The sequence below is a fragment of the Salvelinus namaycush genome, unplaced genomic scaffold, assembly GCF_016432855.1.
Source record: "Salvelinus namaycush isolate Seneca unplaced genomic scaffold, SaNama_1.0 Scaffold34, whole genome shotgun sequence".
Taxonomy (NCBI): domain Eukaryota; kingdom Metazoa; phylum Chordata; class Actinopteri; order Salmoniformes; family Salmonidae; genus Salvelinus; species Salvelinus namaycush.
Genome location: NW_024060341.1, coordinates 466,832 through 611,010, shown reverse-complemented (window position 1 = coordinate 611,010; position 144,179 = coordinate 466,832). Strand labels below are relative to the sequence as shown.

Here is a 144,179-nt window from a genome sequence, read left to right as displayed (position 1 = left end):
ATACACCTTTGAAGAGGTATATGTCTGAGACAGGCGGAAGTAACCGGGAACAGGCACGGTGCTGTTTGTAACCGGGCATGATCCCGGTGTTAACCGGGAATAGGAAATGTCTTCCGGAGTTGTTGACCCTTTAAGACACTTCTCTGATTCATACAGGCAATACGCATTCTCCTCTTTGATGCTCGGAGAGAATGAACAATGAGCAATTTGCTGCTGGTTGTTCGGCTGATCTACTCGACAAGATCTCGAAGTCTCTAGCCATGTTTCCATCCCTTGAATATGTGAATATGGGCCAGATGAGGGTACCATAGTTTGAGAATTGCTCTCGTTGCGTTTACTGAGCCCCGAGAAAAAAGCGCGGTTGGGTAGTCCATAAGAGTACTCGGAGCCTGGTGACAAATACACGCCGTTACTTTGGTAGTATGAGGCACCGCTCTCGGTTCGTCCGTGGATTAAGGAGTCCACTAAAAACGAGTTTCCACTTTGGTTGTCAGAGCATGACATCGTTGGCGTATAATTTGACGGAGGATGAGGATAGCCCTTTCTGGCTGACATTTCTTGTGCAAAACATGCTGAATATAATTACAGATACTCACACTTCTCTGCGCTTTAGCTGACAGCCAATTAAAACACAAGAAGAGAGACTCCTCCCATTGAAAGCACGTAATGCCATATTCATTTTGTTTAAAGATTTAATATAATACATGAAAAAGTAAAGGTAAGTGGTGTATTAAAAGCTATCAGTTCAACCTAAAATGGTGGATAGATAGTATAGGTGACATGACATGGGCTGCATTACCTTTTACGATAATCTGTGTTGTAAACATTGACCTCATGCACCCTCTCACAAACAGACACACACACACACACACACACACACACACACACACACACACACACACACACACACACACACACACACACACACACACACACACACACACACACACACACACACACACACACACACACACACACACACACACACGAGAGAGGGGAAGATACAATCATACACAAAGAACTATTTACATGTGAAGGGACAGTGCAAATAACTGCAGATGTCTTCAGACCTTGAAAACAGTTTAGTGGAAAGCTCGTTACACTTTCCTCTCCAGGAAGCGTCAAAACATTGCTCTATTCAAATTCACAGAACATTGTGACAAAATATCTATTTGACTATTAGTTAATGTCCCTTAGTTACAAGCGTGAATGTGAGCTATTTAGCTACCAATTACAGATCATTTTACATGCGTAAACAATAATCAACTTGACAATATAAAGGCTAATAGGCCTACATGAAGCCAGACTATAGTATTAGAACAAAACTAGTTTTCTACTTTGCTGCTGGTTAAGTCAGAAACAAAATAGGCTGTGGCAAAGATTGTTTACCTATCTTGTTAACATAATGGGAAATATAATCTAAAACAAACACGTTACAAACACGTTATTTATCAAAGACATGTGCATTTGTTATGAAAAACCTTGTGCGTAATTGGTGCGTAATGCATTTTACAAGTGTACAACTCGGCACGTTTAGATGATTTTATACACCGGCAGAACCAATTTCTGTGGGATCCCATTTATTTCCTTAAGAATCCAATTGAAAACAATATCCTCAGACTCATATCCCCAAATTGAATAGAAATAGATTAGGCCTATGTAAATCATAGCAATAGGCCTAGCTGTGTTATGTGGTTCTAACCACAGCCTTTATAAATACCACTGCCTTTAGTATTCACCCATGCAGTTAGGAAAAATATCATCCTTGCTATGTTTGTTACTATAATTACCACGGTTATATTACGTTATTGTTCTGACACCAAAAACATTATATGGTGCGACTTATTTGGGATTTTATCCGATTTAGAAATTAATTTAAAAAAAGGAATAGCCTAAGGCAATGATTTGAGTGGGTACTAGTCTCATGACGTGTGTAGAATAATTTCAACAGCCTGTTTATTTACCTCTAGCCAGTGGTACTTAAAGTTATTATTAAGTTATTATCATACTTAAAATCATTTAATGCATGTCTCCTTATAGCGGCTAATAAAATAATGTTAACAATACTTCCTCTGTTCCAAGTTATTCTTGCAACGGGACAAAAAAATATGCCTGCGCCCCTCGTGCGTAATGTGGCACTTTACTACATCCGCTAACAGCTATTTTATTTTTCACTGGAGACTAAAAAGCCCTCCGGTAGGCTATGGGATACTCAGCTACAATGTTCCCCTTCCCAACACACACACAAACCAAACACATGTTATAATCTAACGTTTCGTATTTGGTAAACTATGGTAATAATGACTCAAATAAGAACCATTCGAATAGTTCGTGTTATTTTTCCAGAAAAACGTCATAGACATCTCTAGACAGCATACGGCCTATGTTTAAAGTTATTTTCCGTTTAGCATATTGGTTATATTGAGATGTATATTGTATAAAATAACCACAAGCTATTCTGTGCTGTGAAACGGTAGGTAGGCCTATTCAGTCATCCTCTCCCATATGGAATACATTTGTTCTAATACATTGTGTCATCTAATATTATATTTCCAATAATGTGTATTTCAGCTATAAACCAGCTTTATATATAATTTTCTAGCCGAATGGAAAGGCTCCTTACAAAAACGCCTCACTTTATCCCATTTTACCAAGAAAAAATGGACCACACACGTATTTGTTTTCCCATTTCGAGCATTTTGAAATATATTTCGATAAAAATAAGAGAATATGTCACAATTATACACACATAGGGATAATTACCTGAACAATGAAACCCTGTAATGGAATGAGTCTGTGAATCTTTGGATGTTTGATGCATGGGAAGTAGTCTCGGCCAGAGTTCCGTTCACATCACGGCATTGATCCATGACATTGATCCGAGCAGCGCCTCCCAGTGGAACAAACAAACAACCACGTTCGAACTGCAGATTCCATCCTGAATATATTCCTGCCCGTGCACGCTGAGCTGCTGAGACAAATGAAGAAGGAAAAGTCCGCGAACACAAGCTTTCAATGCTCCCAGGCAGGCAGCCGTTGTTTTTAAAGCCCTTAGTCACAGTTAATAACCTTGGTCTCAGACGGTTTATTGCACTACACTCCAATTGTACAAATGCTCCAGACGAAGACGCGTTTTATGGCCAAGTTGCTGCAGCAACAGGGAGGATGTGTCCGTAAAGGCGGCATTCCGGCTGGCCTCACGGGACAGGATGCACGGCCCAACACCATCACCCGGACTGGCTGCAGTCGGCCATCTACACTAGCTTAATGCTGCTATCCCTCTTAATTGGTGTTTTCACTAGCCCACTATTCATGAACGCCCATAGGCTTTGAACTATAAGACATTAACCGAAATATTGACTAACATTAGCCAGTTTTACACATAGGCCTAATACACAATCAGTAGGTCTAATATCAACATTTGGCAATATAATAAAACAACAACTGATCAAGTTTATTTTAAATGTAGGCCTACCTTAAGTATTTTGCTTTATTTATTTAAAGTAGGCTATACATTCTCTTTTATAGGCCTAGTATTATTTTTGAAACAATAAACTTAAACGCGGGACATTTAAACTCCAGACGTTGATTGTATATAAAAGTCGTCCGGTGATAGATGGTTTAGCATGGTACATAAAGTTGAATAAAATAACGTGCTAGACAACCTTTTGGGTGGAACTTCCGTAATGGATATTTAACATTAATGGCAGAGGATCCCATTTCGGCCCATGGGGGCAATGTAAAGTCAAATACATCATACATCTGATATGACCCACGCAGCCAGGTTTTATGTCGAGAATCATACAAGGAGATCTTTTCTCGAGACATATAGACCCATTCATCCAATTTAGAAAATAAACTAAGAAAACAAAGGGAAAGGTCTCGACCTGTGACTCGTATGTCTCCAATAGGGTGTGTGAAATAGGCTAAGCCTATATAGGGCCTAATCATTCCAAAAAACATCGTAGGCTATTTACACCGAGGAACATTTGAATTGGCTCAAAAATGAAGACAAAGAACTAAAATGTCCCACAATTAGGCAATTTCGGCTCAATGTATTGGAGCAGCTTTTCTCTTGCCAAAAACGCAGGAAAATAGCTGATATGTTCCGACATTGAGAACTTAAACAAAACGAACACTTTCAAGTATCAGGGTTGATTGAACAATTTTACAATATAACCTTTGTATGTCGAATATTTCACGAGAACAACAACAATGACAATCAATGCATAAATAACAGGCCTATGTTAAACTATAGCCTAGTCCTTCTGTGCGTGTGTAATGGCGACAACAAACAACCAACAAAGTTTGGGATAAATCATGCCTTCTCGTCATGGAAAAGGTATGTCCCCTTTGTAGGTGTATATATAATAAATGTAAAGATACAGGTTGTTAAATATGGTACATAGTTAAATGTCGAATTTGACATGAAATGGGCGCGCGTAAATCAAACTTTCGTGTAATTCATGCATTATGCATTGATGCCAATTAAATAATTTGCTCGAAAATGTGACTTTTACGCAAGTTAGGATTCGACCAAATATATGTTCTGTTTTGGTGGCACCACACTTTCGTAACAACAAATAGAAAGATCAAAAGATCAACAAGAAAATCACCTAAAATGAAAATAGGCCAATACTAATAATAATAATAATAATAATATACTAGATATTACTCTCAACAAAATAAGTATGGTGGACAAATACATCTACAAATGTCCGTTCATCACGGGAGAGGTGTAATCAGGAATTTGCAGACCAACGAACTTGAAATTAGCGATTGAGCTTCATGCATGCCTTGTCTGAGGGGAGATGACATCCATCAGCCAGTGTTACAACATAGGGTTCGTGGTATAATACTGAAAACGGTCTCTGTTCAGTTTCTTCTCTTTCATCCTCCTGTTTTGAAACCAGATTTTAACTTGGCGGTCGGTGAGATTGAGCATCCTCGAAAGTTGAAGACGTTTCTCCTTGTTGATGTAAACACTGAAAAAGAACTCCCTCTCCAATTCTCTGATTTGGTATTTGGTGTATGGACATCTCTTCTTACGGGTTCTCTGTCCACCTGAAAGGAAGAGTTGCAATTCAGATAGAAAGATCAAACAGGGAGCTGCTTTCGTTCTGGGAAAAATACATAAATGGTGTCAAAGGGGTTATAAACAAGGGTCTAAATAGACTGACAACAAGTTGAGGCTTTTGTAAAAAAAAAAAATCATAAAAACTAAAACTGAAAGCCTTGAATTAAGGTTGAAACTGGATAAATGTTTTTGGCCATGTTTTGCTTTTAATAAGCATGAAATCCCAACATTTCTATGCATATTTAGGGTACATTATGCAACATAATCATGACATTTCTTGGAGTTCAGTATATGGAAATGACGGGTGGGTGGTAAAAAGCAATAGCCCTAATAATAACACCTCTGGACAACATCAAACACCTCACAAAAGGAACATCATTACAAAAACGCAGTGGTTAACGCTTTCTAGTGCTGTGTATACTAGCCTAATGTATTCTACGGTGTATGCTGTGCTTTCTACACATTTTCTATGTAATGTGTATGTTTTTATAGATTTTATGGATCCCAGGACTCTCTGGAAAACAGTGCCCACTGTGCAAAAACTGGTTGAATCAACGTTGTTTCCACGTCATTTCAACAACAAAAAAATCTATATGATGACGTTGAATCAACGTGGAAAAACTGATTGGATTTGCAAAAAGTCATCACCGTAAGGGAATTCTTTTTCACCCAACTTCTAACCCAAATCCAATGACATGGTGAATTGTTTTGTTGCTTTCATGTTGAATTCACGTTAGTTGACAACTCAACCAAATGTAAATCAAAACTAGACGTTGAACTGACGTCTGTGCACAGTGGGTGGCAATTGTTACTGAGTGGACCATCCTCCTGGCTAAAAATATTAAAGAATCAATTAAATCAATTACATTTTTTAAATTATTTACTTTATCACCTTATACTATATCACTAAGATTATATTAATATAATAACAATATACCATTCAGGTTATAGGGGGAACCATCCAGCACATATTCAATACGTCCCTGGGTTATAATGTATAAAAATATAATTTTGCAATAAATCTATCAATTCATTAAGTTCTCGTTGCAGTCGTTTGATACGTTATGAAAAGTAAGCCAAGCTATGCGTCTATAAACTAGAACAACTAATAGGCCTACAAAGAATGCTCGAATATTTTAGAATGGGAAATTCTCTGTCTTTCACGGCCAATTTCAGTTCCAAGCACGTGATCTTGTCGTTTATAACAAAGTTTTTGTTGGGGTAGATCTACAGCCCCACAATAAACCTTATGCGCTTATAAAACAGCATATAAACGCCTTAACAGCAGCGCGTTAGATTGCAAACTTTCTCACAGAACTGGTGCACGTCGTCTTTATACTCACGGCTGGCGCTATATTTCTCCTCATTGTTGCCGGAAGAAGATACGGGGCTGCAGCTCACCTCGCCCGGCGGTCCCTCCTCTGTATCCCGGCACTTGTCGGAACCGGTCACCGGAACTGTAGGTTGTTTGGTGACAGTTCTGTCCACGGAGTGTTCGCTTGTTGGTGTGGTGTCTGCGCTCCCTTGAGCAGTATCGAAAAACTGATCAAATGCTTGCGGTAACACTCCATTCCTACTCACACTGCCCTGGAGACTTGATGTAGGATTGGAGCTGCTGGAGTGATAGACATCACTGGAGTTATTTCTCGTGAATATTTCCCCCAAGGTGGTCGAGCTTGATAGACAGTCCCTATGCACCGTGTCCTCAGTGGGGTAGCAGTGTGACATACCGCCCCTATGGTGGTGCCATTTACTGGAGCTACCAATGCCATGATAGTCCCTGAAAGCTACCTCTCTGACAGACGGAAGCTGTGGCAGAGTTGAGGATGGGTAGGAATATGTCAAGGGACAAGAAGACTGACTATGGTGGGACAAAAAAGGAGGGAGGCTTGAGAAGTCTGTTCCCGAGACGTAATAGGTGCAGCTGCCGGGCAAATACATATTAGACCCAACTGGGACCCGCTCATCAAAATCCATAATGATTCGATCTTGCGTAGCCTGTAGCCTACTCTAATAGTCTACCAACCCTCCCTTCGCATCGTTCCTATGTGCTGCTAGGCTCCAGTCACTTTGAAGCAGATCCGTTGAGCAACAAATTGTAAGACGTGAAGCTGACGTGCAGTTTGTTCTCCATCCATTCCTCAGAGCGCCAGTCATGTGACCAGGGGCAGAACTGGACAGAGACGTTAGTTCAACTGATGCGTTGCAATGAGTGAATGCGTTTCTTAATTAAAGTGTGTCATATGAAATAATTTTCCAAATGTATAAGTAACCATACCAAATAATGTATTGGTATGGTTTGAAACACCTTTGAGGTCACGGTAAATCAAGGCCTTGTTGCAGCATGTGCGAATAACCTTTGTTATTAACGACAATCCTGGGGTTAATACTTTTGAATATGATTTTCATGTGTTATATTCTCTTTATCTCTGGAACATACCTTGGTCAATATGGCGCATATGCTGTTGTATGGACGCATAAAGGCATTGTAAAGTGTATGGGTAAAATACAATTTGTATGAAATATAATTATACCAGAACAACCTATTTTATGGCAAATAGAAGGCTCTGGATCAATCTATTTCCACAACCACTATGCCTTTTCCACTAATGTATTACGCTAGTAGTAATATTAGCCTATAGCATGTGGGCTAAGGCTGCAAGAAGAATACATTTGTATTATACAGAAACCCATCTCAATCTAGCGCTATATCAATATATTTGTACGAATTTCCATTTCTATATATCAATATATTTGTACGAATTTCCATTTCTATATATCAATATATTTGTACGAATTTCCATTTCTATATATCAATATATTTGTACGAATTTCCATTTCTATATATCAATATATTTGTACGAATTTCCATTTCTATATATCAATATATTTGTACGAATTTCCATTTCTATATATCAATATATTTGTACGCATTTCCATTTCTATCAGTATATAAATGGATAGGCTTCAGAATCCAGAATCCGTTTCCGTTTATATTTCCTATAAGACGTACCCGAAGTTAGAATTGTCACTTGTTGACCAAAACAATCTCTCGTGTCTCAATCTCAATCTCTTATGGCTAAATAATTTGGTGCAGGGCCGTAGCATAGCAAGACTAGCGTCAGATTGTAATACTATTGTGGGGCACTCTAAAAATGAATATTGCGTTCAACATTACAGGAAATGGGACATCTATTGGATATTCTAATACACATATTGCCTAAAGTAAAATATGGTTCATAATAAACGAAACTATTGCACCTAGTGAGAGTACGATACCTGAATGGAATGGCAGCATACGCGCGTAATGCATTCTCTTTCCTATCATCTGCATCAGTGGACACGTTTTGCGCTGACATAAGTGTTCTAAAATGCAACAATAGAGTTCAGGGTATATAGCACCAACCAACAAAATCAGCTCGAGTCAGACATGTTTTATTGCACTTTGCAGTTGGCTGTGTAGTTGCCATTGTCAGAACAGACATGTGGGGACTGCTGCGGCCGGCGTGCTCACCAGACGACTAGATGGCATTCATGAAGTTCAATGAAACGAGACTCAAAACAAGGCTCCAGGTGAGTACTTAGGCCTGTGCGTAAAATGGAGACTGTAATGTCTTGGAATTGTTGGAATGCATGTAATTTGTAGGCTACAAAATATTGAATGATCAAATGGTTCGTTAAATAATACAACTTTATGGCAAAAGCCTAATGGTTCTATTCTCTGTGAGCATGACATGAGTCCCTTAGGCTAACTATATATAGGTTAAAAAGCATTTTAAACCATGCTAAAGTATGTCGTTTGTTGTATCCCATTCTTCAGATTGCACAGTCAGTCTCGTTTTGCGTGCTGCAGAACTCAAGTTCGGGGGAGGAAAAGGGTCACCATTTGTGAGAAAGGGGCCACAAACACCCCTGCCCTGTGCCCCGGATGAAGTTCATTCGTTTATTACCGTGACAAATGTCTCAATGGTTAATTCGCGTTAACTGTTTGATAGGCCTATTGCAGGTTTCCCCAAACTCGGTATGAAACGCCTATAAATTCGAATTAAAAGTTGTCAACAAATAAAATAGGATGCTAATCTTTACTTTTGAAAAATAAATGACATGAAAAATATAGCTATTTGATACGAGTTGTTTGTTTTACCTTTTTTGTTCAGCTGTAACATGGCTGATCAACAAATGGGTGGTCACTTTCAAGATGAACACATATACTCCACCAAGCTCATCAACAAGGCTATATGCCAAAGATATTGGTGAATTTCTCAAATGTTGCAGTGATTTGACATGTTTAGCTAAATGATGGTGTTTTGGATGACTTTTCCAATCTAGCCGAATGAAATGAGCCTATACCCATAGCCACGAAGGCTGTTTTTCAAATGGAATGGTCTCGTTAAGAACTCGTCAACATGTGAGAGGCAGGTGTTATAGAACAAGTGTTATGTATCTTACACGCTCCATTGCCATTGACTTTAAATAGAAAACATTTGTACTTTACCACTACTTGGGTGTGAGCCATTTTTCCACTGGCGCGCCCTCATATTTATGCCATTTAGATGTTGTTTTTCTGTATAGGCGCTATAGGCTTTACTGCCTTTAACGAGCATTTCTTCAGGCTGGGGTGAGGGGAGTTTCGCCTACATCTCTACGACACAAGTGCCTTGCACTTGGAAATGTGGAACCTCACAGCTTTATGTCTCTCTATACTGCCTCTTTACAGTAGATGAGATGGGTGGGGGGAACATTACAGCTTTATGTCTGTCTATACTGCCTCTTTACAGTAGATGAGATGGGTGGCGGGAACATTACAACTTTATGTCTCTCTATCCTGCCTCTTTACAGTAGATGAGATGGGTGGGAGGAACATTACAGCTTAATGTCTCTCTATCCTGCCTCTTTACAGTAGATGAGATGGGTGGGAGGAACATTACAACTTTATGTCTCTCTATCCTGCCTCTTTACAGTAGATGAGATGGGTGGGAGGAACATTACAGCTTAATGTCTGTCTATACTGCCTCTTTACAGTAGATGAGATGGGTGGGGGGAACATTACAGCTTAATGTCTCTCTATCCTGCCTCTTTAGAAGAGACGGCTGACAGCAGGAGAAGCATAGCACAGAGGAGGAGAAAATAAACATGATAGACCTAATCTCATAACTAAAGACATCATGATAAAAGAAGACGTACGCCAAGAGATGCTTATATGGAAGCTGTACGGCAAGAGCTGCTTATGGAAACGAAAAGGGAGTAACCGAGTATGCTTTAGTTGGCAGTGCCATAAGAACCCTGGACGCATTGGCTATGTTGTTGCAACAAGCGGAACTCCCATCACCATCCTCCTAAAAGTCTCGGATAGTTTAAGGACATACTTGCAGTCAAGAGTCCTGGAAGCAGGATTTTAAAAGACAGCTTTGTGTGGGACGAACCATTCAACATGTGAACCCCTTAGATATTGTTTACTTGAGTTATAAGGTTATAATCGTCGTAATAATAACGTCATATTTGTAATCACACCATTAACTACCATTCTTTCTTATTATAGACTATCATTATTATTATTACTACAGTTACTATTAGTAAATAGCAGTATAGTTATAGCAGGCATACTTGTTATTTATTACCATAACTAATTATAATGATAATGACTATACACTCTTAGAAAAAAAGGCGGATTCTAGAACTTAAGGGTTCTTCGGCTGTCCCCATAGGAGAACCCTTTAAATAGAACCCGTTTTGGTTCCAGGTAGAACCCCTTTGGGTTCCATGTAGAGTTCTTTCTATAGATGGTTCTTACCTGGAACCAAAAAGGGTTCTCCTATGGGGACAGCCGAAGAACCCTTTTCGAACCCTTTTTTTCTAAGAGAGTATTGTGTAGCATTGCATTTGATCATTTGATCGACTGGGGCCTACTTTGTGTAAAACGTCACATTTTAAAAACGGAAATGTGTCTGGACCCCCGAGCCATTTAATTGCATGGTAAAGCACCGTTAACAGTCATTACAATGCTTATGTTTTGGGGTTGGTGTTGGAAATTGGACAATAACTAATGTGCTGAATATTCTAATTCAATCCATTGAAAGTCCAGACTGTAAAGCAACATGTACTGTACATGTCCAAGACAAGCGTACAGAAGTTTACAACAGTTATTTAAATGAGTATGTATATTTGATTCAATTAAATTGATGTGTACGGACTTGCTCACTTGAATATCAAACTTCAATTGCATGATTTAGAAAAAGATGAATATGAATAGAACAAGAGTATAGCAGGGATGACTTGGAATTCCCATTGCCCCTTTTATTTAAATGATCTTTCTGGTTTTAGAAGATATCTGATGTATTCCATTGACTGTTATATGTATCTCATGCAGGGAATTGAACAGTTCTCTGCTGGTCTACTATAGACCACACCCAAGTGTACACCGGACTGGAATCACTTGAAGTGTTGCAGTCAAATTAGCCTTTGGGTGGCAGCAAAAACAGTACAATCATGAATTGTATCCATTAGTGCACACCGTAGCAAAACGTTTTGCAATTGAAAACCTTTCGCAATGAAAACGGATGTTTTTTATTGGACAAGTTCAGGTTAGCCTCTCCCTTTTCCCAGTTTGTTTTCTTCTCTTTGGTTACCAGTGATAGGACCCAGGATATATATGTAAGACGCTCCAGTCCAGACTTGCACAAATTCCAGCGCCATAATTTCCCTCGACCCCGCACCTATAGTGGGACCTCTCCTTGGTGGGACATACTGAGTAATGTGGGTGTAGCATAAAGGCACAGTTCAGTGATTTTACATATTTACACATTTGTTTCCTTACCTTGAAAGCAGTCTATGTACAAGTGACTGCAATCCACACAACAACAAAAAAACAGTGTGTAGTTGCGTGCGTGATGCGTGCTTAAAAGTCAACATTCAGAAGACCCCCATGATGTAGAATACAAGGACTAATCACGTGGATGTCAACTATATATTACAAAAATGACATGGGATAGGTATAGTAGTTCCAGGAAACAGGTTAAACCGTTAGGAACAACTGTGTCCAGGAGGTGGATCCACTTCTCGTTTAAAAGGGCATGCCCAAATCCTCTCTTAAATGGATTGTTACTCAATGAGTTGGTTTTAATTTATAACATTGAGTTGATTTTTAGGCATTACATTTAAAGCATGCTAAAATGAGTTGGTTTTAATTTATAACATTGAGTTGATTTTTAGGCATTACATTTAAAGCATGCTAAAATGAGTTGGTTTTAATTTATAACATTGAGTTGATTTTTAGGCATTACATTTAAAGCATGCTAAAATGAGTTGGTTTTAATTTATAACATTGAGTTGATTTTTAGGCATTACATTTAAAGCATGCTAAAATGAGTTGGTTTTAATTTATAACATTGAGTTGATTTTTAGGCATTACATTTAAAGCATGCTAAAATGCTTTAAATGTAATGCCTAAAAATTAACTCAATGTTATAAATTAAAACCAACTCATTGAGTAACAATCCATTTAAGAGAGGATTTGGGCATGCCCTTTTAAACGAGAAGTGGATCCACCTCCTGGACACAGTTGTTCCTAACGGTTTAACCTGTTTCCTGGAACTACTATACCTATCCCATGTCATTTTTTTAATATATAGTTGACATCCACGTGATTAGTCCTTGTATTCTACATCATGGGGGTCTTCTGAATGTTGACTTTTAAGCACGCATCACGCACGCAACTACACACTGTTTTTTTTATTTTGCACACACATTTTGATATGTATGTATTACCATAGAGTTGTCTTTGCATTATGACTGTTTATACCATGGCATTGTTGAATACTCCTTTCTGATTGGCTTGAAGGGCATTCTAGAGTGTGCATTATTTCCCTATAATGCACGGTATATTTACACGGTAGAACTGAATGACTATATTTGTACATGTTTTGTTTGAGCTGCTTTTGAAAGCAAAAGTCGAATTGAAAACAATATTGTTGAATTCTATTTTCATAATAGCACACTAGGACTGATTGTTTGGTTAGCTAAACTAGGAAGTCTGTTTGTTTGGTTACCACTGCAACTAACGTTACTGTAGCTATCTAGTTAGCTACATCAGTGGATGTTGAACACATTTATAGCGGCAAACTAACTAATTTCTAGTGGCAAATGTGTTAAATTATAGCCATGGTATAAAAGGGATAATCAACTCGGTGCTCTGTGTTCTCTGGAAAATACTCGCCAGCACGTCGTGTAACACACTTTCCACGTCGTTCATTATTTCCATAGAAGCATAGCCCCTCGTTGATTATCCCTTATATAATGTATAGTTTGTATTTAGTTATTGTGATGTTGTCATGTGATGTTTTGCCTGATGAAGACCCTGTTCTGTGGAGACGCGTCCTCCTGTAGCCTGTCGATCTGCTCCTACCATACAGTATAAGGTATGTTTGTAAATAGTTCACAAAAGTGTTAATTGCACGATACAGGCCTGCTTGTCATTTTATGAGTATAATTTCACGCCAGTCGGTATAGCTTAAGTTGGAACGTTTGATTTGACCTTCTTCGTTTCAGTCATAGTTAGTATATATAATAACTGTAAAAAAATATATTTATATTGCCCATGTTTTGATTTTAGGTATAGTCTATTGATTAAAGATATAATCTCTCATATTTAACTATTTATTTACTTATATATTTGTTTTTCTGGTCATTTTATCCATAGAACAGCTATACCCTTTTTCTGCTGAATTGATATGAAGTTTTATATAGTCTATCCACACTAATTCCCTTCGCATTTCCGAGAATGTCCAGTTTTCATAGCATTACATTGAAAGTTGTTATAGGCTGAACGGAGATAGGACATATTGAGTAGAATTTTAACGATTGAGCATTTGATCATATATCCACAATAGTGTCTGCCTTCCTTTATTAAAAGTGATTCAAAAAACAACGGGCGCATCTAAAAACCGTACATTTCTATATAGACCCAGGTTGGAGATTCATTAACGAGTCTGTAACAAAACGTAATCAGATTACTAAATATCATGCACGCATTATTGACACATTTAAATCAGTGCATTAGTTCCTATTTGGAGAAAAAAAATACCCACAAGGCAATAGTACCTATAGGTTTCCACGACTGCAGTACATATTTAAAGTTCTCAATTGAGAAGACAAAAAAAAGTGGATTTCCCTTTGGAATGTGTTTCACTCTGTTTTCTAACACATAAATTGACAATTTCGCTATTATTGCCATATTAAGGAAAAACATATACATATTACGTACATCAAGGTAAGCCTTTACATTTCCTATAGTACTCAATATTAAATCGTTTCCATTCGGCAACATTTCTCACATGAAGAAATCTTGGATAAGGTATCAATCCATGTTTTTCACCTGCATGAGTTAGGCAATGGTCGGAGCCATATATCAATATATACTGAACAAAAATAGAAACACAACATGCAATCATTTTAACGATTTTACTGAATTACAGTTACAGTTACAGTCTAAGGCACTGCATCTCAGTACTAGAGGCGTCACCTGGTTCGAATCCAGGCTGTATCACAACCGGCCGTTATTGGGAGTCCCATAGGGCAGCGCACAATTGGCCCAGCGTCGTCCGGGTTTGGCCGGTGTAGGCCGTCATTGTAAATAAGAATTTGTTCTTATTAACTGACCTGCCTAGTTAAATAAAACATAAATAATAATAAGGAAATCAGTCAACTGAAATACATTCATTAGGCCCCAATCTATGGATTTCACATGACCGCCATGGGTGGGCCTGGGAGGGCATAGGCCTACACACTGGGAAGCCAGGCCCAGCCAATCAGAATGAGTTTTTCCCCACAAAGGGGAATTATTACAGACACAAAAACTCCCCAGTTTCATCAGATGTTCGGGTGGCTGGTCTAAGACGATGAAAACGCCTCGTGTGGAGGTCTGCAGTGACACATGGTCTGCAGTCGTGAGACCAGTTGGACATACTGCCAAATTCTCTAAAATGATGGAGGTGATTTATGGTAGAGAAATTAACATTCAATTCTCTGTCAAGAGTTCTGGTGGACATTCCTGCAGTAAGCATGTCAATTGCAAGCTCTGTCAAAACTTGAGACATCTGTGGCATTGTGTTGTGTGACAAAACTGCATATTTTAGAGTGGCCTTTTATTGTCCCCAGCACAAGTTGCACCTGTGTAATGAGCATGCTGTAAAATCAGCGTCTTGATATGCCACACCTGTCAGGATGCATAATCTTGGCAAAGGAGAAATGCTCACTAACAGGGATGTAAACAAATTGGTGAAAAACATTTGAGAGATATAAGCTTTTTGTGTGTATGGAACATTTCTGAGATATTTTATTTCAGCTCATGAAACATGGGACCAACACTACATGTTGCGTTTACATTTTCGTTCAGTTTGACCATGGTTAGGCCTACACCTGAACTCATCAAATGCAATGACGCAGATCCGGCAGCAGATGGCAACATTGTCATCTCATCATTATCAGTAAGGCATTTCTCATACAATAGCCTAATGGTATTATAAGGGCTCAATGTTGCAAGCCTCTACAACATTAAAATTACAAAATGGAAAGCTGTTTGACTCGTTTTATCAACGCTAATCATAGGTCTAATCGGCTTGTAGCCTACCGAAATTCAAGAAATTAAATAAAAAAGTTAATAAAATGTCTCCGACAAACATTATTGCAAAATAAATGCTCATTACTAGTCTGAATTTTAATTTGTCTGAGAAAAAATATGAACAACGTAGTAATGGGGTTTCCCCAACTTTTATTGGGAAGAGCTTATTGGCTATATGTTTGCAGTCAAAAACAGAGGAAACTTTAATGCAACTGTTCATTAATTGCAATCAGATGTATTTACATTTGTTATGATAGAAAACGAAATATAGCATTTTCAAACAATGATGACGGCGCAGATAATTGTTGCGTAAAACAGAGTTAAGATGATTATTACTGTATGGGAAAAAAGACGTAGCCAGCTCAGACAGAATAAAAAAATCTAATCGTTTATAATAAACTGAATATTGACAGAATGCATAATGTAAATGTAAAGCAATGTACTAATTAATAGCTCAATCATTATGTGATGAGAAATGTTTCAGCTTCTAAAATTATATTCGTAGGCATAAACGATTTGCGGGTTGCGCGCTATAGCGCTCTCACCAACATTTCAATATCAATCAATTCAGGGAATGTATTCTCAAATTCAACAAATAATCTCAAACCCTCAATATCAATGCTGCACAATTTTTTGGAATCATTAATCCTTACTCTGATGGAGCTAAAATGGAATTGTCCCACACAGATTAGAGTTTCTACGTTTCCAATTACAGAAGGTTATGTTATTCTGAGTAGAGATTTCATATTTTAGGCTATGAGTTATTTAGCGTATTGGGAACAGTTTGTAGAAAATTATAAAAGCTATATGTCCGTCGAATAGAGTATGAGACAGAATATATAAACAACGAGGAAGTTATTTCCCAATTTCCTTCAAACACAGGACATCGAATGGTTTCAATTAATTACGACAAAAAAAAAAAAAAAAAGCCAAGTGGACCTCCAAAAACAGAGCCAACCCATGGCGGGCGAGAAGGAGACGCCTTATATTGTGTAATAAATTATAATATAGTTCATTTTCATTGAACAACCTTCAAGTCTCTTCTTTTTCTGTCTTTTTGTTTCAATAGTTCCATATACAGCTAACTGGGACTCTTAAATTTGTTGACAACCTTCTTCTCTTTTACTCGCCTGTTCTGAAACCAGATAGTCACTTGTCGCTCTGTCAGGTTTGACTGATCAGATATCCTTCGTCGTTTGTCCTTTGTGATAAACTTATTGGCGGCATACTCCCTCTCCAGTTCTTTCAGCTGTACCTTGGTGTATGGCACGCGCTTCTTCCTCCCACGTCGAATAGAGCTGCCATCCCCTCCTGATACAGTGTCTGTGTGAAGAACATAAACACATGCTTAATTAACCTAGAACCATCTGGAAAATTGCTAAAACCGTAGTATAGTTTCTAATAGCGATGGGATCTGTCGTATCTATCCACAATTCACATTACGGTGACAAGATGGATGACGGTTTCTTCTAACGAATTATTAATATGCAAATTGTAAAAGGAAAAACAACGCAGGGCGAATGATGGTGTTTCTGCTTTTGATAAACTGAGGTATGTAATGTTGAAATATGCATGAGCTTGTGAAAACATTTAAGAATGTATAGCCTTAAGTCCATACCTTGAATGGACGATTTCCATAGATGGTTTGACTGTGGCTGGTCCTTAGCGCAGTAAACCGGACCATTCCATCCGTTGGTGATAGCCCATGGCTGATAAGGCTCCACTGGCAGAAGAGGCTCATGCCTGGGCTCGGTGGGTCCGCTGAGGGTGGGTACAACTGGGACGTCCAGATAGCTGGAGACAGGTTGGTAAGGGTTGGAGGAGTAGCCTTGGTAGAAAGCGAATTCCTTCGCCCTGGACCCTGGGAACTCCTCTCCTGAAACGGATGTGTCCATGTATTTGTCCCCATAGGCAGAGGAGGGTTGCGCGCAGGACTTGACGCTGCTGTGTGACATCCTACACGGGTAGTAGCTGCTGCCAAAATATCCATAAGGCAAGGACGCATTTGATGAACTTTGGGCTGCGGAACAGGGGCTGCATTGTTTGACAGCTTCGCCCATGCCAGATACTGGCACATCGCTCGACGTGTAGGTAGTGCTTGGAGCCAGGGACGTCGGATGCGCCAACAAATTCCTGCACTGATTTGCTGCAAAATTGCCTCCTGTGAACCCCTCCATATTTTTATTTATCTCATCCAAACCGTTATCATACAGAAACATGACTGGGTCAATCCAGCGCGAATGGAGAAGTAATGACGCTGTCATAGCATGCCCTACATCGAGACAACCAGCTCTTTTTAAAAAATCCCCACGACTGAAAAAAGAGATACGGAATCTAGGAGAGTAACCGATAGTCACGCGCCTGTGTGGACCTAAAGATCGCAAGGTTATTGGGCAAACCCAGGCACGTGATATGCAAAGGAGCTGATTAACGTCTAGACTGCAGATAATACAGCTCCATGCCCAAAATGTTTATACTCTAAAACAATATAGCATTTAGGAGGAAAAAGACTACATGTTTTAAACAAGATGATCAGTTTCGAGATATCACACAGATAACCTACACTCCATATAGTTGTTATTCATTAATCTATTGGAATCTGTCTGATGTCATTCTTGGTTTATAGCCTAGCATTTTGCTGAGGAAACATCACATGGATGGAGACTGACATTTAAATCCTTTTTGTCAAAATGCTGATAAAAACAGTAGAATGGAGATGCGGTGGACGCAGATTTATGTATGCAGCCATTACGCATTTCAATTTATCAACAGTTATATATATGGCCAAGGCAGTTTGTATGAAATATGGGTTGATACAAATGTAATTAATTAATTAATATTCTTTTAAAATGTTATTACATCGTGTGAGTATGGCAAATCATTTAAACTACCTTCTAATTGACCAGAAGGCGCTGAGCCTGGAAACAACTTGCTGTAAATAGCCTGGAAACAACATGCTGTTAGATACGGTTTTTATCCCCCATTTTATTATATACACGAAGTAGCATACATTTTGTTTTGAGCTAATAGGAAAATATCAAGGAAGGTGAAACTACATTAAAATGCTTTGGTGGAGAAATATCAGTCATTCAAACGGTAAAGGAAATCAAGAATAGTCTGTGCGTAAAACTCACTGAAATGTAAACCATGCATGCCACGGCAATATTCTGAAACACACTGCTATTCTAGCTGCTGTTCGGTCTCTTATAGGCTTTATAACCTACCGACAGAACGCAGCTAGCACACTATTTGGCAGCGAGCTCTTTTACACATGGGTTAGACTGCTGGAGGCCAAGGACAAGGTCAAGTTGAAAGTTAGTTGCAGTCCGTCTAGCCAGAGATGTTGTTGTCATCCAACCACTGACCGTATGGCTTGATTTCCTCCAGGAGTCCTTCAGGAGAGGTGAGAAAACAAACAACTACATTGTTGGATAAACCCCTTGCTGATCTTTTGTCGATGTTTATGGAAACATCGACAAAAGGGGGGGGGGGGGTGTATGTATTAATTTGTCCATGTGAGCTTTTGGCAAAGTAGTGAGGAAATTATGTAATTGCAGAAACATGCTGAACATAAAAATGTAAGGGCATCCGACCGGTTTTCGTGTTTACCGACATGGCATTTATCCAGGGGTAATATCACCTGGGGAAAGACATAGGCCTGGCCAACTAGGAACTAAACCCATTCCATTCGCATTTCAGACGTGTAAAACATTACCAGACAATAGGAAACTGTGGTTTCAAAGAGAGGTTCAACTGCACCATATTTTCAGCTCATTAAGAATGAGAGAAACATTCTGCTCTCCCATGATTTGTTACGCATGTGGTAAGAGGCTATCTCAGTTAGGCTACAGGCTACTAGAGGAACCAATTGAGCTAATCAATTCGAATCAATGACAAAGTAGCTGTTTGTGAAATTGCATTCTACTTGTGCACAAATATAAAATGTGAAAATTCGGCCTAGAAGAAAAAGAAAAACGGAGCTAGACTATATCTTATTTTAAGTTAGAATGAGCAAAAGACTATAGGTTACAACACTGCCACTGGCTTTGTCTGTGAGAGAGAACGAACACATTGTACTGCATTTCTTCCATTAGACGTAGTTGCGTGGAATATTTGAATAACAATATATTCGACATTTTACAAGGAAGAACACCAATACAATAGGCCGAGAAGGTGCCTTTTATGGTTAAGGTATTTGCAGGAGAAAATTAGCATTTGGTTGTGACACCGCACCAAAATGGCTTAACCTGTGTTCTTCATAGCTATTCAACTGCCCACGTTTTCCCGGATACACCGTTCCCAATATATATAGCCTGTCCCTATATGTTTGAGGACACAAAGTATACAATTGTGCATATCTATTGAAATCTGTTTCAACGGTTTCGGTCGATGCTGTTACCGAGTTATTTTGGAGGGGATGAGGGATATGCCTATGCTTTAAGCATACTGCTATACTATACTGAAGTGTTTCATTCCAAACCTTGGGCGTATTGTCACCCAACCGAGTGGGCAGGAAATATCACAGCCTGCTAAATGGCTGCTAAATTCACAGTCAGAACTCCTTCCCTTCTCTTCGAATGGAGCCGAGTTCAATGAGGCTGGGCTGTCATGTTAAACCATATGTTAGGCCTATGTTATTTACGCCTATGTTCATGCGGCTATGAGAGAATTCAATGGTCGCAGTAGAGACATTAGCGGCCCTACCGCAGACATCGAAAAAGCGTCATGTAGCTAGTCATAAATAAAGCAATGACGCGATGCTACTACCAACATCGAACATGGCCAGACCCCCAGTGCAGTGGTGGAGTGGGCCGGTGTGGGAAAGGAGGCGATCTAGCCTATACTCCTATCTGCCATGATGGTCACACACTCAGGCTCTTCTTAGACAAATAATGGCTTGCGGTGCCATAGCCACACATTGGCTCTGGGCGGTGAATTTCGCGGTCAACAATATCGTTAGCTTTTCTATGGGAGACCATTTAGAGGAGATGTTAATACGCCATGTCGAGGCACCATATCGTTTCTTATTTGGTAAGCTACTTTAATAAACTGGTAACATCAGCGTGGACATATATCGCACACAGTAGAAAGAGGCGATACATTGGACCTATAGCTTTAACAAATCATATCTGGGTTATTGTGTAAAGGCGTTCATCACAAGGCGGATAGATCAAGAGGAGATCGTAATCGAGGGTCAAGTAATTTTCAAAGACGCGTTTGACCCGCTGAAATATGAAAAAGGGTCCATAACGTCATAATCGAGTGCGGTAGGCTATTTAACTTGATAGAAATTCGAGAGAAAATCAAGGATGTGCAAGTATCTACTACCACATAGCTACAACCCAAAATCTATGTGTTCGCGTGTGTAGTGCGTGTGTTATCCTGTGTGTGTGCGCGTCTCTTCAGTAGGGCTTCATAGGTGTATTTTTCGCAAAACAAAACACATAGGCTCACATGATGGTAGAAGTAAATTAAGACCTTTTAATAATTAAAATGGGCAATCTATTGTTGGGAAAAATATGATATATTTTGAAGACTTTGAATACTTTAGGAATAATAGTAGTAGCCTTGCACGAGCTTTGGCTTGTGCGAGACGGAACTGATCATAGAACTGCTCATCTCCTGTTTCTGTACCGCGAGACAGCTTGTTCAAGTACACTCCCTGGACAGGATGCTAGTCTATCCCAGGGCCTTACTCCCGAATCCATCTCCTTAACGCTGAGTGCCAAGCAGAGACCCATTGGGTCCCATTTTTACAGTCTTTGGTATGACTCGGCCCGGGATCGAACTCCCAACCTGTCAATCTCAGGGCCGACACTAACCACAAGGCCACTGAGGAATAAATAGGCCCATTAGAAAATAGGCCTAATACTAGAAATACTGTTTCGCGAATGATATAGACCTTAACAACAACGCCGAATCAGTATACCTAATTTTATGCATAGTTATTCGAATGTCGTTTTTTTTTTTCAAATAAATTGATGGTCTATTTAAGAACTTAGTTCAGAATGTGACTAAAACGTGTAGCTCAGTGGCCGGTGTAGATGGTAATGTACACATTTTGTTCAATCCAATAAACCGGTTTGAACTGCATTTCTTAAATATGATTGTATTGTTTATTATTTGGCTGTGGCTCATTAAGGATTTCGCTTAATTGCAGCAACGCACTATTTAGATGTTAATTGGCCTATAGCCGACTAGCTATAGACAAGTCTGAGTATGACCCTTCAGAAGTTATAGAAATAACATGTTCGTTAAGGGTACATTTTGAAATAGAAACATTTCAGAAATACTAGGCTATACAACCTTTTACAAAAATATTTTTAGTTAAAAGCCCAACACAAATGTGAATATCAAACAGCGACGTTCTATGCCAATTGAATAAATACAATTATTAAACTAATAACACAACTACTAACTTAACATCATTATTAAACCATTAATCATAATTATTATTATATTTGACGTCCAAATTGACATTCATGTTGAAGTAGCGGTAATAGAACAAAAACAATCAGCGAATGACGCGTCCTGTCTGATGAGCGTTGCGGAATGAATTGAATATAAACAATACAGACTTCTGCTTACTGACTAGTGTGTGTAGCTCGTTCGATAATACAAATACAACGACGTGAAGATACACCTTAAGCCGCGTGCCAATTTATAGGAGAGATATTGAGATTATATATTCCTCAGAATATTGTTTTATTCCATTGAACGAAATCTCTAGAAAGGAAGGTTATATCACAATATAATCCTTTAGCCTATTTCGTTTTTAAAAAGACTGGCTCACCTGCTTAGTTTATAAATAGCGTATGTAATATACTGTAATTTTCAATGAGTGGACAGCCATTATTGAACCCTGCTAGTCAGAATTTGTGCTGGCATGGGATTTAATTCACTAATAGCAACACACATAAAATAGTGTTGAATTATTTGTGGAGACAAACCTGGTAAATAATGACCTTGATGCCTAACACTTAGGAGCAAAATCCTTACATTTCCCTAAAAGTCAGTCGCTTCCATAACCTCTGTATGAAAGTAGAATTTGAACAAAAAAAACACAAACTTCGTAATATATTGTGCACGTGGAACAGAATAGAGTTCCTTATTTACTTCTGGCAGTGGAGTTGGCTGCTGGTCGGTAGACTACAACCTACAGAGGTGGAAGAGGTGTCAGTGGAGTTGACTGCTGGTCGGTAGACTACAACCTACAGAGGTGGAAGAGGTGTCAGTGGAGTTGACTGCTGGTCGGTAGACTACAACCTACAGAGGTGGAAGAGGTGTCAGTGGAGTTGGCTGCTGGTCGGTAGACTACAACCTACAGAGGTGGAAGAGGTGTCAGTGGAGTTGGCTGCTGGTCGGTAGACTACAACCTACAGAGGTGGAAGAGGTGTCAGTGGAGTTGACTGCTGGTCGGTAGACTACAACCTACAGAGGTGGAAGAGGTGTCAGTGGAGTTGACTGCTGGTCGGTAGACTACAACCTACAGAGGTGGAAGAGGTGTCAGTGGAGTTGACTGCTGGTCGGTAGACTACAACCTACAGAGGTGGAAGAGGTGTCAGTGGAGTTGGCTGCTGGTCGGTAGACTACAACCTACAGAGGTGGAAGAGGTGTCTGGAGTTGGCTGCTGGTCGGTAGACTACAACCTACAGAGGTGGAAGAGGTGTCAGTGGAGTTGGCTGCTGGTCGGTAGACTACAACCTACAGAGGTGGAAGAGGTGTCAGTGGAGTTGGCTGCTGGTCTGTAGACTACAACCTACAGAGGTGGAAGAGGACACACTCCTATTCAAGATCACACCATTTCAATTCCCTTTTCTCTAACTGCACTGCATTTGTAGTCACAGTAGATTAAATGCACATTTCAAAATATTTTGAAAATAAGAGTTAAGTCCACGACACATACCAGTGACCCCCCCAACCCAAGATAAACAAGCAGTAGGCCTATGGGGTGAGGGTGCAACCAGCAACAGCATCCAATTTGCTCTGCCTCTTCCTGCGACAGTGGTTTCATCTCAGATTGGACCCTATTCCAATCTGTGACCAGGGCCAATAGGGCTCTGGGGAATAGAGTGCCATCTGGGGCAGACACACTCTGTAGAACTCCCAGGCTCTGTAGCTAACCCAGAGACACCCAGAAGGACCTTTCACTTTGGTCTGCCTGGCCTGGTTGCTCTGCTCTATAGGATCTAGAACCAAAGTGGTGCTCTGTTTGTAATAGCTGCCAAGCAGATAACACAGCACTTAGTCTCCAGTGCTTAATGGACTTTTTATGGGCTAGTCTTGTGATCGTGTGACCTATGGCATCCTGGCCTCTCAGTGTCTCTCTTGGTAAACTAGATCAGAAACATGCCGCTCTCTCCTTTGTCTTGGGAGAGCGATAGAGAGTGAAAGAGAATACTACAGTTTTTCTATTTATCAGAGAACAAGGACCTCCTTGATTTTTGATGACCATTTCACCCCTTAACTGAAGAGCCACTTCCATCTACAACGTTTTACTGTATCCTGGAAGCACTTCCCTTCTTGCTTCTATAAGTGTTCTGTTTTTCTGACACGCTTTGGAAGGCCTCTCCTACCTCAGGGTTAACTCAGTGTTATATTGGCAAACTTTATAGGAAACGTCTACACTGAGTGTACAAAACATTATGAACACCTGCTCTTTCCATGACAGACTGACCAGGTGAAAGCTATGAGCAATTATTGATTCCACTTGTTAAATCCACTTCAAATCAGTATAGATGAAGGGGAGGAGACAGGTTAAATAATCATTTTTAAGTCATGAGACAACTGACATGAATTGTGTATGTGTGCCATTCAGAGGGTGAATGGGAAAGACAAAATATTTAAGTACCTTCATGAACAGGGTATGGTAGTACATGCCAGGTGCACTGGTTTGTGTCAAGAACTGCAACACTGCTGGGTTTTTCCACACCCAGCATTTTCCCGTGTGTATCAAGAACAATCCACCACCCAAAGAACATCCAGCCAATCTGACAACTTTGTAAAGCATTGGAGTCATGGGCCAGAATCCCTGTGTAACGCTTGACACCTTGTAGTTCATGCCTCAACGAATTGAGGCTGTTCTAAGAGCAAGAAAGGAGGGGAGCAACTCAGTATTAGGAAGGTGTCCATAATGTTTGATATACTCTTGTGTATAAGCACCACTATTGAATTCTATAGGCTTACTACACAACCACCTTCAGCCAGTCACGTGCACTCTGGCTCACTCCTCCCCGTCTGGTTGGCTGGTTGCATAAGGCAGCAATAGAGATGCTCCACTTCTGGTCTTCACCCATCTTCTCCTCTGTATGCACAGCACATTGCATTGCTCATTTTGCTTGACCTATAGGAAGAAGCTATACTGTAGCAGCCAGTCACAGTTCCTGTGCATGCAGAATTCACACGCACTTATGTTAAAATCAGGGCCAGGTGTATTATTTAGTAAACAATGTAGCAAAAACATTTAGCAACAAATAAGCATTTCTTATTGGATAAATCCTGGTAATTTCCTCCCCATTTCAGCCATTTGTTTCAGTTTGGTTCCTAGTGAATACACCCCAGTTTACACTCTTATTTCCCCCAAAGAAAAGCAGTCACCTACAGACATGAATGAAAGTATGTGGGACAGCTTAATAAACACACCTCAGACATCTTTGCTAGAATACATATTTGTACTGTGATGCAAAACTTTAAAAAGTGCTTACCCTCTAACGAAGAGGTTAATAAAAATATAGAGTGATGTAATTATCTAGATCAGTCTCATCAGGCACCGTGTCTTCCTCCTGCTAACAAACAGACAGTACAGACACCTCCTGCTAACAGACAGACATCTCCTGCTAACAGACAGTACAGACACCTCCTGCTAACAGACAGACATCTCCTGCTAACAGACAGCCGTGCCAGGCTTTAGAGTAGTGGGTTAAAAAGCAACCCAATATCACTGGAAGGAAACATACCTATAATCTCTCACCTTTTATTAAACATTAAAACAGATACAAATAACACCGGAACATTCTATCCCTCCCCATGTCAAGAGTAAATAAACCTCACCACAGGAAGAGAAAAACAAAAACAAATCAATGATCAGGATCAACACAGGTGACGTTGCAGTGAGGTGAGTGGCGACTAGAACTAAGAATCATCTGAAGTCTCAGTGGTCTATTGTTGACGAGTGTGGTCGTTAAGTATAACGCGGGTCATTTCCTTGACAACGCCTGGGTCTGCTTTCCATGACGACGTGTGCTAAGGTAGCACCGATATCGTCATGGTGATAGCTGTAGTGGTTAGTCAGCCTACTGAGTGACAGTGACTTGAGAGCCTCCCCACACCTCAAAACATCCACTGTCTTCTAGCCTAGCCATCTAAAACATTAAAAGAAAGCTACTTTAACAAAAGGCAGGATCACAGATGCAACATGACTCCCATCTTACAGACAGTGTAGTCTAGTACTCTGCTGAGATGATCTGTCACATCACGGCTGGCTGCGCTCTCTTGGCTTTGACCAAATACACACGTCTTGACAAGCCCTGGGGAGAGGGGGGGCAAACCGACACACCCCAACTACATGGTAGTAGTCTTGTATGGAATAGACCCTGGTAAAGCTATGGATGGGGGGGGGGGACTGTTCCCCCGCCCCTATTGGCCCTCCTCCTCATCCTCCCGCAGGAACTGGAAGACAGAGGAGAAGTCTTTGCCGGCGTAGCCCCGAGCACACATCATGCGGTATATCTGGTGGGCCAGGGAGCCCAGAGGGACAGGGGTCTTGGTGTTGGTGGCTGTAGTCTGGGCTAGCCCCAGGTCCTGAAGAGGAGCAACACTCATTAGCTCTCTGCCATCACCGCTTGTTGTACACAGCACCGTTAAAACCTGTCAAACGCACATCTCTTTCGAGTTACATGAAAGTTAATACTATTGACAGAGACATTAACTAAAATAAAGTCACAGGAAATTAAAGAGGCCCTGAAGAACCATCTTCTGTGTCACTCAAACATTTGTGTACTAAACGTCTTGAGAGAGAGGGATGGAGTAAACGAGAGTGAGGGAGAGACCCACCTTGGCCATGAGTTGGGTCCCGAAACCTCCCTGGTAGCCGTTTCCAGAGGGGACTCCCTCCATGACACCAGGTACAGGGTTGTAGGTGTCACTGGACCAGCAGCGGCCTGAACTCATGTTCAGGATCTTAGCCAGTAGCTTAGGGTCCAGACCTAGTCTGTCAGGGGCCAGGAAATCACAAGCATAAAAAATAAAAAAAAACATTTATTTTACAAGTTTAAGGTGGGTTACTGTGTACCATTTCTCTGATTGCTGGTTAGTCATAACTACAAGTAAAGGAGAGACAACATGTAGACAGTTGATAGAGTAGGAGCTACATAAAAATATAAAAGGAGATTTTCCATTGGATAGTTACTTTAAGAGAGTGACTATAGTGGTAGTGTTACAGCTCTGTACGATACCAACAGCATGGTTCTGTTCAACAAGCGTTAAGTGCAACAAGACATTTTGTTGGAGATGAGATCTCTGCTGTGAATGTATTGGCAATACTCAACCTGATGCCAAGGTTCATGGTCTCAGAGGTCCCGATCATGCCTATCGCCAGCAGCATATTGTTGCAGATTTTGGCTGCCTGTAAGAAAGTCTCCTGGTTACATCCCATGTAGTCACATGTCGTTTTGTAATAATCCACCCATAATGCCCCTAGTAGGAATGTAATGTGTGTATCCCCAATGGCACCCTATTCCCTAAAGTGGTTAACCTTTGACCAAGGCCTCGGGGACAGGTAGCCTAGCGGTTAAGAGCATTGGGTCAGTAACAAAAAGGTTGCTGGTTTGAATCCCTGCACTGACTTGGTGAAGAGGCACTTAACCCTAATTGCTCCTGTAGGTTGCTCTGGATGAGAGCGTCTGCTAAATGACCCCCCCACACATTTTTTTGAGACACAGGTCATGTAAGTGTATACCTACCTGTCCAGTGCCAACGGCTCCACAGTACACCACGTTGGCTCCCATACAGGTGAGCAGCTCCTGGGCCGCAGTAAACTCCTCCTCTACTCCCCCCACCATGAAGGTCAGCTTCCCCGAGCTGGCAGCCCCCACACCTGGAGAAAAGAGGGTGAGATGCACATCCTAAACCTGAGAATATCTGACGAAGACGTCGGTGAAGTGGAAACGTTGTACATTTGGGTGCATAGCACGCACCAGACAAGCACACGCACACTTATAAAACATGGCGGTTTCATTAGAATAGTATGTCTGTCAGTCACTGTTGTTGCGTCTCAAAACTGTTATGAGGTAACCACAGAAAGATTGATGCAAATCTAGAGCACTTTCCTAAACAGCAGCTTGTTTCCTTGTCAAACACCCACCAAGTTTGGCTGAGAAAGTAATTCCACATAAAATCAACAAATGAAAAATGAGGCAAGCCCTAGACTTGTGGATTATTTCAATAGCAATAGTTTCATACTCAGTCAAACAAGGTTGTGGGGAAAGGGAGCTAAACTTTTATAGACAAAATTAAGTGGCAGTAAAAAGCTGGCTGAGAGAAAGAGATGTCTCAAATCCAATGACAAATGTGGGGTAACCAGTTAAAAATATATAATTCTTAAACGCATTAAAAACTTAAGCTACACAGCCCCAAAATGCAGAGATAAAAAAGGCAACCCTTTCATTTCTGTAGCCAAAGTTACAGTTCCTCGGCCTCTCTGCCATAATAATGAGAAGTGTGTGTGTGACTGCATCTCTGCCATCTCACACAGCCTGGGAACCAACACACACACCAATTACAGAGTCTCTAAGGACATGTATTACAGTGAAAGTGAATGTGTTTGTTGGTGGCTATGCAGCTAGAGTTCTGTGGTCAAACGTTTTCATTCCAGTCAGCACAGTAGCCTTTCATGATAAACATTTCCCAAGGCTTCACGTACAAGTTCAATTGATTTTAATTCAAATGTATAAGAAAACAATAGTATATTTCTGTGTCGTAATGACTGGATTTGGGACTAGGTTATTGTATGAGGACTACGCTGACAGAGCAGGGGAGCGTTCCAAAATAGAACCCTACTCCCCTATATCGTGCACTACTTTTAACTAGCTCCCTGTGGGCTCTGGTCAACAGTAGTGCACTATATAGGGAACAGGGGCCCATTTGGGCTGCATCCCAGGTTTTGTGGCTTTCCTATTATTGGTCCAGAAAACAAGGCATTCCTTCCAACAGTGAGTCTGCTGCCAAACCTCTCTGACGCACTGTGGGTTCTGGCTGGAAGAGGCAACACATGAAGGACAGAGAACCAGAGGTCTCTCAAAAGCACAGGGAAACAGCCTGATTAGAGACCACCTCTCACAAAGTAAGTCTGGGTTGGAGAAGGTACTCTGGATACATCCACACTGGGCTACAGCAAAGCTCCTTGCTGGATTCAGAACAATCAGAGTTGGAAGTCCTAAACATGATGTGTGCTTCTGGGTTTGTGTGGTCTCCTGATCAAAGGCTCAAGTCTGGGTTACAGTACCATCATCTGGGTAACAATGACACCAGTCTCATCGCATTCCCCTGTGCTCTATTACGACCATGCAACTCGTTTTGTCTCCCCCCCACCCACCACATACGAGAGGTTTCAGTTCTGACCATGTTCAACCACCGGCATTCCAGCACAGTATCAAGGTAGTAACATGCTGCAATACTTGACTAACCAAACACACACCTATGTGACCTGCAGCCACCCAAGTTCAACGTGGGAAGCTGGACAGCCTTAATCCATGAGCACTGCCACAGGAAGGATGCATATAAATCATTACTAATCTTTAGGGCCTGATGGTAAAATATGCCAACATCAACTCAAAGTGGCTTTCCTCAAGTTAAAAGGCTGAGTTCAAACACACAGTGTGTGTAGTGTGTACGACAGTGTGTGTTTCCTCTGAAGACTGTGATAGTGTTTTACAGCTTGGAGCCTTTCTGAAGGTCAGTATGGCTCTTCCTCATCTTCCCTACCCCCCACAGTGTCTGAACACCAAACAGCAACCTATTCCCTATTTAGTGCACTACTTTTGACCAGGGTCCATAAGGTACTCCGCCTCCTCTTTATGACCCAGGCCGTCAGGTAGGTCCTCCTCCTCTTCTTTATGACCCAGGCCGTCAGGTAGGTCCTCCTCCTCCTCTTTATGACCCAGGCCGTCAGGTAGGTCCTCCTCCTCCTCTTTATGACCCAGGCCGTCAGGTAGGTCCTCCTCCTCCTCTTTATGACCCAGGCCGTCAGGTAGGTCCTCCTCCTCCTCTTTATGACCCAGGCCGTCAGGTAGGTCCTCCTCCTCTTCTTTATGACCCAGGCCGTCAGGTAGGTCCTCCTCCTCTTTATGACCCAGGCCGTCAGGTAGGTAAGGTACTCCTCTTTATAACGCAGACCGAACCATCTATATGAGAAGCAGAGAGACTGAATGGATTCACCATTTTGTCGGCCATTTTAACCTGAACCAAGGCCCACATGGGAGTCTGCTGTCCTGGGTAGAGTTACCAGGTTGTCAGGAAAAATACAAATCGGTCCTCCTCCCAGTGGAATTCATAGAGAGACACACGTGTGGCAACAGAGACATGAGTACACATATGATCATGACAGAGATGTTTCTCTTTATATAACTTGGTCAAATGGTTTGCAGTAAAAAGATGTGTAATTGTTGTGAAATTGTACTATGAGAGAGCTGCATTGGTAGTAGACTTTAAAAACCACGTTTTCAGAAAATGAGGGGCACAAAGAGTTTTTCGGGCTGCTGGGATCTGAGAACGGAGCGTTTGGGTGGAAGGGTCAACGGATCAAACTCCAGATGCGGGGTTCTTAAATAATCCACATCATGGGCCACAAATGTGCTAGAGAGCTCCATCTACTAAATCTGGTCCATTTCAACAATTAGGGAGTGGAGAGGCTGGTCCTCTCCGATTGCAGCAGAGACCCCCCCAAGGTAATGCTGCGTCCCAAATGGCACTCTAATCCTATGGGCCCGGGTCAAAAGTAGTGCACTATATTTATTTAAATGTTTTGTTATTTAACTAGGCAAGTCAGTAAAGAACAAATTCTTATTTACAATGACGGCCTACCCAGATGACGCTGGCTCAATTGTGCGCCGCGTTATGGGACTCCCAATCACAGCCGGATGTGATACAGCCTGGATTCGAACCAGGGACTGTAGTGATGCCTTTTGCACTGAGAAGCAGTGCCTTAGACTGCTGAGCCACTCGGGAGCCCTATATAGGGAATAGTGCCATTTGGAGCACAGCCTGTATTAGTCCTTACCTCCTGACACAGGCGCGTCCATAAAAACTGCCCCCATCTTCTCCGTGGCCACGGCCATCTCCTTGGAAACGGCTGGGTCGATGGTGCTGGAGTCGATGAGTAGCGAGCCTTTCTTCACCTTCCTGTAGAACAGCAAAGTACCCACCTTATAGTTTAAAACAACAGTCTGAAGGGTTTCTGTTGAAGACAGATAGCTAAGTGACTTGACTTTGACTTGATTCTTTTATTAGGGCTCTGGTCAAAAGTAGTGCACTATAAAGGGAACAGGGAGCCATTTGGGACACAGCCAGTGAGTAATCGAGAGCGAGGGATCTTACTTGAGGATACCGTTGGGCCCAGTGTAAACCTCGATGACGTTGGGACTGGAGGGCAGCATGGTGACGATGCGGTCTGCCTGGTCTGCCACCTCCGCAGGGTTATCCACAATCTGACAAAACAGGGATTTATTCATTAGGGCACGCCGTAGCAAAATGTTTCAAATACAAAAACTAGCGTTTCTTATTGGACAAGTTCAGGTAGTCCCTCCCTGTTTTAGTCTGTTGGTGCCTCATGAATAAGCTACCCCCCAGGCAAGCACAACCATTATGATTCAATTAAGAAGTAGATTGGCACTGACGAGAGTAAAATCTTATGGACTCAATTTGTTTGGACACTCATTTAAGTGGTTCCACCTATCTAATCGATTTTAGTCATGGTATTTTGTTTGTTTTTTGAGCACCTACCAGCTGACATCACATCAGAGAGCTATGGCATGCCATCAGCTGGCGCATTTCGCACAATGCGCTGCCATTAGCAAACAAGCAAGCTAGTTTTTTTTGTCCCACCTGGGCACCCAACTCTTGCAGTTCTTTGCAGGACTCAGGGAAGACGTCAGTGGCGATGACGGGGTATCCGTGCTTCAGCAGGTTCTTGGCCATGGGTTTTCCCATGTTCCCCAGGCCAATGAAACCCACCTGGGTCTTAGAGGCCATGGACCTGCTGGAGACTGGGAGGTACAGGGGTGTATTCATTAGTGCAAACCTGTGCAACCTGTAGCGAAACATTCCAACGAAAACTAGTGTTTCTTATTGGACAAGTTCAGGTAGGCCTAGATCCCTTACCTATTGGTTCCTAATACACCCCAGGAACAACTTGTAATGAGACTAGACTACTACCAGAAGCCTTTTGTTATACTTTCAACCAAGCTGAGACAGCTCTAATACAGCCTTTCTGTGTAGGCCTTCACTAATAAAAATAAATTGTCAGAATGTAAAAAACTATAGTCTCTTGCGAAATACTGTTAAACGGCTCCCTAGTCCATTGAAACATCCAGGACACTTCTAATCTAGGCCTTGCCGTTCTGTTTCAATGAAATCCAAACATAACCCAGCCCTATCAATAGTTACCCAAGACCTGTATACGACATCGCAGTGGGTAATGTCAGAGGCAAGCTTGATAAAACTAAATAGGACCAAGGAAAGTTGTCCAGACATTTCTACATTGATTCCGTACATTCAATTTTTCCTGAGAATTAATTTAATTTCAAATCCTAAACCATTTGATATGAAAATCCACTGTAGCCCTTGTAGTGCCAAAGTCAAGCTAATGCCAACACGATAATTGCATATCAAAGCAGTAAACAAGTAGAGAACTCATTCACCATTTCCTATAAAAGCAGAAGTATGAAGGCTGAAAGTAGAGGTGTATTGGCCAAAGGGCATTTTATAAATAAACTGTGGTGTGTAAATGTGTGTGAGAAGAGGGGGGCGGGCAGGCATCCAGGCCTCTCACATGGCTGGCTCTCCCAGCCAATCTTCATAGTGGCTTCAGTGGAAAGAGACACCTGACCTGCCACTGTTGGACTGACGCCGCGTTCACTTGTTAGTTGGAACTAGGAAACTCAGAAATGTACGACTCGCTAACTGATTTTAGTCATACATGTGCCACGTTCAACGAATCAGCAAGTCGTAAATGTCCGAGTTCCGACTAGCATTTGTACGCGGCACAAGGCTACTACCACACACACAGAAACTGCAGCACACAAAACCCCATGGCTGCGTCTCAATAATCTCTACTTCCTCCTGAACTGTGTCCTCCCATGAATGTAAAGGCATTAGAATGGTGTAGGCATGGGCTAGAGGGAGTTTCCATGTACCAGTCAACTCCATGAAAGGACATGAACAAGAGCATACGTCGAGAGATTGTTGGGACCCAACCCCGGTCTTGTGTGGTAGACCTACTGCCATTGCAATGAAGGTCACTGGCCCTTAATCATGACTCAGTTCCATTACACAGCAGAGTCATTGGAGAAAGGGGTCTTCTATATGGGGGAGTTTTGTTAAGTGCCCAGACTGAACATTAACACGCATCGATTGTGGTATGGTTTTGGAAGCATAAAGGTTCTTTCATATCAATGAGAATATACACACACACACACGTATACAGTGAGCACCATAATTCATTGGACAGTGACCATGTTTTGTTATTTTGGTTCTGCGCTCTAGCACTTTGAGTTTGAAAGGATACAATGACAATGAGGGTGAAGTGCAGACTGTCAGCTTTAATTTGAGGGTATTTTCATACATATCGGATGAACCGTTTAGAAATGTCAGCACCTTTTGTACATGGTCCCCCCATTTTAAGGTACTACAAGTATTTGTTGAATTGGCTTCACAGATGTGTGTCGTTAGGCAGGTGTATTAATTTGTGTCGGTAGTGAATGCAGGAGAGCTGTTGATGAATAGTATTGATTCTAGACTTTGCTATTGCCTTTGGAGGTTGTTGTTGGGGTGTGACAACATGAGGAAGACAGCAGTGTTGATGCAAATGAAGATGGCCGTCATAAGGCTCAGAAATGAAAATCAATCAATCAGGAACATTGCAAAAACCCTGGGCATGCCCAAGTCAACAGTTTGGTTCATCATTAACAAGACAAAAACAACAGGTGAACTCAATTATATCAAAAGACCCAGTAGACTGAGGAAGACCACTGTAGTGGATGACGGGAGAATACTCTATGGTGAAGAAAACCCCCCCCCGACAACAGCCCAACAGATCAAACACACTCTCCTGGATGCAGGTGTAGATGTGTAAAAGTCTACCATACGTAGAAGACTACACCAGCAGGACTAGACGGTACACTACAAGATGCAAACCACTGATAAGCCTGAAGAACAGAAAGGCGAGATTACAGTTTGCTAAAAAGCATCTAAAAGAACCCCAATAGTTCTGGGAAAAAAAGTATTGTGGACAGATGAGACAAAGATAAACATGTACAGGAGTGATGGAAAAAGGAAAGTGTGAAAAAAAAAAGACATGCCCATGATCCAAAGCATACCACCTCATCTGTGAAACATGGTGGAGGGGGTGTTATGGCTTGGGCCTGTATGGCTGCCAGTGGAACAGGCTCACTTGTCTTCATCAATGATGTGACTGCAGACAGAAGTAGAACAATGAATTCTGAAGTATACAGAAATATTTTATCTGCTCAGATAAAACCAAATGCCTCCAAACTCATTGGACGGCACTTCATCATGCAACAAGACAATGACCCTAAACATACTGCTAGAGCAACGAAGGGGTTTTTGATGGCCAAAAAGTGGAAAATCCTTGACTGGCCGAGTCAATCACCAGATCTGAATCCAATTGAACATGCATTTTACATGCTGAATAGGTGACTCAAGGAAATAAGTCCCCAAAACAAGTAGGAACTGAAAATGACTGCAGTACAGGCCTGGCAGAGCCAGGGAAGATACCCAGCGTCTGGTGATGTCGATGCATCGCAGACTTCAAGCAGTCATTGCATGCAAAGGGTATGCGACCAAATATTAACAATGAGTACTTTATTCTAAATTATGTTAAACTGTCCAATGTTTTTTGATGCCCGAAAATGGGTAGGACTATGTACAAAAGCTTCTATAATTTCTAAACAGTTAATCCAATATGTATGAAAATACCCTCAAATTAAAGCTGACAGTCTGCACTTCACCCTCATTGTCATTGTATCCTTTCAAACTCAGTGCTAGAGTGCAGAGCCAAAATAACAAAAAAGGGTCACTCTCCAATGAATTATGGTGCTCACTGTATATTTTAAAAAGGTTAAATTGATACACACCTTTATAAAGGTTAGTGTTTCAACATAGCCATATCTCCATGTTACAGCTCTTTGAACAGAAAACGGACAGAAGACAGACGACCACCTATGCTAATTAGCCATCTAGCATTCTCCGAACACCTGTGCCAGCGTATCTGTGCAAACCTGCTACAGTAAGAGCATCTTTTTTATATGAAGGATTCCGTCTTGCTGGTGTAAGGGCCATGTTTCAAAAGCCGCGATTGTTTAGCAAGCGATAATTATTAACGTTTCTAAACGTGAAAAAACAGCGTCGGGATTGTAGTTGACACAAGCCAGTTGTGGGCGAAGCTAACCACTGAAAACGGTAGGGAGAAGGCAGAATGCCGCCTAGAGTTTGAGAGCTAGGTGGTCACGTTGGGTTTTGGTAAGAGGAACCACCAGTGAGGACAGTAGGCTGGGTTATCAAGGTAAGGGTTGAGCTACCGGCGAGGACAGTAGGCTGGGTTATCAAGGTAAGAGTTGAGCTACCGGCGAGGACAGTAGGCTGGGTTATCAAGGTAAGGGTTGAGCTACCGGCGAGGACAGTAGGTTGGGTTATCAAGGTAAGAGTTGAGCTACCGGCGAGGACAGTAGGCTGGGTTATCAAGGTAAGAGTTGAGCTACCGGCGAGGACAGTAGGCTGGGTTATCAAGGTAAGGGTTGAGCTACCGGCGAGGACAGTAGGCTGGGTTATCAAGGTAAGGGTTGAGCTACCAGTGAGGACAGTAGGCTGGGTTATCAAGGTAAGGGTTGAGCTACCGGCGAGGACAGTAGGGGCACAGCACTGGTATGAGAATAGATGTAATACAAACATGCAGCAGAACAGACTAGCTATAGATGGGCTACATCTCAATGATCTGTACTGGCCTCACTCACCCGCTTTTCCTTTCCTTCCATTGTGCATGGGAGCTGGTTGATAAGCTGAAGCACTGGTTCCCAACCTGGGGGTACTAGGACCCCTGGGGGTAATTGGTCTATTGGTAAAAGGCACATGGGGGACTTCAGGGGTACCCCCGGGATGAGCAAAATACAGTAACTGGAAAAGGTTGGGAACCACTGAGCTAAAAGTTATTACTAGAAACACGGAAGAGTCTATAACAAACGCATACTGTACAGCATACATCCACAGAAGGCGTGGCATTATAATTGACAATATTTGTGCAAACAATCACCCTATTCAATAAACTCGCTTGGCTAAATAACTGACTTGGTGACAAGAGCTGTGGGATTTGACTTGACCCTCAACTTGTTACTTGTGCGAGATGCACACTGACACACCTTTGATTAGAACATTTGCTGGTGTTGGCTATCGGTCGTCCTGATAAACAACAAATGTTTCGATCAACCAACGTCCCATGACTTTAGCTAGCTAGCTATTTCTGCAAACTAACTAACGTTAGCAGAAGTGAGCGAGCCACAATAGCCAATGCTAATCAACTTGTGTTCAACGTTGATTTTGCACGCAGCGGCGTCATAGACGGAAATGGCCATCAAACAGGTCCTAAACATTGATGGTAGACATAACAAAAATATATCTTTAAACTCCTTACCCAAAGTAAAGTCAACATGTTTGAGGCTCCTTCCCAATAGGTTCCGAGACCCCCTTAAAACAGCGGCCATGCTTCTTTCCTTTCTGACCACGGATTCAGCGTGACATAATTAGGTGGGTTGTAAATGACACGTTTTCTGTCCAATCGCAAAGCCGCTTACGCGGGTTTATATGCGACGAGAAACAGTGGGGGCGGGACATCTGAACTGCATGAACTTGAAGGACATGGCTGATTTCAAACATCTAGCACTGAAATGCACAATCAGAAGTTAATAATACCATTTCAATGGTCTGCTCAGGCGGTGGAAACGCGTTTTCAATAGCTTAACCATAAAGAAACCTAACGTTATCAGCAAATACAAGTATTTCGCCACACCCGCTATAACATCTGCTAAACGCGTGTATGTGACTAATAAAAATTTGATTTGAAATAAACTATATAATAACGGCATAGGGGGCATACTGTACTGTATCATAATACGACGATCATGTTACATACAGGCTTTGGCAGTCAGGATTTCCCTAAATATGTCAAGCCCCCCTAACTATATCAAGTCTGATCGAGTAAAATGATATTATGAAAGAACAGTATCTGGGGCAGCGGAATATTATGGGGAGCAGTATCTGATGTTGGAACAGTTATATTATGGAACATTATCTTATTTAAGCAATAAGGCCCGAGGGGGTGTGGTATATGGCCAATATACCACGGCTAAGGGCTGTTCTTATGCAAGATGCAAAGCAGGTGCCTAATTGCTATTTATTATAATCTAGTTACCAACGTCATTAGAGCAGTAAAAATACATGTTTTGTCATACCCCTGGTATAAGGTCTGTTATAAACATGGTTCTAGCCCTGAAGGCTGATTGCCTGACAGCTGTGGGCTCCTGAGTGGCGCAGCGGTCTAAGACACTCCCTGGTTCGAATCCAGGCTGTATCACATCCGGCCGTGATTGGGAGTCCCATAGGGTGGCGCGCAATTGGCCCAGCGTCATCTGGCTTTGGCCGTGGTAGGCTGTCATTGTAAAAAATCATCTGTTTTTACCTGACTTGCCTAGTTCAATAAAGGTTACAGTTAAAAATAAATATAAAATCTGTCGTTCTGCCCCTGAACAAGGCAGTTAACCCACTGTTCCTAGGCCGTCATTGTAAATAAGAATTTGTTCTTAACTGACTTGCCTAGTTAAATAAAGTTTTTTTTTTAAATGGCCCAAATATATTGACATCTACCATTTTGAAGGGTCCTACTCAAATTTCAGAGTTTCATTCCTGTAACAGAAAGTGTGTCAAATATCTATTCTTTGTACCATTCATTATTTTTCAGATAGTTAGCAACACGTTGTTAACAATTTGTTACATTGTAACAAGTTTGGAATTCCCACATGACAAATAACGGTATTTTTCCGGAAGTGATGTAGCTAATGTTGTTATTCTATTCCAGGAAGAGAAGACGGGGCTTGCATTTAACATCGAGCAACTGCGTCAATAACAGTTTTGACGAATATCTTTAGTTTTCCTCTACTCTTCAGCATGGCGAATGGGTATGTTATCATCTTATGTGCTCTTGTCGATAAAAGAGAACAACTATTGAAAAATGTATTCGTCTTGTCCTGGTAACTTGATATGCTAGCTAACGAACTAACTGGCTTGCTAACTAGCAAACCAAAGGGTCCCTGACAAAGCCAGGGCAGCAAACAGCTAGCTAGCTAGTGGGTGGACGGACAACTCACGCTATCTTGGGAGGACATAGTACAAGATTGGCTGAAGTCTGCCCCGTATCACGCTTTCGAGAATAGTCATTAATCTCTGTTAAAGCTAGCTAGCTATAGGAACAAACGAGCTAAGCTATCTTTAAGGAGTTAGCTAGCAATATGTTAGATAGATTACTAGCCTCAACAAGCACTTTGCAGCAGGATGCTAGTTTAACTACACGATTTAGCGAGGCCTTTTTCTTTGTTTTGTCACATGGCTATATTTATGTCTGGAAGATATGATACTTGCTCAGTTAATTATAATGCCATTACATTAACTAACGTCAGCTAGCCCTAAAGTTACATCATTGTGTGATTCATTTGGCTCTAACACACTCACTGACACACTTACCGACACACGCACTGGGTTGTCAACAGTTCAGATAAAGATGCTATCAACCTGTAAAATCAAACTAGGTAGGTTCATGTCACTCATCACAATCCATATAATAAATGTATAATTTAAGTATATACTTTTTTTTTAATGTCAGATACATTTGGCATGTCGAACAATGCTCTGCTATTGTCTGGCAATGATGAATTGTATAATTTGGAAATGTTTTAGTACGAGTCTGTTTTTAGACATTATTTAGTATGAGAATAAGTGGTGTGTGTTATTGGTGTGTTTTGTCTAGATTACAACCTCTGGTCTGTGTTTTCTTTCTCTATTTACCAATGTTGTCTTAGATACTTCTCATGTGCACTGTTTTCCTGAACACGTCACTGTGACTGAACAGAGAGACTGGAAATTCCTGCTCATCTTGTTTGATCTTTAGGTCTCTTTATGTAGTGTTGTGGTGTCTCTCTTGTCATGATGGATGTTTTTTTTCTTCTCCAAAACATTTTTATCCCAATCTCAGGCCCCGAATGAGGTGTTTTGGTCTTGGTTGGCCATCATTGTAAATGTGTTCTTAAGCGACTTGCCTAGTTAAATAAAATAAAAAAAGCCTACATGCCTTTATAAGACTTTTAGCTAGACTTCAGTGATATAACTTTTATCTGTTGAGAATGAGATCGTGGACAGCATTTTTGCAGTCCTTTGACTGTTAACTTCTTTCTCATTGCAACAGTGTGGAATGTAGAATATCTTATCTTGTTTCAGGGAAAATGCTGACAGATGTTGTGGCCAGAGGAATACATCAGCACATTTAGGCGACAGTTTATGCCAGACTAAATCTATACCCTTTATAGTTCACTATATGGGGAATAGCATTTGGACATTAAACGTTCTCTCACTGTGGTCGCTGATCAAGTCCTTTGTCTAAATATACCGACAACCTTTAGTTTGGTTCTTTCCTCAGAGGTCTCAGCGGATGAAACAACTGGAGGCCGTATCTGGATTACTAAATAAGAACAGTTTGAATGAAATGGTATCCTTGCTGCTTTGTGTGAACCAACCACACTGCAAAGCTAAACACAGGAAGAACACCGTCCTGAACAATTTGATTTGCATTTTTAGATAAGACCTTTGTTGTTGGTACATTTAGATTACATTTGACATTTTAGTGACTAAGCAGACACTCTTATCCAGATCGACTTATGATGTTGGTATGTTAAACTTTCTGCTTGTTCAGTCATTGACTTCATAGTCTAGTGAAGAGCTGGGGAACAGACCGTAACAGACCAACCCTTGTCAACTCTAGTCAGGGATGATGAGCGTGTCATAGTCATGCACACCACGGCAACAACAGTAGTCATATTCACCACGGCAACAACAGTAATCAAATCAAATTTTATTTGTCACATACACATGGTTAGCAGATGTTAATGCGAATGTAGCGAAATGCTTGTGCTTCTAGTTCTGACAATGCAGTAATAACCAACGAGTAATCTAACCTAACAGTTCCACAACTACTACCTTATACACACAAGTGTAAAGGGATAAAGAATATGTACATAAAGATATATGAATAAGTGATGGTACAGAACGGCATAGGCAAGATGCAGTAGATGGTATCGAGTACAGTATATACATATGAGATTAGTAATGTAGGGTATGTAAACATAAAAGTGGCATAGTTTAAAGTGGCTAGTGATACATGTATTACATAAAGATGGCAAGATGCAGTAGATGATATAGAGGACAGTATATACATATGCATTGTTTAAAGTGGCTAGTGATACATTTTTGATCAATTCCCATCAATTTCCATTATTAAAGTGAGCTGGAGTTGAGTCAGTATGTTGGCAGCAGCCACCCAATGTTAGTGGTGGCTGTTTAACAGTCTGATGGCCTTGAGATAGAAGCTGTTTTTCAGTCTCTCTGTCCCTGCTTTGATGCACCTGTACTGACCTCGCCTTCTGGATGATAGCGGGGTGAACAGGCAGTGGCTCGGGTGGTTGTTGTCCTTGATGATCTTTATGGCCTTCCTGTGACATCGGGTGGTGTAGGTGTCCTGGAGGGCAGGTAGTTTGCCCCCAGTGATGCGTTGTGCAGACCTCACTACCCTCTGGAGAGCCTTATGGTTGTGGGCGGAGCAGTTGCCGTTCCAGGCGGTGATACAGCCCGACAGGATGCTCTCGATTGTGCATCTGTAGAAGTTTGTGAGTGCTTTTGGTGACAAGCCAAATTTCTTCAGCCTCCTGAGGTTGAAGAGGCGCTGCTGCGCCTTCTTCATAACGCTGTCTGTGTGGGTGGACCAATTCAGTTTGTCCGTGATGTGTACGCCGAGGAACTTAAAACTTACTAGCCTCTCCACTACTGTCCCGTCGATGTGGATAGGGGGGTGCTCCCTATGCTGTTTCCTGAAGTCCACAATCATCTCCTTTGTTTTGTTGACGTTGAGTGTGAGGTTATTTTCCTGACACCACCCTCCGAGGGCCCTCACCTCCTCCCTGTAGGCCATCTCGTCGTTGTTGGTAATCAAGCCTACCACTGTAGTGTCGTCCGCGAACTTGATGATTGAGTTGGAGGCGTGCATGGCCACGCAGTCGTGGGTGAACAGGGAGTACAGGAGAGGGCTCAGAATGCACCCTTGTGGGGCCCCAGTGTTGAGGATCAGCGGGGTGGAGATGTTGTTACCTACCCTCACCACCTGGGGGCGGCCCGTCAGGAAGTCCAGTACCCAGTTGCACAGGGCGGGGTCGAGTTTGGAGGGTACTATGGTGTTAAATGCTGAGCTGTAGTCGATGAACAGCATTCTCACATAGGTATTCCTCTTGTCCAGATGGGTTAGGGCAGTGTGCAGTGTGGTTGCGATTGCGTCGTCTGTGGACCTATTAGGGCAGTAAGCAAATTGGAGTGGGTCTAGGGTGTCAGGTAGGGTGGAGGTGATATGGTCCTTGACTAGTCTCTCAAAGCACTTCATGATGACGGAAGTGAGTGCTACGGGGCGGTAGTCGTTTAGCTCAGTTACCTTAGCTTTCTTGGGAACAGGAACAATGGTGGCCCTCTTGAAGCATGTGGGAACAGCAGACTGGGATAAGGATTGATTGAATATGTCCGTAAACACACCAGCCAGCTGGTCTGCGCATGCTCTGAGGACGCGGCTGGGTATGCCGTCTGGGCCTGCAGCCTTGCGAGGGTTAACACGTTTAAATGTTTTTCTCACGTCAGCTGCAGTGAAGGGGAGTCCGCAGGTTTTGGTAGCGGGCCGTGTCAGTGGCACTGTATTGTCCTCAAAGCGAGCAAAGAAGTTATTAAGTCTGTCTGGGAGCAAGACATCCTGGTCCGCGACGGGGCTGGTTTTCTTTTTGTAATCCGTGATTGACTGTAGACCCTGCCACATACCTCTTGTGTCTGAGCCGTTGAATTGCAACTCTACTTTGTCTCTATACTGACGCTTAGCTTGTTTGATTGCCTTGCGGAGGGAATAGCTACACTGTTTGTATTCGGTCATGTTTCCGGTCACCTTGCCCTAGTTAAAAGCAGTGGTTCGCGCTTTCAGTTTCGCGCGAATGCTGCCATCAATCCACGGTTTCTGGTTTGGGAATGTTTTTATAGTTGCTGTGGGTACTACATCGCAGATGCACTTTCTAATGAACTCGCTCACCGAATCAGCGTATTCGTCAATGTTGTTGTTGGACGCAATGCGGAACATATCCCAATCCACGTGATCGAAGCAATCTTGAAGCAGCGTGGAATCAGATTGGTCGGACCAGCGTTGAACAGACCTGAGCGCGGGAGCTTCTTGTTTCAGTTTCTGTCTGTAGGCTGGAAGCAACAAAATGGAGTCGTGGTCAGCTTTTCCGAAAGGAGGGCGGGGGAGGGCCTTATATGCGTTGCGGAAGTTAGAATAACAATGATCCAGGATTTTACCAGCCCTGGTTGCGCAATTGATATGCTGATAGAATTTAGGGAGTCTTGTTTTCAGATTAGCCTTGTTAAAATCCCCAGCTACAATGAATGCAGCCTCAGGATATGTGGTTTCCAGTTTACATAGAGTCAGATAAAGTTCGTTCGGGGCCATCGATGTGTCTGCTTGGGGGGGAATATATACGGCTGTGATTATAATCTAAGAGAATTCCCTTGGTAGATAATGCGGTCGACATTTGATTGTGAGGAATTCTAAGTCAGGTGAACAGAAGGACTTGAGTTCCTGTATGTTGTTATGATCACACCATGTCTCGTTAATCATAAGGCATACCCCCCCGCCCCTCTTCTTACCAGAAAGATGCTTGTTTCTGTCGGTGCGATGCTTGAAGAAACCAGCTGGCTGCACTGACTCCGATAGCGTCTCTCGAGTGAGCCATGTTTCCGTGAAGCAAAGAACTTTACAGTCTCTGATGTCTCTCTGGAAGGCAACCCTTGCTCGGATTTCATCAACCTTGTTGTCAAGAGACTGGACATTGGCGAGTAGTATGCTAGGAAGTGGGTCGCGATGTGCCCGTCTCCGGAGCCTGACCAGAAGACCGCTTCGTTTGCCCCTTTTACGGCGACGTTGTTTAGGTTCGCCAGCTGTGATCAGATCCATTGTCCTGGGTGGAATGCAAAACACAGGATTCGCTTCGGGACAGTCATATTCTTGGTCGTTATGATGGTGAGTTGACGTTGCTCTTATATTCAGTAGTTCCTCCCGACTGTATGTAATAAAACCTAAGATTACCTGGGGTACCAGTGTAAGAAATAACACGTAAAAAAACAAAATACTGCATAGTTTCCTAGGAACGCGAAGCGAGGTGGCCATCTCTGTCAGCGCCGGAAGGGTAGTCATATTCACCTCGGCAACAACAGTAGTAGTCATATTCACCGCGGCAACAACAGTAGTAGTCATATTCACCGCGGCAACAACAGTAGTAGTCATATTCACCGCGGCAGCAACAGTAGTCATATTCACCGCGGCAGCAACAGTACGCCACGGCAACAACTATATGGACAAGATTGATGACGGCATTTCTGGTCCGGGATGAGCCTATCAGACAGCTACTAGAGATGAATATCTTTATGACAGACTAATGAGCCGTAACTGAATGTACCGGACTAATAGGCCCACTGTCATCTGCCCTTCTGGAGACTGAGCTTTGTTTAGAAATATTAAGACACTTTAAAAGAAGACATACGGTTGAAACGTCTCAGCTTAAAAAAAGAAAAAAAAGAACACCATGAATTGAAAACCTTGTTGCAGTTATTTGTAGAAGATGCTGTCACCTTTCCTTTTTTGGAATAGAGGACTTCTGTTGTCCTTCTCTTCCTGTGCTGAGTGACCCATGCCTCTCTGTTGTCCTCCTCCTCTTCCCATGCAGCCTGTGCTGAGTGACCGATGGCTCTCTTCCTGGACGGGACATCAGTAGGCAGTGCCATGGACACGTCAAACTTTGCACACGTCATCTTCCAGAACGTGGGGAAGAGCTACCTGCCCCACGCCGCTCTAGAGTGTCACTACACTCTCACCCAGTTCATCAAACCACACCAGAAGGACTGGGTTGGCATATTCAAGGTGAGTCCGTCCTCTCTCCTTCCTCTCCCATGCGTCTCTTTTAAGGTGGACGCAGTAATATAGCGTACACCACACAGGGTTACTTTCAGCTTACAGAAATCAAACACAATTTCAAATCTGCCATTATTTAGCTCCTCCCAATTGGCCTGAGTGCCATTGTGTTTATGCTATCATGCCAACACCTTGTCACGCCAAACATTTTTCCACAGCGATGGAGTTGGCAAGAGCACGAACAGATCTGGGTCCAGGCTAGTTCCCAATGTGTTCCATAATATTAGTCTGGTCAGTTATGGTCATCGTGTTATCGTTGAAGCCTGTAAGCAGGAAGTACCCCTGGCCACACTGTGTAGAATAATAATGTCATGTTGCTGATTCATCTGCCCATAACAGGTCAATTCTATTATAAAGGACCAAGGGCATCTGTCTTCCAGACTTGATTACATTTCTAGAGTGGAACCTGGACACCTACTAACCTATAATTCCTATCTGGCCCAATCCACTCGCTGTGAGCAAGCATATTAGAATTGTTGTGTGTCCCTAATAGTTACCTATCCCCTTTTATAGGGCACTACTTTTGGTCAAGTTCCATATGGCTCTGGTAAACAATAGTGCACTATATAGGGTGCCATTTAGTACTTAACTGAACTCTCAAGACTCCTGGTTTATCTGAGAGAGGTTTTGCTTTACTTATGTAAAAAAAAAAAAAATGTTTTTTAAAGTAAGGTAAACCATGTCCTGTAACCAATGTGTTTGAGCGCAGCTGTACTCTCAGTATGAAAAGTGAGGTTGGCAGAGCGGAAGGGAGGGGGGGGGGTCTTTTTGTCCTGCTCTGCAGACTGGCGTGTCCCAGATGGATCTGGTTATAGGAGCACATTAAATCCAATGCACTGGCAGTTACTGATTTGAGCCACTTCTGTAGTGAAAGATGGTGGGCAGAGTGGAGCTGGGGCGAGAGCTTCCTCCAGCAGTAGACCAGCAGCAGGAATGCTACTATAAAGGAGATGTGGAAATGATGAGAGGTGGTCTGTATGTCTGGGCTCACATCTCATCAGATCAAAGCAGCAGTCTGTTTCTGTTTTCTCTCTATGTGGGCTGGATTGAATGCAGTTCAATGAACACACACACACGCACACACACACACACACACACACGATTGCTTCTGTTTCTCTGTACTTTTATGGCACTGCAGAATTTGTTTTTTTTTATCAGAGCGTATGGCAGAAGCCTTCAGTAAAAAGTGACTTTCAGTGTCATATAATTATATCTAATTGAACGGATAACATGATTAAGTTTGAGTTTAAACCATAACCATAAACTGGCTCCATAAAAGCACAACACAAGTTTCTTTTAAACATGAACCTGCTGTTTAATCTTCTGTGTGAAGTGTAGCATGGTAGAGAGGAGGCCAAACTCCAGTCAGTCTTGTTGTTATATTGGGGCTGCGACTGGCCCAAATGGCACGCTGTTCCCTATATAGGGCACTACTTTAGAGCACAATGTAGGGGATAGTGTGTCATTTGGAACGCAGCGTCCGACACAAGGGGGACGATCAGGGAACATCTGGGAATTTGTTTGAAATATTGGAGTCGGGGATTTGATTGGAGTGTTGTCTGATGGCGATGTCATACCACAGCACCCAACTGCAGCAGTGGTGCAAGTTCTCCCAAACTCCAAACACGCTAATTCACCAAGGTGGAAAAAGCAGAGCAGTGTGGAACATAAATCATGTAAATGTTCCCGGGCGTGTTGACAGACAGGAGGCTGGGGTGCCAAGCTGAGCTCCAGGCAGCACTCACAGGAGGACAGATACCTGGACCATGACTCACTCTCTCACTGTGGGAAGGGAAGAACACTGCTGCTACCTAACTTGAGGACCAAACTGAAGTGAAGAGGAAATCCAGCAACTCTTGGAGGACAGTGGAAGTAGATAAAAACGCTCATTTTATTTTTAAAACCTTGATTAAGGCCTCATACCAAAACACAGATTATTATTATCAAATTCTACTTCACTCACTGTCCCCAGAGCTGTGCTGTGTGGTGCTGCTTCACGGCTGGGTCCAATACATCAGCCTGTAAGGTGCTATCGCCCCCTAGTGACTTGGAGCTGCTATCGCCTCATAACGGATGAACTCCGATAAACATTTTGTCTTTATCTTTCAGCCTGAAATGGTTTCATATCCTTGTCTTTTTTTCTTCATCTGCACTAATCTGATAAGTCATGATAGGGAAGAGCAATAGGTTGTTAAAACTATACTGGGTGCGTAGGGTGGCAGGTTTCCTAGCGGTTAGAGCGCTGGGCCACTAACTGAAAGGTTGCTTTTCCATGGTTTAACCTAGTTTATCAGAACATTTGAACATGTACCTAGGCTATCCAAACCAATAGTCGTGTACAACAAATGTCGTAATAGCGCGGTACCACTCGCCAAGATAAACAAAACATTTCATCCAACCATTTATTTAGCATCGGCAGCAGAGCAGTGGGGGACAGACACTGACAGACTCTTGTTAGGCAGCACCGTGTCTTCTACCTGTTCTATCTGTCTATGGCTCTTTGATGTTGGAACGGTTGAGCGCACACACACACACAAACCGTGATAGAGGAGTGCCAGGACAGGCAAACACAGCCTTTATAATTATCCTGTCGTAGAGCACAGCCCCCCTGCCTGATTCATTATCCACTTGTCCTACCTGTTTGGTCTTACATCGCGCCGCCCCATGCGACAGAAACAGGAGATGGGTTCCTGCCTCGGACTAGGCTATATGCTAACAAACATGGCAAACAAGAACGCCTTCAACTGTTGCAGCAGCTTACTATGCTAGCTACTAGTCCGTAACCTGCAGGGTACTATGCTAGCTACTAGTCCGTAACCTGCAGCTTACTATGCTAGCTACTAGTCCGTAACCTGCAGGGTACTATGCTAGCTACTAGTCCGTAACCTGCAGGGTACTATGCTAGCTACTAGTCCGTAACCTGCAGGGTACTATGCTAGCTACTAGTCCGTAACCTGCAGGGTACTATGCTAGCTACTAGTCCCCAACCTGCAGGGTACTATGCTAGCTACTAGTCCGTAACCTGCAGGGTACTATGCTAGCTACTAGTCCGTAACCTGCAGGGTACTATGCTAGCTACTAGTCCGTAACCTGCAGGGTACTATGCTAGCTACTAGTCCCCAACCTGCAGGGTACTATGCTAGCTACTAGTCCGTAACCTGCAGGGTACTATGCTAGCTACTAGTCCCCAACCTGCAGGGTACTATGCTAGCTACTAGTCCGTAACCTGCAGGGTACTATGCTAGCTACTAGTCCCCAACCTGCAGGGTACTATGCTAGCTACTAGTCCCTAACCTGCAGGGTACTATGCTAGCTACTAGTCCGTAACCTGCAGGGTACTATGCTAGCTACTAGTCCGTAACCTGCAGGGTACTATGCTAGCTACTAGTCCCCAACCTGCAGGGTACTATGCTAGCTACTAGTCCCCAACCTGCAGGGTACTATGCTAGCTACTAGTCCCCAACCTGCAGGGTACTATGCTAGCTACTAGTCCGTAACCTGCAGGGTACTATGCTAGCTACTAGTCCGTAACCTGCAGGGTACTATGCTAGCTACTAGTCCGTAACCTGCAGGGTACTATGCTAGCTACTAGTCCGTAACCTGTAGTGTACTATGCTAGCTACTAGTCCCCAACCTGCAGGGTACTATGCTAGCTACTAGTCCGTAACCTGCAGGGTACTATGCTAGCTACTAGTCCCCAACCTGCAGGGTACTATGCTAGCTACTAGTCCCCAACCTGCAGGGTACTATGCTAGCTACTAGTCCCCAACCTGCAGGGTACTATGCTAGCTACTAGTCCGTAACCTGCAGGGTACTATGCTAGCTACTAGTCCGTAACCTGCAGGGTACTATGCTAGCTACTAGTCCGTAACCTGCAGGGTACTATGCTAGCTACTAGTCCGTAACCTGCAGGGTACTATGCTAGCTACTAGTCCCCAACCTGCAGGGTACTATGCTAGCTACTAGTCCGTAACCTGCAGGGTACTATGCTAGCTACTAGTCCGTAACCTGCAGGGTACTATGCTAGCTACTAGTCCGTAACCTGCAAGGTACTATGCTAGCTACTAGTCCCCAACCTGCAGGGTACTATGCTAGCTACTAGTCCCCAACCTGCAGGGTACTATGCTAGCTACTAGTCCGTAACCTGCAGGGTACTATGCTAGCTACTAGTCCCCAACCTGCAGGGTACTATGCTAGCTACTAGTCCGTAACCTGCAGGGTACTATGCTAGCTACTAGTCCCTAACCTGTAGTGTACTATGCTAGCTACTAGTCCGTAACCTGCAGGGTACTATGCTAGCTACTAGTCCGTAACCTGCAGCGTACTATGCTAGCTACTAGTCCGTAACCTGCAGGGTACTATGCTAGCTACTAGTCCGTAACCTGCAGGGTACTATGCTAGCTACTAGTCCGTAACCTGCAGGGTACTATGCTAGCTACTAGTCCGTAACCTGCAGCTTACTATGCTAGCTACTTGTCCGTAACCTGCAGCTTACTATGCTAGCTACTAGTCCGTAACCTGCAGGGTACTATGCTAGCTACTAGTCCGTAACCTGCAGGGTACTATGCTAGCTACTAGTCCGTAACCTGCAGCTTACTATGCTAGCTACTAGTCCGTAACCTGCAGGGTACTATGCTAGCTACTAGTCCGTAACCTGCAGGGTACTATGCTAGCTACTAGTCCGTAACCTGCAGCTTACTATGCTAGCTACTAGTCCGTAACCTGCAGCTTACTATGCTAGCTACTAGTCCCCAACCTGCAGTGTACTATGCTAGCTACTAGTCCCCAACCTGCAGGGTACTATGCTAGCTACTAGTCCGTAACCTGCAGGGTACTATGCTAGCTACTAGTCCGTAACCTGCAGCTTACTATGCTAGCTACTAGTCCCCAACCTGCAGGGTACTATGCTAGCTACTAGTCCGTAACCTGCAGGGTACTATGCTAGCTACTAGTCCCCAACCTGCAGGGTACTATGCTAGCTACTAGTCCGTAACCTGCAGGGTACTATGCTAGCTACTAGTCCCCAACCTGCAGGGTACTATGCTAGCTACTAGTCCGTAACCTGCAGGGTACTATGCTAGCTACTAGTCCGTAACCTGCAGCTTACTATGCTAGCTACTAGTCCCCAACCTGCAGGGTACTATGCTAGCTACTAGTCCCTAACCTGCAGTGTACTATGCTAGCTACTAGTCCCCAACCTGCAGGGTACTATGCTAGCTACGATTTTTTAAATTTTTTATTCAACCTTTATTTACCTAGGCAAGTCAGTTAAGAACAAATTATTATTTACAATGATGGCCTACCCTGGCAAAACCTGGACGACGCTGGGCCAATTGTGCATCACCTTATGGGACTCCCAATCACGGCCGGATGTGATACAGCCTGGATTTGAACCAGGGGCTGTAGTGACGCCTCTTGCACTAAGATGCAGTGCCTTAGACCGCTGCGCCACTCGGGAGCCCTAGTCCTTAACCTGCTGCGTACTGTGCTAGCTACTCGATCCTAACCTGCAGTGTACTGTGCTAGCTACTCCTCCCTAACCTGCAGTGTACTATGCTAGCTTCTAGCCCCTAACCTGCAGCGTACTATGCTAGCTACTAGTCCCTAACCTGCAGCGTACTATGCTAGCTACTCGATCCTAACCTGCAGCGTACTATGCTAGCTACTCGATCCTAACCTGCAGCGTACTATGCTAGCTACTAGTCCCTAACCTGCAGCGTACTATGCTAGCTACTAGTCCCTAATCTGCAGTGTACTATGCTAGCTACTAGTCCCTAACCTGCAGCGTACTATGCTAGCTACTCGTCCCTAACCTGCAGCGTACTATGCTAGCTACTAGTCCCTAATCTGCAGTGTACTGTGCTAGCTACTAGTCCCTAACCTGCAGCTTACTATGCTAGCTACTAGTCCCTAACCTGCAGCGTACTATGCTAGCTACTAGTCCCTAACCTGCAGCGTACTATGCTAGCTACTCGTCCCTAATCTGCAGTGTACTATGCTAGCTACTAGTCCCTAACCTGCAGCGTACTATGCTAGCTACTAGTCCCTAATCTGCAGCGTACTATGCTAGCTACTAGTCCCTAACCTGCAGCGTACTATGCTAGCTACTAGTCCCTAATCTGCAGTGTACTATGCTAGCTACTAGTCCCTAACCTGCAGCGTACTATGCTAGCTACTCGTCCCTAACCTGCAGCGTACTATGCTAGCCACTAGTCCCTAACCTGCAGTTTACTATGCTACCTACTAGCCCCTAACCTGCAGTGTACTATGCTACCTACTAGTCCATAACCTGCAGCGTACTATGCTAGCTACTAGTCCCTAACCTGCAGTGTACTATGCTAGCTACTAGTTCCTAACCTGCAGTGTACTGTGCTAGCTACTAGTCCCTAACTTGCAACCTGCTGAAGAACAGTGGGCTGGCATTACGTGGTGGGTTTTATGGGAAGTATTTTAAGCATGTTGGCATAATGTTTTTTGTTAAGAATGTGTTTTGCATGTTTAAAGGGTATAATTAGCTTAGCTCTTGGATCAGCTAAATTGCTTTGGTCTGTTTTGGGAACTCAAGATTCTCACTTTGTGCACGCTATTGTTATACCAACCTATCCCACCAATAGACCTATTGGATTAAGTCTACGTTTACAGCATGATTAGACCCATGTATGCACGCTGTATCCACTCCTCTCCTGGTTGTAAATGTGGATGCTTACAGGGCAGACTAGGCCCTCTTGTCCTGTGAAAGGTGCTTTAGTCCAGTCCTCAGAGTCTCTTCAGCCCCTGACTCTCACCTCTCTCACCACTAATGAGTGTTACTGCAGTAAAGCCTACTGCTACTAGCCTTCCTTCATTCTGTAATGACAGTCACTAACTATGTGCCTGCTTTAATAACTTCCTGTTCTTTACGGCTGGAAGTGGGAACGCCCCCCAGGGACAACTACCCAGGGTACTCTCAACAACACTGGCATCATTGTAGCGTAGCACAGGAGCATCTGTAACACACACACACACACACACACACACACACACACACACACACAGCAATGATGCGGTAGTGGGGAAAAACAAGCTGGTCAGACGGATGTAAGGAGTGAGACATACTGTCAAGTTGTAACCGTGCTGCTTCACGCTGACCATATGTAAACAAACTGTGAGAGATTTTGTTTTTGCTTACATAAAGTCTCAATGGTTAGATTCAAGTTTTGGTGTTGTCTGTATCATAGTTTGACCGACCAGGCTTGTTTTGGTGTCGTGTATATCGTAGTTGGACCAACCAGGCCAGCACTGAGCCTGTAGCCTAGACCTGGAATCCCAGGCAGCACTGAACCTGTAGCTTAGACCTGGAACCCCAGGCAGCACTGAGCCTGTAGCCTAGACCTGGAATCCCAGGCAGCACTGAACCTGTAGCTTAGACCTGGAACCCCAGGCAGCACTGAACCTGTAGCTTAGACCTGGAACCCCAGGCAGCACTGAACCTGTAGCTTAGACCTGGAACCCCAGGCAGCACTGAGCCTGTAGCTTAGACCTGGAACCCCAGGCAGCACTGAGCCTGTAGCCGAGACCTGGAACCCCAGGCAGCACTGAGCCTGTAGCCGAGACCTGGAACCCCAGGCAGCACTGAGCCTGTAGCTTAGACCTGGAACCCCAGGCAGCACTGAGCCTGTAGCCGAGACCTGGAACCCCAGGCAGCACTGAGCCTGTAGCCGAGACCTGGAACCCCAGGCAGCACTGAGCCTGTAGCCTAGACCTGGAACCCCAGGCAGCACTGTGATCCTGATTTTGTTTGACAGTTTTATGACCCTGGGCTGACATTCTGGATGTATTTTCTGTACTCCCCCCTCACCAGCCATCAGTTAACACATAAAATTCATATAATTACATCTTGGTTTCCATTTTGATGTATAACATTTTCACCTATTTTCCCCTTCCTGTTTGAGGTGAGCTGTTGCCGCTGTTCCGCAGCGGAGCATGTTGACGAGGCCGGGCCTCATTATAGGCCATACACGACACGTGGCACGCAGGAATATAGGAATGTTGAAACCATCACCCCTTTTCACATATAAAACCTTCACATAACCTAGCCTAAGTGGTGTTTACGTTTTTATATTGCAAAGGGTTTCATGATTGTGACCCATATCGACACCATATAGGACCATTCCTCTAGATTGTGGTAGCTCCATATTGGCTAATAAAAAGCATGAGCTGGCGTACAACCAGAGAAAATAATTTAGTGTAGAGGTGCTGACTAACGGCGAATAAACTGTAAGCTATAAAAATACATAGTCACACACTCTCTATATAAACTCTGAGTCGTTTATTGGTTAAAACAGCAATGTTTCGCCATCGCTGTGCCTTCTTCAGGGTGGCTACAATGCCACTGTGTCATGTGTAGGCAGGATACTGTTTCACAGCTTTGGGTGGTTTCTTTGTCCACTAACTTGCTCAATTATTACTGTATTTATGTCCCAAATGGTACCCTGTTCCCTATGTAGTGCGTAGTACACGATGTAGTGCACTAGGTAGTGTGATGTAGTGCACTAGGTAGTGTGATGTAGTGCACTAGGTAGTGAATAGGGTGCCATTTTAGGTACAACCTGTGTGTGATGTGGTGCATTGTGTCCCCACCCACTCCTCTGTGTTGCAGGTTGGATGGAGCACAGCGAGGGACTATTACACATTCTTGTGGTGTCCTGTTCCTGAGGACCACACTGAGGGCACTGCCATCCACAGAGCCGTGGTGTTTCAAGGTGGGATTTGGGACCACTGACTGCGCCGTGGTTTTATACAACTTTGACACTTTTTCTAACCTCAAGTCAAGAGGCCTGGCCCCTCCGAGAGCTGTTAAGACTTTTATACCAACACAGTAAAATACCAAACTCTACCCATTAAGGGATTTCTTGTTTTGGTGTTAACAAGATCGTTTTCATTGTGTTCATTGGGATCTTTATTAATAGGTAGACTTGGACTGGGACCAGAAAAGGGATCTGACTGATAAAGGTTGAAACTGAGATCCTGAGCATTTGTTTTATGTTTTAAATCACAATGAATATGATTATGTAGATTGGGGGGGGTTCATAGTTCAGCTCTCCTACTCTGAGAGGCCTGACGTTTACATTTGAGTCATTTAGCAGGCGCTCTTATTCAGAGCGACTTACAGGGGCAATTAGAGTGAAGTGCCTTGCTCAAGGATTCAAACCAGCAACCTTTCTGTTACTGGCCCAACAGTCTTAACCGCTAGGCTACTTGCTACCTGATATGACCCTAGGTACCTAGGCCCCGCCCAGAATGACCCCCTAGACTGTTTGTGATGTTGGTTGTTGTGTTCCTCCCTCAGGATACTACGTGCCCAATGATGATGGGGAGTTCTACCAGTTCTGCTATGTGACCCACAAGGGGGAGATCCGAGGGGCCAGCACGCCCTTCCTGTTCCGGGCTCAGAGCCCCTCAGAGGACGAGCTGCTGACCGTGGAGGATGAGTGCAACTCGGACATCCTGGTGGTGACCACCAGGACCGGATACCTGGAGGTACGTCAGAGAGAGAGAACCAGGCTCTGCAACGATACACACACGCACCTCAATGCTTTCTCTTTGTCCCTGCAGCAAAAGATGGAGGAGGCCCACAGAGAGAAGGAGGAGCTGGTTCGGACCATGAGCCTCCTGCAGAATGAGAAGGAGCAGCTGGAGGAGGAGAAGGGGAGACTGCATAAAGAGTGTGAGCAGGAGAAAGAGAAGTTTGCCCAACTGAGACGAGAGACCCAGGTGAGAACAACTCCTGACAGGTAGAGCAAAACGTAGCAAAACCCTTTGATACGGACAACAATGAGTGTTCTTACTGGTCAAGTTCAGTTTGTACCTCACTCATTTCCAAACCCCCTGTGCTGTGTCCACTGAACACGACCCTGCCTGAAACGTCTCCCTCTAGCCTGTCTCTCAGTGTCCCCCAGTGTGAGACACACACACATTGTTCCACCTCTAACCATTATAAATAAAGAAGTTGACAGTAATGATCTTGAGTGTGATCGCTGTTCAACTCCAGATATTTAATACTTTGACATGTATCTTTAAGACATTGTGTTAATGATAACTCATAGAACTATTCCGTTCCATAAAGTTGCTGGTTTTGAGATGAAAACAGAATTACACATTTGGTGGCTGTTAATTTTACGACAACACTTTTTATATGTTTTTTTATGTGCTGCGAAAAAAATGATTCCAAAATTCGGCTCATAAACTTACAGTAGAAACAAATTCAAATCTGCTGCAATGCCTTTTGGAGCAGTCGTTGAGCAGGCCTGTACTTACGACAAAGCAAGCTTCCCTTCCAGCCTCAAAGAACAATAACACGCCAGATTGAAATGGATGATTTGTGGCCAGATGATTTTACATCTCAAAAGTAGTATTTATGTTTTTCCTCCTCAGCTCACAGCCACACGGTTAGTGTTGGATTTACAGTGTGTGTGTGTGTGTGTGTGAGAGATTTGAATCCATAAAGGCCTGGCAGTGTCTCAGTGTTTGACACAGACGGGACTGGCTGGGAAATGGCTGGGATTTCCTCCAGTAGCCGCCTGTCTGTCACAGCACTGAGGGTTTGTTCTTGTTGTGCTTTAGAGACAGGAAGTGATTCAATTGAAGACGTTGCAGATATATGTCCTGTTTAAACCTGACATGGTTCCCTATTCTAATCTACATGACAGAGAAGCATGTCTGTTCTGTGTCACGTATTTCTATCTGAACGTTAGGAATGACAAACCAACAACATTCTTCAGGGAAACTAGTCGATGATAGAAGAGAACCTCACTGTCTCTTAGGTTCTCACAACTTGTCTCCTGCTCTCTGGTTTGCCGGGTAAAAAGGGACACAAAACATACATTTTTAAGTTTACAAGTACAAGTTACTAACTCCCTCCCTCCCCAGGAGGTGCAGGTGTCGTGCCAGGCCCTGCAGGAGGAGAGAGAGGAGGTGAAAAGAAGGCTGGAGGAGGCCACAGCCAGGGTCCTGCAGTTGGAGGATGACCTGATAAGAGTCACCCAGAAGGGCCTGCAGAAAGAGACGGAGCTGGACAGCCTGAAGGACCGAGTGAAGAAGCTGACTCTGGAGAATGACGGCCTGGAGTCACACCTGAAGGATGAGAAGGATGAGAAGGAGCTCTACAAGGTCTCTCTCTCTCTCTCACACACACACACACACACACACACACACACACACACACACAGCTACGTTGCGCACACTGCTCGTGTACTATGAGTCAAGTGACTAGCTGTGAAGGATCATACCTAGGGTTGCAAGATTCCAGTACTTTTCAAAAATTCCCAGGTTTTCCATAAATCCTGCTCGGACGATTCCAGATTTCCTGCAACCGGGATTTATGAAAAAACTGAGAATTTTGGGAAAATGACTAGAATCATACCAGAGATGTATTTTAGACTATAGTCAACATGCCACTCAAATAATCTGACCACTTCTCTCAGTCCAGATAATCTGACCACTTCTCTCAGTCCAGATAATCTGACCACTTCTCTCAGTCCAGATAATCTGACCACTTCTCTCAGTCCAGATAATCTGACCACTTCTCTCAGTCCAGATAATCTGACCACTTCTCTCAGTCCAGATAATCTGACCACTTCTCTCAGTCCAGATAATCTGACCACTTCTCTGTCCAGATAATCTCACCACTTCTCTCAGTCCAGATAATCTCACCACTTCTCTCAGTCCAGATAATCTCACCACTTCTCTCAGTCCAGATAATCTCACCACTTCTCTCAGTCCAGATAATCCCATTAGTGTATGTAGCTGCTGTTTCCCTGCTCAGTGGGATCCCACAGTGTTCTGGCTGAACAGGGTATGGTCTGTTCCGGCCCTCTTCCGCCTGGTTCTCGCCTGCTGTTTCTGGGGAGTTTAGTAGTGGTGGTGGTGACTGGTGTGTACAGCTCAGGAACTAAGAGTGGAACACACACACGCACGCTGTCGCCACGGCAGCACTAGTGAAAGCTGCACCTCATTTAGTATCCCAATTGGCACCCTATTCCCTTTATAGTGCACTTCTTTTGACCAGAGCCCTATGATCCCTGGTCAAAAGTAGTGCACTACATAGTGAATAGGGGACAATTTTGGTGGCGTCACACAGTGGGACTGCAGGGTAGTTTAACGAGCCCACCTCAATCTCTGTTGTAATTAAGGTTATGCTGCATTTATTTTAGGAGTCAGAAACGCTGCTGGCTACATGTTGATGAAGGATGCTGATTTAATATAGCACAGAGGGGTGTCTCTGGAACACCAGGCGGAAACATAGCTACCCTTTTTCATGATTCCTTTTGTATACGAACCCCCTACATTGTCCGTCTTTCTGTGACCATTTGAAATGTTTGGATTCTTTCTGATTGTAATGTGATTTGCTATTTAAAAAAAACAAAATTCCGGTTCTAGATCCACCTGAAGAAGCGTGAGCTGGAGAACACCAAGCTGAGTGCAGAGCTGCAGATGCTGAAGGCTGTGGATGTAAACAAGGAGAACACCATCGCTCAGTTCAAAGAGGAGGTGGGACGCCTCCGCTCCTGCCTCACTGAGAAGGAGAAACAACACAAGGAGGTCTTGGCCCAGGCCTCCCCCTTGGTAAGAATCATGATCTTATCATGGCAGCCTCTCAGATCCCTACTTTGGACCAGTGCACTATATAGGTGGTAGGGAATATGGACCGCACACATACAAGAGACTAGAGGCAACACCGTCAAAACCGCAGAGCAGCGCCCATGGAGCCGTCCTTGCTCAAAGGCACAATGGCAGTGGGCAGACTTGGGATTCGAACTCACAACAAATGTTAATTCCGAGTGTATGATTTGTTCATCCATACCTGTGTGTATGTGAGAGAGAGAGATGTGTATGTACTGACCTTTATACCTGTGCATCTATTGACCTTTCTCCCCTGGTGTCCCTGTGCATGTATTGACCTTTCTCCCCTGGTGTCCCTGTGCATGTATTGACCTTTCTCCCCTGGTGTCCCTGTGCATGTATTGACCTTTCTCCCCTGGTGTCCCTGTGCATCTATTGACCTTTCTCCCCTGGTGTCCCTGTGCATCTATTGACCTTTCTCCCCTGGTGTCCCTGTGCATCTATTGACCTTTCTCCCCTGGTGTCCCTGTGCATCTATTGACCTTTCTCCCCTGGTGTCCCTGTGCATCTATTGACCTTTCTCCCCTGGTGTCCCTGTGCATCTATTGACCTTTCTCCCCTGGTGTCCCTGTGCAGAGTGAGCTGAAGGCCATGAAGGAACAGCTTCGTCAGAAGGAAGAGCAGCTTCAGGCCAAACAGCAGCAGGCCTCCATGTTGTCAGCTGAGCTGAGGGACGCGTCCAGCGCCCGCGACCGCACCATGGCTGACCTGTACCGCATGAGGCTGGAGTCAGACGCCCTGCAGCAGGGGAAGCAGGAGGCCCTGGCCCAGTGTAGCCGTCTGGAGTGCCTGGTGAAACAGATGAAGAATGATGCCCAGCAGGAGGCGGTAAGGAGGATGCTTGATTTCAATGCATTTGGCTGCGTCCCAAATGGCTCCCTATTTAGTGCTCTTCTTTTGACCAGGAGCCATAGGGCTGTTTGGATTTGGGATGTATACTTAGTTTGCACTCGATTTAGCTTGGAGATTGAACTTTTGGGACGATTCCATTTGTCTCGTTATACTGGACAAACTAAATCAAGTGCAGCTGATATATTTGACAGACTAGTGTCCTGTCCAGGAGGTGTCCTGGTACATCAAGCTGCCTCACTACAGTAACAGGAGATAGACTAGTGTCCTGTCCAGGGGGTGTACTGGTACATCAAGCTGCCTCACTACAGAAACAGGAGATAGACTAGTGTCCTGTCCAGGAAGTGTACTGGTACATCAAGTAACCTCACTCTAAAAATAACTGGTGACTAAGCTCCTGTTCTGGATCGGACAAGGTTTACTTGCTCCAATATTTGACAGGTCTGACGTTAACATGAGGTGGCCATCTCTGTCCTCACTGTCCCTCTGTGTGTTGTGTTGTGGGAGCAGCAGGCTAAGTCTGAGGTGTGCAGGGTGGAGGATGAGGCAGGGGCTGACCCAGCCACCGTGGCTGAGCTGCAGAGAGAGGTGGAGGATGAGGCAGGGGCTGACCCAGCCACCGTGGCTGAGCTGCAGAGAGAGGTGGAGGACCTGAAGCTCCGGCTGCACATGGCTGCAGAACACTATAAGGAGAAGTACAAGGAGTGTCAGAGGCTGCAGAGACAGGTGGTCAAGCTCTCTGAACAACCTGGGGTGAGTGATATACACACACACACAGGCATGGATGCACAGACACACACACAGGCATGGAAACACACACACACACTCATCAACATGTGTCTTCATATTGTTTGTGTCTAGGAGCTGAGGAAGAACCCAGCAGCTGAGGCCATGGCCGTCCCTCTGTCTGTCAGTCCAGACATCTCTGTTCCAGGTACACACACATTCCCCTCACATATTACTACCAGTGACAAACCCGGAATTAAAACATGTCCTCCTTTGTTGTAAACCTGTCAGGTCTGGTTTACATGCTAAATCTTTGATTTAAAATCTATTGAACAGAGTTGAATTAGGGGTCAAAATAATACTTCCATCAGACAAGATGTGCATTTGATCCCAGAGGACAAGACTTGGAAGCGTTAACTAAAACACTTTCTAGGTCCTTGATGTTAAACCTATTGATGGGTCAGTAACGGTCTGTTCTGTCTGTCCCCAGGGAGTCCAGGTTCTGCTGACCCCATGCTGGAGGCCATCATCCAGGAGAAACTCAAAGGTTTCAGCAGAGAGGCGTCCGACAGGAGCGACAAGTACAGGAAATGCAAACAGATGCTGAGTGTAAGAACTCTTCTTCGCTTCCTGTCTGGTGTGTTCCTCATCATATTGTCACCAGTTATTGCATAGTCGACCAGAGCAACAAATCAATCTAAAAATATATCTATCATAAAGTGTAGAAAGAGACCACTGTTTCCCCAAAGGTGATACCGTGACAGTTTTTCCTCACTTTGAAGAGGTTCTGGTTTGAATAGGAACAGTCGGTGACCAGAGTGTTGTTGTCTCTCTAGAAGGAGAAGGAGAGTAGATATATGTTGTGACCAGAGTGTTGTTGTCTCTCTAGGAGGAGAAGGAGAGTAGCTACATGTTGTGACCAGAGTGTTGTCTCTCTAGGAGGAGAAGGAGAGTAGATACATGTTGTGACCAGAGTGTTGTTGTCTCTCTAGGAGGAGAAGGAGAGTAGCTACATGTTGTGACCAGAGTGTTGTTGTCTCTCTAGGAGAAGGAGAGTAGCTACATGTTGTGACCAGAGTGTTGTTGTCTCTCTAGAAGGAGAGTAGATACATGTTGTGACCAGAGTGTTGTTGTCTCTCTAGGAGGAGAAGGAGAGTAGCTACATGTTGTGACCAGAGTGTTGTTGTCTCTCTAGGAGGAGAAGGAGAGTAACTACATGTTGTGACCAGAGTGTTGTTGTCTCTCTAGGAGGAGAAGGAGAGTAGATACATGTTGTGACCAGAGTGTTGTTGTCTCTCTAGGAGGAGAAGGAGAGTAGCTACATGTTGTGACCAGAGTGTTGTTGTCTCTCTAGGAGGAGAAGGAGAGTAGCTACATGTTGTGACCAGAGTGTTGTTGTCTCTCTAGGAGGAGAAGGAGAGTAGCTACATGTTGTGACCAGAGTGTTGTCTCTCTAGGAGGAGGAGAGTAGCTACATGTTGTGACCAGAGTGTTGTTGTCTCTCTAGGAGGAGAAGGAGAGTAGCTACATGTTGTGACCAGAGTGTTGTTGTCTCTCTAGGAGGAGAAGGAGCGTAGCTACATGTTGTGACCAGAGTGTTGTTGTCTCTCTAGGAGGAGAAGGAGAGTAGCTACATGTTGTGACCAGAGTGTTGTTGTCTCTCTAGGAGGAGAAGGAGAGTAGCTACATGTTGTGACCAGAGTGTTGTTGTCTCTCTAGGAGGAGAAGGAGAGTAGCTACATGTTGTGACCAGAGTGTTGTTGTCTCTCTAGGAGGAGAAGGAGAGTAGCTACATGTTGTGACCAGAGTGTTGTTGTCTCTCTAGGAGGAGAAGGAGAGTAGCTACATGTTGTGACCAGAGTGTTGTCTCTAGGAGGAGGAGGAGAGTAGCTACATGTTGTGACCAGAGTGTTGTTGTCTCTCTAGGAGGAGAAGGAGAGTAGATACATGTTGTGACCAGAGTGTTGTCTATCTAGGAGGAGAAGGAGCGTAGATACATGTTGTGACCAGAGTGTTGTCTATCTAGGAGGAGAAGGAGAGTAGATACATGTTGTGACCAGAGTGTTGTTGTCTCTCTAGGAGGAGAAGGAGAGTAGATACATGTTGTGACCAGAGTGTTGTCTCTCTAGGAGGAGAAGGAGAGTAGATACATGTTGTGACCAGAGTGTTGTCTCTCTAGGAGGAGAAGGAGAGTAGCTACATGTTGTGACCAGAGTGTTGTCTCTCTAGGAGGAGAAGGAGCGTAGATACATGTTGTGACCAGAGTGTTGTCTCTCTAGGAGGAGAAGGAGAGTAGCTACATGTTGTGACCAGAGTGTTGTTGTCTCTCTAGGAGAAGGAGAGTAGCTACATGTTGTGACCAGAGTGTTGTTGTCTCTCTAGGAGGAGAAGGAGCGTAGCTGCATGTTTGCTGATGAGCTGGCCAAGATGGAGGTGAAGCTGAAGGAGCAGCTGAAGACCAACGGTTGCCTGAAGCTGCAGCTGGCAGCCGAGGAGGACCGCTATAAGGTAGAGCAGTACTACAGACAGGTCTGAGATCAGCTTAGGAAGACCACTACCAGGTACAGTGTAGATTCTGTAGATACCAATCTAGGAGGACTATTACCAGGTACATTGTAGACTATGTAGATACCAGTCTAGGAGGACTATTACCAGGTACATTGTAGACTATGTAGATACCAGTCTAGGAGGACTATTACCAGGTACATTGTAGACTATGTAGATACCAGTCTAGGAGGACTACTACCAGGTACATTGTAGACTGTAGATACCAGTTTAGGAGGACTACTACCAGGTACATTGTAGACTATGTAGATACCAGTCTAGGAGGACTACTACCAGGTACATTGTAGATACCAGTCTAGGAGGACTACTACCAGGTACATTGTAGACTATGTAGATACCAGTTTAGGAGGACTTCTACCAGGTACATTGTAGACTATGTAGAGCAGTACACAGATCTGAGATCACCAGAGGAGGATCATATAAGGTCAGTTGAGCTTCTGTTTCCTCAAACCCAAAACTGACAGGTCTGGGATCAGGCTTGGAGAATCACTACCCGGTCAGTGTAGAGCAGGGTTGCAGACAGGTTTGGGACCAGGCTAGGAGAATCACTACCAGGTCAGTGTAGAGCAGGGTTACAGACAGGTCTGGGACCAGGCTAGGAGAATCACTACCCGGTCAGTGTAGAGCAGGGTTACAGACAGGTCTGGGACCAGGCTAGGAGAATCACTACCAGGTCAGTGTAGAGCAGGGTTACAGACAGGTCTGGGACCAGGCTAGGATAATCACTACCCGGTCAGTGTAGAGCAGGGTTGCAGACAGGTCTGGGACCAGGCTAGAAGAATCACTTCCAGCTCAGTGTAGAGCAGGGTTACAGACAGGTCTGGGACCAGGCTAGGAGAATCACTACCCGGTCAGTGTAGAGCAGGGTTGCAGACAGGTCTGGGACCAGGCTAGGAGAATCACTACCCGGTCAGTGTAGAGCAGGGTTGCAGACAGGTCTGGGACCAGGCTAGGAGAATCACTACCAGGTCAGTGTAGAGCAGGGTTACAGACAGGTCTGGGACCAGGCTAGGAGAATCAATTCCAAGTCAGTGTAGAGCAGGGTTGCAGACAGGTCTGGGACCAGGCTAGGAGAATCACTTCCAGGTCAGTGTAGAGTAGGGTTACAGACAGGTCTGGGACCAGGCTAGGATAATCACTACCAGGTCAGTGTAGAGCAGGACTCTCCTACTCCAGTCCTGGAGAGCTAGATAGTTCAAGTGATGAGAAGCCTGGTCCCAGATCAGAATGTTTTATCCAACCTCCTCTCCCTATCATTGTCATGCCATGATATAGCCTGGTCCCAGATCTGGATGTGATGTAGCCATCTCCTCTGACTTATCATAGTCATGCCAAAGCACACACAGGTCTGGGACCAGGCTAGAATCAGAGCAGATAAATAGATATCACTCCAGTTGAAGGCCAACTCCAGGGACAGTTGTGTTGATGGGCAGAGCCTGTTCAGATGAAGGCTTTATTACTGTTTATGGGAGTTCTGGAGACCGCCAGGTTCGGACTCTGAAGATGTGTCCCAAATGGGACCCTATCCTTATATAGTGTCCTAGACCAGGGCCCGTAGGGCTTTGAACAACAGTAGTGCACTATATAGAAAATAGTGTGCCGTTTGGGACACACCCACGGGGATAGCCAGGGACGGGGTTGGACTCTGAGGACTCCTGTTGCCTGACTAATGCATGAGTTGGCTTTGTTCAGCTCAGCGCGGATATGTTCAGTGTCTCTGTGGAATTCAAACGGCATGTTCTGGTCTGAAGTCCCTCCTGGTGTAAATCTACTGTCTGAACAGTAACTGTTAAGGCCTTTTTATAGCTGCTATCAATTCATTGTTTGTCACTAGAGGTTAAAACTCCATGAAGGAAAAATGAGTTCTGCTTTCAAGTGTACTTTTTGACAAAGGAGCTAAGATGAGTCTGATATCAAATCATTTTCTCAACACCCATAATCTTAAATTGATGTCTCCTCCATGTCTCCTGACTGTCTCCCTCCTACAGAGTCAGGTGGCTGAGAAGGGTCGTGCGCTGAAAGAACTGAAGGACACTCTGGCCGCTCTGATGAAGGACAAGGAGAGACTTGAGGAGGTTAGTATAGTTGGGGAAGTTAGTAAGTATAGCAACACTACACTATAGCTTTAATTTCCCTCTATTCTAGACTTCTCTCTGAACTAAAAACACCCCAAAAGAGCAGCAATTTTCCCCTATCCTAATCTGGCTGGGTTTTAACACATCTCTAATTGGTGAAGTAAAGCAAAGTGACTTCTTATTTTCCATTCAATTACTCTGGACCACAGAGAAGTCCACATTGGGCCCGGGAAACTGCTGAAGGGTAGCTCGCTCGCGTACACATTCGTCACTAAGAGCAACAAAACGACCCAATTTGAGGTTGAGACTGTCAATTAAATTGGCGTCTGGTTCAAACTTCCAGTAAAACACAAACCTTCCATTGCCTTTGAAAATGAGAGGATATTCTTTTTTTAATGAATGACTAATTAAACTGTTTGTGAGGGAGAGAGAGAGACAGGGGAGAGAGACAGGGGAGAGAGAGAGAGAGACGGGGGGACCGAGGGGGGGAGGGACCGAGCGGGAGGGAGGGACCGGAGTGGAGGGATGGAGAGGGAGCGAGCGAGGGATGGCGCGAGCGAGGGATGGAGCGAGAGACCGATGAAGGGAGAGGGACCGAGCGAGAGACCGATGAAGGGAGAGGGACCGAGCGAGAGACCGATGAAGGGAGAGGGACCGAGCGGAGGGAGGGAGTGAGAGACCGATGAAGGGAGAGGGACCGAGCGGAGGGAGGGAGTGAGAGACCGATGAAGGGACAGGGACCGAGCTGAGGGAGGGAGCGAGAGACCGATGGAGGGAGAGGGAGGGACCGAGCTGAGGGAGGGAGCGAGAGACCGATGGAGGGACCGAGCGGAGGGAAGGAGCGAGAGACCAATGGAGGGAGAGGGAGGGACCGAGCGGAGGGAGGGAGCGGGAGGGACCGATGGAGGGAGAGGGATGGAGCGAGAGACCGATGGAGGGAGGGACCGGAGTGGAGGGATGGAGAGGGAGCGAGCGAGGGATGGAGCGAGAGACCGATGAAGGGAGAGGGACCGAGCGAGAGACCGATGAAGGGAGAGGGACCGAGCGAGAGACCGATGAAGGGAGAGGGACCGAGCGGAGGGAGGGAGTGAGAGACCGATGAAGGGACAGGGACCGAGCGGAGGGAGGGAGTGAGAGACCGATGAAGGGACAGGGACCGAGCTGAGGGAGGGAGCGAGAGACCGATGGAGGGAGAGGGAGGGACCGAGCTGAGGGAGGGAGCGACCGAGCGGAGGAAGGGAGCGACCGAGCGGAGGAAGGGAGCGAGAGACCGATGGAGAGACCGAGCGGAGGGAAGGAGCGAGAGACCAATGGAGGGAGAGGGAGGGACCGAGCGGAGGGAGGGAGCGGGAGGGAGGGAGGGAGGGAGCGGGAGGGAGGGAGCGAGAGACCGATGGAGGGAGGGAGCGAGAGACCGATGGAGGGAGGGAGCGAGAGACCGATGGAGGGAGGGAGCGAGAGACCGATGGAGGGACCGAGCGGAGGGAGGGAGCGAGAGACCGATGGAGGGACCGAGCGGAGGGAGGGAGCGAGAGACCGATGGAGGGACCGAGCGGAGGGAGGGAGCGAGAGACCGATGGAGGGACCGAGCGGAGGGAGGGAGCGAGAGACCGATGGAGGGACCGAGCGGAGGGAGGGAGCGAGAGACCGATGGAGGGACCGAGCGGAGGGAGGGAGCAAAAGACCGATGGAGGGACCGAGCGGAGGGAGGGAGCGAGAGACCGATGGAGGGACAGGGAGGAGGGAGGGAGCGAGAGACCGATGGAGGGACCGAGCGGAGGGAGGGAGCGAGAGACCGATGGAGGGAGGGAGCGAGAGACCGATGGAGGGACCGAGCGGAGGGAGGGAGCGAGAGACCGATGGAGGGACAGGGAGGGACCGAGCGGAGGGAGAGCGACCATAGTTCTAGGAGCTGCTGTGAGGACGTTGTGGCCAGTATTGACTCTCCTGGAGAGGAGGGACATAGAAATGTAGCTGAAGTTAGAAATGTAGCTGAAGTTAGATCTGTAGCTGGCTAACACGCTGACCACACAGAGCGTTGCAAAATAAATGTACACATACATGTTATTCAATCATTGCACCCACACTGCTCGCACGCGCCAAGGAGCGTCTGCGTTGCCAAGCACTAAAATAGAAGTCAGTTCTATTTGTGACGCTGAACGCGGTGGAAGTCCTGCCTCTCCCATCTCCTCATTGGTTTATAGAAGCATATATCCATTTGCCATCTCCTCATTGGTTATACCCACGTGGGTGATTGAAAGATGAACTGAGGTCAGTCGGTCACCTTATTATGAAAGTTAGATGCCAATCGCCATATAAGGTCCAAAGAAGAAAAAGGAGGAGAGATGACTAGAAACTATTCGGTTGACTGTTTTATGTGTGGATTAATTGTCAGAGTAGAGGACCTTGTGCATTTCAGGTAAAATAACAACTCAATGTTTATATCCCAGGACAAATTAGCTAGCAACAGCAAGCTAGCTAGCTAAATTGGCATAAATGTTTAATGCTTTTCGACCTGTCCCCAAATGAATATAATTGGTTCAGAGTTTGTTTTGATATTTCAACCTGGGTGTCGTGATCGTGCGCGTCTGGTCCGGGCATGGTGTCTGTGTTTTCTTCCCAGGACCAGCTACACTTTGAGTGACGTTTCAGACGTGGTACTTCTTAGCATCAAAAGATCATATTTACAATATATGAATACATTTTCTCCACAAGATTGCACAATTCTGTTAGAGAAAATACAAGATCAGTTATTATAAAAGATTCTCTTTCCAATCCTAAATCTATAATAATGTAATAGTGTCTGTTGTCTTGTCTGTCCCCACCAGGATCTCCAGAAGACCGATGGTGCTGGTAGGAAGACGGAGGCTGTAGTGTCAGAGGAGATGAGAATTCAGTCTGTGTTCCTGCAGTATCCCCTGCCCTACCCCCAGGATGCCCCCACTCCACTGCTGGTCCCCCAGAGCCCCACACAGCTGCACTTTGGGAACCCCTACTCCACCTCAGACGCAAGAGGTTGGTCCCCCCTCCCCTTACTAACCCTACTCTACCTCAGTCACATTTCAGTTTAATATGAGAGGTTGTCCCCCCCCCCCCTTACTAACCCTACTCCACCTCAGTCACAATTCAGTTTAATATGAGAGGTTGTCCCCCCCCCCCTTACTAACCCTACTCCACCTCAGTCACAATTCAGTTTAATATGAGAGGTTGTCCCCCCCCCCCCTTACTAACCCTACTCCACCTCAGTCACAATTCAGTTTAATATGAGAGGTTGTCCCCCCCCCCCCTTACTAACCCTACTCCACCTCAGTCACAATTCAGTTTAATATGAGAGGTTGTCCCCCCTCCCCTTACTAACCCTACTCCACCTCAGTCACATTTCAGTTTAATATGAGAGGTTGTCCCCCCCCCCCCCTTTACTAACCCTACTCCACCTCAGTCACAATTCAGTTTAATATGAGAGGTTGTCCCCCCCCCTTTACTAACCCTACTCCACCTCAGTCACAATTCAGTTTAATATGAGAGGTTGGTCCCCCCTCCCCTTACTAACCCTACTCCACCTCAGTCACATTTCAGTTTAATATGAGAGGTTGTCCCCCCCCCCCCTTACTAACCCTACTCCACCTCAGTCACATTTCAGTTTAATATGAGAGGTTGGTCCCCCCCCTTACTAACCCTACTCCACCTCAGTTTAATATGAGAGGTTGTCCCCCCCCCCCTTACTAACCCTACTCCACCTCAGTCACATTTCAGTTTAATATGAGAGGTTGTCCCCCCCCCCCCCCCCTTACTAACCCTACTCCACCTCAGTCACATTTCAGTTTAATATGAGAGGTTGGTCCCCCCCCTTACTAACCCTACTCCACCTCAGTTTAATATGAGAGGTTGTCCCCCCCCCCCTTACTAACCCTACTCCACCTCAGTCACATTTCAGTTTAATATGAGAGGTTGTCCCCCCCCCCCCCCCTTACTAACCCTACTCCACCTCAGTCACATTTCAGTTTAATATGAGAGGTTGGTCCCCCCCCTTACTAACCCCACTCCACCTCAGTCACATTTCAGTTTAATATGAGAGGTTGCCCCCCCCCCCCCCCCCCCTTACTAACCCTACTCCACCTCAGTCACATTTCAGTTTAATATGAGAGGTTGGTCCCCCCCCTTACTAACCCCACTCCACCTCAGTCACATTTCAGTTTAATATGAGAGGTTGTCCCCCCCCCCTTACTAACCCCACTCCACCTCAGTCACATTTCAGTTTAATATGAGAGGTTGGTCCCCCCCCTTACTAACCCTACTCCACCTCAGTCACATTTCAGTTTAATATGAGAGGTTGGTCCCCCCCCTTACTAACCCTACTCCACCTCAGTCACATTTCAGTTTAATATGAGAGGTTGTCCCCCCCCCCCCCCCCCCTTACTAACCCCACTCCACCTCAGTCACATTTCAGTTTAATATGAGAGGTTGGTCCCCCCCCTTACTAACCCTACTCCACCTCAGTTTAATATGAGAGGTTGGTCCCCCCCCTTACTAACCCCACTCCACCTCAGTCACATTTCAGTTTAATATGAGAGGTTGTCCCCCCCCTTACTAACCCTACTCCACCTCAGTCACATTTCAGTTTAATATGAGAGGTTGTCCCCCCCCTTACTAACCCTACTCCACCTCAGTCACATTTCAGTTTAATATGAGAGGTTGTCCCCCCCCCCCCCTTACTAACCCTACTCCACCTCAGTCACATTTCAGTTTAATATGAGAGGTTGTCCCCCCCCTTACTAACCCTACTCCACCTCAGTCACATTTCAGTTTAATATGAGAGGTTGTCCCCCCCCTTACTAACCCTACTCCACCTCAGTCACATTTCAGTTTAATATGAGAGGTTGTCCCCCCCCTTACTAACCCTACTCCACCTCAGTTTAATATGAGAGGTTGTCCCCCCCCCCCCCCCCCTTACTAACCCTACTCCACCTCAGTTTAATATGAGAGGTTGTCCCCCCCCCCTTACTAACCCTACTCCACCTCAGTTTAATATGAGAGGTTGTCCCCCCCCCCCCCCCCCCCCTTACTAACCCTACTCCACCTCAGTTTAATATGAGAGGTTGTCCCCCCCCTTACTAACCCTACTCCACCTCAGTTTAATATGAGAGGTTGTCCCCCCCCCTTACTAACCCTACTCCACCTCAGTCACATTTCAGTTTAATATGAGAGGTTGGTCCCCCCCCCTTACTAACCCCACTCCACCTCAGTCACATTTCAGTTTAATATGAGAGGTTGGTGGCTCCCGTGTTGTCCCTTACATACATATCTATTTCCCTTCTAACTCAATTCACATTCATTCAATTGCTATTCATTTCATGTGTAATTTATTGTACCTTGTACCTGAAATGATTCAATATGCTTACATAGGATATAGAAATGCCGGTAACTTTCCCAGGTTTTCCAGCAATCCCGGCTGAAGGATTCCTGGATTTCCTGATTCTGAGAATCATCCAACTGGGAATTCTGGGAATTTTGAGAAAGCGGATTTTGTCAACTTTAATATGCTTACATTCCTTTTGACCCTCTCTTCTCCATCACTCTAGACGGAGCGGACGGGGAGTTCTCTGATGACCTGCTTCCCCGCCTTCCCCCTGTGGGCCCCCCCTCCTGGGATAGTAACGTGGTCTGCATCCAGCCAGCACGCAACCTCAGCCGGCCCGACGGCCTGGAGGACCCAGAGGAGCAGCAGAACAACAACAACAATGTGAGTCAGCTAGTCTGAAAACAACACCGGTAGTCAGCTAGTCTGAAAACAACAACGGTAGTCAGCTAGTCTGAAAACAACAACGGTAGTCAGCTAGTCTGAAAACAACCACGGTAGTCAGCTAGTCTGAAAACAACAACGGTAGTCAGCTAGTCTGAAAACAACAACGGTAGTCAGCTAGTCTGAAAACAACAACGGTAGTCAGCTAGTCTGAAAACAACAACGGTAGTCAGCTAGTCTGAAAACAACAACGGTAGTCAGCTAGTCTGAAAACAACCACGGTAGTCAGCTAGTCTGAAAACAACCACGGTAGTCAGCTAGTCTGAAAACAACCACGGTAGTCAGCTAGTCTGAAAACAACCACGGTAGTCAGCTAGTCTGAAAACAACCACGGTAGTCAGCTAGTCTGAAAACAACCACGGTAGTCAGCTAGTCTGAAAACAACCACGGTAGTCAGCTAGTCTGAAAACAACCACGGTAGTCAGCTAGTCTGAAAACAACCACGGTAGTCAGCTAGTCTGAAAACAACCACGGTAGTCAGCTAGTCTGAAAACAACCACGGTAGTCAGCTAGTCTGAAAACAACCACGGTAGTCAGCTAGTCTGAAAACAACCACGGTAGTCAGCTAGTCTGAAAACAACCACGGTAGTCAGCTAGTCTGAAAACAACCACGGTAGTCAGCTAGTCTGAAAACAACCACGGTAGTCAGCTAGTCTGAAAACAACCACGGTAGTCAGCTAGTCTGAAAACAACCACGGTAGTCAGCTAGTCTGAAAACAACCACGGTAGTCAGCTAGTCTGAAAACAACCACGGTAGTCAGCTAGTCTGAAAACAACCACGGTAGTCAGCTAGTCTGAAAACAACCACGGTAGTCAGCTAGTCTGAAAACAACCACGGTAGTCAGCTAGTCTGAAAACAACCACGGTAGTCAGCTAGTCTGAAAACAACACGGTAGTCAGCTAGTCTGAAAACAACACCGGTAGTCAGCTAGTCTGAAAACAACACCGGTAGTCAGCTAGTCTGAAAACAACACCGGTAGTCAGCTAGTCTGAAAACAACACGGTAGTCAGCTAGTCTGAAAACAACCACGGTAGTCAGCTAGTCTGAAAACAACACGGTAGTCAGCTAGTCTGAAAACAACCACGGTAGTCAGCTAGTCTGAAAACAACCACGGTAGTCAGCTAGTCTGAAAACAACCACGGTAGTCAGCTAGTCTGAAAACAACCACGGTAGTCAGCTAGTCTGAAAACAACCACGGTAGTCAGCTAGTCTGAAAACAACCACGGTAGTCAGCTAGTCTGAAAACAACCACGGTAGTCAGCTAGTCTGAAAACAACACCGGTAGTCAGCTAGTCTGAAAACAACACCGGTAGTCAGCTAGTCTGAAAACAACACCGGTAGTCAGCTAGTCTGAAAACAACACCGGTAGTCAGCTAGTCTGAAAACAACACCGGTAGTCAGCTAGTCTGAAAACAACACCGGTAGTCAGCTAGTCTGAAAACAACACCGGTAGTCAGCTAGTCTGAAAACAACACCGGTAGTCAGCTAGTCTGAAAACAACACCGGTAGTCAGCTAGTCTGAAAACAACACCGGTAGTCAGCTAGTCTGAAAACAACACCGGTAGTCAGCTAGTCTGAAAACAACACCGGTAGTCAGCTAGTCTGAAAACAACACCGGTAGTCAGCTAGTCTGAAAACAACACCGGTAGTCAGCTAGTCTGAAAACAACACCGGTAGTCAGCTAGTCTGAAAACAACACCGGTAGTCAGCTAGTCTGAAAACAACACCGGTAGTCAGCTAGTCTGAAAACAACACCGGTAGTCAGCTAGTCTGAAAACAACACCGGTAGTCAGCTAGTCTGAAAACAACACCGGTAGTCAGCTAGTCTGAAAACAACACCGGTAGTCAGCTAGTCTGAAAACAACACCGGTAGTCAGCTAGTCTGAAAACAACACCGGTAGTCAGCTAGTCTGAAAACAACACCGGTAGTCAGCTAGTCTGAAAACAACACCGGTAGTCAGCTAGTCTGAAAACAACACCGGTAGTCAGCTAGTCTGAAAACAACACCGGTAGTCAGCTAGTCTGAAAACAACACCGGTAGTCAGCTAGTCTGAAAACAACACCGGTAGTCAGCTAGTCTGAAAACAACACCGGTAGTCAGCTAGTCTGAAAACAACACCGGTAGTCAGCTAGTCTGAAAACAACACCGGTAGTCAGCTAGTCTGAAAACAACACCGGTAGTCAGCTAGTCTGAAAACAACACCGGTAGTCAGCTAGTCTGAAAACAACACCGGTAGTCAGCTAGTCTGAAAACAACACCGGTAGTCAGCTAGTCTGAAAACAACACCGGTAGTCAGCTAGTCTGAAAACAACACCGGTAGTCAGCTAGTCTGAAAACAACACCGGTAGTCAGCTAGTCTGAAAACAACAACCGGTAGTCAGCTAGTCTGAAAACAACAACGGTAGTCAGCTAGTCTGAAAACAACAACCGGTAGTCAGCTAGTCTGAAAACAACAACCGTAGTCAGCTAGTCTGAAAACAACAACCGTAGTCAGCTAGTCTGAAAACAACAACCGGTAGTCAGCTAGTCTGAAAACAACAACCGGTAGTCAGCTAGTCTGAAAACAACAACCGGTAGTCAGCTAGTCTGAAAACAACAACCGGTAGTCAGCTAGTCTGAAAACAACAACCGGTAGTCAGCTAGTCTGAAAACAACAACCGGTAGTCAGCTAGTCTGAAAACAACAACCGGTAGTCAGCTAGTCTGAAAACAACAACCGGTAGTCAGCTAGTCTGAAAACAACAACCGGTAGTCAGCTAGTCTGAAAACAACAACCGGTAGTCAGCTAGTCTGAAAACAACAACCGGTAGTCAGCTAGTCTGAAAACAACAACCGGTAGTCAGCTAGTCTGAAAACAACAACCGGTAGTCAGCTAGTCTGAAAACAACAACCGGTAGTCAGCTAGTCTGAAAACAACAACCGGTAGTCAGCTAGTCTGAAAACAACAACCGGTAGTCAGCTAGTCTGAAAACAACAACCGGTAGTCAGCTAGTCTGAAAACAACAACCGGTAGTCAGCTAGTCTGAAAACAACAACCGGTAGTCAGCTAGTCTGAAAACAACAACCGGTAGTCAGCTAGTCTGAAAACAACAACCGGTAGTCAGCTAGTCTGAAAACAACAACCGGTAGTCAGCTAGTCTGAAAACAACAACCGGTAGTCAGCTAGTCTGAAAACAACAACCGGTAGTCAGCTAGTCTGAAAACAACAACCGGTAGTCAGCTAGTCTGAAAACAACAACCGGTAGTCAGCTAGTCTGAAAACAACAACCGGTAGTCAGCTAGTCTGAAAACAACAACCGGTAGTCAGCTAGTCTGAAAACAACAACCGGTAGTCAGCTAGTCTGAAAACAACAACCGGTAGTCAGCTAGTCTGAAAACAACAACCGGTAGTCAGCTAGTCTGAAAACAACAACCGGTAGTCAGCTAGTCTGAAAACAACAACCGGTAGTCAGCTAGTCTGAAAACAACAACCGGTAGTCAGCTAGTCTGAAAACAACAACCGGTAGTCAGCTAGTCTGAAAACAACAACCGGTAGTCAGCTAGTCTGAAAACAACAACCGGTAGTCAGCTAGTCTGAAAACAACAACCGGTAGTCAGCTAGTCTGAAAACAACAACCGGTAGTCAGCTAGTCTGAAAACAACAACCGGTAGTCAGCTAGTCTGAAAACAACAACCGGTAGTCAGCTAGTCTGAAAACAACAACCGGTAGTCAGCTAGTCTGAAAACAACAACCGGTAGTCAGCTAGTCTGAAAACAACAACCGGTAGTCAGCTAGTCTGAAAACAACAACCGGTAGTCAGCTAGTCTGAAAACAACAACCGGTAGTCAGCTAGTCTGAAAACAACAACCGGTAGTCAGCTAGTCTGAAAACAACAACCGGTAGTCAGCTAGTCTGAAAAGAACCACGGTAGTCAGCTAGTCTGAAAAGAACCACGGTAGTCAGCTAGTTTGAAAAGAACCACGGTAGTCAGCTAGTTTGAAAAGAACCACGGTAGTCAGCTAGTTTGAAAAGAACCACGGTAGTCAGCTAGTTTGAAAAGAACCACGGTAGTCAGCTAGTTTGAAAAGAACCACGGTAGTCAGCTAGTCTGAAAACAACCACGGTAGTCAGCTAGTCTGAAACAACCGGTAGTCAGCTAGTCTGAAAAGAACAACCGGTAGTCAGCTAGTCTGAAAAGAACAACCGGTAGTCAGCTAGTCTGAAAAGAACAACCGGTAGTCAGCTAGTCTGAAAAGAACAACCGGTAGTCAGCTAGTCTGAAAAGAACAACCGGTAGTCAGCTAGTCTGAAAAGAACAACCGGTAGTCAGCTAGTCTGAAAAGAACAACCGGTAGTCAGCTAGTTTGAAAACAACCACGCTAGTCAGCTAGTTTGAAAACAACCACGCTAGTCAGCTAGTCTGAAAACAACCACGCTAGTCAGCTAGTCTGAAAACAACCACGCTAGTCAGCTAGTCTGAAAACAACCACGCTAGTCAGCTAGTCTGAAAACAACCACGCTAGTCAGCTAGTCTGAAAACAACCACGCTAGTCAGCTAGTCTGAAAACAACCACGCTAGTCTGAAAACAACCACGCTAGTCTGAAAACAACCACGCTAGTCAGCTAGTCTGAAAACAACCACGCTAGTCAGCTAGTCTGAAAACAACCACGCTAGTCAGCTAGTCTGAAAACAACCACGCTAGTCTGAAAACAACCACGCTAGTCTGAAAACAACCACGCTAGTCAGCTAGTCTGAAAACAACCACGCTAGTCAGCTAGTCTGAAAACAACCACGCTAGTCAGCTAGTCTGAAAACAACCACGCTAGTCTGAAAACAACCACGCTAGTCAGCTAGTCTGAAAACAACCACGCTAGTCAGCTAGTCTGAAAACAACCACGCTAGTCAGCTAGTCTGAAAACAACCACGCTAGTCTGAAAACAACCACGCTAGTCTGAAAACAACCACGCTAGTCAGCTAGTCTGAAAACAACCACGCTAGTCAGCTAGTCTGAAAACAACCACGCTAGTCAGCTAGTCTCAAAACAACCACGCTAGTCTGAAAACAACCACGGTAGTCAGCTAGTCTGAAAACAACCACGCTAGTCAGCTAGTCTGAAAACAACCACGCTAGTCAGCTAGTCTGAAAACAACCACGCTAGTCAGCTAGTCTGAAAACAACCACGCTAGTCAGCTAGTCTGAAAACAACCACGCTAGTCAGCTAGTCTGAAAACAACCACGCTAGTCAGCTAGTCTGAAAACAACCACGCTAGTCAGCTAGTCTGAAAACAACCACGCTAGTCAGCTAGTCTGAAAACAACCACGCTAGTCAGCTAGTCTGAAAACAACCACGCTAGTCAGCTAGTCTGAAAACAACCACGCTAGTCAGCTAGTCTGAAAACAACCACGCTAGTCAGCTAGTCTGAAAACAACCACGCTAGTCAGCTAGTCTGAAAACAACCACGCTAGTCAGCTAGTCTGAAAACAACCACGCTAGTCAGCTAGTCTGAAAACAACCACGCTAGTCAGCTAGTCTGAAAACAACCACGCTAGTCAGCTAGTCTGAAAACAACCACGCTAGTCAGCTAGTCTGAAAACAACCACGCTAGTCAGCTAGTCTGAAAACAACCACGCTAGTCAGCTAGTCTGAAAACAACCACGCTAGTCAGCTAGTCTGAAAACAACCACGCTAGTCAGCTAGTCTGAAAACAACCACGCTAGTCAGCTAGTCTGAAAACAACCACGCTAGTCAGCTAGTCTGAAAACAACCACGCTAGTCAGCTAGTCTGAAAACAACCACGCTAGTCAGCTAGTCTGAAAACAACCACGCTAGTCAGCTAGTCTGAAAACAACCACGCTAGTCAGCTAGTCTGAAAACAACCACGCTAGTCAGCTAGTCTGAAAACAACCACGCTAGTCAGCTAGTCTGAAAACAACCACGCTAGTCAGCTAGTCTGAAAACAACCACGCTAGTCAGCTAGTCTGAAAACAACCACGCTAGTCAGCTAGTCTGAAAACAACCACGCTAGTCAGCTAGTCTGAAAACAACCACGCTAGTCAGCTAGTCTGAAAACAACCACGCTAGTCAGCTAGTCTGAAAACAACCACGCTAGTCAGCTAGTCTGAAAACAACCACGCTAGTCAGCTAGTCTGCCTTAAAGCTAGACCAGAGGAGGCTGGTGAGGGGAGGCTCCTAGTAATAACTGGAGTTGAATAAAGTGTACGTTATGAAAGCATGTTTGATTTGATACTGTTACCTTTATTCCAGCCGTTACAGCTGTTCTCTGATTTAAGTGACACCAGCCTCCACTGAGGTTCACTCAGCGATATGTTGCATCATACACAGTGGGAGGATTATTTCTGAAGTAGTTTTCTACCCTCCACCACAGGGCAATGCCAATGAACAGCCTGCAGCAACTACTGAACCCCACAGCCCATTCTTAAATGATGGACAGACTCCCCTTGGCTTCGAGTCCAGGTAACACACACACACACACACACACACACACACACACACACACACACTGAAGGCCTGAGCTCCCCAAAATGCATTGAAGTTGGTCTCTCACCCCAGCACAGCAGCTTCCCAGCTCCAACCTGTGTAAAGTCTTTGTTCTGTAATGTAGGTGTTAACATGAGTGGCCCAGCTAGTGGCCCACCCACGTAGAGTAGACCCCCTGACAGATGGTCTTTATTAGCCTGTTAGCTGTCCTGCTCTGCTCCCTCTGCCAACATCATCACTTGGCTGCTCATTAACACAACGCCCTCTCAATACCTTCTCTCTCTGTTGCTGTCTCAATACCTTCTCTCCCTGTTGCTCTCTCAATACCTTCTCTCCCTGTTGCTCTCTCAATACCGTCTCTCTCTGTTGCTCTCTCAATACCTTTTCTCTCTGTTGCTCTCTCAATACCTTCTCTCCCTGTTGCTCTCTCAATACCTTCTCTCTCTGTTGCTCTCTCAATACCGTCTCTCTCTGTTGCTCTCTCAATACCTTCTCTCTCTGTTGCTCTCTCAATACCTTCTCTCTCTGTTGCTCTCTCAATACCTTCTCTCCCTGTTGCTCTCTCAATACCTTCTCTCTTGGTTGCTCTCTCAATACCTTCTCTCCCTGTTGCTCTCGCAATACCTTCTCTCCCTGTTGCTCTCGCAATACCTTCTCTCCCTGTTGCTCTCGCAATACCTTCTCTCCCTGTTGCTCTCTCAATACCTTCTCTCTCTGTTGCTCTCTCAATACCTTCTCTCTCTGTTGCTGTCTCAATACCTTCTCTCTCTGTTGCTCTCTCAATACCTTCTCTCCCTGTTGCTCTCTCAATACCTTCTCTCCCTGTTGCTCTCTCAATACCTTCTCTCCTTGTTGCTCTCTCAATACCTTCTCTCTCTGTTGCTCTCTCAATACCGTCTCTCTCTGTTGCTCTCTCAATACCTTCTCTCTCTGTTGCTCTCTCAATACCTTCTCTCTCTGTTGCTCTCTCAATACCTTCTCTCTCTGTTGCTCTCTCAATACCTTCTCTCTCTGTTGCTCTCTCAATACCTTCTCTCCCTGTTGCTCTCTCAATACCATCTCTCTCTGTTGCTCTCTCAATACCTTCTCTCCCTATTGCTCTCTCAATACCTTCTCTCCTTGTTGCTCTCTCAATACCTTCTCTCTCTGTTGCTCTCTCAATACCTTCTCTCTCTTGGTTGCTCTCTCAATACCTTCTCTCCCTGTTGCTCTCGCAATACCTTCTCTCCCTGTTGCTCTCGCAATACCTTCTCTCCCTGTTGCTCTCTCAATACCTTCTCTCCCTGTTGCTCTCTCAATACCTTCTCTCTCTGTTGCTGTCTCAATACCTTCTCTCTCTGTTGCTCTCTCAATACCTTCTCTCCCTGTTGCTCTCTCAATACCTTCTCTCCCTGTTGCTCTCTCAATACCTTCTCTCCCTGTTGCTCTCTCAATACCTTCTCTCCCTGTTGCTCTCTCAATACCTTCTCTCCCTGTTGCTCTCTCAATACCTTCTCTCCCTGTTGCTCTCTCAATACCTTCTCTCCCTGTTGCTCTCTCAATACCTTCTCTCCCTGTTGCTCTCTCAATACCTTCTCTCCCTGTTGCTCTCTCAATACCTTCTCTCCCTATTGCTCTCTCAATACCTTCTCTCCCTGTTGCTCTCTCAATACCTTCTCTCTCTGTTGCTCTCTCAATACCTTCTCTCTCTGTTGCTCTCTCAATACCTTCTCTCTCTGTTGCTCTCTCAATACCTTCTCTCTTGGTTGCTCTCTCAATACCTTCTCTCCCTGTTGCTCTCGCAATACCTTCTCTCCCTGTTGCTCTCGCAATACCTTCTCTCTCTGTTGCTCTCTCAATACCTTCTCTCTCTGTTGCTGTCTCAATACCTTCTCTCTCTGTTGCTGTCTCAATACCTTCTCTCTCTGTTGCTCTCTCAATACCTTCTCTCCCTGTTGCTCTCTCAATACCTTCTCTCCCTGTTGCTCTCTCAATACCTTCTCTCCCTGTTGCTCTCTCAATACCTTCTCTCCCTGTTGCTCTCTCAATACCTTCTCTCCCTGTTGCTCTCTCAATACCTTCTCTCCCTGTTGCTCTCTCAATACCTTCTCTATCTGTTGCTCTCTCAATACCTTCTCTCCCTGTTGCTCTCTCAATACCTTCTCTCTCTGTTGCTCTCTCAATACCTTCTCTCTTGGTTGCTCTCTCAATACCTTCTCTCTCTAATCTTGCTTTGTTTCTTTCCCCATCTCTTCCTAACTCCATTCTCTCTCTCCTCTGTGCAGTGTGAACGTCCACATGCGCTGTCCACTGTGTGAGTTGATCTTCCCGCCCAACTACGACCAGAGTAAGTTTGTGGAGCATGTAGAGAGCCACTGGAAGGTGTGCCCCATGTGCAGCGAGCAGTTCCCCCTCGACTGCGACCAGAAGATCTTTGAGAACCACGTGCTCACCCACTTTGACTCCGCCAACGTGCTCAACTTTGACTAAACTTCATTTTCTGTCAGTCGCCACTGAAATGAAACTGCCTTTTCCCCCTGCCACATGTAACAGGTGTGACGATCTCATTCTGATTCACTTTTAGGACCGGTGACGTTTTGATTAGCGTATTTTATTAACTAGGGAAAAGGTCTTCATATTCGGCAGTGTGATTGGTGCTCTGATTTGATGTATAATTCAGACCAGGGCTATATATCTGTTTGAATCAGTCTTTAATAATAGCTTCTTTAACATGAAGTGTCCCATTTATTTGTTATTCCTCTGATTCTATTAGTGATGTGAAATGCTATGGCTGACCACTTGATCAGTCCCAGACACTACGTGAAGTCAGGGAAAGTAAGCTACATCAAGCGTTTTACCAAAACATGCATTTGAACTGTTCCAACCAAAATGCTTTCCCCTGAGCGTCATAGTAAAATTCAGGTATTCATTATGTTTAGAAAGCAACTGCCTCGGTGCACTATATGCAGACAGACGGGACAAATCATTTGCTTCTCAACCTGATTATATTATCTTTAAATCATCTATTTTAGAATCATATTTTAAGAGCCAACGGCATTATAAGCTTTCTCAGTATGTGTATGTCTGGTTAGAAAGAGCTGTTATATTTGAGTGTCAGTTGATTCTCATGATTTAGTTCTCCACTGGTTTGGTTGTCTGAATAAAGAAGTCATGTTTCACCTATCGCTACTGATTAACATGCCAGGATTCTGTTAGATCAGAAACTATTCTTTGTTATTTCACGATTATAGAAAACCTTTGATTTCTTTGAGTCCCATGTAATGAAATCTGAACTAATAAAGTCTGTTTGGAACAATATAGAGTATCAGACTATAATATAGCCACTTACTTCTACATGTACATACTCAGTCAGGGCTACTTTGTAAAGCAGACCTGCGTCTCAATGTTTTAAATGTACAACATCTGTAATGGTGCAGAAATGTCCAGGCACACAGAGGCAGTTGTAATGTAATAGCAGCTACATTCCTAAAGCAGCTAGTTTTGTACATCACCGTCAGCTACAAAACAACCTCTGCTGTTGCCTTAGTTTATAGGGGTGGCAGGTAGCCTAGTGGTTAGAGTGTAGGGGTGGCAGGTAGCCTAGTGGTTAGAGCTTTGGGCCAGTAACCAAAAGGTTGCTAGATGGAATCCCTGAGCTGACAAGGTAAAAATCTGCCGTTCTGCCTCTGAACAAGGCAGTTAACCCACTGTTCCTCGGTAGGCCGTCATTAATTAAATCAGTAAATAATTTGTTCTTAACGGACTTGCCTAGTTAAATACGGGTAAAGTAAATATAAATACACACACACAGTAAGGGTCATCATTCTCCAGAAACATATGAAAATATAATTTAATGCACTTGAGACAATACATTTACTATACACATATCAAATACCATATGTACTGGCAGTATAATACTGTCAATGACCATCTGCATTCCAAATGGCACCCTATTCCCCATTTAATGCACTACTTTTGACCAGAGCCCTATGGACTAGAGTGAATAGGCTACCATTTGGAACGCACACTTAACGTGTAGTTCCATAAGGACATTGATTTCCATGCAGTGGTGATGTTTTGATGGGTTGTTGATTAGCCCCTTGCTCTCTCTGATCACCAGTATGACACAGTACCTTTTATTAGACTACATTAAGAGACTAGAGGGACAAAAGAGGAGAAATAGACCAGAAGTGAGATCTGGCCATCTTTTATTTTGACAAGAATGTCTACTCTAGTTCAAGTTAGCCATTCCTGAAGAGTCACTATGAAGCTATACACAGATACTTACTGCATTGGAACTCAATCTTGTGGTCTACAATTCAAGGCAACCAGATACATAATCTCACCACAGGAAACACTGGAGATCTGAACAAATGTAAAACTCCTTGGAAAAGTTGAGTACTTCCGGTCTGGTTCTCTCTAGTTCCTGTGACTGCTACATGTCAGGTTGGTGTGTGCAGCAGCAGAGAGTTATTGGCAACGAAAACCATCCTAATTCTGTTGGCAACTGGTTACTACAAAGTGCTTAAATGCTTCAAACGGCTTTGGCGAAGAAGATAACTGATCAGCACCCTAGAATTGAAGGGCTCTGGATAACTGGGACTCCTGTGACTCACAAGATTCCAGTGAACAGCATTACAGCTGATTCTAAAATACTGTGTGTTTCCCAAATGGCTCCCTATATAGTGCACTACTTTTGTTTGACCAGGGCGCCGTTTGGGACGCACCTATCAGAACACATGGGCAGGATTGTGGTGCTGAAATGCTTGTGGCGAATTGTCACCTGAGAGTCTTTTAGTTCTAAAACACAAAACAAGTTGAGTGAAAATCCTAGCAAAGTGAATCATAAAACTACACTTTCAGAACATGGCAAGAAAAATATAAAGGGAATACTATTTTACACCTGATTATGAAAGTCTATACATCCTTCAGGAATATATCGTCATCTTTTACAAACATTCAGATTTTCTTGCCTCCGTTTTGTGATGGTGTGGTGGTGATGCTTGCTTTCTCCCCTGGCCTCACCACTCCCATGCCCCTTTTCAAACACAGCATTACCTGAACACTCGAGTCAAATTCATTAGGTTGCAATGTACACAACATATCTGTATGTAAATGTTCCACCGGGTTTTGAAAAAAAAAAAATACAAATAAGGTAATTTTAAAGCATGCAATAAAAGAGTAGTGTACTGGAAGAAGAAGGAAAGTGTGTGTGTGGAATGGAAACATAGAAACAGAATCACTAGAACAGGATGATGTTCAAGGGATTCTATTTCTGTGGGGACAGTGCTACTGCTGCATCTTGTGGATGTGGGTGGAGACGGGCGGGTGGAAGTTGATGGTGTGGTGCCTCAGGCCCTGGGACGTCTTGTAGCTCTTCCCACAGCGGCACTTGAAAGGCTTGCGGACGCGGATCTGTGTCCGGTGGCCGTTCTTGGCGTGGTACTTGATCCCGTTCACATTCTGAATGAGGGGGAGGGGACAGTACAGAGTGGGAGAGGGCAGAGTAAGCAACGTTTGCATTAGTCCAGTGTTCTCCAGTCCTGGGGTGCTACTGGGTGTGTACAGGGCCCTTTGATCTAGCCCTGATTCACACACATCTGATTCAAATATTCAACCAATCAGGGTCTTCAACTGGATTTGGAGAACACTGGATCAGTCTCCTATAACAGTCATGAGTCTCACCACACTATAGTAGCCTAGATTCACCTAGAGATGTCTTCAGTCAACTAAACCTGACTCAACGCTCTACACAGCTCTTTGCATGTTTACTGTACAGCCTAGTGACAGAATAGAATAAAAATATACTTGATTATTTCTACATCTCGCAAAGGATTCAAGAATCTTTGTCCAGATGTCTTCTGTCAGCTGATCTAACTCAACGTCCTTCATGTCTGCGTGCTTCCTGTACAGCCTAGAGCAGGGCTGTCAGTTTCATTTAGCCCCGGGGGCCGCAGTCGGTCTTCAACGCTCTCCGGGGGCTGCACTGAAAATATATTTCCTCTCTGTAAAAATTTGCTAAACAATTGTCCTATATTTTTTATGCCCCCCCGACTGTCTAGCTTTCATTTGAGTGATTATCAGTGAGCTGGACACAGTCAAGATACTGTATATGAATGTAGTGATTATCAGTGAGCTGGACACAGTCAAGATACTGTATGAATATAGTGATTATCAGTGAGCTGGATGGACACAGTCAATCCAGCTGTCAATCCAGATGGACACAGTCAAGATACTGTATGAATATAGTGATTATCAGTGAGCTGGACACAGTCAAGATACTGTATGAATATAGGTACAATATAATTTCTATGCAGTTTCAAAATGGTTTTACTCATTTTAAAGTATATTGAGTTCATAGCTGCTGAGGAGAGGACGGCTTATAATAATGGCTGGAATGGAGGAAATGGAATGGCATCAAACACCTGGAAACCATGTGATTGATGTATTTGATACCGTTCCACTAAGCTGGTTGAGAGAATGCCAAGAGTGTACAAAGCTGTATTCAAGGCAAAGGGTGGCTACTTTGAAGAATCTCAAATATATTTTGATTTGTTTAACACTTTTTTGGTTACTACATGATTCCATGTGTTATTTCATAGTTTTGATGTCTTCACTATTATTTTATAATGTAGAAAATAGTAAAAATAAAGAAAAACTCTTGAATGAGTAGGTGTGTCCAAACTTTTGACTGGTACTGTATATATTATGTTTCTTGTACAGCCTAGAGTCTACTACTAACTATAGATCATGTTTCTTGTACAGCCTATAGTCTACTACTAACTATATATCATGTTTCTTGTACAGCCTAGAGTCCACTACTAACTATAGATCATGTTTCTTGTACAGCCTAGAGTCTACTACTAACTATATATTATGTTTCTTGTACAGCCTAGAGTCTACTACTAACTATATATCATGTTTCTTGTACAGCCTAGAGTCTACTACTAACTATATATCATGTTTCTTGTACAGCCTAGAGTCTACTACTAACTATATATCATGTTTCTTGTACAGCCTAGAGTCCACTACTAACTATATATCATGTTTCTTGTACAGCCTAGAGTCCACTACTAACTATATATCATGTTTCTTGTACAGCCTAGAGTCTACTAACTATATATCATGTTTCTTGTACAGTCTAGAGTCTACTACTAACTATATATCATGTTTCTTGTACAGCCTAGAGTCTACTACTAACTATATATCATGTTTCTTGTACAGCCTAGAGTCTACTACTAACTATATATCATGTTTCTTGTACAGCCTAGAGTCTACTACTAACTATATATCATGTTTCTTGTACAGCCTAGAGTCTACTACTAACTATATATCATGTTTCTTGTACAGCCTAGAGTCTACTACTAACTATATATCATGTTTCTTGTACAGCCTAGAGTCCACTACTAACTATATATCATGTTTCTTGTACAGCCTAGAGTCCACTACTAACTATATATCATGTTTCTTGTACAGCCTAGAGTCTACTAACTATATATCATGTTTCTTGTACAGTCTAGAGTCTACTACTAACTATATATCATGTTTCTTGTACAGCCTAGAGTCTACTACTAACTATATATCATGTTTCTTGTACAGCCTAGAGTCTACTACTAACTATATATCATGTTTCTTGTACAGCCTAGAGTCTACTACTAACTATATATCATGTTTCTTGTACAGTCTAGAGTCTACTACTAACTATATATCATGTTTCTTGTACAGCAGGGGTGTCTGCAGGTTTTATTTTTTTCCTTTCAAATAAGACCTAGACAATCAGGTGGGGGGAGGACAAGGGTGGAGGGAAAACCCTCAGACACTCGGCCCTCCGTGGAATGAGTTTGACACGTGGTCTAGAGTCTACTACTAACTGTGTCATCAGCCATAATCCTGTCATTCACGTCAGCAATGCCATTTTCTCAAGCTGATCCCCATTTATCCCGGACACACAGCCAAACCAGATGGGAATGGAACATCCTGTAAAAACTCCCTAAATCACTGCAGTGGACGTGGATGTATGCATTTCAAGATGTTGACATGCTGTAACACTGTTTTCTCAACAGCAGGAACCCCATGGAGGTGTTTGACGTCCGTTTGAACTGGGATGTTATATAGACATCACATAGCAGCAGCTACTCTTCCTGAGGTCCACACAAAACATGAAACATGACATAATACAGAACATTAATAGACAAGAACAGCTCAAGGACAGAACTACATCAATTTACAAAAGGCAGACGTGGCCTACATATAAGTAGATACACACAAACTATCTGGGTCAAATAGGGGAGGCGTTGTGCCGTGAGGTGTTCTTGGGTAATGGATGGTTTTCATTTGGAGTCTTATGAGAAGCAGTCACTCAAACAGAAAGCATAGACTCTGTATCTAGCCAATATCACAGACAGGTAGGTAGAGACAGGATACTTTCCTGACCACATGACCTGATGAATAAACACTGGCTCTTAGTTTAACTCAGGGCTCTAGTTAAAAGCTGTTTGAGGTTTTTCCTGGACATGTCACGCGGTCAGGAATAGCCCTGGCTCTATTCATGGGGCAGTGCAAGGGAGAGGATATGAGACCCCATTTACACTCGGTAATAACATGCGTCTTGTATTATCTGGTTGCAATCATCTGATCACATGTCAGAGCATTTACACATGGTATTGATTCATGGACTGAGTGTGGTTGGCCCACCTTGTATCTCTTCTTGCAGCCAGGCACAGGGCAGGCGAAGGGTTTCTCCTCTCCTCCATTCATACACATGGAGCTGAGGATAGACTCTGAGCTGATGGCACTCTCTGTGGTCCAGGACTCACCACTGTCTGACTCCTCATAGTCCACCTCCTCTTCATCATACTCACTGCCTGGAGGGGAGAAACACATACAGACACAGGTACGTGCACAACACCCATCAGAATACAATGTCATAAAACGTGCCTACTGCCGTCCATAAACAATTAGAGTAATACTCCTATTTCAGCAGCTCCAGTACTCTGCTCTGATTCAAGCACAGTTAATGACTAAGGCTGAGTCCCAAATGGTACCTTATTCCCTATATAGTGCACTAGTTTTGACCAGGGCCCATAGTGCACTATAATAGACTGCCATTTGGGACGTATCCTATGACTGGCATGGGCATCCTAGCCTCAAGGGTTTTGGACCGTCTGATGTGCCGAGACAGATTCAGACTCAAGCCGTCCACATGTGTTCTGGCTGTAGGGTTCCCACAGGGTTCTACTGTTGCCTTGTTACTGAGCCCAAGTTTGTGGAGAGACTGAAAAAAATGCTGTTTTGTGGGAAAGAATTTAGCCCGTTTCACAAGGTCCCAGGGTTAAGGCAATGCAAAATAAGATTTGGCTCCACAACCACAAGAACCAAAGAGACAAGGAGCAGCAACTAGGAGAGAAAAACCCAGCATATCTTACTAAGTGGCAACATGGGAAAGACACAAACAAAGAACACAAGTAAGCAAATACCATGGCAACTTAAAATGATGAGATTCTGATTAAATAAGCCCTGTACCTTCCCTGTGTATGACTATACCAACTGACTGTGAGAGTCAACCCTCTATGCTTCTCTAAGGACCCTACTGTGAGACATTACAGCACCCATCTTCCCTGAATTACCTCCATGTCCTCTCCTGAAACTTAAGAGGCATTTCCTGATCCAAACCAAAATATGGGACAATGAAGTGACATAATCCATATTACAAACTACTGACGCATGCCTCCTAGATGACGGTGCTGTACTCTGTTGTCACGGTAACCTACCTGTAGGAGTGCTGCTACGGAAGGAGGAGGAGGGTGTGATGGGAGGAGTGACAGGCGGGGTGAGGTTCCCACTGCTGCGTCTGGGAGGAGTGGAGACGTTACTGCTACGAGGCAGACTGCCCGTCAGAGACTGAGACAGCTTTGGGTGCACCTTCCTCTTCAGCCTCTCAGGCTGCTCCCGACGCGCTGCCTCTGTCATAAACCTGGGCAAGGGAGTGGCCAGAGAGAGAGGGATGAGGACACACAACCACACATCCTATATGACCGACTCGGTTTGCACGCCACAAGGCTGTGCTAGCCTGCTGGGCTAAAGCCTAGCTATTAGCTCAGGGAGTTAACATAAGTCAGATCTTAGGCAAGGTTAATCTCATCACGCCAGCGTGGTTGTTCACAGAACCTCCTCCGTTACAAACTTATATCGCTGAAGTCACTGTACAACATATGCTCTGAGTCTATCATTCATTGAAACCACTCCCATGTTTAACAGAAGGCCTATATCTCTGACCAAACTTCATGTTTAACAGAAGGCCTATATCTCTGACCAAACTTCATGTTTAACAGAAGGCCTATATCTCTGACCAAACATGGTTACATTGTAAAGTATTCTGTAAACGTAAGTCATAAAAATGAAATGTTCACACAGACACTGTTAAAGCAGAAGTGAAATGAACAGATGAAAGCTGAAACCACATCAAGATGTGTGTCTAAAGACAGGGAGACCTCTATTATACAGTTACACTGCTGCCTCAGAGTGCCTCAGCCCTTTTAAACCTCTTTGATATGGTGATTGAATGGAGAACTGGGATGAGATTGAAATGTCATCTTGGTCTAGTAATGTAGGACCGAGGGCTATATAACATCCTATTACCCAACGCTAACACAATTAAACTGACTTATCCACCAGATGAGGCTGACTGCTGCTAGATGGAAGTTGCTAGTGGAACTAAGAGAGACACACACACACAGACACACACACACGGACCAGATTCCCTCGGAAGCTGAAGTGCATGGCCCTATGAAACCGACGTCAGTTCGCTGCTAAAAGCTTTTCTTCCTCCACTGTCCCTGTCCCCTTACTGGGCTCCAACCAGAGGTATTCTGATCGCAAACACACGTGGCCGCCCTTCTTGACAACGTACCAACCAGTTGTGCCATAGAAAAGGATCCTATTGGATAGCACCATTGGTGACATTTCAGACTAGCAGTTGAGTGAGCTGAAGGCATGTTCTTACCTCTGTCACGCCTCTACTGTTGCATGGACTTAGACCTCAAACCTCCAAACGGTCATACCGTTTGGATAAGTAACTGTTTCATCTGTCTCCGCACCACGTGCTCTCACCACTGGTGTCCCCCAGGGCTCTGTTCTAGGCCCTCTCCTATTCTCGCTATACACCAAGTCACTTGGCTCTGTCATATCCTCACATGGTCTCTCCTATCATTGCTATGCAGACGACACACAATTAATCTTCTCCTTTCCCCCTTCTGATAACCAGGTGGCGAATCGCATCTCTGCATGTCTGGCAGACATATCAGTGTGGATGACGGATCACCACCTCAAGCTGAACCTCGGCAAGACGGAGCTGCTCTTCCTCCCGGGGAAGGACTGCCCGTTCCATGATCTCGCCATCACGGTTGACAACTCCATTGTGTCCTCCTCCCAGAGTGCTAAGAACCTTGGCGTGATCCTGGACAACACCCTGTCGTTCTCAACTAACATCAAGGCGGTGACCCCATTCCTGTAGGTTCATGCTCTACAACAGTCGCAGAGTACGACCCTGCCTCACACAGGAAGCGGCGCAGGTCCTAATCCAGGCACTTGTCATCTCCCGTCTGGATTACTGCAACTCGCTGTTGGCTGGGCTCCCTGCCTGTGCCATTAAACCCCTACAACTCATCCAGAACGCCGCAGCCCGTCTGGTGTTCAACCTTCCCAAGTTCTCTCACGTCACCCCGCTCCTCCGCTCTCTCCACTGGCTTCCAGTTGAAGCTCGCATCCGCTACAAGACCATGGTGCTTGCCTACGGAGCTGTGAGGGGAACGGCACCTCCGTACCTTCAGGCTCTGATCAGGCCCTACACCCAAACAAGGGCACTGCGTTCATCCACCTCTGGCCTGCTCGCCTCCCTACCTCTGAGGAAGTACAGTTCCCGCTCAGCCCAGTCAAAACTGTTCGCTGCTCTGGCACCCCAATGGTGGAACAAACTCCCTCACGACGCCAGGTCAGCGGAGTCAATCACCACCTTCCGGAGACACCTGAAACCCCACCTCTTTAAGGAATACCTAGGATAGGATAAAGTAATCCTTCTAACCCCCCCCCCCCCCCTTAAAAGATTTAGATGCACTATTGTAAAGTGGTTGTTCCACTGGATATCATAAGGTGAATGCACCAATTTGTAAGTCGCTCTGGATAAGAGCGTCTGCTAAATGACTTAAATGTAAATGTAAATCTACTATTTACTCATGACATTTGGTCATTCATGCCTTTTCTGGCCAGAGTTAGGACAGTTTACACTGAACCATAAGAATACCATTAGGGATTTCATAACCATGATCCTTTGAGACATGGTTCAAGGTCTGATTGGTATATACACTGAACAAATAGTATTCTTCAGGAGTATTTCTGTCTATAATAAAGCCCTTTTGTGGGGAGAAACTCATTCTGATTGGCTGGGCCTGGGTCCCCATTGGGTGGGCCTGGCTCCCAAGTGGGTGGGCCTACCCATGGCTGTGCCCCTGCCCAGTCACGTGAAATCCATAGATTAGGGCCTAATTTATGATTTTCTTTAATGAACTGTAACTCAGCAAAATCTTTGAAATTGTTGCATTCATATTTTTGTAAAGTATAGATTAGGGTTAGGCTAGTAGCCTGCTCACCTGTTGATGTAGCTGAGGGCAACATATGTGGGCTGCTGCTGCTCCTGCTTCTCCAACTGACGAGGATCTGTGTCTGACGAGAGACAGAGGGGAGAGAGAGGTGGAGGGAGAGCGAGGTGGAGGGAGAGCGAGGTGGAGGGAGAGCGAGGTGGAGGGAGAGAGAGGTGGAGGGAGAGAGAGGTGGAGGGAGAGAGAGGTGGAGGTATATGATTAGGCTAACCTCTAACAGCAGACATGACACACACACAGCCACAAAGGTGCCACTACACAGTCTTCATAACATTTGCATGGGGTCAAGAAGGGCAGGAGTGGTTGTGTGTGCGGACTGGGTGTGTGTCACTCTCACCAAACCAACAGTAGCTAGCTAGTGTGATGATGTTTAACAAATGATGTCATGGGCGCTGTCTAGACTAGTCGTCGTCCTCAAGCTAAGCTCCGCTGGAGATCGTCCACAAACCACCTCGTATCCAAACCCCTCTCTCACATCTCATCAACAAACTACGTAGATAAATTAGCTTTTTATTAAAAACTCACAACAAAGAAGGCTGGGTCTAATCTAGGCTATACAACGTATTTAATGAAGTCTTCCATGGCACTGGCTTTCTCATAAGTCTTCTGATCTGATTCAACTACGCAGCCTCTTCCTTACTGCAGCCACCATATTGCCCGTAGTACCAGACACTCCACACACACTGTGCTTTCCCATGCTGTGCTCCAGACGTTTGGCTCGGCTCGGCAGTGCTGCCAAACAATGGACAACCTCCCTCCATCGCTCTCTCTCTCCCACCCTCCATCTCTCCCTCTCTCCCTCCACACCCTGAGGTGAACCAGGCCCAACTTCAAACAGCCTCCCCACTGCCATGCCATGTGGGAGTGGGGAGATGCCCCATAAAACCACCCCGTGTCTGCCACTCACCAGCTGTGCCTGCCTGCCTACCTAGTGCCTGCCTTGCCTCTGCCTGGTCTGGGCTATGGGAAAGTGCTGCCCCCCCGTGGCCAAGAAGAGAAACACTGGCAGCATGTGGCCCCAAGGGTCAAAGGTTATATCCCAAATGGCACTCTATTCAGTATATCGTGCACTACTTTTGACCAGGACCCATAGGGCTCAGCCTATAGGCCATTTGGAACACAGCCAAGCAACCACAGCCTTTAGGGGAAGGGTTCTTCAGAACTACAGGAGTGTGGGGGCAGGCTTTTGTTCCAGCCCTGCACTAAACAACCTGATTCAGAGTGTATCAATATAATGACACTGCGTATGGTGTTCGCCTCGCTGGCATATCTAATCAATAGATAACGCTAAGTGCAGTCTGAGGGTCTTTAGATCACATAGTCAAGCCTTTTCCATGTTCAAGTAAACGAGCAAAGCAAGTAGCAACGTGTTATGTGTGTATCAAAACACACCCTGGTATCCGCCTGAAGTCACACTGACTTATTCTTATAAAGCAGAAGCACTCCGTGAATGTCTTCAAAGCTCTCCCACTGAGGTGTTGCCCCAGATTTACACTAGATCTGACCTGTGACCCCTCATAAAAACCACTTCTGCAGCTTTTCCTGAGAGCGTTCACTTTGGGTGGGTCCAACATAGAGATCTTATTCAATGAAGTGTTCTTTATGTAATTCTACGGGGCCAAATGTTGTCCATGGACAACACTAGCTAGGTACGTGTTATCTGCACCAAAACACACCCTAGTACCTTCGCCCCATCTTCCCATCTGAGGTCCTGCGGGCTGTGTGTACAGAATGGTGAAAGTGGACAGTGGGTCTGGTCAGAGGAGTTGGGCTGTGTGTGGATGGACATAGTGGTAAGAGTACAACGCTCTCTCTAACACATGCAAACATGCACGCATGCACAGTGTTCACACACACATAGTGTTCACACACACATACAGTGTTCACACAAACACACGTCGAAGCCGTGCTGGGGTAATGGCTGACAGATACACCACCAGTCTTAGTAGGAAACCCTCTTCACTGCCATGATTCCATCCGTCCTCTAATAAATCCTATAGGCTATAGGTCTCTTAAAGCTTGCCTTTATGTTCATTCAGAGTAGGCTAAAGTGTTAATCAGACACTCTTATCCAGAGTGACTTATAGACAGTACATTCAACTAGGCCTATGTTGTTTAGTAGGGAAAAACAAACACATATCCCAGTTACTCAAGTCGACTCTTCTACGACCCATATTCGGCTGCGGAGCCGTCCTATTCGGCTGCGGAGCCGTCCTATTCGGCTGCGGAGCCGTCCTATTCGGCTGGGGAGCCGTCCTATTCGGCTGGGGAGCCGTCCTATTCGGCTGGGGAGCCGTCCTATTCGGCTGCGGAGCCGTCCTATTCGGCTGGGGAGCCGTCCTATTCGGCTGGGGAGCCGTCCTATTCGGCTGCGGAGCCGTCCTATTCGGCTGGGGAGCCGTCCTATTCGGCTTGGGAGCCGTCATATTCAGCTGTGGAACTGAAACCAAACATTGCACATCACTGTAGATGTGAAATGAGGATGGCCATGCAGCCTGAAGCTGTAAATTAACATCACCTCTCCATTAAAAGAGAATAGAGATGATATTACCACTATACTACCACTCCCACTATACACTACTACACTATCATTATTCAACTAAATGGCGCCGGAAGAAATGGCAGCAGTTTTACGGGCGGCCAACCAATTGTGCTATTATGTGGGTTTTTTTTGCGTTATTTGTAACTTATTTTGTACATAATGTTTCTGCCACCGTATCTTACGGTAAAAAAGAGCTTCTGGATATAAGCACAGCGATATCACCTCGGATTAGACAAAGATTTTTTCTACAACAAGACATTCTCCAAACACCCGACAGGACCGACATCCCCGCTATTTGCAAGAGGAAGCGACGCAGGTACAGAGGACAAAGAGCCGGATGCCTGGTCAGGACCCGGAGAAGGCGACTGGGAAAGCTGCCGTTACCGTCAATACAACTCGCCAACGTGCAATCATTGGACAATAAATTAGACGAGGTACGATCACGAATATCCACCCAATGGGACATCAAAAACTGTAATATCCTATGTTTCACGGAATCGTGGCTGAATGACGACATGGATATTCAGCTAGCGGGATACACGCTGCACCGGCAAGATAGAACAGCACACTCTGGTAAGACGAGGGGGGGGGGGTGGTCTGTGCATATTTGTAAACAACAGCTGGTGCAGGAAATCTAAGAAAGTCTCTAGAGTTTGCTCGCCTGAAGTAGAGTATATTGTGATAAATTGCAGGGCACACTACTTGCCTAGAGAGTTTTCAGATATACTTTTTGTGGCTGTCTATTTACCACCACAGACAGATGCTGGCACTAAGACAGCTGTATAAGGAAATAAGCAAACAGGAAACCACTCACCCAGAGGCGGCGCTCCTAGTGGCCGAAGACTTTAATGCAGGGACATTTAAATCAGTTCTACCAAATTTCTATCAAGATGTCAAATGTGCAACCCGAGGGGAAAAATGTATATATCACCTGTACTCCACACACAGAGACGCAAACAAAGCTCTCCTTCGCCCTCCATTTGGTAAATCCGACCACAACTCTATCCTCCTGGTTCCTGCTTACAAGGAAAAATTAAAGCAGGAAGCACCAGTGACTCGGTCTATTAAAAAGTGGTCAGATGAAGCAGATGCTAAACTACAGGACTGTTTTGCTTTCACAGACTGGAATATGTTACGGGATTCTTCCGATGGCATTGAGGATTACACCACATCAGTCACTGGCTTTATCAATAAGTGCATCGAGGACGTCGTCCCCACAGTGACTGTATGTACATACCCCAACCAGAAGCCATGGATTACAGGCAACATTCGCACTGAGCTAAAGGGTAGAGCTGCCGCTATCAAGGTGCGGGACTCTAACCCGGAAGCTTACAAGAAATCCTACTATGCCCTGCGACGAACCATCAAACAGGCAAAGCGTCAATACAGGGCTAAGATTGAATCATACTACACCGGCTCCGACGCTCGTCTTATGTGGCAGGGTTTGCAAACTATTACAGACTACAAAGGGAAGCACCACTGCAAGCTACCCAGTGACGCGAGCCTACCAGATGAGCTAAATCACTTCTATGCTCGCTTCGAGGAAAGCAACACTGAGGCATGCATGAGAGCATCAGCTGTTCCGAACGTCTGTGTGATCACGCTCTCCGTAGCCGACGTGAGTAAGACCTTTAAACAGGTCAACATACACAAGGCTGCAGGGCCAGACGGATTACCAGGAGGTGTGCTCCGGGCATGTGCTGACCAACTGGCAGGTGTCTTCACTGACATTTTCAACATGTCCCTGATTGAGTCTGTAATACCAACATGTTTCAAGCAGACCACCATAGTCCCTGTGCCCAAGAACACAAAGGCAACCGGCACTCACGTCCGTAGCCATGAAGTGCTTTGAAAGGTTGGTAATGGCTCACATCAACACCATTATCCCAGAAACCCTAGACCCACTCCAATTTGCATACCGCCCAAACAGATCAACAGATGATGCAATCTCTATTGCACTCCACACTGCCCTTTCCCACCTGGACAAAAGGAACACTTATGTGAGAATGCTATTCATTGACTACAGCGCAGCGTTCAACACCATTGTACCCTCAAAGCTTATCACTAAGCTAAGGATCCTGGGACTAAACACCTCCTTCTGGATCCTGGACTTCCTGACGGGCCGCCCCCAGGTGGTGAGGGTAGGTAGCAACACATCTGCCACGCTGATCCTCAACACTGGAGCTCCACAGGGGTGCGTGCTCAGTCCCCTCCTGTACTCCCTGTTCACCCACGACTGCATGGCCAGGCACGACTCAAACACCATCATTAAGTTTGCAGACGACACAACAGTGGTAGGCCTGATCACAGACAACGACGAGACAGCCTATAGGGAGGAGGTCAGAGACCTGGCCGTGTGGTGCCAGAATAACAACCTATCCCTCAACATAACCAAGACTAAGGAGATGATTGTGGACTACAGGAAAAGGAGGACCGAGCACGTCCCCATTCTCATCGACGAGGCTGTAGTGGAGCAGGTTGAGCGCTTCAAGTTCCTTGGCGTCCACATCAACAACAAACTACAATGGTCCAAACACACCAAGACAGTCGTGAAGAGGGCACGACAAAGCCTATTCCCCCTCAGGAAACTAAAAAGATTTGGCATGGGTCCTGAGATCGTCAAAAGGTTCTACAGCTGCAACATCGAGAGCATCCTGGCTGGTTGCATCACTGCCTGGTACGGCAATTGCTCGGCCTCTGACGGCAAGGCACTACAGAGTAGTAGTGCATATGGCACAGTACATCACTGGGGCTAAGCTGCCTACCATCCAGGACCTCTACACCAGGCGGTGTCAGAGGAAGGCCCTAAAAACTGTCAAAGACCCCAGCCACCCTAGTCATAGACTGTTCTCTCTACTACCGCATGGCGAGCGGTACCGGAGTGCCAAGTCTAGGACAAAAAGGCTTCTCAACAGTTTTTACACCCAAGCCATAAGACTCCTGAACAGGTAATCTAATGGCTACCCAGACTATTTGCATTGTGTGCCCCCCCAACCCCTCTTTTTACGCTGCTGCTACTCTCTGTTTATCATATATGCATAGTCACTTTAACTATACATTCATGTACATACTACCTCAATTGGGCCGACCAACCACTGCTCCCGCACATTGGCTAACCGGGCTATCTGCATTGTGTCCCGCCACCCACCAACCCCTCTTTTACGCTACTGCTACTCCATCATATATGCATAGTCACTTTAACCATATCTACATGTACATACTACCTCAATCAGCCTGACTAACCGGTGTCTGTATGTAGCCTCGCTACTTTTATAGCCTCACTACTGTATATAGCCTGTCTTTTTACTGTTGTTTTATTTCTTTACTTACCTATTGTTCACCTAACACCTTTTTTGCACTATTGGTTAGAGCCTGTAAGTAAGCATTTCACTGTAAGATCTACACCTGTTTTATTCAGTGCACGTGACAAATAAACTTCGATTTGATTAATTTACTACCACTATAATATCACTAAACTAACACTATCACTATTAATTTACTATTACTATACTACCACTATTCATTTACTACCACTATCACTATTAATTTACTGCCACTATACTATCACTATACTATCACTATACTACCACTACTCATTTACTTCCACTATAGTACCACTATATAATCACTATAGTGCCACTGATGCTATTCATTTACTACCACTATACAATCACTTCCACTATTCATTCACTACCACTATAATACCACTATATAATCACAATAGTGCCACTTCCGCTATTAATTTACTACCACTATAATACCACTATATAATCACTATAGTACCACTATCACTATTCATTCACTACCACTATACTACCACTACAGTACCACTATACGATCACTACCACTATAGCACCACTTCTGCTATTCATTTACTACCACTATACTACTACTACTATAGTACCACTAACGCTATTCATTTACTACCACTATACTACCACTTGGTCTTTACAACACCAGTGAGACCTAAACCAGAGTCTGACCCAGCCAGCCACAGAGGAGAACACCCGAGCCACTTGGTCTTTACAACGCCAGTGAGACCTGAACCAGAGTCTGACCCAGCCAGCCACAGAGGAGAACACCCGAGCCACTTGGTCTTTACAACGCCAGTGAGACCTGAACCAGAGTCTGACCCAGCCAGCCACAGAGGAGAACACCCGAGCCACTTGGTCTTTACAACACCAGTGAGACCTGAACCAGAGTCTGACCCAGCCAGCCACAGAGGAGAACACCCGAGCCACTTGGTCTTTACAACACCAGTGAGACCTGAACCAGAGTCTGACCCAGCCAGCCACAGAGGAGAACACCCGAGCCACTTGGTCTTTACAACACCAGTGAGACCTGAACCAGAGTCTGACCCAGCCAGCCACAGAGGAGAACACCCGAGCCACTTGGTCTTTACAACACCAGTGAGACCTGAACCAGAGTCTGACCCAGCCAGCCACAGAGGAGAACACCCTAGTGGTAGCAAGGGAGAGTAGACTTAATAATAACAACCTACTTAATAATACAAATCATTCATTTGATTTGTTAAGTGCATTTCTCGCCAGGAGAACTCTGGGCCCTACTAATTATCTATTAATAATTATAACATGACATTTTATATAACATAGTTATTTATTAATAATTATAACACATGGGTTTTATATAGCGTAGTAATTTAATTATTATTATACATGGGTTTTATATAGCATAGTTATCTATTAATAATTATTATACATGGGTTTTATATAGCATAGTTATCTATTAATAATTATAATACATGGGTTTTATATAGCGTATTTCAATGACCCAAAAATGATATTACTCAGGGCCCAGAGTTGTTCCTGGTCAGGTCATATGGTCAACCAGGGAAGACTCCTGGCACTAGGTTGACTATGAATACAGCTGCAACCCAAATGGACCCAGTTCTCTATACAATACACTGCTTCTGACCAGGGACCGTATCCACATAGCAGCATCTCAGAGTAGAAAATTGGTCTAAATGCTGAGAAGAGACATTTTACTCTTATGGCTAAAAAATAAAAACTATGCATGAAGCCTCTTTACTCATCAGAGTCCCACCTGGTCGACAGATATTTAGGAGACTTCATGTCCTAAACAGTTAAGAGTTACCAGCAGTGTTGTTGATAGAATAAAGACAGTCAGTGGTCCCCACAACCATGCAATTGCTTTGGAGCTGTTGAAAGAATGTTTTGATATTTGGGGTGGCAGGTGGCCTAGTGGTTAGAGCAAGGGGCCAGTAACCGAAAAGTTGCTTTATCGAATCTCCGAGCTGACAAGGTAAAAAAAAAGAAGGTCATTCTGCCCCTGAACAAGGCAGTTAAACCCCCTGTTCCCCGGTAGGCCGTTATTGTAAATAAGAATTTGTTCTTAACTAACTAGCTTAGCTAAATAAAGGTTCAATTTAAAACATTTTAAAAATATTTCTGTACGATGAATAGAGAGATAATCTAGACCTACGTGCAACAACATGCGTTATAACGATCAAACTGTCGTGATTACCAACTTCTGAGGTGATTTTACTCCTGGCTCAGAGCTAGTCTGGGCAGTGTCTTAACATCATCCTAAAACCTACTCTGAGCTGGGAGGGTTTTTGGTCTTAAAACAGGTTTTAACAGGATTCCTAGGACCTTTTCTGAGATGCTTTGTGGATACGGGCCCAGAGCTCTCTGGGCCCTGGTCAAAAGGAAGTGCACTACACAGAAAATAGGGTGCCAATTGGGATGCATCCCCTTTTCTGGGCATTAGGCCTGCACTAGTGCGTGGCAGTGGTAGTGTTTGCTGGTGGTCTCCCACCAGGTAATGTATTGTAGTGGTCCAAACATCAACCTCAGCAGTCTGGAGGGAGGTAGGGTTTCTCTCAGAGCTCCACCACTGAGACTGAGTGTTTCATTAACTGTTATTTACCCGCTGTGAAAAGGACCGCATACCTCCTCTCCTACACGCTTGGAGACATGAAGATAGAAAGACACATTAATGATTGCATTATTCCCCTCCTGCCAAAAGCTGGGAGAGTGGGTGTATGTGGGGTAGGGTGGGTGTATGTGGGGTAGGGTGGGTGTATGTGGGGTAGGGTATGTTATGTGGGGTAGGGTGGGTGTATATGGGGTAGGGTGGGTGTACATGGGGTAGGGTGGGTTATGTGGGGTAGGGTGGGTTATGTGGGGTAGGGTGGGTGTATGTGGGGTAGGGTGGGTGTATGTGGGGTAGGGTGGGTGTATGTGGGGTAGGGTGGGTATATGTGGGGTAGGGTATGTTATGTGGGGTAGGGTGGGTGTATGTAGGGTAGGGTGGGTGTATGTGTGGTAGGGTGGGTGTATGTGGGGTAGGGTATGTTATGTGGGGTAGGGTATGTTATGTGGGGTAGGGTGGGTGTATGTGGGGTAGGGTGGGTGTATATGGGGTAGGGTGGGTGTATATGGGGTAGGGTGGGTGTATGTGGGGTAGGGTGGGTGTATGTGGGGTAGGGTGGGTGTATGTGGGGTAGGGTGGGTTATATGGGGTAGGGTGGGTTATAATGTGCCTGTGTGAGGAAATCCTGTCTAAGAGGCTAATGATCAGTACACAGGAGCAGAGAGCAGAGTCATGGAGTTCTCTAAGATGCCTAATGATCAGAAACTTAAACGTTTTACCTCTCTGTTTAACTCTGTTGCAGATAACCATGCCCCATATAAAAGATTATGGGTAAAGGACAGATCTAACCCATGGTTCACGCATCAATTGTCTTAAAGATTTCATGAAAGAAAGTTAGCTTGGGCTAAGGCTAGATTGACTGATTCTACCTCTGACTGGCAGTCCTTAAGACATTTGAGAAATAGATGTCTTATTCTGGTTAGAAAAGCAATGTCAACATACACAATTCAAGAAGTATCTGAGTGGTGGAAATCCAGCTAAATTCTGGAAAGTGGTCAAATCAACAACAATAAAAACAACAAATCCACTTCCTCAGTGCCCCAGCAGGTTACGACAGCCTCTGGTCCCATAACAGACACATATTTGTGGTGCTTTTAATAAGCATTTTGCCTCAGCTGGCCATCTGTTTGAAAGGATGGTTTCTGAAAATATCTCAAGTTCCACTAGATGGAGTCCTTTATTCACCTCTAAACAGATAGAATAGAATGATGCACTTCCATGATGTATTAAGTGCCTTGCAAAAAGTGTATGTCCAACAATCCACCGGTGCTGATTCGCTTGATCCCTTTCTACTGCAGCTTCTGGGGCTATCCCTAAGATCTGGAAGGCGGCGCATGTCCTCCCCCTTTACAAAGGCGGGGATCCTTCTGACCTAGATACCTACCACCCAGTTTCTAAACTATATTGCCTTGCAAAAATATTACAATCACTGGCAAACTCTCAGCTAAGAACTTTCTTAACTTCAAATTATATTCTTACTGTGTACCAGTCTAGTTTTACACCTGGACTTAGTACCGTTTCAGCAGCTGCACTTGTCTTAAATGATATATTAAATTGCTTAGATAATAGGAATCACTGCGCTGCCATATTTATAGACCTGTCCAAGGCCTTCGATACTGTCAACCATCTCCTACTCATTCAAAGGTTGTCTGAAATGGGCCTCAACCAGGCATCTTGCAAGTGGTTTGGGAACTACAGTTGACTTCGGAAGTTGACATACACTTAGGTTGGAGTCATTAAAACTCGTTTTTCAACCACTCCACAAATTTCTTGTCAACAAACTATAGTTTTGGCAATTCGGTTAGGACATATACTTTGTGCATGACAAGTCATTTTTCCAACAATTATTTACAAACAGATTATTTCACTTATCATTCACTGTATCACAATTCCAGTGGGTCAGAAGTTTACATACACTAAGTTGACTGACTAAACAGCTTGGAAAATTCCAGAAATAGACGTCATGGCTTTAGAAGCTTCTGATAGGCTAATTGACATCATATGAATCAATTGGAGGTGTACCTGTGGATGCATTTCAATGCCTACCTTCAAAGTCAGTGCCTCTTTGCTTGACATCATGGGAAAATCAACAGAAATCAGCCAAGACCTCAGAAAAAAATGTAGACCTCCACAAGCCTGGTTCATCCTTGGGAGCAATTTCCAAATGCCTGAAGGTACCACGTTCATCTGTACAAACAATAGTACGCAAGTATAAACACCATGGGACCATGCAGCCGTCATGCTCAGGAAGGAGACGCGTTCTGTCTACTAGAGATTAAGGTACTTTGGTGCGAAAAGTGCAAATCAATCCCAGAACAACAGCAAAGGACCTTGTGAAGATGCTGGAGGAAACAGGTACAAAAGTATCTATATCCACAGTAAAACGAGTCCTATATTGACATAACCTGAAAGGCCACTCAGCAAGGAAGAAGCCACTGCTCGAAAACCGCCATAAAAAAAGCCAGACTACGGTTCGGAACTGTACATGGGGACAAAGATCGTACTTTTTGGAGAAATGTCCTCTGGTCTGATGAAAAAAAAATAGAACTGTTCGGCCATAATGACTATCGTTATGTTTGGAGGAAAAAGGGTGAGGCTTGCAAGCCGAAGAACACCATCCCAACCGTGAAGTAAGGGGGTGGCAACATCATGTTGTGGGGGTGCTTTTCTACAGGAGGGACTGGTGCACTTCACAAAATAGATGGCATCATGAGGATAGGACAATTATGTGGATATATTGAAGCAACATCAAGACATCAGTCAGGAAGTTAAAGCTTGGTTGCAAATGGGTCTTCCAAATGGACAATGACCCCAAGCATACTTCCAAAGTTGTGGCAAAATGGCTTAAGGACAACAAAGTCAAGGTATTGGAGTGGCTATCACAAAGTCCTGACCTCAATCCTATAGAAAATGTGTGGGCAGAACTTAAAAAGCGTGTGCGAGCAAGGAGGCCTACAAACCTGACTTAGTTACACCAGCTCTGTCAGGAGGAATGGGCCAAAATTCACCCAACTTATTGTGGGAAGCTTGTGGAAGGCTACCCGAAACATTTGACCCAAGTTAAACAATTTAAAGGCAATGCTACCAAATACTAATTGAGTGTATGTAAACTTCTGACCCACTGGGAATGTGATGAAAGAAATAAAAGCTGAAATAAATAATTCTCTCTACGATTATTCTGACATTCCACATTCGTAAAATAAAGTGGTGATCCTAACTGACCACAGGGAATTTTTACTAGGATTAAATGTCAGGAATTGTGAAAAACTGAGTTTAAATGTATTTGGCTAAGGTGTATGTAAACTTCCGACTTCAACTGTATCTGTCAGATAGGACACTATGTGCTTTCAGATGGTGTTAAGTCCAGTTACTTTGATATTACTAAAGGTGTCCTGCCGGGGGTCGATTTTGGGACCTGTCCTCTTCACTATTTATATAAATAATATTGGTCTATCTGCAAAAACCTGTAACATTCATTTGTGTGCAGATGACACTGTTATGTACGCTATTGCCCCTACGGCTGACCAGGCTGTTGGAGCTGCAATCTGATTTTGTCACCTTGCAGAAAGTCATTGCTGACTTAAAATTGGTACTTCATGCGGTAAAAACTAAATGTCTGCTGTTTTCTAATTCTCATAGAAATACTTCAGATGGCTTACACATTTATGCATTGGATGGTTCTTTCATCGAGCAGGTTCCTGCCTATAAATATCTGGGCTTTTGGATTGATAATAATTTGACATTTAAAAAACATACGGATGAACTAGTTAAGAAGCTGAGATTTAAATGAGGCTTCTTTTATATAAATATATCATGTCTCTCCCTAAACAGCAGGAAGCAGATTGTACAGTCAACTCTCCTGCCAGTTCTTAACAGTAACACCCCTTATGGGAATGCAGCAGCAACTGATCTTAAACCTTTTGATGCCGTCCGTCTACCGTAGCGTCCTTCACTTTATCACAGGTGACAGTTTTAATACGCATCACTGCATCCTGTATCAAAAGGTTGGCTGCTCCTCATTAAAGTCCCGTACATCACTTCATTACTCCCTTTCTGTTGACAAAGCTCTACTATACAAGCTTCCGACTTACCTAACTTCGTTGTTAAAGTATAAAAACATGATTCCAAACCCGTTCACAGGATTGGTTAACTCCTGACATTCCTCCGCCGAACTAGGCAAATCCACTTTTAGTTTCAATGATCCACATTTTTGGAATCACTTACAAAATTCATTACATTTGGATTCCCTGGTGCCACTAGTCATGTTAAAACCCTGATGATAAAATGAGTTCACTGAGGTGTGCAATTGTTTTGATTGACTAATAATTTGTTTATGATGCCTGTGATGTTTGTGATGTTCTAACGTAATGTACTGGTTATTCTATATTTTATTTAATGTCAGAGCACCACTGAAAATGAGACCCTGGTCTCAATGGGGCTCCCATGATTAAATACAAGTGAATAAAGATAATGAGCAGTACACAGGAGCAGAGTCATGGAGGGCTGCTCACCGACCACTCTATTAGCCCTGGATCAATCCACTCACACACACTGTAAATCACACACACCTCAGCTGGCGTGAGTGTGTGTCTGTGTGTCTGGTAGGGGGCCAGCTAGAGGGGCCAACTTCCCAGAGACCCAACCAACCACTCCCCTCTGGGGCCACCTGCACAGAGACCTCCATGGCCCCCTCTGATTCCCCCACCCCCCTGACGGACCACCAGAACCAGGGTGTGGACCCCCCCCCCCCCACATTAGGACCAGGGTGTGGACCCCCCCCCAATTAGGACAAGGGTGTGGACCCCCCCATTAGGACCAGGGTGTGGACCCCTGGAGAGGAGAGAGGGCTAAACCATCCACACAGGTGGTCCACAGCGGTGGTCTGTCTGTCTGTCTTTTGGTTCTAGGGTGTATTGGTTTTGTTATAGTCACCTGATGCTGTGATCAAGACAACACACTCCCTCCTGAGCCAGTGACTGGCAAGCAGGTACAGGAAGAAAACTTTAAATCAGTGAACACAACTGCACAAAGTGACTCAATTAGTTGTGGTTTTTAACAAACTCACTGACAGGCCTGTAAAAGGTAGTAGGGTGAGACTGAAAACATCCCAGCAGCATCAGAAAGAGGCAGACGTGACGTAACGGCCCAATTCTAGTTAGGCCAGATAGTTAGAGAGAGACCCCCTCGCTATGTCCAGACTCCAGACTGCATGGGCCAGCCAACCACAGGACAGACGGTGATCACCATCATCACACAACACGCCTTCCTGAGGCAAGACAGGAAGTGACACACCCCCCCCCCCCTCCACCCTCCCACATTTATTTCCACCAACCAGTCAGTCAGTCAGCTATCCCAGCAGCCCCTTCCCCCTCAGCCCAGCACACGGTTGGACAGCGTGGAGTGGCAAGGTTCATGGTGACATGTTTATGGTGGGTCTGAGCAGTGGGGGACACTGGCCAGAGTCCTGGTACCACTTCCACAGAGGAAATTAAACCACAGAGTCAAACTGCACTTCACTGGTTGGTAGCCTGTTCTCTGCTGCTACTGCAGAGACTTAAATAACACGGCTGATTGTACAATGACTGAACCTCAGATGTGAAAATTGACTGAAAACACATAGGCAATGCACACACACAGGCACGCACTCACATGTACATACAGGCATTGACACACACACACACTCACATGTACATACAGGCATTGACACACACACACACACACAGACACACACTCAACCCAAAACCAGATCCCCTAGTGAATGTGTAATATCAACACAGCCTGCAGGCTATCTGCTACAGCTCCACTACAGTATAAAGACAGTTCTGTTATTGAGTCAGACTACTACAGCTCCACTACAGTATAAAGACAGTTCTGTTATTGAGTCAGACTACTACAGCTCCACTACAGTATAAAGACAGTTCTGTTATTGAGTCAGACTACTACAGCTCCACTACAGTATAAAGACAGTTCTGTTATTGAGTCAGACTACTACAGCTCCACTACAGTATAAAGACAGTTCTGTTATTGAGTCAGACTACTACAGCTCCACTACAGTATAAAGACAGTTCTGTTATTGAGTCAGACTACTACAGCTCCACTACAGTATAAAGACAGTTCTGTTATTGAGTCAGACTACTACAGCTCCACTACAGTATAAAGACAGTTCTGTTATTGAGTCAGACTACTACAGCTCCACTACAGTATAAAGACAGTTCTGTTATTGAGTCAGACTACTACAGCTCCACTACAGTATAAAGACAGTTCTGTTATTGAGTCAGACTAATACAGCTCCACTACAGTATAAAGACAGTTCTGTTATTGAGTCAGACTACTACAGCTCCACTACAGTATAAAGACAGTTCTGTTATTGAGTCAGACTACTACAGCTCCACTACAGTATAAAGACAGTTCTGTTATTGAGTCAGAGTTAGTCACCTCCTGACTGAGAACAGCAATGAGGGCCAGAGCAGTGACTGACTGGACTGGTGTCAGCCAATGTGTGTGTTACTGGTAGGGGTGACTAACTGACTGACTAAACTGTCTGCAGCAATAGTGTAACCCGGGGTAGGGGAGGTAAATGTAATTAGGTCCACCAGGTGCAGAGATCGGGGCGCCAGTTACTGCTTCCCAAATTTATTATTTCCGCTCAGCAGATTTTGGGGGGTGCATTCCTCGAGCCCCTAAATGAACCCCCTGTGCAGAGAGCAGCTACAAACACGCCCATTGTTAGAGCAGGCAGACAGAGAGGCAGACAGACAAGGAGGCAGACAGACAGACAGACAGACAGGCAGACAGACAGACAGGGATGCAGACACAGACAGACAGACACAGACAGACAGGGAGGCAGACACAGACAGACAGACAGGGAGGCAGAGACAGACATACAGACAGACAGGCAGGTGGTCCTACACTGACCTGTCTCCCATAGAACACACAGAGAGATCTGAGCAGGGACAAACTAAACCCACCATTGGTCAGTTTAACCACTACTAGACCACTACAGGACCATTGGGGAGCTTACCGTAACATGGTGGTTGGGCTGAAATTGGCCTTAAAGCTCCTGTTATTCCCCAGTTATTCCCCAGTCAGTTTTAGAGAGCCAGTCCAGGGCTAAGTCCCAAATGGCACCCTATTCCCTATATAGTGCACTACTTTTGACCAGGGCCCTAGTAGTGCACTATATAGGGAATAGGGTGCCATTCAGTATTTAGTTCAGGATCCATTAGCACCTGTTGTGATAAACCCTGCTGAGGGTTGGCAGGGGTTAATGGATTTAGTGGACCGGCCAATATTCACATTAGGGGCTTACGTCTGTTTTCATATCAGAGTTGAAATATAGAGTTTGTAATTAGGGGAAACGTAGGCAGAACCACTAAACAGACTCCAGTGAAGCCACACCACCTTGCAACATATTCACTGGAAATGGTGTTGAAGTTGTAATAGACCTCAGCATTTATGGGCGGTGGCAGCCTCGAGGTTAGAGAGACGGGCCAGTAAGGGTTGAAGGTTTGAATCCCAGGGCTGATGGGAGAATATCTGGCTATGTCCTCAAAACACTTGAAAAGTACTGAAATTAGGACAATGGTACATTTCTTTACACGCTCTATGAGCAGGAACAGGAAACAGTCACTTTTTTTACACGCTCTGAGCAGGAAACAGTAACTTACTTTCTTTACACGCTCTATTAGCAGCAAACAGTCACTTTCTTTACACGCTCTATGAGCAGGAAACAGTCACTTTCTTTACACGCTCTATGAGCAGGAAACAGTCACTTTCTTTACACGCTCTATGAGCAGGAAACAGTCACTTTCTTTACACGCTCTATGAGCAGGAAACAGTAACTTTCTTTACACGCTCTATGAGCAGGAAACAGTAACTTTCTTTACACGCTCTATGAGCAGGAAACAGTAACTTTCTTTACACGCTCTATGAACAGGAAACAGTAACTTACTTTCTTTACACGCTCTATGAGCAGGAAACAGTAACTTACTTTCTTTACACGCTCTATGAGCAGGAAACAGTAACTTACTTTCTTTACACGCTCTATGAGCAGGAAACAGTAACTTACTTTCTTTACACGCTCTATGAGCAGGAAACAGTAACTTACTTTCTTTACACGCTCTATGAGCAGGAAACAGTAACTTTCTTTACACGCTCTATGAGCAGGAAACAGTAACTTTCTTTACACGCTCTATGAGCAGGAAACAGTAACTTTCTTTACACGCTCTATGAGCAGGAAATAGTAACTTTCTTTACACGCTCTATGAGCAGGAAACAGTAACTTTCTTTACACGCTCTATGAGCAGGAAACAGTAACTTTCTTTACACGCTCTATGAGCAGGAAACAGTAACTTTCTTTACACGCTCTATGAACAGGAAACAGTAACTTACTTTACACGCTGTATGAACAGGAACACATTCAGTAGATATATCCAGCCACATGATTGTATGCTTGTGAAAAGCATCACCTCTTTAGGGGGATCAGGAGAGGGCTGTATGTATCTAGCGTATCAGTGTAGGAGTGCTGATCTAGGATCAGGTCCTCCATGTCCATGTATTCTTATTCATTGTGATCTAAAATGCTAAACTGATCCTGAATCAGCTCTCCCACCGAGACGCTTGATACATACAGCTCTTTCAAATGGGTGGCAGGTAGCCTAGCGGTTAGAGTGTTGGGCCAGTAACTGAAATGTCGCTAGTTCGAATTCCAGAGCCAACCAGGTGGAAAAATCTGTTGATGTGCCCTTGAGCGAGGCACGGAACCCTAAATTGCTCCAGTTGATAATGGCCGACCCTGGCGGCGACCACAGGGTGTCTCAGGGGGAGTTGGGATATGCCAAAAACACATTTACAATTCACACATTCGTATAATACACACTTGAAATAGGACAAATAAGCACCCACTGTTTTAGCACAGGGGCCTCTCATCAACGACCCACCGCTGCCCCCTACTGCTCACAACCCCAAACAGGAGGCTGGCTCCCGGCTGGAATATGGAAGGAAAATATGCGGACAAGAATGCCTTGTGAGCTTGTTTTCCAGGCCCCTTCCCTAATTATACAGCAGAATGTGTTTGAGAGCAGCAGGCCACCAGATGAGGAGGAAGAAACGCCTGATCAAGTACCCTCGTTGTAATCCTCTTGGCAGGATGCGGCAGATTTCACACTCCTGTGAGGCGAAGGCGGGCACAGGGCAGCAGACCTAAGAGAGGGATCAGTGTGTGTGTGTGTGTGTGTGTGTGTGTGTGTGTGTGTGTGTGTGTGTGTGTGTGTGTGTGTGTGTGGAGAGGCAGGGGAGCTGCTGAGTTTTTCCACTCTGGGCAGTACTAATTGGCTCGTTATTCCCCAATAAGTCGTTGGAAGTGTTGGGAGCCCCCTTCCTTGGGCTAACACCTTGGACACATGCACAGCACACAATCAGAGGGATAAGGGAGGGATATCGGATATTAAAGACCGGGCTGGGCAGGACTGAGCTCGGCACGACTGGGCTGGGCCTGGCACTGGGGGTTATGTCTGGGGGCTGGGTTAGGGCTGGGAGTTGGGCCTGGGGTTATGGCTGGGGGCTGGGCTAGGGCTGAGCTAGGGCTGAGGGTTGGGCTGGGGCCTGGGGGTTGGGCTGGGTCTGGGCGGCTGGGGCTAGAGGTTGACATGGGAGTGAAAATGCATTCCTGTGCCGTCTTGTCCTGTCAAATGTTTTCCCGTACAGTCCCGATCCCGCAACAGTTCTATAACCCCCACAACTTTTCTGTCCTGATAAAAAATCCCTCCCTTTCTGTCCTGTCCTCATTTTAACGAGTAGAAATACCTTCCTCTGTTAGCTGCTCCCCTCTGTCTGCTGCCCCCCTCCCTGCACTCTGCTGTGTGTGAGTTTCCATAGCAACTGACTCATTTTGGGCTGCTCATTAGATGAGAGAGCAGTTAGTCACTGTTAGCTAGCTACTTTTCGTTGCCTGCCTAGCAGATAAAGGCCAATTATATATATTTTTAATTAGTGATTGAAGACTGAAGAAATCGTGTTACTGTTCAAAAATGATGTGGCCTCCTAAAACTGCTTATAATACAAAAATAACTCTGTTTAAAAAGAAATTCCTGTACTTCCTGTGGACTGACGATCTTGTCCCGAATTTGACTCTAGAATTTCAACCCGTTCCTGCAGGAATTCTGTTCCTGTGTCAACCTCTAGCTGGGCCTGGGCCAGGGCTTTCTATGGGGCTGGGCCAGAGCCTTTGCTTGGGCTGGGCCAGGTTGGCTTCCATACGTTAGCAGTATGGATCCCTAGGATGGTGGATTGATTGGGTAAGAACCTGCAGATATAATGTAGGCCAACGTGTAAAACTGGAGCATATGTAGTGGATATTTTCTAAATCCTTTTCAAGAGAGGCTAGTTTGACTGTGTAGTGCTCAGTGAATGACTATCTAGAATGTCCTTCAGCTTCCTGGTGATATGGAATTCCTCAGGTGTTGTATTCTAGGAATGGCCCTCATATTCCAGCTGTCACTGTGTATTGTGGCAACCTGAAGTGTTGCAGGCAGTTTCCCAGCATGTATTGTGGCAACCTGAAGTGTTGCAGGCAGTTTCCCAGCATGTATTGTGGCAACCTGAAGTGTTGCAGGCAGTTTCCCAGCATGTATTGTGGCAACCTGAAGTGTTGCAGGCAGTTTCCCAGCCGTCTCACTGTGGCAACCTGAAGTGTTGCAGGCAGTTTCCCAGCATGTATTGTGGCAACCTGAAGTGTTGCAGGCAGTTTCCCAGCATGTATTGTGGCAACCTGAAGTGTTGCAGGCAGTTTCCCAGCATGTATTGTGGCAACCTGAAGTGTTGCAGGCAATTTCCCAGCATGTATTGTGGCAACCTGAAGTGTTGCAGGCAGTTTCCCAGCTGTTTCACTGTGGCAACCTGAAGTGTTGCAGGCAGTTTCCCAGCATGTATTGTGGCAACCTGAAGTGTTGCAGGCAGTTTCCCAGCTGTTTCACTGTGGCAACCTGAAGTGTTGCAGGCAGTTTCCCAGCATGTATTGTGGCAACCTGAAGTGTTGCAGGCAGTTTCCCAGCATGTATTGTGGCAACCTGAAGTGTTGCAGGCAGTTTCCCAGCATGTATTGTGGCAACCTGAAGTGTTGCAGGCAGTTTCCCAGCATGTATTGTGGCAACCTGAAGTGTTGCAGGCAATTTCCCAGCATGTATTGTGGCAACCTGAAGTGTTGCAGGCAGTTTCCCAGCTGTTTCACTGTGGCAACCTGAAGTGTTGCAGGCAGTTTCCCAGCATGTATTGTGGCAACCTGAAGTGTTGCAGGCAGTTTCCCAGCTGTTTCACTGTGGCAACCTGAAGTGTTGCAGGCAGTTTCCCAGCATGTATTGTGGCAACCTGAAGTGTTGCAGGCAGTTTCCCAGCATGAATTGTGGCAACCTGAAGTGTTGCAGGCAGTTTCCCAGCATGTATTGTGGCAACCTGAAGTGTTGCAGGCAGTTTCCCAGCCGTCTCACTGTGGCAACCTGAAGTGTTGCAGGCAGTTTCCCAGCATGTATTGTGGCAACCTGAAGTGTTGCAGGCAGTTTCCCAGCCGTCTCACTGTGGCAACCTGAAGTGTTGCAGGCAGTTTCCCAGCATGTATTGTGGCAACCTGAAGTGTTGCAGGCAGTTTCCCAGCATGTATTGTGGCAACCTGAAGTGTTGCAGGCAGTTTCCCAGCATGTATTGTGGCAACCTGAAGTGTTGCAGGCAATTTCCCAGCATGTATTGTGGCAACCTGAAGTGTTGCAGGCAGTTTCCCAGCTGTTTCACTGTGGCAACCTGAAGTGTTGCAGGCAGTTTCCCAGCATGTATTGTGGCAACCTGAAGTGTTGCAGGCAGTTTCCCAGCTGTTTCACTGTGGCAACCTGAAGTGTTGCAGGCAGTTTCCCAGCATGTATTGTGGCAACCTGAAGTGTTGCAGGCAGTTTCCCAGCATGTATTGTGGCAACCTGAAGTGTTGCAGGCAGTTTCCCAGCATGTATTGTGGCAACCTGAAGTGTTGCAGGCAGTTTCCCAGCATGTATTGTGGCAACCTGAAGTGTTGCAGGCAGTTTCCCAGCATGTATTGTGGCAACCTGAAGTGTTGCAGGCAGTTTCCCAGCCGTCTCACTGTGGCAACCTGAAGTGTTGCAGGCAGTTTCCCAGCATGTATTGTGGCAACCTGAAGTGTTGCAGGCAGTTTCCCAGCATGTATTGTGGCAACCTGAAGTGTTGCAGGCAGTTTCCCAGCATGTATTGTGGCAACCTGAAGTGTTGCAGGCAATTTCCCAGCATGTATTGTGGCAACCTGAAGTGTTGCAGGCAGTTTCCCAGCTGTTTCACTGTGGCAACCTGAAGTGTTGCAGGCAGTTTCCCAGCATGTATTGTGGCAACCTGAAGTGTTGCAGGCAGTTTCCCAGCATGTATTGTGGCAACCTGAAGTGTTGCAGGCAGTTTCCCAGCATGTATTGTGGCAACCTGAAGTGTTGCAGGCAGTTTCCCAGCATGTATTGTGGCAACCTGAAGTGTTGCAGGCAGTTTCCCAGCATGTATTGTGGCAACCTGAAGTGTTGCAGGCAGTTTCCCAGCCGTCTCACTGTGGCAACCTGAAGTGTTGCAGGCAGTTTCCCAGCATGTATTGTGGCAACCTGAAGTGTTGCAGGCAGTTTCCCAGCATGTATTGTGGCAACCTGAAGTGTTGCAGGCAGTTTCCCAGCATGTATTGTGGCAACCTGAAGTGTTGCAGGCAATTTCCCAGCATGTATTGTGGCAACCTGAAGTGTTGCAGGCAGTTTCCCAGCTGTTTCACTGTGGCAACCTGAAGTGTTGCAGGCAGTTTCCCAGCATGTATTGTGGCAACCTGAAGTGTTGCAGGCAGTTTCCCAGCTGTTTCACTGTGGCAACCTGAAGTGTTGCAGGCAGTTTCCCAGCATGTATTGTGGCAACCTGAAGTGTTGCAGGCAGTTTCCCAGCATGTATTGTGGCAACCTGAAGTGTTGCAGGCAGTTTCCCAGCATGTATTGTGGCAACCTGAAGTGTTGCAGGCAGTTTCCCAGCATGTATTGTGGCAACCTGAAGTGTTGCAGGCAGTTTCCCAGCATGTATTGTGGCAACCTGAAGTGTTGCAGGCAGTTTCCCAGCCGTCTCACTGTGGCAACCTGAAGTGTTGCAGGCAGTTTCCCAGCATGTATTGTGGCAACCTGAAGTGTTGCAGGCAGTTTCCCAGCATGTATTGTGGCAACCTGAAGTGTTGCAGGCAGTTTCCCAGCATGTATTGTGGCAACCTGAAGTGTTGCAGGCAATTTCCCAGCATGTATTGTGGCAACCTGAAGTGTTGCAGGCAGTTTCCCAGCTGTTTCACTGTGGCAACCTGAAGTGTTGCAGGCAGTTTCCCAGCATGTATTGTGGCAACCTGAAGTGTTGCAGGCAGTTTCCCAGCTGTTTCACTGTGGCAACCTGAAGTGTTGCAGGCAGTTTCCCAGCATGTATTGTGGCAACCTGAAGTGTTGCAGGCAGTTTCCCAGCCGTCTCACTGTGGCAACCTGAAGTGTTGCAGGCAGTTTCCCAGCTGTCTCACTCTCAGACGGTGGACACATCTCCCTCTGTTGGTCAGACTAACTCAATGTAAATATCTGCTCCCTCTCTGCACCAACAGTCAAATTAAACTAATAAAGGCTTCTGAAAGAAATACAACTAAACATTTTGAATGTATAACAATCAAACTAGGACCCCTATGAATACTGGGGAAATGCATGGGATTTAAAATGTTATCATGTTAAAATGTTATGTCATTACTAATACAATGAGTTATTCTACAAAATTGGACATTCTAAACAGCATTATGGAGGCTACAGCCATATCACAGCTAAACAGTGGTATGGTTAGGCTATCACAGGAGGAACACTTGTTGTGACTGGAAGACCCCATGTAGCCTATCCCTGACAGACAACCCCAAACCCCCCTCAGTCTCTATGGAGTGAAAGCGTACCCAGATGTGCTTCAGCCCAGCTTGAACAAAACAGGGAATCAGGTGCCCGACTGAGGGACTTGATGATCCAAAAAGCATTCCTCAGTCTCTCTCTCTACCTCCTCCCTCTCTCCATGCCTCCCTCTCTCCATGGGGGGGGGGGGTCAGCCCTATAGCCTCCCAGGCCTAGCAGAGAGAACAGGGGGATCAGCCATATAGCCTCCCAGGCCTAGCAGAGAGAACAGGGGGATCAGCCATATAGCCTCCCAGGCCTAGCAGAGAGAACAGGGGGATCAGCCATATAGCCTCCCAGGCCTAGCAGAGAGAACAGGGGGATCAGCCATATAGCCTCCCAGGCCTAGCAGAGAGAACAGGGGGATCAGCCATATAGCCTCCCAGGCCTAGCAGAGAGAACAGGGTGATCAGCCATATAGCCTCCCAGGCCTAGCAGAGAAAACAGGGGGATCAGCCATATAGCCTCCCAGGCATATCAGAGAGAACAGGGGGATCAGCCATATAGCCTCCCAGGCCTATCAGAGAGAACAGGGGGATCAGCCATATAGCCTCCCTGGCCTATCAGAGAGAACAGGGTGATCAGCCATATAGCCTCCCAGGCCTAGCAGAGAACAGGGGGATCAGCCATATAGAGCCTCCCAGGCCTAGCAGAGAGAACAGGTGGATTTCTCATTACCCATCCCCTCTCCATGCAGCCAGTCCATTATCTACATCCCAAAGGCACCCTATTCCCTTTATAGAGCACTACACCATTGGATACCCATAGGGCTCCAGTCAAAAGTAGTGCTCTATGCCTTGTCACCATACACCTCCTCTCCAATCCCCACTGATCCTGAGAAAACGCCACCACGCAAAATGAACACACACCAGTAAAACTAAAGCACGTGCCCCTCAATTTGATCAATTGTTAAATACACACATACAAATAACAGGCCTATAAGATATGGGCTAGTCTACACAGCATTAAGATATGGGCTAGTCTACACAGCATTAAGATATGGGCTAGTCTACACAGCATTAAGATATGGGCTAGTCTACACAGCATTAAGATATGGGCTAGTCTACACAGCATTAAGATATGGGCTAGTCTACACAGCATTACGATATGGCCTAGTCTACACAGCATTACGATATGGCCTAGTCTACACAGCATTAAGATACGGGCTAGTCTACACAGCATTAAGATACGGGCTAGTCTACACAGCATTAAGATACGGGCTAGTCTACACAGCATTAAGATATGGGCTAGTCTACACAGCATTAAGATATGGGCTAGTCTACACAGCATTACGATATGGGCTAGTCTACACAGCATTACGATATGGGCTAGTCTACACAGCATTACGATATGGGCTAGTCTACACAGCATTACGATATGGGCTAGTCTACACAGCATTACGATATGGGCTAGTCTACACAGCATTACGATATGGGCTAGTCTACACAGCATTAATGCAAATATATTGAATTTGGATTTCAGTGTTCCCTCAACAATTTTTGGTAATGGCATTTTTATAAACGAAGTGATAAAGGATGTGGTGGAACAAACTAGACAGAGACCTAGTCATTAAACCAATGTCCTCTAAAAGTAGCAAATGGTGCCATGATTACAACTCTGCCAGGACTTCTCCCTGCATTCCACCCAGTGACATGTTTAATTTTCCGTAGCGTGGCAGCCATGAACCTACAGTGCATTCTGAAAGTATTCAGACCCCTTCCCTTTTTACACATTTTGTTACTTTACAGCCTTATTCTAAAATGTATTAAATATAATGTTTTCCTCATCAATCTACACACAATACCACATAATGAAAAAGCAAAAACAGGTTTAGACATTTTTGCAAATGTACTCAAAATAAAAAACTGAAATACCTTATTTACGTAAGTATTCAGACCCTCTGCTATGAGAATTGAAATTGAGCTCAGGTGCATCCTGTTTCAATTGATCATGGTTGAGATGTTTCTACAACTTGATTGGACTCCACCTGTGGTAAATTCAATTGATTGGACATGATTTGGAAAGGCACACACCTGTCTATATAAAGGTCCCACAGTTGACAGTGCATGTCAGAGCAAAAATCAGCCATGAGGTCAAAGGAATTGTCCATAGAGCTCCGAGACAGGATTGTGTCGAGGCACAGATCTGGGGAAGGGACCAAAACATTTCTGCAGCATTGAAGGTCCCCAAGAACACAGTGGCCTCCATTTTTAAATTGAAGAAATTTAGAACCACCAAGACTCTTCCTAGAGCTGGCCACCCGGACAAACTGAGCAATCGGGGGAGAAGGGCCTTGGTCAGGGAGGTGACCAAGAATCCAATGGTGACTCTGACAGAGATCCATAGTTCCTCTGTGTCGATAGGAGAACCTTCCAAAAGGACAACCATCTCTGCAGCACTCCACCAATCAGGCCTTTATGGTAGAGTGGCCAGACGGAAGCCACTCCTCAGTAAAAGGCACATGACAACTCGCTTGGAGTTTGCCAAAAGGCACCTAAAGGACTCTGACCATGAGAAACAAGATTGAACTCTTTGGCCTGAATGCCAAGCGTCACATCTGAAGGAAACCCGGTACCATCCCTACAGTGAAGCATGGTGGTGGCAGCATCATCATGCTGTGGGGATGTTTTTCAGAGGCAGGGACTGGGAGTCTAGTCAGGATTGAGGGAAAGATTTTATTTAACCTTTATTTTACTAGGCAAGTCAGTTAATAAGAACAAATTCTTATTTACAATGACGGTCTACCCCTGCCAAACCTTGACGATGCTGGGCCAATTGTGCACCGCCCTGTGGGACTCCCAATCACGGCCAGATGTGATGCAGCCTGGATTTGAACCAGGGACTACGCCTCTTGCACTGAGAATGCAGTGCCTTTGACCGCTGCGCCACTTGGGAGCCCAAAGATGAACGGAGCAAAGTACAAAGAGATCCTTGATGAAAACCTGCTTGAGAGCACTCAGGACCTCAGACTGGGGTGAAAGTTCACCTTCCAACAGGACAATGACCCTAAGCACACATCCAAGATAACGCAGGAGTGGCTTCGGGACAAGTCTCTGAATGTCCTTGAGTGGCCCAGACAGAGCCTGGACTTGAACCTGATCGAACATCTCTGGAGATGGCTGTGCAGCGACGCTCCCCATCCAACCTGACACAGCTTGAGAGGATCTGGAGAGAAGAATGGGAGAAACTCCCCAAATGCAGGTGTGTCAAGCTTATAGTGTCATACCCAAGAAGACTCGAGGTTGTAATCGCTACCAAAGGTGCTTCAACAAAGTACTGAGTAAAGGGTCTGAAGACTTATGTAAATGTGATGTTTCTGTTTTTTTGGTTTGAATACATTTGCAAAAATGTATTAGATTGATGAGGGGAAAAAACGACTTAATAATTTTTAGAATAAGGCTTTAACGTAACAAAATGTGGAATAGTCAAGGACCCTGAATACTTTCCAAATGCACTGTATCTCATGGTTTTGGTCTGGTCAAGGGGCTCTCTCTGGGGTTCAGCCAAGGGATACGATTGATTTTGGAACAGATTGTTTATCATTCTGGACTGGGGTGATGTCATGGATCTAAAAAGGCAACAAGAGACTGCCTATATCTTGAGCCAGAATCCTGTCAGGCCTGACTGAATGCAGTGGTTGGTTGGAGTCTTTAGGAATGGTTGCCAGCTGATCAGAGACAGGCATCATGTTCACAATGATAGAAGCTTAATCAATATGGGAGGATCTTCTGTTACTGTGACCCTTGAGGGACAACATCATGTGTGAGTGAGAAGAGGTGGGGGCTTGATGTGACCCACATCCAGGTTCATCAATATTCAGTAACTCTGTGCAGCACGACAAGACTCACGCCCACACGTCTCCCAGGGTGACTAACATTCACCTCCACTGTTCTGTACTCCTCTACTGTCTGCTGCACAACTGCATACTCTAGCAGTTTGTGTGAGAGAGACTCACAAATTCTGAATGAAATTATAATGCATGAGTATAACATGCACTGTGATCTGAGCCCCATGGCCATTGTAATGTCATAGTAACAAGGAAGGCACCGTTAGAACAGTGTAAAAACAGTAATTGTCAACAAACTAAGGAGCTTGATCTTCAATTAGGTTTATTTAAAGCTACTCAAGTTGTCAACAATGGTTCGTTCTCAGTGGTGTAAAGTACTCAAGTAAAAATACTTTAAAGTACTAAAGTAGATTTTGGGGGTATCTGTACTTTACTATTTATATTTGTGACAACTTTTACTTCACTACATTCCTAAAGAAAATTTTATTTTTACTCCATACATTTTCCCCTGACACCCAAAAGTACTTGAAACCTTTTAAATGCTTAGCAGGACATAAAAATTCACGCACTTATCAAAATAACATATTTGGTCATCCCTACTGACTTTGATCTGGCGGACTCCCTAAACACACATACTTCATTAGTAAAATTCGTCAGTGTTGGAGTGTGCCCCTGGCTAGCCGTAAATAAACAAAAAACAAGAAAATGGTGCCGTCTGGTTTGCTTAATATAAGGAATTTGAAATTATTTACATTTTTACTCTTGATACTTAAGTATACATAAAACCAAATACTTTTACTCAAGTAGTATTTTACTGGGTGACTCACTTTTACTTGAGTCATTTTCTACTAATGTATCTTTACTTTTACTTAAGTATAACAATTTAGTATTTTTTCCCACCACTGTTCGTTCTATCATTGCGCTGCCTAGATGCAGTATCTAGCAAGTGTTTGCAACGTAGCTTGCCTAGGCCTAGTGCTGCAAACAGACAGGGCTGCAAATGGCAATAGCTAGAGTGAGCAATAGCTCAACACGGTTCCGTGCGTAAACCTTGAATGCATTGACCAACTGGCGCTCCCGAAGTGCGAGATGGTTCCTAATCGTGCAGTTTGTAGCTATACATTGCAATACTATAGCGTGACAGTATGTAAACAAAATCTAAAGACAAACGTCCCATCAATACCACACCTAACAACAGCGCTGTCAGACGCAGGAAGTAGCTATAGCTAGCTAACTGGTTCGAGCTAGCCCTAGCCAGGGCAATTGCAGAAGTGGAGTGAGCACAGATTGACTGTTTCTGTTTGGTTCGTTCAATACTTACCGATGTGGTTATCCTCAATGTGCACGATGAGTTCGGCCAACGAATCGAAGTGGAGTCCGCAACCACCGAACCTACAAATGTTAGAGAAGAAGGAGGCAGCGGCGATGCCTGTCATGGTCTAAACTACCTGTACATTGAATATGTGGGCCAGTGAGGGGAGTCAGCTACAGACACCAGCAGGCAGCGGCGCTTGCAGCTGGAGCATACGCATGGGGTGGGAGAGTGGAGCGAGAAAGAGCAGAGGGGCTATGTTCACGTGCTAGTCGGAACTGGGAAACTCGGAAATTTCGATTAGCTAATTTGTTGAACGCGGAACGTGAATAACTACAACCAGTTAGCAAGTCGAACATTTCCGAGTTTCGACTAGCACTTGATTGCGGCAATAGGGCGGCAGGTATTCTAGTGGTTAGAGCGTTGGACTAATAACGGAAAGGTTGCTAGATCGAATCCTCGAGCTGACAAGGTAAAAATCTGCTGTTCTGCCCCTAGGAAAAGTTAACCCATGGTTCCTAGGCCATCATTGTAAATAATAAAATGTTCTTAACCGACATGCTTAGTTAAATAAAAAAAATACAATAATAAATAAGGACAGTGACAATATTATTGCCTGTTGAGCACCCCTTAGGTAACTCACTTTATAATCGACGTCAATAATATACTTGACGTATTGCGTTACAATATTGTGAATTGTAGGCCAGAACAGTAGGCAACACATTTCTAAAACACCATACCTGTTTGAATTATGTGATAGGGTAGTAGGAACCTTACTTTTGGTCATTGTTTCCCCTGGGATCCTAATTAGGGAGGGTCACTTTAAAATGTTTAAAACGGGTGTGTTAGTCAGAGGGAGAATATTACCATCTGAGTAAATACAAATAAATGACTAACAAATTGAAGCATCATTTTAATTGGTAGTAATATAAATAACAATACGTCATACAACGTTGCTAAACGCAATATACACTAAAAGTATGTGGACACCTGCTCCTGCAACATCTTATTATAAAATCATGGACATTAATATGGATTTGGTCCCCCTTTTGCTGCTATATCAGCCTTTACTCTTCTGGGAAGTCTTTCCACTAGATGTTGGAACATTGCTGCAGGGACTTACTTCCATTCAGCCTCAAGAGCATTAGTGAAGTCAGACACTGATGTTGGGCGATTAGGCCTGGCTCACAGTCGGCATTCCAATTTATCCCAAAGGTGTTCAATGGGGTTGAGGTCAGGGCTCTGTGCAGGCCAGTCATGTTCTTCCACACCGATCTTGACAAAGAATTTCTGCATGGACCTCGCTTTGTGCACAGGAAACTGCTGAAACTGGAAAGGGCCTTCCCCAAACTATTGCCACAAAGTTGGAAGCACAGAATCGTCTAGAATGTCATTGTATGCTGTAGCGTTAAGATTTCCCTTCATTGGAACTAAGGGGCCTAGCCCGAACCATGAAAAACAGTCCCAGACCATTATTCCTCCTCAACCAAACTTTAGTCGGTACTATGCATTCAGGCAGGTAGCATTCTCCTGGCATCCACCAAACCCAGATTTGTCCATCGGACTGCATTGCGTTTGGTGATCTGAGGCTGCGCGGCAATGGAAACCCCTTTCATGAAGCTCCCGATGAAAAGTTATTGTGCTGAAGTTGCTTCCAGAGGCAGTTTGAAACTCGGTAGTGAGTGTTGCAAATGACAGGCAATTTTTACACACTTCAGCACTCGGCAGTAGCCAAATCCACTAATTTGAAGGGGTGTCCACATACATTTGCATATATAGTGTATAGGTTCATAAAAACCGCACAAGCAAAAACAATGTTACAAACAAATAAAATCAATTTCATGAAAACATTAACTTATTCATGTTGAATAGAGTTAAAGGAGGCAAGTTTGCTCAAAACAACAAAAATTTGACATATTTTGCCATGAATAATGTGAGTAAAGTTGCTAAACAGTAACAACAAAACAATATAACATACTTGGTTCATTTCAAATTTGTTTGACTTGCATTTGAAATTCCTATTTCGGTCAACAGCTTTCCAAGCATCAGACAACTATAGACATGAATGAAATTTTAGAGCAGTGGTGTAATGAAAATAGCATAGACCGTTTTCAGATTTGGCAGACACACAGAAAACGGTCTATCTTGAAAAGCACAGCACTTGCTTCTTATGCAAAGATCTTTTCAACTGTTTTTTTCTTCTTCTTTTCAGCACCAGTGACAGATGTCCAACCAGCATCCCGCATCCTTTTCATTGCAGCGAGCTTTAAAGTACTCCCAGGTGATTTCTGAATGGCAGGGCTCTGGATCTGAAACATTACAGACTAATAATGACCTGGACATCACAGCATTAACTACTTTTAAGTTACAGACTATATTTTAGAAGTTGCAGAGTATAGACTATACCATACAATGCAATATGGTATTTCACAACTTATTTCATAATACAGAGGGTGTACTGCCAAGTAAGTCAAGTATTTGGTGTTAATGTAAGGCTGGCTCATTCTACCTTCCTGAATATGTCCACTTTTTTATTCTGTGCTGCTGGGACACTTGGCTGCAGGCGGCTCTTGAATGGATCAGTTGCAACTGCAATGCTCTGCCATTATACGAACCAGAAAGACCCAAGTTAGAAGATGTGATATGTAAAGCAAAATTATTTCCACAATTAAATGTGCATGTGCACACCATACAGCTTGCATATAAAGTTATGATAATAAATCCTGAGTTTGAACAAATCCAATGTTTTAAGTCTACCCAAGTTCAAGCAGTGTGTTCATTAGATCTTGAAGCATTATTTACCAATAAATCATTATGTTCCGAGCTGTCAGACTTGGGGTCAAGCTCCAAGGTGCTCTTCCCCCAGGGCACAGATTTCCCAGTGGACGGAGGAGTTCTGATTCTGTAAGACTGTGGAGAAAATCACTCAATCACTCACAAACAAATAGGATGGAGAGAATCCTCTGGGGGAATGGCTCACATATCACAGTCAATAAATGAAAACACAGTTAATGAATACTAAACATAAAAAAATCTATCAACATACTCCAATACCTTAATCCGTGGTGTTGCACTAACTATATTGGTGGAGCTCCAAGATGGAGTTCTGAGAGCTTCGGTTTCCTTTGACGCATGAAACATACAGTACCACGTCAGTTCATCTAATCAATTCTACGGTGATCATTCAACATACAGATAATTTATTATTGAATAGCCTAAGTTATGCATTATGAATACAGCACACAAAATAATCAACCAATTCCAATACCTTAATTCGTGGTGTTGCTGCAACTCTAGTCATGGAGCTCCAAGATGGAGTTTTTGGGGCTTCGTTTTCCATTTCCTTTGACACATCAACAATATCAGTTCATCTAAGGTATTATACAGTGATGATGCACATGGATGTAGTGGAGAAACATTTCAGAAAATGTTTGACCTGAACACAAGCATTTTTAAGAAGTTCATGATCACTTACATTAATGTTTGGAGTCACAACTATTTTCTCTGAGGTTTGGGATGGGGTTACAGAGGCTTTTTTTGTCTTTCTCTGACTGTCCTTTGCCAAACGGAACATAGGCATCTTGGCGGAGGAGTATACTTTGGGGATTTCAGAACACTTAACTTCTTTGGACTTTGGCTCAGGCAGCTAATATGTAAATATAAAAAATTTAAAATAACAATTTTTGTCAGACACTTTTAAACAACACAAACTGTTGTAATGCTCTGATATCTGAATATCTACCTGTTCATCCTGTGTCTTCAGTTGCCTGCTCATTTTCTTTTCTTTTTTCAGGTCTGTAATCTCTTGTAGTAAGCTTTCCTACAACCCAACATGACATCATGACTGAGTAAATAGACAACATTTGTCACCTGACACAGCTTTGTCAGCATGGGACATGACACACTTACCCTCTCGTTCATTTCTTTCTTTAGTTGTTCCTTCAAACGGTCATTCTCAATGTTCTGCTGTGACAGCGCCAATTCCTGAGAAAAAATCAGAAAAATATCCAAGAAGCAGAGGTATAACACTCTACTGAAATGTTCCCAGTTAATCCAATCTCATGTGTATTTCTCTACTATATTGTAGCATACCAGTGATGTTCTATTAGCAGTTGCCTCCATGTCTTTCCTCTTCTTCTCATCAAGCTCTGCATCTTTCTCGTCAACCATTTTGTCATACTGGTTCTGATACCAACAGAGAACTAAATGTTAACAAACACACATGGATAACATTTCATACAACATGCAAGATGGCACGGTGTTGGTGTAATCTGTGGATATTGCCCTAAAGATAACTTTACCTTGTGCTTTTCCATCAAGGCAACCATGTCTGCTATCTTGTTCTGACATTTGATTTCAGTATCTTCCTTACTCTTGACGGCATCTGTTGCTGTAAGATGTAGCTTTTGCACCTGCAGGGATCAACATGTGCAGCAAGTATGTTGCCACATCTACCAGAATGTACCATATTATTAACTTCCAATAAGCACCTTTTTCTGAAGCTCTGTCTCAGATGTTGATTTGGTTTCAAGGTCATCAAGCAAATTTTTACATTCCTCTTCATTTGATCGTTGAACATTTTCTGACTCCTCTTTCAATTTGTTTATCTGTAATGGATGAAAAACCAAGTTGCATCACAACTGAATTACAATGTTACACTTGTCTTGTAAATTACCATTTAAAGCCACGCGGTACCTCATTTTCAAGTTCACTGGATTTTGCTGTCTCAACTGCAATTTGTTTCTTCAACGTTTTGTTCTGAGAACAAGTGAATGAAAAACAGGTTATAGAAAGCTGAACAGTTTATATTATTGTATAATTCATTTGTCATTTTATAATCGATTTCTTAGTCAACACAAACCTCTTTTTGGTATTCGTCCTGGACTTTAGTTTTACTCTCTAATTTTATCTTCAGGTTGGACAGCTAGAGAGAAAAAGCAGTGTTTGATAAGATAATTAAAGACAAAATAATCCAAGTGTAGACATGACTTTGATAATCACCTTTGACTCCACTGCTTTCATTTGTTTATCTTTCTTTGAGAGCTCAGCCTGCAGATCTCCACACTATAGAAATGAAGTCAAACAGAAAATAGTGAACTTTATTTACTATCACTCATCAGTGTGAATATAGAATAAAACAGACGTGCATTTAGATTTGGACATTTACAGTACTTGGCCATATTTTTGTTGTTGTTGAAAAACAGTGTTACACTGACATCACGTTGAAAGTTCCAATACAGACGTTTTATCTCAATATCAAATATTTTCTGGGTAACAATTAAGTACCTTTCTGTGATTGTTTTAAAATAAAATGGTAAAAAAATAAACAAAAATAACTTCTTAGCAAAGAGCAATTTCTCAAGCAAGAATTCTGCTAGGACTATCTGGGAGTGGTTTGAGTAGGGAGGGGGAAACTGAAAACTAGCTGTTATTGGCAGAGGTTGGAACACTCTTTCTTATTGGTCTATTAACTAATTTACCACATGGTGATGACATCAGGCAGGCCAAAACTCCATTCCACCAAAACATGCAGAAATTTCAGGCGGTCTTTTCAAACTGCTTTTACACTAAAAGGGAATTATCATAATTTTCACAATTTCACAATATTATTCCAACCTCATAGACAGTGATTTGCTTACACTTTCTTCAAGTTTCTTCTGCAGATTCTCAGTGTCTTGGCCTTGCTCTTCAACTTTGACATTTAAGGATTTCAATTCCCCTCTACAGGAAAAAGGTGAATGATTTTGAAAAAACAAATAAATGTTGCTGCATGCAGCAGCATTGTATAATGACTATCATTACTAAATATTTATAAACAATTAACTCTAACTGACCGTAATTGGTGGTTTTCTTCTTGGAGTCTTTCAATTTCCTTCTTCATCTTCATCTCTTTTGCCTCGCTCTCCTGAATGACAAGAATATTCCCAACACAATACCATGAATTATCAGCAAACTGCTCCATTATTCTGTATTATTCTATACAGACAGCATCACATGTTCAATTCATACAGACCTTAAGTTGTGCTACCAGAATGTTTGCCTCTGAGGATTCATTCTGAATCTGCTCCAGAATAGTCTTCTTCTCAAGCTGCAGCTGATTGAAACTTGCTAATAGCTCCTTATACTTCACCCTGGATAATTTACATTCAGTATTATTTAGAGACATGGAGGAAAACTATCCGTCAGGTTATTGAATACTTTATACTTGAACATCCAAGGACTCACTCATGCTGTACAATGTCTGTCTTTAGATTCTCTTTCTCCTTGATGGATTTTTCATCTCTTCTCATTGCAGCAGATAACTGCCCCTCAATCTCTTTTATTTTCCTCTGTGGGATACAACATATTAACAATTTCTTGTATGTACAGGTGTCAAACAAAAAATGTAAACACAAATATGCATTGCCAATATTGTGCAAGGAAAATACAATTAATAGAATGAAACCTCAGTCATATTGGCTTTTTCTTTCAAGTCGTTTTGCATCGTTTCAGCATTTCCAAGAGCCTTTTCCAGTAAAATGTTTTCAACAGAAATGTTTTCCACTTTATTCTAGAAGGGTACAACATATTCCAATATTAAAAGATAATAAGATTTATGCAAACAATATCCTTATGAATAAGTAGCGCTATAAATGTATCTACACAACGATCATCTGAACATCATCTTACCTTAACGTGGTGAATTTCAGCATGTTTCCCCTCAAGCTCTGTGGTGAGTTCTGATGTTCTGGTCTCCACAACTTTAATGGTTTCCTCTAGTGACTGTATGGATTTATTTTTGACATCCTAAAGGCAAGAGTAAAATAATTGCTCTTTCATTAACCTCACCATGGACAAGGCATGACAGTTATGAGGGAAGTGCCAATTTGAGTTCACAAAACATAGGGGACATATAATCTTTACCAATTCATCTTCAAGGATTTGTAACTGTCTGTCTTTCTTTTCTTTCTGTTCTTTGATCTCTCCTAGAAAACAAAATTTATATTTAATCTCTGGTTGCATACAAGCTAAAAACAAATGTCAATGTTCGAAAAATAAAGCAATTGTAACACGAAAGGGTGTGTGATACACTTTTTTTTTTAGCACAGTCGCAAGTACGAGGCGAAGCCGAGCAATACTTTACCTAATTCAAGGTTTTTCCTGTGAAGTTCCTCTGTGACTGCCGTAAGCTTCAGTTCAAGTTCTTTTGCCCTGAGAAACAAGTTAACATTCAAAGTAATATAAGAATCTTGATTAACATTTTGGGGTTCACCAAACAGGGGACAAAATAGTAACTTTATTCATTTCCCACCTCTGTATCTCAACTGTTAATGATGTCTGAAATTCCTGGGCTGTGGCCTGAATCTGTACAAGCTTGTCTGCTTGTTGATCTTTTATTTTGTTGAGCTCTTCCAAGCTTGAGTCTTTCTTGGCAATGACCTTTGCATTCTCCTCTTTGTTGCTTTCTAATGCTGTAGCAATAGCTTTTCTACTTTCCTATAGAGATTTAAAGTAACAATGCACGTTTTCCATTGTCTCATTATGTACTGTCCACAGCCACATAAAGATAAATAACAACTTAGAATGTAAAATGACCAACATATGCCTCCTTGGAATATACATGATGAACTGCATAACTTGCGTTTAAATATACTTTTTATTAGCATATTGGAGTACAAAACAACATACTAACCTCACATTCTTCATTGAGCTGTTCTGCACTTTGCAGACTTTCTAACAGAGATTGTTGTTCTTGTTTGGAACGTTGAAGGGCTTCCTGGTGTTGTTCTGTCAAAGGAAATAAGATGTTAATGTTCTTGTCGTAAAATATGATATTATACAGGAGTAAGGAAGTTTCACTTCCAGTAAAATGCATGAAATGGATTTAAAAGTTCACCAAGACCTATTCGGATGGAATTCATTTTACTGAGCGTAATGTAATTGTGCACAAGAACAAAAGACCACATCTGTAATTTTAGTCCTGAATCTGCCATGGCAGGAGAGTAACAATTCCAGCCAGAATAACCAATGTCCTCCGATATTACTACTCTCGTTCTTATCGACATCACTGTGTTTCCCGTGACATTAGAGTTTGACAAGTATTGCTTGCAGTTTGAGCAAGAAAACATAGAACTGATTTGATCAATTGAAGCTTAAAACAAAGTGCTGCATATACACTACATTACCAAAAGTATGTGGACACCTGCATGGCAAACATCAAATTCCAAAATCATGGGCCTTAATATGTAGTTGGTCCCACCCTTTGCTGCTATAAAAGCCTCCACTTTTCTGGGAAGGCTTTCTACTAGTGGTAGGAACATTGCTGCGGGGACTTGCTTCCATTCAGCCACAAGAGTAAGTGAGGTTGGGCACTGATGTTGGGCGATTAGGCCTGGCTCGCAGTCGGCGTTCCAATGCATCCCAAAGTTGCTCGATGGGGTTGAAGTCAAGGCTCTGTGCAGGCCAGTCAAGTTCTTCCACACCGATCTCGACAAACCATTTCTGTATGGACCTCGCTTTGTGCACGGGGTGGGGGGGGTAAAGGTGACCATACATACACATACTTTTGTATACAGTGTATATTTCATATAACTGGCCTGTCTTTATCAACTTTCAAAGTGAATACTTTTGTTTATACCTTTTGTGCCAGTTAACTGAAATTGAACATTGCCAAATGCATCAGTTTAATTAAGCCTAAATACGCAATAAAAAAGTATTGCGGTTATAGGCTTATTACTACATCCATTTTGAGATTTGTGAATTATTGATATGTAGCCATTGATTCTTGGAGAATATAACTTATAAATGCCTCATGAGCTTAGTTCAACTGTCGTACCCCATCAGAACCAAAAATATAAGCTTGTTTTACTCTGTTTGTAAACAATGTAAATGTAAACAAACACTATATAGCCTAAAAACATGATTACAACTATAATGTTGATATCATGGATGCGAGTGGTTACACTTCTTTAACCCCATCCCTAAGTTTTTTTTACCAAAACAGGGGCGGGAGAAGGCATTGTTAGTGTTTCAACTGCTGATTGTCTCTTTAAAGAAACCCTGGCTGTTGATGTAGTAGGCAGTAGATCAATAGAACACAAAGCATCCCCGATCCACTGAGGTTAACTTTGTTGGACATGGCAAGTTCACTTTCTCATCCATAAACGCATCTCAAGTGCTAATAGGTAATTACATAACCAACGTCTCTAGTAATACTAGTCCCGTCCAAATAGGGCTTAAGACCTAGGCCTAATCAATGAACAAAAAGTGCCCATCTTACGTGCTGCCTGTTGTAACCGTTTGCAACTCTCTAGGGTTTCATGGAGGTTGAGCAGGATTGCCTGAAGTTCTTTTTCTTTGTCCTTCATTTTCATCTGAAGTATCACAACCTGTAAGAGACATTTTCAGTTTCCATAGTCTACATACACAACGCCAAATACTGTTCATATTGTTTGTGACAATAGGTTACCGAAAATGTGTGTTTTAGGAACCACTCAGAGAGGGTGTCCATTACTCTACTCATGTTCAGTCAGTTATAGACCAACCTCTTCTTCTTTCATACTGAATTCTTTCTCAAACTTCTCCTTTAAAACGGCAAATTCTTCCAAATCCTCTTTGACTGTAAAATATTCACATCATTGGAGTTATTGTTCTCTTTTTATATACTGTGTAAAGTGCCTAGTGTTATGTTCACAACAACACAATACAAGTGCATTGATGATGATATATTTCAAGTATACATACCTTTCAGCATTTCATGGCGGTCAGTTTCTGCTTGAATACGTAGGCTTTCAAAGGCAGAATTCATCCTCTATAACAATTAATAAAAATGTTTTTACAAATATTCTTCTTCACTAGCATCATATAACTGACGCCATATTAATGAAGATAACAAAACAATTATATAATTTATATTATTTTTATCAAAAGAACAGAAAATTATAATATTCACCTGAATAGTTTCACTGTTTTCCATGAACAAGTGATGGGTTTCCTCTCTTTCAGATTCAACTAAGAGAACATAGGTTGGTTTGAGGACAACGTAGACCACAAAATGTCATCATTTCGCATTCAGGCAACTAGCATGTACACTTAGGCTGAGTAGTCGGCATGTTTTACTCACATAGATGGATTTTCTCAGCTGATCTTTCAAACGTATCCTTTAGTATATTACATAGGTTCCGTGTTGCATTGTTTCTGTTGGAAAAATAAACATTAAAGAAAAAAGCAGAATGATGATGATACAATCTATAGTGACAGTATCATGTTATAATCAAATACATACTTGTTCTGCAGATCATCATTCTCACTGATCTGATCCTCTAGTTTTATGCTGAGGCTTTCATTTCCGAACTAAAACATAAAGGAAAGGAAAAATAGGATATATAATAATAATAATACTTTTTTTTTAAGGACTTTAGCATTTTTACTCTGTCTTTTCAATATAGGCCTATACCTGTACATTTACTGGTACATACCTGCAATTCTTGAATGGCTTTACGTTGGGTTTCAATTGTTCTTTTGTTTTCTTGCAGCTTCCTGTCTTTTTGCACAGCTTCTGAGTCCACTTTGACTTTCCAATATTTTACTTTCTGAACTTCTTCAAACAGTTTTGAATACAGCTGACTGGGTTTGCAATTGGTCTAAGAAGATTTAGAAAACACATGTCAGAACTGTACAGCATAATCTATGCATAATCACATCAGCGGAGGCTGGTGGGATGAGCTATAGGAGGACAGGCTCATTGTAATGGCTGGAATGGAATCAATGGAACGGAGTCAAACGTGGTTTCCATATGTTTGATACGTTCCATTTATTCCATTCCAGTCTTTACAATGAGCTTGTCCTCCTATAGCTATTTCCTCCAGTCTCCTCTGAATCACAGCCTATTATGTAAAACTAATGCTCCTGAGAATTGAGATAAAGGCTAAATTGAGATAAAGGCTAATTTGCTCACATGCGACTAATCTCGGTTAACCCAGAACTAAAGTCTTGCATAATTGATCAGATGCTCGATTAAGTTCTGGTTAAAGAAGTGTTAAGAGAAGAGATAGAACGAGGAGCTCTACCCTCTCTCTTTGCAAGATACGGGCAAGTCTATGGGCCAAATGTCCCCTCCCCTTCCGAAATTCGCCACACCACACCAAATCTTGATTTTTCCAAATAACCGGTGACAAAAAACCCAAGGACCGGAACTAATGCTGCTCGCTATCTCCCACATCCCGTTGTATCATGACAGACCTACGGTACCATTTATGTTTCCGTAGTCTGTCCACCAGAGATTAACACTCAACTAATATTGGCTTGCTGGTGAGTTGTAGAATGTGTTATCTATCTAGGCCAGTGGTATTCAAACTCTTTCAGAAGGGACCCCATTTCTTTAGCCAGAATTTCTGGTGACCCCACCCCTCCCCAAATCTAATGACACAACCTTAAAATCAGTCCATTTCAATGTTTACATCAACAAATAACCTGAAATTCATTAAATGTTCATATTTCTTATCAATGTATCTTTCCCAAAAACGTTTGAATGTTGTCCCATACAATAATTTGTACTCTTCATTTTTTGTTCCTACCCAAATTATTATTATTATTTTAATTGGGGGAACCCTACTCCAATTCCCCCACGACCCTGACTTCGAATACCTCTGATCTAGGCTTCCAGTGCATTCAGAAAGTATTCAGACACCTTGGCTTTTTCCACATTTTGTTACGTTACAGTCTTATTCTAAAATGTATTTTTATTCCCTCATCTATCTACTACACACGATACCCCATAATGACAAAGCAAAAACAGGTTTGTAGAAATGTTTGCAAATGTATAAAATAAAAAAAAACTGTACATAAGTATTCAGACCCTTTACTTTGTTGAAGCATCTTTGGCAACGATTACTGCTTAGAGTCATCGTAAGGTACTCTACAAGCTTGGCACACCTGTATTTGGGGAGTTTCTCCCATTCTTCTCTGCAGATGATCTCAAGATCGGTCAGGTTGGATGGGGAGAGTCGCTGCACAGCTATTTTCAGGTCTCTCCAGAAATGTTCGAATGGGTTCAAGTCCGCGCTCTGGCTGGGCCACTTAAGGACATTCAGAGACTTGTCCCAAAGCCACTCCTGAGTTGTCTTGGCCATGTGTTTAGGGTCATTGTCCTGTTGGAAGGTGAACCTTCACCCCGGTCTGAGGTCCTGAGCGCTCTGGAGCAGGTTTTCATCATGGATCTCTCTGTACATTGCTCCGTTCATCTTTCCCTTGATCCTGACTAGTCTCCCAGTCCCTGCCCCTGGAAAACATCCCCACAGCATGATGCTGCCACCACCATGCTTCACCGTAGGGATGGTGCCAGGTTCCCTCCAGATGTGACGCTTGGCATTCAGGCCAAAGAGTTCAATCTTGGCTTCATCAGACCAGATAATCTTGTTTCTCAAGGTCTGAAAGTTCTTCAGGCGCCTTTTGGAAAACTCCAAGTGGGCTGTCATGTGCCTTTTACTGAGGAGTGGCTTCCGTCTGGCCACTCTACCATAAAGGCCTGATCGGTGGAGTGCTGCAGAGATGGTTGTCCTTCTGGAAGGTTCTCCTATCGACACAGAGGAACTCTAGAGTGACCATCGGGTTCTTGGTCACCTCCCTGATCAATGCCCTTCTCCCCCGATTGCTCAGTTTGGTCGGGCGCCCAGCTCTGGGAAGAGTCTTGGTTGTTCCAAACTTCTTCCATTTAAGAATGATGGAGGCCACTGTGTTCTTGGGGACCTTCAATGCTGCAGAAATGTTTTGGTCCCTTCCCCAGATCTGTGCCTCGACACAATCCTGTCTCGGAGCTCTATGGACAATTCCTTTGACCTCATGGTTTGGTTTTTGTTCTGACATGCACTGTCAACTGTGGGACCTTATATAGACAGGTGTGTGCCTTTCCAAATCATGTCCAATCAATTGAAATAACCAAATGTGGAGTCCAATCAAGTTGTAGAAACATCTCAAGGATGATCAATGGAAACAGGATGCACCTGATCTCAATTTCGAGTCTCATAGCAAAGGGTCTGAATACTTATGTAAATAAGGTATTAAAGTTTTTAATTCTTAATAAATTTGCCAAAAAATTTAAAAACCTGTTTTGGCTTTGTCATTATGTGGTATTGTGTGGAGATTGATGGGGGGAAAATTATTTAATACATTTTAGAAAAGGCTGTAACGTAAAAAATGTGGAAAAAGGTAAGGGGTCTGAATACTTTCAGAATGCACTGTATATTGTGGCGTGCTAAAGTTGACGTGACCATTGCGCCTTTTCAGAAATAAATGTTTGGAACATCCCAAGTGGTTTTCTAAAGACCCACTCTTGTTGATACTCATTGGTGTAATATAAACAGGTGAACGTATAGGGAAACTTCAGGAATCAAGGGGCTTGGCAAAGCAAACATCCCCCTCTGCTCTCTATAGCAGTTTTATTCCCCCACGTCCCATGCCACGTCCCACCAGCTCCAAGTCACATCACATACTATTATGTTTTTATCTGTGTTCACACCAAACTAAGTTGACTTACTTCTTCATTTTCCATTGGTGGCACAACTTTCATCTTGAATACATCTTTTGAGGGGAGAGAAAATCTATGAGAAAATAATTCTAACTCGAGATGCATGTGCAACTCATGATTTAGAATATATACATTTTGCACAAAACTGTAGGGCCCGGTTTAGCCTATCCCTATTTCCTTGACTAAAAAGCACCTTCAATGGAGTATCTGGGTTTGACAAACCAGCCCTAAATGTTATTTTTTGTTGTTGAGATTTCTGAAATTAAAGTTCCATATGAATTTTTTAAGTATAATGCATATGGTAATAAAATACCTGATCTGGTGGGTTTTGTTGGCACAACCGTATTCATAGAGGGAAAAGGCATGTTTGACTCTTTGTCCAAACATTTATTATAACCCTAAGAAATGAAGTAGCACATCAGTGTAAAGTCATTCATATTGACAAAATACCAAACAATTGTATTTCAAACAAAACAAAAAGCTGAGGTAACGTTACCTGCTGCAAAGCTTGCATGAAACATCCCCCATCCTCCACTATTTCCTGTGGTTTGACGGTAGAAACCTGTCCTGGGATTGGGTTGACTCTAGGAGGCACCAACAGCTTGAAGTTGAATCCTCTCTCCATCCTGAAAACGAAATGGTAACGTTAATGTTAGCTAGCTATAGTAGCTAATTGACGACAACAACACGCTATTGACATTTAGTAAAGTAGCAAGCAAGGGCCTTTGGCAATTTTTTCTTCATAAAACCTTAGTTAGCAAACTGAAATGTCGTCAAAACAGCAAACATCTAGCTAATTTTAGCTAGCTACTGTCGCTAATGTCAGCTATGCTGGCTGACGTTAGCTAACGTTAACTAGCTAACGTTATTCGAAAAATAAATGTTGCGGTCAGAGACTGGCCACATTTACAAGAAAACGAAATATATTGCCCTAATATATTAAGCTAATTAATATCTAGCTAATTGTGAATTATTTGCTTACGTTAGCTAATAGCACTGTACCTGGAGGTGAAGAAGACAGCCAACGGTTTTTGAGTTCAAAGTCAACGGCTGAGCTCAACCGCAGGCACCCGCAGATCTCCTTTTAAACGAGCGCGTGGAAGGCGATGATTTCGTCATTTTCCAAACCTAAAACACAAACGACTTCTAAACTTTATTCCATCCTAAACGACATTTTTAAATATCTAAAATATCTATATTTTTGTGAGCGTGTGAGGAATGTAGCTATCAAACGGATACATTTGAAGAAATAGAAAGTTGCATTATACCAGTAATTTATATGTATTTTATGGAAACATTGTAGACTAAGTTAGCCAATTAATTCAAGCAGTTATTTTATACTTTGGCCACAGTAAATAACTACAACCCTGATCCAAAATAAATGACAGCATATGTTCAGTTGTTTTATTTGTTTGTCATTGCATTTTCTTCCTCTTGAATATACAAACATTAAGAACATCTGCTCTTTCCATCACAGACGGACCAGGTGTGATGTTATTTGTTAAATGCACTTCAATCAGTGTAGATGAAGGGGAGGAGACAGGTTAAATAAGGATTTTTATGCCTTGAGACAATTCAGAGGTTGAATGGGCAAGACAAAAAATGTAAGTGCCTTCCTTTGAACGGGGTATGGTGGTAGGTGTCAGGCGCACCGGTTTGTGGCAAGAACTGTAACGCTGCTGAGTTTTTCACGCTCAACAGTTTCCTGTGTGAATCAAGAATATTCCACCACCCAAAGGACATCCAGCCAACTTGACACAGCTGTTTGAAACATTGGAGTCAACATGGGCCAACATCCCTGTGGAACGCTTTGGACACCTTGTAGAGTCCATGCCCCAACGAATTAAGGATGTTCTGAGATGTTTGGTATACTCAGTGTGTCTTTAATTACATCATAATATCTCTCCTGGCTAATGAACACAATATCCCATTTCTGTTTTATTTTTTGTGTCAAAACCACATTATGGTCATCATCAATGTATGAAACACATCTTTATGTGTTAAAGTATCTTTATGTGCTTATTTGCTGACATCAAAGTGCCTCCCTCCAAGTCCCTTGAGCATGTGAAAATGATGATGATGACCAAAGATTGTCTGTTCCATAGAATTTGGAATTAGAACAATTGACTAGGATCTGTAGGTAAAACTGTCCAGTAGACAAATGTGTAGTGGCTGTGTGTGATCGTTGCTATGAGAACCGTTTTGATGAGTACCAATGCTTTTTTGAAGAAATGTTTGAAGCGTGGTAAATTTTACACTAATGTATCTGTTTCCTTTGATTATCACTGTTTGTTTATTCAAACAAAAATACTATTTATTGCTTAGAAAGTTATGCCACTGCAGTAATGTATTTTTGTTTGCAGTTTGTGTTTGGACCCCCATGTTGAAGTATTGAACCTGGCCTCTATTGAGGTTAGTCTTTTAGTTATCTATTCATATTTCTAAAATATTGTTGTTTATGTTTACATGTAGTGGCTAACTTTCTCTTTCTTTCATGCTATAGTTTTGTTTTTCACTGTGTGTATACGTGTGTGTTTGACAGACATCTAAGAGAGATTCAAATGTTTCATTCACGTCTTTCTTGTACAGTTCTTGGTAATGACCACAGGGTGGGAGTGTGTGACAGAAAACTAAAATAACTAAAAAATATATACATTGGGCCCCTACCTAGCGAAAGCTTCCTACAGGACTGACTAAATACAAGTAGGATTATTATGAAACTGACATCCTCTACATAAGGCGTGATCAGCAGTTATTGTTTTCATATTTATTGTTTTCAGAAAGGAAATACATTTTTGTCAACAAAAAGTTATACAGACACAGTGCAGAACTTTGACCATGAGTGCACACCAGCAATCCACAGGGAAAAAGTGACATCTGTAGTCTACCTCAAATTGCAGGCCTGAGGCCCTGTCACATCTGATGGGCTCTCTCTCACGTCAGTTCAAACATGAAAAATAAACAAACCATGCTGTACCTTCCCCTCCTCCACCCTTCCATCCAGAACCGTACGTAGGAGGTGAGGAAGGACTGTGGTCTGTCATAGAAAACTATCACCAAAAAGGCAGGAGATCGGCAACAGTAGTGCTCTCTCATGGAAGCCTTATGTTCCACATAGGAAAGAAGAGGGTTAATTAAGTAAGTAAAACTCTTCCCTCCATTCCTACCTAAGCTACAGTACTTCTCCTTCTCTCCTTACTTTTTCCTTTCACGTTCTTTGGCACAGGACTTGACCCTGGTTGTGTGCCCGGTGGTGGTGTAATGGACTGGGTCCTCCTCACCGGCCCAGCCCAGGCAGCATCAGAACCGGGAGCATCACGCTTGCTGCTGGTAAACCTGTTTTTTCCAGGGGTGCATCCCAAATGACACCCTATTCCCTATATGGGGTTCTGGTCAAAAGTAGTGCACTATATAGGGAAGGGGCCTGGTCAAAAGTAGCGCACTATATAGGGAATAGGGTGTCATTTGGGACACAATCCAGGGCTGCTGGGCTGAGTAGTGTGGGATCTTTACAGTGAAAGCATCATGGCATAATGACATCACAGTCTCATCACAGTTACCCTGTACTGTTTGAGAGAGAGAGTCAAGGGCTTTCATATGAAATGCTGCCACTGTTGCCTCTCCAGTCTCCACGGCTATTTATCCATGGTCATTCTTGATGGGTAAAGCTGCTACTAATCAGACATCATTCACTACTGCGCAATTCATTACAGCTCATAAAAGCGGATGAGGTCATAGCTGTTATGTGTGATTTTCTGCATCAGAGATTTAGTGAAGACGTTGAACCTCTGGCAAACCAACCTACACACTAGTTCTATACTATGTGGTATTGTGGGGTAGACAGACTACTGTAAGTATTTGATTGGGAATCAGAACTTCCACAGATATCCTTATGGATGTATCTACTGAATCCCTCTCCCATGGTTCTGGTCCTTAACTGCTCTATGACTGTTGAAATCATGTTTATTTTGTTTTCAATCTTTATTTATTCAGGAAGTCCCATTGAGGTGAGAAGACTTATTTTACAAGGCTGACCTGGCCTGTTCATGCAAAACCATATATCTTGGCTAGACAGAGAAGCTTCTGATGTCACAAAGCCCCTCAAAATAAGCATTAGGAGGAAAGTATCAGACACACAGATTTAGCAGAGCAGAAGGCCTCCTGGGAACCCAGTATTTGTTTAAATTCCAAATCCATACGTTGTGTTTATTTATCAAGTGTAATCTGGCGTAGTTATCAGTGCTGGAAGGGCAGCTCAGAGTTTACACACCAAGTTCAAATATTGCATTTTCAACGCAGCGAGCAATTGCAATATGTCCTCACATGAAATTGAATCTCTTGAAAGAGCAAGCGAAAACAAACAGTCGGTTACTTGCTAATGACATCATTATGTGCGTACCTGGATATCATTACTCTACACATTAAGGTTGTATGATTCTGTACAAGCCTCAACTTTTCATCAACAAACAAAACATTGCTGTTATATCCTAAATCTTCAATGTCTTCCTAATACTGTATATTATAAACATGACATTCTCATATCATAACCGTCCATTGTCGGGACATAAAAACGAATGAATTCCCTCGCTTTGTACCTTTGCAGCGCACCAAGACATTAGTCAACATCAATGTAGCTACAGATGATGCATTAAATATAATACGTAGGCCTATGTAGTATTACAGTAACAGGTAAATGCCTGGCTCTGCCTAAGACAGGCATTGTCTCCGTCCCAAATGGCCCCCTTTCTCTATGTCGTGTACTACATTTGACCTGGGCTCTGGTCAAAAGTAGTGCACTTTAAAGGGAATATGGTGCCATTGGGACGTAGCCTTTGCCATATTGAGGGACTGTACAGAGGAAAGGCTATGTAGTGCATTACAGTATTACATAAAGCCAATGTTTCCAGCCCTGCAGGCACAAACCAGCCATCATTTCCCAAGGTATGGTAAGAGGTAAACACCCTGACACTGTAACATTCCATCAACAAGATCAAACAGAGAAGCCATCCACAGCCCTGCCCAGGTATTAAACAGTACAGTACACCACTGTCTTCATAGGGGCGTGCACTAAGAAACCTTTCCAAGGTGATCCCATTCAAAAGCACTGTGGAAAGCAAAGCACGTATTCAGGAGGAGGAGGAGGAGGACGAAGGATAAAACCACGTCCTGTACAATATAGATCGAATCTCCTTTAGTGGAGGTCAACGACCCCTCACTGTATGCCTCTTTTACCGTTAATAGTCCCGTTCTCCGGGGATATGATGTTTGGATTGTTCTGGAAATATATAGGCAATAAAGGACAAAGGGGTGTCATAAACGTTGATTAAAGCTCTTCTTAAAAGAGCCAGGCGGGAGAGGTTCCTGAGTTATGGAGGCGTTTCAGTCGCCGTTATTGTTTCTGTGACAGAGACCTCTTAATGCTGCTGCCTGTGTCTGGCTGAGCCATCCTGGACGACACGGTGCAGCGGTAAACATCTCTCTCTCTTTGAGGAGAGGAGACAGTCATTAATCCCCAGGCTGGGACAGAGGAGAGGAGGAGAGGGGAGGAGGAAAGACATCACACCCAGCCAGCCCAGCCAACAACCCAGCCGAGTCCCCCAGCTCCCCAGCCCAGCCTCCCAGCTCCCCAGCCCAGCCAACAACCCAGCCGAGTCCCCCAGCTCCCCAGCCCAGCCAACAACCCAGCCCAGTCTCCCAGCTCCCCAGCCCAGCCTCCCAGCTCCCCAGCCCAGTCTCCCAGCTCCCCAGCCCAGTCTCCCAGCTCCCCAGAAGAGGCCTCCCAGCCCCCAGCCCAGTCTCCCAGCTCCCCAGCCCAGTCTCCCAGCTCCCCAGCCCAGTCTCCCAGCTCCCCAGCCCAGTCTCCCAGCTCCCCAGCCCAGTCTCCCAGCTCCCCAGAAGAGGCCTCCCAGCCCCCAGCCCAGACCCCCAGCCTAGCAGTCCAGCCCAGCATCCCAGCCCCCCATCCTCCCAGCCCAGCCCCCCAGCCCAGCCTACAAGCCGCCACCAGCAGGTCACAATAACCTCCAACCTGCGTGATTTTTCACCATCCAGATGTCTGTTTTATTTTTTTGGTACATTTTAACTGAGGCTTAAATTTCAATGATCCTGGTGGTGATAGTAGTGGTGGTTACATTGTTTAATGGCCTTTCTATTAAATTACATTATGATTATAATAACTCTTGATACACTGTTAGGGAGGGCTGTCTGTAGACTATTTTTTAAAGACAATATTGCATGTCATCACATTTCATGTCTCTTTAGGCCTATGTCACATTCTAAAGAAAAATGCTAAGTGGAATTCAGAGGATGAAGGGATGATATGTAGGATGGCTGCAAACAGTTGCATGAATAAGACTCAAGATCATGAAGTGATTTAGCTATCCTCCTGGCTCCTACATTAACAGCTGAAATAAATAATACCAGAGTAGAGGAAACATAACACTGCTCTGTCTGGAAACATGACCGTATCTAAGACAGTGACAGAATTAGGGAGAAGGGATGATCATTGTACAAGTGACAGGCAATTCATTTGTCCATATCCATCACTAAGCACCTATCTTGTCTGTCATCCATTTAATGTGTGCATAAACCACCCCCTGACATAAACATGGAGAAGTGCCATAGATAGAAAGAGTTTGTATGAGTTCTACAGACAGATGGTTGTTTAGTTTGATGGTAGAACCAGGATGATGTTCCTCAGACAGATGGTTGTTTAGTTTGTTTAGTTTGATGGTAGAACCAGGATGATGTTCTACAGACAGATGGTTGTTTAGTTTGTTTAGTTTGATGGTAGAACCAGGATGATGTTCTACAGACAGATGGTTGTTTAGTTTGATGGTAGAACCAGGATGATGTTCCTCAGACAGGTGGTTGTTTAGTTTGTTTAGTTTGATGGTAGAACCAGGATGATGTTCCTCAGACAGATGGTTGTTTAGTTTGATGGTAGAACCAGGATGATGTTCTACAGACAGATGGTTGTTTAGTTTGATGGTAGAACCAGGATGATGTTCTACAGACAGATGGTTGTTTAGTTTGATGGTAGAACAAGGATGATGTTCTACAGACAGATGGTTGTTTAGTTTGATGGTAGAACCAGGATGATGTTCTACAGACAGATGGTTGTTTAGTTTGATGGTAGAACAAGGATGATGTTCAACAGACAGATGGTTGTTTAGTTTGATGGTAGAACCAGGATGATGTTCTACAGACAGATGGTTGTTTAGTTTGATGGTAGAACAAGGATGATGTTCAACAGACAGATGGTTGTTTAGTTTGATGGTAGAACCAGGATGATGTTCCTCAGACAGATGGTTGTTTAGTTTGATGGTAGAACCAGGATGATGTTCTGCAGACAGATGGCTGTTTAGTTTGATGGTAGAACAAGGATGATGTTCTACAGACAGATGGTTGTTTAGTTTGATGGTAGAACCAGGATGATGTTCCTCAGACAGGTGGTTGTTTAGTTTGATGGTAGAACCAGGATGATGTTCTACAGACAGATGGCTGTTTAGTTTGATGGTAGAACCAGGATGATGTTCTACAGACAGATGGCTGTTTAGTTTGATGGTAGAACCAGGATGATGTTCTACAGACAGATGGCTGTTTAGTTTGATGGTAGAACCAGGATGATGTTCTACAGACAGATGGCTGTTTAGTTTGATGGTAGAACCAGGATGATGTTCTACAGACAGATGGTTGTTTAGTTTGTTTAGTTTGATGGTAGAACCAGGATGATGTTCTACAGACAGATGGTTGTTTAGTTTGATGGTAGAACCAGGATGATGTTCCTCAGACAGATGGTTGTTTAGTTTGATGGTAGAACCAGGATGATGTTCCTCAGACAGATGGTTGTTTAGTTTGATGGTAGAACCAGGATGATGTTCTACAGACAGATGGTTGTTTAGTTTGATGGTAGAACCAGGATGATGTTCTACAGACAGATGGTTGTTTAGTTTGATGGTAGAACCAGGATGATGTTCTACAGACAGATGGTTGTTTAGTTTGATGGTAGAACCAGGATGATGTTCTACAGACAGATGGTTGTTTAGTTTGTTTAGTTTGATGGTAGAACCAGGATGATGTTCTACAGACAGGTGGTTGTTTAGTTTGATGGTAGAACCAGGATGATGTTCTACAGACAGATGGCTGTTTAGTTTGATGGTAGAACCAGGATGATGTTCTACAGACAGATGGTTGTTTAGTTTGTTTAGTTTGATGGTAGAACCAGGATGATGTTCTACAGACAGATGGTTGTTTAGTTTGATGGTAGAACCAAGATGATGTTCTACAGACAGATGGCTGTTTAGTTTGATGGTAGAACCAGGATGATGTTCTACAGACAGATGGCTGTTTAGTTTGATGGTAGAACCAGGATGATGTTCTACAGACAGATGGCTGTTTAGTTTGATGGTAGAACCAGGATGATGTTCTACAGACAGATGGTTGTTTAGTTTGTTTAGTTTGATGGTAGAACCAGGATGATGTTCTACAGACAGATGGTTGTTTAGTTTGATGGTAGAACCAGGATGATGTTCTACAGACAGATGGTTGTTTAGTTTGATGGTAGAACCAGGATGATGTTCTACAGACAGATGGTTGTTTAGTTTGATGGTAGAACCAGGATGATGTTCCTCAGACAGATGGTTGTTTAGTTTGATGGTAGAACCAGGATGATGTTCTACAGACAGATGGTTGTTTAGTTTGTTTAGTTTGATGGTAGAACCAGGATGATGTTCTACAGACAGGTGGTTGTTTAGTTTGATGGTAGAACCAGGATGATGTTCTACAGACAGATGGCTGTTTAGTTTGATGGTAGAACCAGGATGATGTTCTACAGACAGATGGTTGTTTAGTTTGTTTAGTTTGATGGTAGAACCAGGATGATGTTCTACAGACAGATGGTTGTTTAGTTTGATGGTAGAACCAAGATGATGTTCTACAGACAGATGGCTGTTTAGTTTGATGGTAGAACCAGGATGATGTTCTACAGACAGATGGCTGTTTAGTTTGATGGTAGAACCAGGATGATGTTCTACAGACAGATGGCTGTTTAGTTTGATGGTAGAACCAGGATGATGTTCTACAGACAGATGGTTGTTTAGTTTGTTTAGTTTGATGGTAGAACCAGGATGATGTTCTACAGACAGATGGTTGTTTAGTTTGATGGTAGAACCAGGATGATGTTCTACAGACAGATGGTTGTTTAGTTTGATGGTAGAACCAGGATGATGTTCTACAGACAGATGGTTGTTTAGTTTGATGGTAGAACCAGGATGATGTTCCTCAGACAGATGGTTGTTTAGTTTGATGGTAGAACCAGGATGATGTTCTACAGACAGATGGTTGTTTAGTTTGTTTAGTTTGATGGTAGAACCAGGATGATGTTCTACAGACAGATGGTTGTTTAGTTTGATGGTAGAACCAGGATGATGTTCTACAGACAGATGGTTGTTTAGTTTGTTTAGTTTGATGGTAGAACCAGGATGATGTTCCTCAGACAGATGGTTGTTTAGTTTGATGGTAGAACCAGGATGATGTTCCTCAGACAGATGGTTGTTTAGTTTGATGGTAGAACCAGGATGATGTTCTGCAGACAGGTGGTTGTTTAGTTTGATGGTAGAACCAGGATGATGTTCTGCAGACAGGTGGTTGTTTAGTTTGATGGTAGAACCAGGATGATGTTCTACAGACAGATGGTTGTTTAGTTTGTTTAGTTTGATGGTAGAACCAGGATGATGTTCCTCAGACAGGTGGTTGTTTAGTTTGATGGTAGAACCAGGATGATGTTCTACAGACAGATGGTTGTTTAGTTTGATGGTAGAACCAGGATGATGTTCCTCAGACAGATGGCTGTTTAGTTTGATGGTAGAACCAGGATGATGTTCCTCAGACAGATGGTTGTTTAGTTTGTTTAGTTTGATGGTAGAACCAGGATGATGTTTTGTCTGTCCTTGATTTCCCTGCATCACATTACCTCTAGCCTACCTAGCATTACTTCTGGAAAAATATCTCACTTGTTCTTTGTCTGTGTAACAGCATCTCTTAAATCCAACACTTAGAGGTCGATATAATGCCTCCAATTATTTATTTACTCAAGGCAGCAGCATGATTATTCATTATTAAGAGGTAGAGGATGGAGAGAGGAGAACATTCTCTCAGTTCAATTCAATTCAAGTGCTTTATTGGCATGGGAAACATATGTTAACATTGCCAAAGCAAGTGAAATAGATAATAAACAAAGGTGAAATAAACTCTCTGTCTATCTTTCTTCCTCTCTCTTCTATCTTTCTTTCTCTTTCTCTCTCTCTCTCCAAGACAAGGTCCAAGTCTGCTATTCAAGGCTAACTTTCTTGTGTTTGTGAACTTGGGTAATTGGAGATGAATCAAATTGCTATCGGTCTACTATACTACTGTATATTAAATCATTAAATATCAATTTCAAATGTAAACTTTATTTACCATGTTATTAAAAGCAGCCACTATTCTGGCTGATCAGGTTTTTTTTGCTAACAAGACGTGAATACCCATTTGTATAACGTAGCCTTTAAATAAGTATTGGTGCAAGTTGATAGTGGTGTACCCTCTCAGTTTTGTGCCATACGTACCTTATGTCCAGCAGTGTCCCGTACGTACATTTGCAAACTCTGCCTTGCTCGCCCCAACAGCCCGCCTCCAAGTGGACCACGATGATTTAGAAGTTCAGGAATCCCACGTGACGTCACCGAGGGGTGATGTAATGCTTCTCTAAATAGAACGTATTGTAATCTTTTCTCAGTCCAACGTGGTTCCTTCTGAGAGTCTGCTGCGTATTTTCTACACTTGTTTGGTAAGTTAAAATAATTGCTTTCCACTACAGTAAATTATAAACATGCAATTATGGATTGTTCATTTCGTTTTGTACAGCTGCATTGTTATTTATTTTCACTTCGGTTGATGTGACAAGTTGCTCAGAGAATCGCATCAACAGAATGCTGCAGCGCTCTACAGATTTCTTTGAATATTATTTTCTGTTGTCTCGTGCATATTGTATTATGTGCAGAAATGTGTTTAAGTCCGTTATTTATTCGTATAGGGCAGGCTTGCCATCTCGGTGCAATATTTAGAAGTCTCAGGACGCGCGTGGACTGACTGTTGAATGTTGTTGAAGTTGAGCACAGAGATGTCAAGTGCTGCTCTCTGCTCGCGAGCTGTCAGAGCCGTAGCTACTAGCTACCATAGTAATTTACCCCACAAACTGGATGTGTGAGTAGGTTAGCTATGTGTAGTATCCAGCGATGTGTCAGTGCAGGGTAGCCTATGGCGCGCAATTACTAAAGATAATATTTGGAGGAATTAATTGGCAATGGTTATCAACAGCAAATACTGTCAGAGCGTGGGCTATACGTGTCGACTTATAAAAAAGAATCTAGAGCTTTACAAAGTAATATTTTTAATGATTCTGAAGTTTGCAGTATTTTGCAACATTGTCCCCCTGTCCCATCGATGGATGGATGCAGCCCACTTCTAGACGTTGTCCTGTGTGTCAAACTGGGCTGCGGGACGGGACGCGGACGCGGTTTACAAACGTCAGGTCCTCGACAACGGTAAAAGTAGCTAAAGAGGAGCTGTCATTCCATCCATAATACCAATACATGTTTATGATACTGTGGTAGCCTATAATACTGTTCATTTTGAAGAGTAATCTAACCGAAACATTACGTCATTCTGCAGGCCAGCAGTCGCTATTTGATTAACCGCCGCCGAGCAATTGAAGGTTTCAGAGGAGTTTTGCTGACTGGGCACACTTTACGTTAAGTGCCTGCGGTATAAAAATATGTTTTAATCTTATGATTAGATTGTCATTGAGTTTAAATGATGGCGAACCATTCTCTGTTTGTCAGTTTCCATTTTGTATTATTATTGTAGCCTATAACGATCAAACAATCTCTCTCTAAGATTACCTGGGTGCCTCTCTTCTGCAATTACTATTCACTATCGATGACGATGATGACAATGTTAATAACTATTATTATAGAGTTTGTGGTTTAACTAAATATGATTAATGTGCAACATTATAATACATGATGAATCCATCTTCATAAATAAAATAAAAACTCGTATTAAATAGCCTAAATTAAATAGAACATGACCCAAATTATTTGAGGCACTTAACTTAAAATAAAAAAGAATCGTTAGAAGACTAGTAGAAGCGAGGGAAAGAGAGTGTACTGGAATTTAGGCCTACTGAATATAACTGTTCTGACTGATGGAGGTACGACTGCAAAAAAAGTTCATTGTTATTGACAGAATAATTATTTCGTAGCAAATGTCCTTGTGTTTGAAGCCCGATAGTGGGTATTTAATAAAATACAGCTAACACTAGACGGAGAGTAGACTGAAGTATACTTCTTAAAAATGTGTTTATTTCTAATTGAATTATTATATATGAAGATATTCATCAAATCTGTCCCCATAGATCAGCTACCATGATCAACACATTGGTATAAAATAACGAACACAGTAACACAGAGTGAAACATTTACTTAATAATCTAAGTTAACTAATTAAGTTAACTTAATCAAAGTAGTTAAGTGAATACAACAGGTATACACCACTATATGTGTGCTTTTGACCAGCTGTAAATTCAACCACTTTCCAGTTTTGAGTCTATTTAACTAGGTATAGATTAAGATGTGATGTTATTATAATCCTCATGGTTTTACATATTATACTTTGGGTTAGTTAGGGTCCTGTGTGGCTCTGTTGGTAGAGCGTAGCGCTTGCAACACCATGGTTGTGGGTTCAATTCCCACAGGGGACAGGTAGGGGGAAAAAGTGCATAAATGTATCAAGTGGCTCTGGAAAAGAGCATCTGCTAAATTACAAAAATGTTTGTATTTTTATGAGATTTTTTCTTGTTGTTGAATAGCCTACTTTTATAAAACAAACTCTAATAACATGATTATATAGAGGGTGATTCGTACAATTTGCCGTGAGCGACACCGTCCACACAATCATAGTCCCCTCTATAAATAAAGGCCGATCTGACTCCAGGTATTGTGGTAGTGTAGAAAGGCCCTGTGGTTGAGTGTGTATTATGCCGGGCCCCTCCACAGCTCAGCGTTAGTTAACACCTTGTTGTCCTCTATGTGGATGTGAGTGTGTTGACTGGTGAAGCCCTGGGGTGGAGGTGTCACTAGGCTTGTTGGAAGTTTACACACACACGCACGCACGCACGCACGCACGCACGCACGCACGCACGCACGCACACACACACACACAGTTTAGACACCGAGGTGGTGATTGACAGTGATTGAGGGTTGCCTCTCAGGGGCCCCTCTGTGCTGTGTGTACAGCATACTATAGGGCCTATATGAGGAGTTCACAGCACATACAGAATTGTTTGAGCAAGCCGTGTTCCTCGCCTCAGGGATCGCTGTGATCCCACCATGAACCTGCACTGTTGAAGGCCCCCCCCCCCCCACACACACACGTCGAACACACACACTGAACACACACACACACACACCGAACATACACACACACGCCGAACACACACACATGCCGAACACACACACACACACACACACACACCATACTGTTTGAATTGTAATATGTGCCCTACCTGAAGAGTTCGTTCCCTGGTCCCTGTTGAAATCGTACTCCGCTCACTAATCCTTCCCCTCTCTCACATCGGGACCCAGTTAATGTAAAGTGTAACCAAATTTCCTCTGCTAAACTAAAACATCTATATCAAATAAAAGCCAAGTGCCCCATTGAAGGGAAAAGGCGTTGTGCTCTGGCGATTTAGAGGCGAGAGCAGCAATTGGGACAACTCACTGGGGCTTACATGGAGCCCTTGTTTCAGTGTTTTATGCGTATTATGGTTTTCATTTCCTTTTCAACGTGTTGAGTTGATGTATTTCTGAATGAAAAGCCCCAAACCAATCATATTTCCTATTCTGGTAATGACTCGGGAATAAAGTATAGGCCTAATGTGTGGAAATGGAATAGAAAATGTTTCTCTTTGAATGTTAGTCTTGTGGTTTTCTGATTGACATTTTGAGAGAAGGTTTTGGAACGTGAGCCAAATCACATTGTCAAACACTTGATGGACTAGTTTAAGTTGTTGATAATACCGTGAGAAGAGTTCTACTTAGCGAACAAAGCTTGATGAATTGAAAGTATCCAGGTTAGAGAATGGATCCTGCTGTTCAGACCAATCTTTATTATATTATATCTGGGCTACCAGTATTATACCTACAGTATGTGGAGAGTCTACTACCAGTATTATACCTACAGTATGTGGAGAGTCTACTACCAGTATTATACCTACAGTATGTGGAGAGTCTACTACCAGTATTATACCTACAGTATGTGGAGAGTCTACTACCAGTATTATACCTACAGTATGTGGAGAGTCTACTACCAGTATTATACCTACAGTATGTGGAGAGTCTACTACCAGTATTATACCTACAGTATGTGGAGAGTCTACTACCACTATTATACCTACAGTATGTGGAGAGCCTGCTTCTTTGTCTTAGAGTGGCCAAGGCTCACTAAGTGTACAATTAGATAATAATCGATCGATAAGGTTGTTGCTGTTGCTCTGAAAAGTGTTTTTTTAGGTAGTAAAGTGATTATTTTCAGCGAGTGGTGAAAATATCAGTCATGTTGCCCATGCATGTTCAGAGAAGATGGAGCATGTTTATCTTTGAGGCTTTGTTATGAATAGAAACAGAACAGGTGAAGGACGAGAGAGAGAGTGAGGTAGAGAGAAAGAGAGAGTGACGGGGAGACAGAGAGAGAAGAATGGGGGGGAGAGAGAGCGAGAGAGGTAGAGAGAGAGAGAGAGAGAGTGATGGGGAGAGAGAGAGAGCGAGAGAGGTAGAGAGAGAGAGAGAGAGAGAGAGAAGAATGGGGGGGAGAGAGCGAGAGAGGTAGAGAGAGAGAGAGAGAGAGAGAGAGAGAGAGAGAGAGAGAGAGAGAGAGAGAGAGAAGAATGGGGGGGAGAGAGAGCGAGAGAGGTAGAGAGAGAGATGGGGAGAGAGAGAGAGAAGAATGGGGGGGAGAGGTAGAGAGAGAGCGAGAGA

The 144,179-nt window shown here is 43.9% G+C and overlaps 7 protein-coding genes across 9 annotated transcripts in view; 1 reads left to right on the top strand and 6 right to left on the bottom strand.

The window, feature by feature from the left end:
- The window catches only part of LOC120040302 (homeobox protein Hox-A10b-like), a 1,872-nt gene extending 1,317 nt beyond the window's left edge, over positions 1 to 555 (bottom strand). The window contains exon 1 of the mRNA XM_038985502.1: positions 1 to 555. This exon is cut by the window's left edge and continues 256 nt beyond it. Within this exon, the coding sequence (XP_038841430.1) occupies positions 1 to 555 (555 nt within the window).
- A 4,203-nt stretch (positions 556 to 4,758) lies between these two features.
- LOC120040300 (homeobox protein Hox-A11b-like) lies at positions 4,759 to 7,183 on the bottom strand. The gene is made up of 2 exons (XM_038985498.1): positions 6,421 to 7,183; positions 4,759 to 5,064 (listed from the first exon to the last, which is right to left on the bottom strand). The coding sequence occupies exons 1-2, from the start codon at positions 7,052 to 7,054 to the stop codon at positions 4,832 to 4,834; spliced, it is 867 nt and encodes a 288-aa protein (XP_038841426.1). The 5' UTR covers positions 7,055 to 7,183; the 3' UTR covers positions 4,759 to 4,831.
- A 9,456-nt stretch (positions 7,184 to 16,639) lies between these two features.
- LOC120040298 (homeobox protein Hox-A13b-like) lies at positions 16,640 to 18,104 on the bottom strand. Its single transcript, XM_038985496.1, has 2 exons — positions 17,311 to 18,104; positions 16,640 to 17,015 (listed from the first exon to the last, which is right to left on the bottom strand). Exons 1-2 carry the CDS (start codon positions 17,954 to 17,956, stop codon positions 16,774 to 16,776), a joined length of 888 nt encoding a protein of 295 aa, XP_038841424.1. The 5' UTR covers positions 17,957 to 18,104; the 3' UTR covers positions 16,640 to 16,773.
- Positions 18,105 to 25,649: 7,545 nt separating this feature from the next.
- On the bottom strand, positions 25,650 to 36,741 carry LOC120040291 (3-hydroxyisobutyrate dehydrogenase, mitochondrial-like). Of its 2 annotated transcripts, none has more exons than XM_038985487.1 (8): positions 36,610 to 36,741; positions 31,791 to 31,951; positions 31,284 to 31,393; positions 30,967 to 31,088; positions 27,653 to 27,786; positions 27,239 to 27,315; positions 26,745 to 26,901; positions 25,650 to 26,558 (listed from the first exon to the last, which is right to left on the bottom strand). In XM_038985487.1, exons 1-8 carry the CDS (start codon positions 36,677 to 36,679, stop codon positions 26,328 to 26,330), a joined length of 1,062 nt encoding a protein of 353 aa, XP_038841415.1. In that variant the 5' UTR covers positions 36,680 to 36,741; the 3' UTR covers positions 25,650 to 26,327. The 2 variants fall into 2 exon arrangements, with proteins under 2 accessions (XP_038841415.1, XP_038841416.1); XM_038985488.1 differs by having other exon boundaries at positions 25,650 to 26,492.
- Positions 36,742 to 38,020: 1,279 nt separating this feature from the next.
- On the top strand, positions 38,021 to 78,739 carry LOC120040283 (tax1-binding protein 1 homolog B-like). Of its 2 annotated transcripts, XM_038985479.1 has the most exons (18): positions 38,021 to 38,149; positions 44,042 to 44,235; positions 52,925 to 53,027; positions 53,615 to 53,805; positions 53,881 to 54,039; positions 55,195 to 55,434; positions 56,704 to 56,889; positions 57,523 to 57,774; positions 58,306 to 58,383; positions 58,438 to 58,548; positions 58,657 to 58,729; positions 59,012 to 59,130; positions 60,904 to 61,029; positions 63,075 to 63,161; positions 65,990 to 66,176; positions 68,741 to 68,901; positions 75,330 to 75,418; positions 77,707 to 78,739. In XM_038985479.1, exons 2-18 carry the CDS (start codon positions 44,059 to 44,061, stop codon positions 77,909 to 77,911), a joined length of 2,544 nt encoding a protein of 847 aa, XP_038841407.1. In that variant the 5' UTR covers positions 38,021 to 38,149; positions 44,042 to 44,058; the 3' UTR covers positions 77,912 to 78,739. The 2 variants fall into 2 exon arrangements, with proteins under 2 accessions (XP_038841407.1, XP_038841406.1); XM_038985478.1 differs by having other exon boundaries at positions 58,306 to 58,548.
- A 1,843-nt stretch (positions 78,740 to 80,582) lies between these two features.
- LOC120040296 (juxtaposed with another zinc finger protein 1-like) lies at positions 80,583 to 115,744 on the bottom strand. Its single transcript, XM_038985494.1, has 5 exons — positions 115,611 to 115,744; positions 88,066 to 88,138; positions 85,192 to 85,394; positions 84,116 to 84,285; positions 80,583 to 80,884 (listed from the first exon to the last, which is right to left on the bottom strand). Exons 1-5 carry the CDS (start codon positions 115,723 to 115,725, stop codon positions 80,711 to 80,713), a joined length of 735 nt encoding a protein of 244 aa, XP_038841422.1. The 5' UTR covers positions 115,726 to 115,744; the 3' UTR covers positions 80,583 to 80,710.
- A 2,025-nt stretch (positions 115,745 to 117,769) lies between these two features.
- Positions 117,770 to 129,730, bottom strand: sycp1 (synaptonemal complex protein 1). Its single transcript, XM_038985484.1, has 21 exons — positions 129,602 to 129,730; positions 129,419 to 129,503; positions 129,115 to 129,158; positions 126,059 to 126,223; positions 125,866 to 125,933; positions 125,704 to 125,777; positions 125,533 to 125,591; positions 125,325 to 125,391; positions 125,126 to 125,199; positions 122,893 to 123,077; positions 122,700 to 122,792; positions 121,241 to 121,322; positions 120,603 to 120,665; positions 120,463 to 120,525; positions 120,092 to 120,208; positions 119,903 to 120,013; positions 119,694 to 119,786; positions 119,511 to 119,585; positions 118,656 to 118,724; positions 118,404 to 118,511; positions 117,770 to 117,910 (listed from the first exon to the last, which is right to left on the bottom strand). The coding sequence occupies exons 1-21, from the start codon at positions 129,728 to 129,730 to the stop codon at positions 117,770 to 117,772; spliced, it is 1,965 nt and encodes a 654-aa protein (XP_038841412.1).
- Between the last annotated feature and the right edge of the window lie 14,449 nt (positions 129,731 to 144,179).

Bases quoted from the DNA above. Each gene is read 5' to 3' on its own strand.
- LOC120040300 (XM_038985498.1), bottom strand. From the start codon at position 7,054: ATGGATTTTGATGAGCGGGTCCCAGTTGGGTCTAATATGTATTTGCCC. The intron at 5,065-6,420 runs GTGAGTATAAAG...TCTTCCTTTCAG, and splicing joins GGAGAAATATAGCGCCAGCC to GTGGACAGAGAACCCGTAAG.
- LOC120040298 (XM_038985496.1), bottom strand. From the start codon at position 17,956: ATGACAGCGTCATTACTTCTCCATTCGCGCTGGATTGACCCAGTCATG. The intron at 17,016-17,310 runs GTATGGACTTAA...TTCTTCACACAG, and splicing joins ATGGAAATCGTCCATTCAAG to ACACTGTATCAGGAGGGGAT.
- LOC120040291 (XM_038985487.1), bottom strand. From the start codon at position 36,679: ATGGCCGCTGTTTTAAGGGGGTCTCGGAACCTATTGGGAAGGAGCCTC. The intron at 27,787-30,966 runs GTAAGGACTAAT...TCTTTTCTCCAG, and splicing joins GGACGCGCCTGTGTCAGGAG to GTGTGGGGGCTGCCAGCTCG. The intron at 26,902-27,238 runs GTTGAGTATTGC...GGCCCCTGACAG, and splicing joins ACCATGAACCTTGGCATCAG to ACTAGGTCTGGACCCTAAGC.
- LOC120040283 (XM_038985478.1), top strand. From the start codon at position 44,059: ATGGCTCTCTTCCTGGACGGGACATCAGTAGGCAGTGCCATGGACACG. The intron at 56,890-57,522 runs GTAAGAATCATG...GTCCCTGTGCAG, and splicing joins TGGCCCAGGCCTCCCCCTTG to AGTGAGCTGAAGGCCATGAA. The intron at 58,730-59,011 runs GTACACACACAT...GTCTGTCCCCAG, and splicing joins TCCAGACATCTCTGTTCCAG to GGAGTCCAGGTTCTGCTGAC.
- LOC120040296 (XM_038985494.1), bottom strand. From the start codon at position 115,725: ATGACAGGCATCGCCGCTGCCTCCTTCTTCTCTAACATTTGTAGGTTC. The intron at 88,139-115,610 runs GTAAGTATTGAA...GTCTCTCGTCAG, and splicing joins CATTGAGGATAACCACATCG to ACACAGATCCTCGTCAGTTG. The intron at 85,395-88,065 runs GTGAGCAGGCTA...TCCCTTGCCCAG, and splicing joins GCCCTCAGCTACATCAACAG to GTTTATGACAGAGGCAGCGC.
- sycp1 (XM_038985484.1), bottom strand. From the start codon at position 129,730: ATGGAGAGAGGATTCAACTTCAAGCTGTTGGTGCCTCCTAGAGTCAAC. The intron at 129,159-129,418 runs GTATTTTATTAC...TCCCCTCAAAAG, and splicing joins AACAAAACCCACCAGATCAG to ATGTATTCAAGATGAAAGTT. The intron at 126,224-129,114 runs GTAAGTCAACTT...AAATCTTCTTAG, and splicing joins CACCAATGGAAAATGAAGAA to ACCAATTGCAAACCCAGTCA.